Source organism: Lampetra planeri, chromosome 40, assembly GCF_965212315.1.
Source record: "Lampetra planeri chromosome 40, kcLamPlan1.2.h2, whole genome shotgun sequence".
Taxonomy (NCBI): domain Eukaryota; kingdom Metazoa; phylum Chordata; class Hyperoartia; order Petromyzontiformes; family Petromyzontidae; genus Lampetra; species Lampetra planeri.
Window position 1 is genome coordinate 3,666,118 of NC_136146.1, and position 122,582 is coordinate 3,788,699.

At 49.2% G+C, this 122,582-nt stretch overlaps 1 protein-coding gene across 3 annotated transcripts; it reads left to right on the plus strand.

Moving 5' to 3' along the window:
* Window positions 1-39,155: 39,155 nt before the first annotated feature.
* On the plus strand, window positions 39,156-120,571 carry LOC144731737 (uncharacterized). Of its 3 annotated transcripts, XM_078612944.1 has the most exons (15): window positions 39,156-40,321; window positions 63,948-64,028; window positions 72,458-72,520; window positions 85,291-85,768; window positions 90,191-91,830; window positions 99,813-99,974; window positions 101,604-101,726; window positions 103,903-104,069; window positions 105,397-105,536; window positions 108,181-108,306; window positions 109,289-109,388; window positions 111,771-111,932; window positions 116,577-116,774; window positions 118,343-118,383; window positions 120,213-120,571. In XM_078612944.1, exons 1-15 carry the CDS (start codon window positions 39,900-39,902, stop codon window positions 120,390-120,392), a joined length of 4,083 nt encoding a protein of 1,360 aa, XP_078469070.1. In that variant the 5' UTR covers window positions 39,156-39,899; the 3' UTR covers window positions 120,393-120,571. The 3 variants fall into 3 exon arrangements, with proteins under 3 accessions (XP_078469070.1, XP_078469071.1, XP_078469072.1); XM_078612945.1 differs by lacking the exons at window positions 39,156-40,321; window positions 63,948-64,028; window positions 72,458-72,520 and adding an exon at window positions 78,132-78,249 and having other exon boundaries at window positions 120,213-120,568; XM_078612946.1 differs by lacking the exons at window positions 39,156-40,321; window positions 63,948-64,028; window positions 72,458-72,520 and adding an exon at window positions 78,400-78,489 and having other exon boundaries at window positions 120,213-120,568.
* The last annotated feature ends 2,011 nt before the right edge of the window (window positions 120,572-122,582 follow it).

Genomic DNA, 122,582 nt, shown 5'->3' on the forward strand with positions numbered 1-122,582 from the left:
AAACACCTCTTTAGCTACACTGTGTGCAAGACAGCTCTCTCCCGCACGCCCTTGCACAAGGCACTCATTGAACGTCAATCAAATTGAAGCGTTTAATTCTCAGGGCTCAAATGTTACCAGTTTAAGACGAGATTTATTCCATCCAGTCGTCAACTCAGCACACGAGGTGAATATGGCTTCATCACATGAGGGTGAAACACAGACTCTTGCCCCAGGATCTCACCTACCTACGCTGGCTGGTTCAGTACTCTGACTTCTGAGCCATTTGGCCACCCCCCATCTCAAAAGTCCAAATAGTGAGGTGACGTTGATTGCTTACCGCACCGAAATTTCACCCCAAGTCAAATGGATTTTAGTGCTCATATCACGGTGCTCATCTCCTGATTTGCAGCCCTAAGCCAACAGTGGAAATTCCAAATTCCTATGATGAGGCGCATGGCATTACATACTGCATTCTTCACCAATGTGTGTAGATTCTCGCGATTGAGCCGCATAGCTCTCCGATGTGCTTCCGGCGTGGCACAGCGTGCCATTCGGGCACGGTCTCCGACGCTTCCCTGACGAAGCTCCCGGCGCGTGGGGCGAAACGTCGGACATCACGCCGAATGACGCGCGGTACGACCGCGGGGGGGGGGGGAAACCCCCGCATCGGAGAGCTGCTGTTGATGATCGATTGTTTTTTTTTTACGAGCCGCGAGCATTGACATTTTTTTTGACGACTTCAGATTCGAGAGATACAAGAGGTGGCAGGGGTGGCCCCGGGGGAGGCTTATATTCTGTCAGAGCGCTGAGGCAGCACCGCTGAGATCCTTGGCTCTAATCTTGGCAGACATCCATGATTAACCAGGTTTTCAAGTGCAGTGAGTTGGCGTTCTCGCCCCGGTTGTCAAATGACTCCGCGCGCATTTTTTTGTTTTGTTATATATATAAATGGGAGGTTTTCATGTCATGCAGCCTATTCCATCTCTGAGAACTAAACAAATAAAATTGGATTGCAATGCGAGAAGTATGTTGAGAGTAGAGCACATCATAAGGTGCACTGCATAGGCTGAATAAGAGGCTATTGAAGGGCCCTTATAAGTAGTTTTGCGAGGCCCCTTGCACCAAATAAACCTACATGTGTTCGATATCAGATATCGAATGCCGATGCAGAAATGAGCCAGGTTAGTGCTTGGACGGAGGACTGCCGTGGAAGACCAGCTGTTGTAGGTTCGTACTGTGAGCTGCCAGGGAGGTGAACACACAGCAATGGATTCTTTAATCCATCTGTGCAGATCTTCGATCATTATTCTCTCCTACGAGTGGACTTTCTCCTGGATGATGCCAAACACTCATTTTCCGGTCATCCTCGCAGCAGCGGCGGCATTTGGCTGGCCATCGAACCAAGATGATCACCGCAATCGTGCACTTTCAGATGCGCGCTTCTGCGGCCGTCTGGAACGCTCTTCCTTCCGATACTAGGAAGGCAATGGAGCTATGCACCTTTAAATCATCTAGATTGCAAGCACATTGCTTTAGAACTGCTTTTTGTGTTGAGTTTGTTGTCCTTCCCACGCACCTCCGATTAGCGCAGTCGGCTACGTCCGATGCGAAAGAATGTCAACACAGGAATTGAACAACAATCCCAATGCAATATCCTCATTAAAAACGTGTAGAGACTCAGTGAGGCTTTTTCAGGATTCGATCTCTCATTGCCACCATCATGAGCGACTGTCCTCGAACACGGACTGATATACAACACCTTTTTTTTTTCTTCTTAAAAAATTACTAAATGAAATGTCCTTTCACCTCGTGAGACACTCGGAAAGCTGCCACTGGGTGTTGCGACGGCCATCGCGTTGGACTCGCAATCCAGAGGTGCGCCAGTTCAATCTCACGGCGTGCCACTTGAAGCGACGGTGAAAGTTTGTCTTGAATTTCCCCCAGCGCTGCCCACCAGCGCCCGCCTCTGCCCACCGAGCGGCGTGTCGATCGTCAAACCTGCGCACGATGGCGTAAAAGTGTGGGTGTTTCGTCCCACCTCTTCCGTAAAAAATAATAATCTGCCCAGCGTGTAAAGAGTAGGCCAAAGCACCCTCCAGCGAGGCTCTCCAAAGCTCGCTCTAGTCGGAGGCCCTTCCGGCAGCAGGGGCGAGCAATTCGCAGGGGCTGCGCGCCATGAAGTGACACCGATTAGCAACGTTCGCAATTTAAATCGACCGGGGGTTGAGTACCTGGCGAGACACTGACATGTTCTTTGCGTTGATGGGAAGAGGGCAGCATTCTTAACATCGCCGGGACAGGACGAGGCCAGTTGCCGCTCACTTCAATCAGCATCCATCATCCTTCAGCAGCAGCAGCAGCAGAGCCACGCTAGCGGTGCCCATACAGGCCCGACGCATGAATTCGTAAATGAGAATGGGGAAAGGAGCGGGGGAGGGGGGGGGCGTCTGAGGTTATAAATATATAAATGAGACCCATGTAAAGCACAAGAGTAATTTGAAAGATTAATTACTGCTCCAGTGCTGTATTTTTTTTCGCATTCAGAGTATGCGATTATATCCACGGTGGACCATCAAAAGTGTTAATAGATACGCGTGTATGTTTGATAGTCCACCTGTTCACCGAGCATGGTAAGATCACTGCCACACATGCTTCAAAATGCCCCCCCCCCCAATATGTGTTCAGTGTTCAGTCATTGTTTAAATATTTTATACCGAAGAGACAAAATACTATACAAATCTTATGGCCCATGTTTAAAGCACAGAATGCTCCCGATCTCATCACATATCGAAAGCTATGCAGGTGTTATAACACGGTGCATATAACAGGTGTTTATAGGTTGCTAAGGCGCTAAGGACCGTTCAGCAAAATCCACTGTTGTACTGCACTATGCGCTCGCGTATTGCCCCGCGTAAACGAGCGTCCTTACTCGTCGCCTTCACCAATCCGAATTGACCAGCGTGGTGAAGTATGGTCGAATCACCCCCATGGCCAACAATGGGGTGGCTGACACAAGAGGCTACTCTATCCAACATTGACAATTAAGATTCGTTCATGAAGCCATCCATTTATATAGACACAGACACAATTTCAACCGAGAAGATGGGTACAAACTGAGCAATCCTTGGAAGGACGTTATCAACCAGTTTAAGTCATAATTGGCTGTGATGATCCCATCCTACCACCTTCCGATGTTAGTTGTGCTTTACGCCCATTTCAAACTTGCGCTTTCACATTCACTTCGCGCGCAGACTCTTTGGATGCGGCTTTTCGATCTTCCATTAACTTGCTAATCTCTCTTTAACACGCTAATTTTTACCTGGCAGACCTTTGATTGGTGGAAAACGAACCACCGCCGAGCTCGCTGACGAACACTTACATTATCATTGGCTGCTGACATTTGGGCTTCGCCCATTTCAAACCCCTTTATAAACAGTTTCCCTTGGAAGCTCACCCCCCCCTCTTCCTGAAGACGACCGCTTGCGTTGCGATCGAAACGTCGTAGTTTTCTGTTATTTTTTTTTTATTATTTTCTTTGAACCTATCTACGTGACTTTACCGAGAGACCCAAGAATATGAATTCCTGCAGTCACGAAAGCTTTACGTCAAGAATTACATATTTCTCGATACAATACCGATACAACGTTTAAGATTTTGCATTCATTTCTCAAAATTCCAGGGGCAATTTATTGTTTGGTTCATCAAAGTCCGGAATTTAATTTCACGCTTGCAGTTTATTTTATATAAAAAAAATATCTACAGTTCGTAAATGTTATAGAGCACGTACGAGTGATTATATATACATCGTTCAAAATAACCTATCCCACTCACACGCAGGATGAAAATACGCAAGATCTTCGTATGATGATGAATAAATTCATTCATCATGTAGGGAAATGCTTAGTCCGTAAAAGCCATTGTAAAAGTAGCTCGTAAATCACGTTGCACGATGCCAGTAGTGTCCGATCGAGAAACAATTTTGTTTCGGAAAACCTTAATACAAATAACTTTGACTTGAATAAGCTGGGCTATTTCTTATACTTGCCAATGCAAATTGTTGTGATGTCGTCTTCATTATGCACGCATTTCTACGCGGATGCAGGCCAAGCCTTCCATCACGATTTGAGGATGCCTCTGCCATCATGCATTGCTTTCTCCGAATAATGACGGACGTTTCCTTGTGCCCTGCGCTTTAAAGTTAAAAGTATCATCCCGGAGAGCACGTGGTCCCCAACAGTTTCACGCACAGTTGGCTGTCATCGCCGACGTGTTATCCAAGTAGACCATCCGTCAAAGGGCTCGGCAGATAAAACTGAGGGTGCCAGGTCTGGGCTGTATGAGTGAATGGGGGCAGCTGAATCCACGCAAACCGTGCAATAGACCCCGAGGTTCTCCGATTCGTGAGCGGTCTGTATGCATGCATGTTGAACTTCTATCGCGCCGTACGTAGCCAATGTTTGCGAATCGCAGGCATCGTCAGATGAAAAATGCGAGGGTGCCAGGCCTGTGCTGTACAGTGGATGGGACGGAACAATCCATAATGTAATTCAGTAATTTTAGAAGAAAAGAGCGTACACGAATGCAACGTGCATCTGTCAAGCACAGCATTGCCGTCTCGTCAAGGCGTTTTCAGAGTGTCGAGGTCTCGCTTGCAATGGATGCACTCGAGCTATTTTGTTGTTCCTTGAGTTTGTCCGACTCGGTGTAGCAACAAGATCACTTCCACCACAATCACAGCCATCACCACCATCACCATGATCAGTACCATCACAACCACCACGATCACTACCAGCACCATCACAACTACCACGATCACTACCACCACGATTTACAGGCATCACCACCACCAACACAACCACGACGATCACAACCACCACGATCACTACCACCACGTTCACGATATTATCACCATGATCACTACCACCACGATCACCACCACTACGATCACTACCATCGCCACCAAAATCACAACCACCGCGATTACTACCATCACGATCATATCACCACGATCACTACCACCATCATTACCACCAGGATCACCACCAACCATGATCACTACCACCACCTATTCTTAGGTTTTTTCGGTAAAGTCACGTAGGTAAAAAAAAACCTAAGAATATGATTCCTTGCAGTCACGAAAGCTTCAAATCTAGAACTACCACCACCATTACGATCACTTCCACCACCATGATCAGTATCACGATCATTGCCGGGACAACTACCACCACGGTCACTACCACCGACCATCACGATCACCACTACCATCACGATCACCACGATCACCACCACCATGATCACTACCGCCACGAGTAGCAGTCGATGGCAGATGTTGTTGATTTGGGTCACTAGCAGCGGGCGTGCCCAGAAAACATCGCGCCGTGCCTCGCTGCGCAAAGAACTTTGCATCAGATGCTCCTCCCAGTTGGATGCATGTTTTTTTTAACAATTGTTTATGTAACCTACTTTTCTGTCTTCTCTGGCTTATTGGAGCGCTAATTGTCCCGGTAAAACATATTTGTATTCAGTCTCTTCTATTCTCATCACGTGTCCAAAAAAATCCAACATGCCTTTCGCTAATTACGATTTTTAATTGTGATATTTGTACCTGCCGCTAATACATGCATGTCACTCGTCTTGTCCGCCCATGACATTTGAACATCCATTCCCTTTCTTACAAACTTGCGTGTACAGTCCAGCCAGGCTGCGCGATGGCTTTCCGCCTTCTCAGACTCCGTGTGTTTGCGTGTGGTCAGGCCACGGTGGGTTCCGGGGGGGACTTCTGCTGCCATCAGAATTTCTGGACGCGTTCGCCGCACGCGGAATCGCAATTTCATTAGAGTCTCAATTTTTTTTTTATCAGTGTAACATTTCAGGGGAAGGGATAAAAAGTGATTGTACACATATACAGTATAATGATGATAACGTTCTTTTACACAAGGCATCTTCACAAAACCCTCATTTCAAATTGTGGTCAGTCTTTAAAGCAAGATGATCAGTGATGATGTATCACAGAATGAGACAAGTGAAGGATGAGAGTGGTTATATACACAGGCAAAGACAAAGATCCCCCATGAAGCCTTAAAAGACTGTAGGGGCAAGTTATGTTAGCGAGCACCTATAAAGGCCGGAAAGGTACACGAGGGGATGGGTGGCCAGCACCTCGCCCGACCACCTTTGTCTCCCCAGTGGCGATGTTTACACACTGCACCAGGTACCCATTTGCGGCTGAGTCGACCTAGGCTAGGCCCAGGACCAGTTCAGATAATCGTCACTGGTGTTGGTGGCCGTGAACGGGAATCGAACCCGGATCGCCGGGTTCATAGCGCAGCGCGCTAACCGCTACACTACCGCTACACAGGCACACACACGGTAATGAGTGCATCTGCTTCAACATCACATCAACATTTCGTCTGACGCCTGTCCCCACAAACAAAATGTGAGGTTGGCACAGCGTGCCTCGCGATCTGGAGGTTGTGAGTTCGAATCCTGCTTGGGGGGGGTTAACTCAGCCCATCATCCCTTCGATTGTCGATAAGAACATCTGTATCACTTGATAGAGAAGTAAATAGTGTCTTCTTGTTTTTTTCGGTAAAGTCACGTAGAAGGGAAGTAATAAAATAATAAAAATAAAACATAATAAAACAATTCTCACGACGTTTCGGCCACAACGCAAGCAGCCAGGTAAGACGGCTGCTTGCGTTGTGGCCGAAACGTCGTGAGAATTGTTTTATTATGTTTTATTTTTATTATTTTATTACTTCCCTTCTACGTGACTTTACCGAAAAAACCAAGAAGATGAATTACTGCAGTCACGAAAGCTTTAAATCGAAAAGTAAGTAGTGGTTCGTTCAATGGATCATTTTGACCCCACCGTAGGAATGTTGATTTTGTTGTCACTGCCTCGGGAAATCCAACAGGGGATGCGCAGCTCTTCAGTACTCGTTGGGCCAAACATAATCACTTTGACTTTGTGGTAGAGAATACGGTGATACGTTTTTAGTAAATAAATCATACGTACAGTACAAGTGCATTGGTAAAACAAATATAATCCATTCATTAATATATATGATTCAATTATCATCACCTGCGATTTTCCGAGACTGCATGATTTTATTTTATTACCAAATCACCACTCGACGACAAAACGATCATCACAATTCATCAGCACCATCGTAAATGAATGATGTCCGTTTGCTGAAAGTTTTACAATGCGAGGATCGTGCTGGAGCTGCCCAAGGGACATGCCAACATGAGTTCAATTTTCGGCAATGGCTAAAATCTAAAATGATCATGGGCCCTCCCTTCGCTTCGCCAACGTGCACAGACTGGCGTGGTGAGGCATGGTCAAACTATAACCACAAGGCGCAGCGAAGCTTTCATCCAGTCGTAGTTTTGACAGTGGTCTATATATAATCTTTCTTCCGATGTTAGGAAGCCACTGGAGCGATAAACTCTGAAATCGAGATTGAAAACTCTTTTTATTAGAACTGCTTTTTGTGTTTAGTTTGTTGTCCTTCACCCCGCATCTACGATTCGCACGGTTGGCTACGTACGGTGCGAAAGAAATTTAACATACATAATATTGGGATTATAGATTGCAGCAGGCACACGTATTTGCATGCATACATTTATTAAAATAAATCACCCCGGCAATCATTAAACTCTGACGTTCAGGCTATGGCCATTCCTTAGGACTTCAGTACAAAGGCAGCAGAGGTGATACGTTACACATGTTCGTATGTTGAATTTATTCCTCACCGTACGTAGCAAACCGTGGTAGTCGGAGGTGCCGCGAACGACAAATTAAACATTTTAAGGACGTTGATTTTAATTTTGGTTTGTGCACGTGCACCACTGCATAAAGGCTCCCATGTATCATTTTTTGTTTATTCCAATGCAGACACACGTCAAAGAATAAAGATACTCTTTGGTTCTTTCGGTAAAGTCACGTAGGTATAAAAAATAAAATAATTTTAATCACGACGTTTCGGGCACAACACAAGCGTCCGTCATCAGGTGGGACAACCACAGCAAGAAACAAAATAAAGGTACTCATTTAATGCTGAGGCGACCCAGGGGAGGCCACGATCAGCTTCAGATACCAATTACCGCAGGTGTTTTGTCACCGCGACCGGGATTCAATCTCATCTCAGGTCACGGAGTTCGTGGCGTGGTGCGTGAACCGCTGTGTCACTGCTTCCCACACACGGTCACACACACACGGACACACACACGGACACACACGTGGATATATAGCCTTGAACGGACTGTTCGGGTAAGTGCTGTTTTTAACGAGCACCTTTGATGATCGGAATAATACACGAGGGGGTAGGTGGCCAGCACACTCTCGACCGCCTTTGTCTCCCCAGAGGAGATGATTTTACACACCGCACCAGGTACTCATGTGAGGCTGAGTCGACCTAGGGGAGGCCCAGGACGGATTTAGATAATCGTCACCGGGGTTGGCCGTGAGCAGGAATCTAAATCGGGTCGCCGAGTTCGTAGCGCAGCGCGTTCACCACCGCTCTCCACACACGTACCCAGCATGCGTGGACACACACGTGGACACACAGGGACACACGGACACACACACGTGGACACTCAAGGACACACGGACACACACACGTGGACACACGCAGTGGCATTTCTGTGACGCTTTGTAAATTGTGTCTCGAATGTGGCTTTCAGACCTCTAATAAAATTCGTATTATGAAGATAATTGCCAAGATAAGACCGTTAACAAGGGCGATATTATAAATGTGTATCTGCGATGGATGGAAATTGATAACAAATAATAAATAAATAATCTGGAAGGCCCGCTAAATGCATTTCCATGACTATGACGATAATTCCGCGGGCATTCAGTGAATTTGCTAAAGATGTGGGATACTGCTACACATTGTCCCGGCAATATTTGTGCGTGTGTGTGTGCAATTAATGTGTGTGCATGTACATTTGGAATGGTGGCGCAGTACTCTGCGCCGTGAGTCTAAGTTCTACACAGCTCTTTGGATCCAGTGTAAATGTACAGTTTCAATGTCCGTATTTGGGTTGTATGTAAGTCGATATATCTGAGGTTAGTCTTTGAGTGAGTTGTATGTAAGTCTATAGATCCGATGAAAGTCTGTCGGTTCTATGAAAGTCACGCGTATTTGTCCTATGCAAGTCAGGAGAGCCTATCTGTATTTACCCTATTTAAGACTACGGGTCTATGAAAGCATGCATATGCCTTGTTAATTTACGGTTCTACGTAAGCAGGTGTGTACGTGTGTGTACGGGACCTGTGAGGTTCTGTATAGGTACGTCTATGGGTCCACTGTAAATATTTGATTCAATGCGATAACGGAGTTCGTGTGAAAATCTACGTTCCCAGTGTCAACCTTTGGGCCCACCGTGAGTCACTGGACCCGGCCGAGTGGGGCCAGGGATGGGGGGGGGGGCGATGCTGTTGGGCGGTTTTGGGTACACATTTGCATTTAATGAGTCAGTGAGGTGCAATTGCATGCATCCTGGCTTGTGCCATGCGCCTTAATGCGTGGCAGCCTTCTGTTGGCGTGACAGCAATGAAATTGCCTGTGACACACACACACACACAATGCCTGAGACGTCACAGCCCTGTAGGTCTATGCATCTAATGCAAGTCTTATTGGTGAGAGTGTAAGTCGATTGTTGACAATGGAAGTCTTTGGCTCAAACGTAAGTCTTTGGATCCGGTGTAATACGTCTCCGTGTCGATTGTGAGTCTATGGGCCCCGATGTAAGCCCATGTATCCAATGTCACTCTCATAGATCCAGTGTAAGGATATAGGATAAAATGTGCGCGTGCAATTTAAGTCGATGGGTCCAGTGTGAGTGTATTTGTTGAATGGTAAATGTATGAGTCAGTTGTGAGTCTGCTGAATGTGGGTGTGAGGGAGGTGGGGAAGGAAGGCCTTGAATTATTTAATAGTTTCATGCGGAACTAGAATGACATCAGAAGGTTAAAGGATAGTGGCATTGGGTTGAATAACATCAGGCAAATAAAAATGATTGAGAACGTATTGAGTTAACCTCTCAACGGTCGCTACAAAGCCATTCGCAACATCCTTGTCAATTAATTATAGCTGGCTTTTACAGTCCCTGGGTGAACGCCTTGGCAGTGGTAAATAACTTCAAATAACTTCATTATTTATGATGAAATGATGACCAAAATACAGTCACCTTGTGTCTGTAATTTTTAATTCACAGTCATGTATCTTTTACATTGTATTGCAAATTACTTGTTCAGTTCATTTGCCGAGAGGTGATGGATACAGAGAAAAGGTCAATATGAATAGAACCTCATTTTCCCATCTATTCAAATGTTTTAAAACATGTTCGGCTGCATTGTATTCGTAGAACAAGCATTTTCAACCGTATTGAATTACACAAAAATCCAAGGAAATGAGATGTGTGCGCATTAAAATTTCTTTGGCTGACTGACATGGGTATGAACACAAAGACAACGATCCCCCGTACAGCCTTTAACAGACTCATGGGCCAAGTGCTGGTAGCGAGCGCTTGTGAAAGGCCTGTACGGCACAGAAGGGGGTTTGCTGGTTGGCCAGCACTACGCCCGACAGCCTTTGTCTCCCCAGTGGCGATGTTTACACACCGCTGAGACGACCTAGGGGAGGGCACAGGACCGGTTCAGATAATCGTCACTGGTGTTGGCCGTGAGTGGGAATCGAACACCGGATCGGCGGGTTCATAGCGCAGCGCGCCAGCCGCTAAACCACCGCTCCCCACATGAACACACACTGACAAGTGCACGATTGCACAGATGCTATACACATACAAGGCTAGTGATCAGCTTCCCGTCATACACTACATATGTATGAAAAGGAAATTCCACTTGTACAGCCATTGAAGGCGTTTCCATTTACATGGTCGAAATTAATGTTAAATAGTGTAGGAGTCGAGGACATCCCTATCTCACACCAAGGTGAACAGTGAATGGCTCTGATTTTTTTGGCCACGCAGCTTTATCTGGACCTGCCCACCATCGTGAAGGTCCTTAATGACTGTGAGCAGAGGGTCAGGGACCTCGAAAGCATGAAGAACAACCCAATGCCCTGGCACTTGATGGTATCATGGGCTTTAACAGGTCCATAAATTCAAAAGATACATATAAATAAGCACTCGATCATACACAGCGCACACGCAAGCGTGCACGCAGACACCATACACACAAAGATACCCAGTGCAGCAGCTATGAAGACCGGCACGGCCCACGACGGGGTGGGTGGACAACCCCACACCCGGCTGCCTTTGTCTCCCTAGGACTGATGTTTAAACACCGAAGCAGGTACTCATTTAATGCTGAGTTGATCCAGGCGAGGCTCGGGACCAGTTCAGATATTCGCCACTGTTGTTGGTCGTGTGCGGAAATCAACTCGGGTTGCATGGTTTGTTTCGCAGCGCGCTAACCACTGCACCACCGCTCCCCGCACATACGAAAAATAAAGATCACCCATACAGCCTGTTACAGACTGTTGGGGCAAGTGATGTTAGCGAGCCCCTATGAAGGGCGGCACAGCACACGAGATGGTGGGTGGCCGTCACCACGCCCGGCCGCCTTTGTCTCTCTAACGACGATGTTTGCACACGGTACCAGGATACTCATCTGAGGCTCAGTCGACCTAGGGGAGGCCCAGGACCGGTTCAAAAAATTGTCATTGGTGTTGGCCATGAGCGAGATTCGATCTCGGATCGCCGGGTTCGTAGCGCAGATCGTGAAACCGCTGCACCGCCGCTTCCCCACACAATACGAACACACACACACACGAACACGCCAGGCTTAATGCCCTATCAGATTGCGATAAGTTACACACATTTCACGCACACTACCACACATTTAGCCTTGGAACATTAACTCTTGCTTGATATTTTCCCCTACCCCCACCCTTTGCAATTTAAAGCGGATTCCTCTGCACGCCTATCATGCACACGTGGGTGCACTCGATGCAGTGGCAGTGGGAAGGAGAGTTGGGAGGGGGTGGTGGTGGTGGCTTATGATAAATGAGTCATATTTTTTGCGTAAGTGTGTCATTAATGCCCTACGTTTGTCGGGCAAATGGAAAAAGGAGTTCCTTAAATTGTCGATGGGAAAACGTTTTTACGCATTCGCTATATTACTTTACATCGGTGCATAGGCCGAGGTCCCGCGCGATTTATGGCTCTTCTGTACAAGGTGTTCGCTCTTATTTTGCTGTTTGGAAGGAATGGACTTAAAGAGGTCGTAAGGATAGACAATCTGTGCGCGGGTGCGTGGGTGTGTGTGTGTGGGAGCGTGCGTGGGTAGGTGCGTGGGTGCGTGGGTGGGTGCGTGTGTGGGTTGGTGCGTGGATGGTTGCGTGTGTGGGTGGGTGCATGGGTGTGTGGGAGCGTGCGTGGGTGGGTGCTTGGGTGCGTGTGTGGGGCATGTGTGGGTGCGTCTGTGGGTTGGTGCGTGTGGATGCGAGTGAGAGTGCGTGGGTGGGTGGGTGCGTGTGTGGATGCGTGTGTGGGTTGGTGCCTGGGTGGGTGCGTGTGTGGGTGGGTGGCTGCGTGGTGGGTGGGTGCGTGGTGGGTTCGTGGGTGCGTGTGTGCGTGTGTGGGTTGGTGCGTGTGGGTGGGTGCGTGTGTGGGTTGGTCCGTGGGTGGGTGCGTGGGTGGATGCGTGTGTGTGTGGGCGCGTGGGTGGGTGCATTCGAGGAAAGGCCGGCCATGGCATCATAGCGGTTGGTTTCGTCACGGCAGCCTGCGTACGGAACCAGTGAGTTTGACTCCCGAAGATGGCAAACGTCAGCTAAACGTGAGCTCAACGTCAGTGGGCGCGTGACAACGGAAGCCACTCGGTGCGACTCCCATCGTGGCCTCATTCGGGAAGCCCGGTGCAGCGTGAAAGAAGCCCCGGGCGTGGTGCTGACAACAGCATCCCGGCACCTCCGATTATCACGGTTGGCTACGTACGGTGCGAAAGAAGTTCAACGTACATGCACGAAGACCTCCACCCAGCCCGTATAGCCTGTAGCACACTGTTGGGGCAAGTACTGTTAGCAAGGGCCGGATAGGCACTAGAGGAGGTGGGTGGCGAACACCACGCCCGGTCGCCTTTGTCTCCCTCATGGCGATGTTTACACACCCTGCACCAGGTGCTTATTTGAGGGCTGAGTCGACCTATGGGAGGCCCAGAACCGGTTTAGATAATCGTCACTGGTGTCGCCTGTGAGCGGGAGTCGAACCCTGGTTGCCGGCTTTTGTAGCGCAGTGCGCTAACCGCCACGCCACCGCTCCCCGCTACATACATACAACGTCACCAACCTCACAACCAAGCCAGCACCATCGTATCGCCATGGTCGGCTACACGAGTACCACTTCGTAGAAAGTCACCACTTGGTTGTGCTATGCGCACACTTCGATCCTGCCATGGTAATGTGGAATTTCCAGCACCGGCTTAAGGCCACCAAAAGGCACTTTTTTGGTTTTCTTCGTGAGGGTTTTCAATTGCATAAAAAAAAAATTCTTTACACCAGACACCAGCAGGCAGACGCGAAATTGTGCAAACGGCATACAGTGAGGGAAAAAAAGTATTTGATCCCCTGCTGATTTTGTACGTTTGCCCACTGACAAAAAAATGATCAGTCTATAATTTGAACGGTAGGTTTATTTGAACAGTGAGAGACAGAATAACAACAACAAAAATCCAGAAAAACGCATGTCAAAAATGTTATAAATTGATTTGCATTTTAATGAGGGAAATAAGTATGTGACCCCGTCTCAATCAGAAATATTTATGGCTCCCAGGTGTCTTTTATACAGGTGTAATGCGGGCGTAAACGGCCTCGCGGATATGACGTCACGGGGGGAGGGGTTAGGTCACGTGAGAGAGAGGGGTGAGGTCTTAAGGGAGAGATACCGGAAGAGACGGGAGAGAGTTGGGAATAGAGACAGAGAGAGGCCACGCAGGGCGGAGGTTGGAGAGTGGCGAGATCGCCACACACAGTAAGACTCGGCACCGTCGGCCAGCGGTGACCGAGCACGGAGGAACGGGGAGCAGCGGTGGAGCTGCGGTGAGAGCAGCCGGAGGACTGCACAAGGGGAACCTGCAGCGGAGCTGCATCGGAGCGAGAAAGGCTACGGGAGCGAAGGCAGCTGTCGAGCTGCCAAGCGGGGAGGCTCTGAGCGAGGGCCGTGTGGGACAAGTGTAAAGAACCCAAATAAAGGACAACGGAGCTCAGAAGAAAGAATATTCCTGCGCCATCATCTGCTACATCATCCGACGACGACGACCTTCCTCAGGCGGTGGACCTGCCTGCGATGGAGGAGGAGATCCGTGCAGGAACGAGTACGGGTCCGGGAGTCCAAGATGTCGCCGCGTCGGTGGACCCGTCTGCGCCGGAGGACGCGGACTTACGATGGAGACAGATGGCGGCGCAGCTCGAGGACGGCGTTGGGGAGAGCCGATGGTGGTCTGCAGGCCGCCGCCTTGCCTGCGCTGTTGGCGCCATCTGCCACGCGGCACGAAGATGCCATCTTGGGCGTGGCAGGAGAAGAACAGCGGAAAGCCGCCATCTTCAGCTCTCCGCGGCGGGAGGCCGCCATCTTGAACACGTTGCGATGCGACGCCATTTTGAATATGCCGCGTGATGAGTCATCGGCTGAGGACGGTGCAACAAGAAGTCGCAGTCGTCATCTCACAACCGTTAAAGAATTCTCCATCGGTGGCGATTGGAGTGCTTTCGCCTGCAGATTTTTGGCGGCGGTACGCTCTGCAAGGTGGACTGACGCTGAGGCATTGGAGGTTCAACCGACTCTTCTCGACGACGAGTCGGTGAGATTCGTCCGGTCTATAAAGGCCGAGAAGAATAAAACATTGAGAGGAGTTTTCGACGAGATGGCAGATGCATACGAGCCACCGGATGATGCTCATCGCCGGTTTGTTCAACGTCAGCAAGCACCCGAGGAGTCGCCGGTGGCATACAGGGGTGCTGTATTGGAGTTGGCCATGGCCGCATACCCGGAGACGAAGCCTGACCTACTCGAACCTCTCATTTTGGGAAAGATGCTCGAGCTGTCCCGGGATTTGGGGATCCCTATGCCGGTGTGTGGCCACGAAAAGCTGACATCCCGGGCGGCCGCTAAATGTCTGGATGCCCAGTTCAACCTGCGCCGTTGGAAGCAAGTCACGGCGTGGAAGGGGGGGCCCATCGTCGAAGGAGGTGCCGTGGGTTGGGATCCCAAGAAGGCGGTGTACGTTCCTGATGGGGGGGGCTCGCAGGAGCTGACAGCCGCCTCTGCTCAGTGGTCGGCCCGCAGTAGGCCGGGGCCGCGATCTGCGCCGCCGACACGGGAGCGTCGGGACGGGGGGCCTGCGGCGCGGCGCAACGACATCGACTGCTTCTGCTGCGGTCATAAGGGCCATTACGCCAGAGACTGCTGGGCCCGTGTCCCAGGTCCGCCCCAGCAGGAGGCCTCGACAGCGGACGCGCCGCGGAAGGATCCTCCGGGACAGGCAAGTCGGTGCGCATCAGACACCCGGCAAGGCTTGACACCTCACTCATCACCGTTGTCGTGCGATTCGGGTGTTGTTAATAACGGGAGGACATCGACTGGACCATGTCGCTCGGTAATGCAGTGGCGTAAATTGGCACGGCGGGTCGTCGCGGCCGCTACTGGTTCGTCCACTGTACCTGGTTCTATACAAGGGGTGGACGTGCGTATTTTAGTGGATTCCGGAGCGTCCGCGACCATAATATCGGATGTAATTTTCCATCTGTTGGGCATCCCACCAGAGGCCGTGCGTCCGGTTTACGATTCCTGCGTCGCTGCGAACGGGGGTAGCATTGGCATTGTGGGCCAGGTGGACGCTAATATATCTATCGGGGGAGTGTCGGCCTCGGGAATTGTGTTAATTTCGAGGTCCCTTGCAGTTTCTTGTTTGTTGGGAACTGATTTTCTGGCCAAGATGCCCATTCTAATTAGAATTAATGAAAACTGCATTGAATTACCGGGTGGTCGTAAAATTACATTTCTGCCGTCGCCCTGGGGGAGACCTGCTCCGGTCGCCCAGGTGCAGGCGCTGTCCGAGGTATCTGTTGACATTCCACCTGGCTCACAGATGCTTATCCCCTTGCGATATCGGAAGCCTGTGCCTGGTCGTCAAGGTGCAATTGGGGTTTTGTTGTTGCCGTGCGCCACCATAACGGGGGGATCGGCGCTCGTCGGGGCGCAAACTATTGTCCAGCCGGACCAGCAGCCATTTCTGCAGGTGCTTAATGCAAGTACCAAAAATGTGTGTGTGCCGGCTGGTACGGTTGTGGCAAATGCCACTACGGCGTTTATGGCACAGGATTATCTGGGCAGCCAGGTCATGGTTGGTGGTGTTTCGGGGCCCTGGGGCCACAGATAATCGCTGGATTGCCGAATTGTGTGGGAAAATCCTTCCCTTTCCAGGGAACAACGTTGCGCGCTTGGTAAATTATTATTGAGTTATTCTGACGTGTTTAGCTCCGACGATTTGGACTTGGGACGCACCTCGTTGCTTTGCCATCATATTGACACAGGGGACGCTGCCCCTATTCGGTTAAACTCGCATCGGATGAGTCCGGCGGAGCGAGATCAGGTTCGAGGGGCAGTGGATGACATGTTGGCTGCGGACATAATATCTCCATCTAACAGCCCATGGGGCGCGCCTGTTCTTTTGGTTAAAAAAAATGACGGCAAATTGCGATTTTGTGTAGATTTTCGGAAATTAAATAAAGTATCTGTGGCAGATGCGTACCCCCTGCCGCGTATGGACGACTCCCTCGATGCCTTGTCGGGGGCGAAGTTTTTTTCAATGCTAGATCTCTCTGCGGGATTCTGGCAGCTTCCCCTTGACGAGCCCTCGCGGGAGAAGACTGCTTTCCGTACGCCGCAGGGGTTATTTCAATTTAATTGTCTTCCGATGGGGTTGAATGCTGCCCCTGCCACATTTCAAAGGTTGATGGAGCTGGTATTAATGGGGTTGTAGTGGGAGACATGTCTGATATATTTAGACGATATTATCGTCTTCAGCCGCACATTTGACGAGCATTTACTGAGGTTGGAGGCTGTGTTCGCCAGGATGCGTTCCGCTAATTTGAAATTTAATCCTAACAAATGTGACCTACTGCAACGGTCAGTGCGCTATTTGGGGCATATCGTTAGTGCGGACGGGGTGGCCACGGATCCGGACAAGACAGCGTGCATCCGTGACTGGCCAACCTCGGCCACGGTGGGGGATGTGCATCGGTTTTTGGGATTTGCCTCATATTATCGGAGATTTGTTCCGAATTTTGCGACGATCGCGAGGCCCTTGCACCTCCTTACGGGTAAAGGACAGAAAATTTGCTTGGGGACCGCCAGAAGAGGTGGTGTTTCAAGGCCTGCGCGATCGGTTGGCTACGGCGCCGACGTTGGATTATCCAGATTTTGATCACCCCTTCATTCTGGATACGGACGCGAGTGACACGGGCATTGGGGCCGTGTTGTCTCAGTCCAAAGGTGGTGTGGAGCGCGTGGTGGCGTACGGTAGCCGGGTTTTGTCTCCCGCAGAAACCCGCTACTGCGTCACTCGCAGGGAACTTTTGGCTATTGTTTTCTTTCTCCGCCAATTTCGACCGTATCTCTACGGTCGTTCGTTTATTGTACGCACGGATCATGCGGCCTTGCAGTATGCTCTCAAGATGGACCAACCATCCGGCCAGTTGGCGCGGTGGTTGGACACGCTGCAAGAATTTTCCTTTCAAATTCACCATCGGAAGGGGGTGCGTCACGCGAATGCGGACCCGCTTTCTAGGTTGCCGCAGCGATCCCCTTGCGCGTGCGCGTCTGGGACGCATAGATGTGCGCCGATCCAGCATCCCCCTCAGCCTGTTGCGTTGGCGGTCGAGGTGCCTGAAGCTCCAATGAAGCCGGGACCGGCTGATGGGATTTTGAATCTTCCAAGGGCTGTGTGGATTCGGGAACAAATGTTGGACGATTCATTGGTGACCTTACGGAATCGGCCTGCGAAGGAGAGTGGGGGACCGGGTACGGGGGGTATGCCGGAAACCGCTCTCCATGATGGTCTGCTGATGTGGAGGGAAGGGTTACAGGAACGCTGGCGTCTGGTTGTACCGGCATCCTTGCGGTACGAATTGATTAGGACTCTGCATTGCGACACGCTCTTACATCTGGGGGTGCAGAAGACCCTATTGACGTTGCAGCGTCATTACTTTTGGCACGGCATGACAACAGATGTCGTCGGTCACGTTCGCACGTGTCCTGATTGTGCCCAGCGAAAGCCGCCTAAACACCCATATCTGCCGCCGATACAGTCTATTCAGGTGTCTCGCGTTAATGAATTGGTGGCGTTAGATATTTTGGGACCCTTCCCGCCGTCCGCTAAAGGTAATAAATACTTGCTGGTTGGGGTGGAGTACCTCTCCCGCTGGCCGATGGCCTGGCCGTTGCCCGACCAGTCGGCGGCATCTATTACAGACGCCTTCCTATTTGGGTATGTTATGGACAAGGGGGCGCCGGAGAGGCTCCTCACAGACCAAGGCCGGAATTTTTCTTCTAAATTGTTGGGGGAAGTGTGTGCGGCTCTTGGAACTAAAAAGATACGGACATCTCCCTACCACCCACAAACGGATGGTATGGTCGAACGGCTAAATCGGACTTTGTCGCCATGTTGTGTCACACGGTGAGTGAAAAACAATCAGATTTGGATTTGCATATCCCTGGGGTACTTTCGGCATACCGGATGACGCCGCATGCGGCTACAGGATATTCGCCGTTTTTCCTTATGTACGGTCGCGAAAACGTGCCGCCGATGGATGTGCAGTTGGGAACTGGAGTGAGGGGACCTGCTAAGCCTCTTCCTGATTACATTCAGGACACCGTTCGCCGTGTTACTGAGGCGCGGGAAGGGGCCCGCATGGCTACAGCCAAAGCCCAGGCCCGGAACGAGCGGTGTGCTCGACGCTCTAAGGGGGAGTGCCCCTGGAAGGTGGGGGACATGGCCTGGCTCCATTGCCCACAGGTGCGGCCAGGTACCTCTCCTAAATTACATAAACCATGGCAAGGGCCGGTTCGCCTCATCGAGGTTCCCAACCCACAGTCTGCGCGTGTTCGGTTTGGATCTCGGCGTTGGTTTGCTCACACGTCTCGCTTGAAACCATATGTGGCCCCTCGAATTGATGCGTCATCTCCTGATGTTGCCTTGCCGGGGTCTGTTGCTGCCGACTCACCCTTGCCTGTGCCTGTAGACCTTGCAAGAGCGCCTGTCGTGCCTTTTACAGACAAGCCGGCCGTGACACTGCAGGAGACAGGGGACTCTGCTCGGGGTGTGCCTACCACGGCTGCGGGGACTCCGAGCCCCGCCGCCCTTCCGACCCCGCCGCAGACACGATTGCGGGACACCCCCGACGCTGGGCCTTCAGGGATATGGGACCGGGACGTTGGCGGGCCTCCAATAACGACAGGAGGACTTCATCCTGTCGCTCCTAAAACCCCGTCACGTTCCCGGTCTGCAGGAGGGCCGCCGCCCGTCCGGGACGGACCGGCGACCCGCACGCGGTCGAATTCCCTTACATTTCGTTGAATTTTACTTTTGTGTTCTTGTTGTTATTGTTATATTTATTGTATGCTTCGTTGTCCTTGCATGTGTGATGGTTGTGTTCGCTCGCATTACTTGTTGTTGTTATTGTTCAGCCGAGGTCGGCTGGAATTTTCTCTACGGGGGAGGGTGGTGTAATGCGGGCGTAAACGGCCTCGCGGATATGACGTCACGGGGGGAGGGGTTAGGTCACGTGAGAGAGAGGGGTGAGGTCTTAAGGGAGAGATACCGGAAGAGACGGGAGAGAGTTGGGAATAGAGACAGAGAGAGGCCACGCAGGGCGGAGGTTGGAGAGTGGCGAGATCGCCACACACAGTAAGACTCGGCACCGTCGGCCAGCGGTGACCGAGCACGGAGGAACGGGGAGCAGCGGTGGAGCTGCAGTGAGAGCAGCCGGAGGACTGCACAAGGGGAACCTGCAGCGGAGCTGCACCGGAGCGAGAAAGGCTACGGGAGCGAAGGCAGCTGTCGAGCTGCCAAGCGGGGAGGCTCTGAGCGAGGGCCGTGTGGGACAAGTGTAAAGAACCCAAATAAAGGACAACGGAGACAGACCCAGTGAACGAGTCCTTTATTACACAGGTAACGAGCTGAGATTAGGAGCACACTCTTAAAGGGAGTGCTCCTAATCTCAGCTTGTTACCTGCATAAAAGACACATGTTCACAAAAAGCATTTTTGGTAAAAAAAAAATCCATCCGTAACAGCAACAAAGAGTAATAATTCAAGGCAATAATGTGCTTCTCAGTTAGACACGTGGCTCTTACGAGCTGGGAAAGGAGATGGTTTTAATAATCGGCTCGTGCAGTATTAAAACCCTCCTTTAAAAGGGTATATAAAAAGTGCATTTCGTTGTTACCATGAGTGTCAGTGATGACCACTTCTGTCGGAACCCCAATTCTGAATCCGACGGTGTTAAATGTCCTCCCACGCCACAAACCGTTTTTTGCAAATCAAATCAAATTGTGCAAATCGTGCGCAGAGTTTTCCATCGGATTACCAATGTCAATGTCAACAGGTCATTTTGCCACCAATGCCGCTGATGCTGCCACGCGTTGCTACCGCTCCGTTCCTTCCGCTGAATGCTGCGGCAGGCTGCTCTGTTAGGTCAGCGGCTGACCCCCCAAGATCTGCTCTTCGAGTCGCGAAATTATAACCAGCCAGATTGAGGCCTATCCCCCCCGTGGTTGCGCAGTTGACGCCTCTCGCAAGCACCGTCGTCAAAACGGGCTCGTGATCACCACCTTCTGCCCTGGTTACGTGTCGCTCCTTCCAAATCCTGCACACGCGAGCCACCTGTCACACCCTCCTTCTCTTTCCGATCACCACTGTAATGACTCTTTGCCGCGTTGTACTGTTAAAATAAGAATGGGCTTTAACCTTTCCGACGATAAAACCGGTGTGAAGATGCTCAAACACCAAATAGATACCTATTACAAGCCATCAAATCATCATTAATCAGACATACTTGTGGCAAAACATGCCAACATTAGGATTGTCTTCGAAACGGTTTGACCTACACCATTGACAGCCTTTTTCGTGGTCATGTCTCTCCAGCAGTGTCAGACCAGGGAACGCCCAAAGGCGAACAGGACAAAGGGAATGCAAGTAGCAACGTATTAACAGCTCTGCTCGAGCAGTTATATATGTGTGTCCCTTTTGCCAGGTTCAAAACGTTGAAGAAGAATAGGCTTGACCATTTCTGGCAATAAACAGGTGTTAAGATACTCTGTGGTTCTTTCGGTAAAGTCACGTAGGTATAAAATAAATTAAATCACGACATTTCGGGCGCAACACAAGCGTCCGTCATCAGGTGGGACAACCACAGCAATAAACAATAATTGTTACCGAAAGAACCAAAGAGTATGGATCCCTGCAGTCACGAAAACTTCAAATCTAGATTCGGTGCTAAGATGTTAAGATTTTCCTTATAACCTACCAAATGTTGTCATCACATCTATGCCTCTACTTAAGGAACAAAACGGGAGGATTTCTCCACAAATCTGGCTGCCGCCTGATGAAGCTAGTTGTAATTAATGGTGAAACGTCGTACTCAGATTGTAAATGTTCTTGCTTGGCTCTCCAACACACCGGTGTGCTGCACTAGTGACGAATTGGCCACGTGTTCTGTTCACGTGACAATCCTTACTAGTTGGCTGCGTCAGGTGGTGGCGGTGTTTAACGTCACATTTATATATTTACGCGATCTAACCCCCCCAAAAAGAAACTCTATTATGAACCTACCAAGTTGCTTACCATATTCTACCATTAAAATCCGAAGCAAGGACACTGCAAATGATAACAATCGTGCACATCGTTTTGGAGCAGCACAGTGTCTCACCCGTGGGTTCGTTGTAAATGTATGTTTTGTATTGTACGTTGATCTTATTTTCGCACCGTTACGTAGGCCAACCGTGCTAATCGGAGGTGCGAATGTGTGTCGTTCTCCGTCTGTCTCTGGCCTCCGTTTAGAAAGAGATAATGTTGTGCGTGTGTGTGCGCATGTGTGCGCGTGTGTGTGTGTGCGTGTGTGCGCGTGTGTGCGCGTGCGTGTGTGTGCGTGTGTGCGCGCGTGTGTGTGCGCATGTGTGCGCGTGTGTGTGTGTGCGTGCGTGTGTGTGAGTGTGTGTGTGCGCGTGTGTGCGCGTGTTGTGCATCGTTGCAGCTCAGCAGCAGGATGAACTATTTGCATTGCGTGCATGCAAAGGAGAGAATGCATTTAAGAAAAAATAGGAACCATTAGAGCTCAATTTGGTTATTACAGTGCTCTGAATTCAGGTTTTTTTCGGGAAAGTCATGTATGTCGAAATAAAATACATCACGACGTTTCGAATGCAACACAAGCACTCATCATGAGGTGGAAATGGGGTAAAACACATAGCGAGGGAACACACAGAGGGACACCACGTACATAGCACATAGAGAACGGCAAACTGCATGGAGGCAAATACAACGTTCGAAACGTCGTGATTTATTTTATTTTTATTTTATTTATTTAAATTTTATTTTATTTCTACATAAAGTGACTTTACCGAAAAAACCAATGAGTATAATTTATGGAGTCACGAAAGCTTCAATTCTAGATTAATTCAGGTTGGCATATGTTTAGAAGACAAGCGTGTAACATTATCATATGTAAATAGACATTTTCTTAAAATTTGTCAAAGTTTATAGATTTCTCATGACTTGTACTGGATTGTTAATGTTGTTCGCATGTAATGTGCAAATAGCATATACTGTATGCGTCTAATGTACTGAAGTTGGTCGTTAGTGAGTTGAGCGGATCATGTGAAGTCTAATTATTTTTTGGAAGAGCTCAAAAGCTGACATTTGGCACTACTATAGATGACCCTGTACTTAAAACTAGACATGAAAACCAAAATGTGACTGCAGGATTTACTATTTGGTTCTTTCAGTAAAGTCACGTAGAAAGAAAATAAATTAAATAATAATAGAATACGACGTTTCGATTGCAACACAAGCAGTCGTCATCAGGTCGAACTAAATTTGAGAGAGAGACGAAACACAGACACGGAGACACACAGACAGACACACAAGCAGAGAGAGACAACACAGAGACACACAAAATGTTATACTTTTGGCTCTCCCAAAATTGTGGTGGGAGGAGGGGGGACAATAATATTGATCTCTTTTTAGTTCTTGAATCAAGGCTTTTACGAACTTTAGTATCTGCAGATAATGATGTGGATTCAAATATGATATCACATTTGAGATTCAACACCATTTTTTTCATTCTGGGTCCCTTCCTAAAACTGTGGTGGCCAAGGTGTCGATTTAATTTTTGTTTGTATTTTAACCCGGCGGGCGTGTAATGTACAGCCCTTGGCTGTACACCCCACCGGTAGTCTAGATCACCGGCTATTATCCCTCCTAGCTATGTGTCCTGCCGGCAGAGCCTGTCGCTCGGGTTAACAGCGAATCGGGCGACCGTCCCGGGCCCCGCGATTCGTGGGCACACTTCGACATCACGGTGTCAGATGTGACGCTTCCGATTTAGTGTGAAGGTGTCGCGGGGGGGGAGGGGGGGCACGTGGTGTGTGGTTTGCCCTGGGCCCCGCCTATCGGGGGGCCCACTCATGTTTCTCAAGAGACCGATATGATGTTGACAATTTTCATCTGTTCTCCGATTCCATGTGTTCTGCCATCTGTCTCTCGGTATAATTCCAAAGCACGCATCACTCCACGCTTCTTTGCACAATGTTCATCTTTGTGCATACATACGCATATATAAAAGGGAAATTTGTGAATATGTGTGTCTGTTCTAAATGTTTAGCATACTTCCCGACATGCAACAAAATTGAAATGTGGCATGTGGGTAGCTTCCAGACTGTACACAATGCAAAAAGTACAAAAATAGACTTTTGTATTTTTTTGGGGGGGGGGGGGGGGGCGCAATAATGGATTTATTTTTCACGGCAAGTGAGCGGTGACGTCCATCTGTGATGTCACCCGCATGCGGCAGCGTCACGCAGTGTAACTGCTGACGTCACGCACCCCACAAACCCTCCACGTAGGCCGTGTATTCATCCAAGACAACAATCCAAGTCCCGGGCGAAGCCGGGTAGTTAAGCTGGTACACATATATAACGTAGACAACGAGTTTAAAGGAGAGTGAACACGTAGGCAACCATGCATGCACTATTGGCATGCATTTTATGCAAACTTTCACCTTATTAAAACAGGACGTGCTTGGGATGGCACCGAGACAAAGCAGAACAGGTGGATTAATTACATAATGTAAACGAATTAGTGAATCTTGATTGGAAGCTTTCGTGACTGCAGGAATCCACGTGACTTTACCGAAATGACCAAAGAGTAACTAATTAGTGGTTAAGAATAATTACGGAGCGGTGGCCAAGGAATGGAACACGTCTGAAATGACGTCCCCCTTGGAGATGGAACGATGAAATCAGCTCGTGTGAAGGTTCTAGGCCTTCACCCAGCAGTGGATAGACCATGGCTGCTGAATGATGACGATGATGACGATGGTGGTGACTAAAACAGGATGAAACTTTAACAGCCCGCGGAATTAAAGTTTCATTGAAATCCTTGAACATTGATTTCATGTTCGTCGCCGTGAACGTAACAACGCGTTGATTTAAAAATAATTCCTAGCCTCTGAGTGCAGTGCAATGCCTTGTAGTAGGAATATTTGTAGTATTATTATTGTTGTTGTTATACGAGGCCACTAAATTTCCAGCCGTGAGGGTGCAAATTGCCTCCGCCGCTTTCTCCGGCATGTCTCCACCCCCCCCCCAAACTCGCACGCTCTGTCATTCATTCACGTGCCATTTATTCGTTCGCATCACGCAGGCCTTCCTAGGGGCCAGCCACTGAGTGCGTTCGCATGGAGGGGGGAGGGTGGGTAACCCAAACGCGTACGCTTGCGTATGGGGGGGGGGTCTACCGACAATGTAGGCATAGAAAACAGGAGGGGAGGGGAGGAGGGTTAAAGCCTCGATAATAGTTACACTGTGTAACAAAAACATTGTTCCTGGGTAGTGTTATTTTATAATTGCTTATGCCTCAAAAGTAAATAAAATGGCTGTTATTCCCCACAAACTTTGCTTGTGTGACCACGACAGTGATATTTATAAATTTACCTGTTTTCAATGAGAAAACGTGTGCATTTGTGTCTTTCGTTCACATAAAGTCCTGGCCACAAAAGTCAAGTTTGTGGGCAATAATATAAATGTTTTATACTTTTTAGGCACAAGCCATTAAAAAATAACACTTAGTACCCAGGAACAATAACTGTGTTACATAGTGTATAATTTGTCTACATTGGCCTTCAAATGAGTTAAATAGTCCGGCGGTGGACTATCTGTTTGCTTAAACACGTTAATATTATTAATCCTTGGTCGTTTCTGCGTGGATTAAATATCGACCGTTCTATAGGATTCGGGGGAGGGGGGGGGGCGTCAAGCGTACATACGCAAGGTGGGGGTGGGGGGGTGTAAAAAGTCCGCGTGCGTGACAGATTGTTGCGTGCCGACTCAATGGATGGCCCCTTACGCCGATGAGCTCCGCACACGGGCGTGCTCGACGCGTTCGCGCTGCACCCAGAACGCAGCACGTGACCTCGTGCTGCTGCTTGACCACGTGATTAGTCCCCACGTGGTGCTGCTGCTTGACCACGTGCTGCTTGCTTGACCACGTGGTGCTGAGTGACCTCGTGCTGCTGATGTCGTCGAGGAACAGAAAGCACCAAAGCGCGCTCCGGTCATCATTATCGCAGCAGCAGCAGCAGTGGCGGATTTTGGGCTCGACGTCGGAACAAAGACGGTTACCGGCAACGCCGCGCGGCGCTTTCAGATGCTGCTTCTGCGGCCGTCTGGAACGCTCGCTCTTCCTTCAAATAGTTTACGAAGCCACTGGAGCTGTGCACTTTTACATCCAGATCGAAAACGAATGCATTTAGAACTGCTTTTTCGTGCGAAAGGAGACAGAGAGCTTTGTCGCGGGAATCGTCGATGCCACGGCCCAACTTTCTCACGAGCACCTGCAAACAATATCTCACCACTCCCGTGCTCAAATTAAATCATGAGTACATTTCGCAATCGCGTCGATTTTTAAAACGCGAGGCTTAACCGCATTACGCCCGGCCGCTTCTGTCTCCCGAGTGGCAGTGTCCTGGACGCCACACCGGATACTCATTTTGAGGCTGAGTCGACCTAGGGCAGGCCCGGAAACGTTTCCGATCATTATCGCACCGTACATATCCGACCGTGCTAATCGGATGTGCGGGGAAGGACAACGCATCCTCGACTGAGCGAATGTCGAGGATTCTAGATTTGAAGTTTTGGTGACTGCAAGGATCCATACTCTTTTGTAAAGTCACGTAGGTGAAAAACAAAGTAAAAAAAAAAACAACTAAATTAAATCACGACGTTGCTTCTGAAACGTCGTGATTTAATTTAGTTGTTTTATTTTTATTTCATTTAGTTTTTCACCTACGTGACTTTACCGAAAAAAACAAAGAGTTGGAGTGTCGAGAATTTGCGTCTCTGCCAAGTTGGTAGCGTGGCCCCGCGCGCTAACCGCTGCTCCACCGCTCCCCCCAAACGACGTGGACGCACAGTGTCACGTCTCACAGGGACGCGCTTTTAAAGACGTACAAAAAAACACAGCATCGGCCACGTACCCTGTATAATTTATATCCTCATTCAATCTCCCAACAACAACAAAACCACGCATGTTATTTCAATGGTCTCTTACACGCTTGTAAGTACAGGTAATGGCGGTGATTGCGACGACGATGATGATGCCCATTACAGCGAGCATCACGCAACGCGTAATGAAGAGCTACACACATGCCCACACTAAACACCAACATCGGCAATTACACACCTCCCCCTTAATTGCCAAGCGTGCGTTTGAATGCTTGTAATTGCTCATTAAAGAACCAAGGAGCCCTATTTTGTGTTCTGTGAAGAGTAAGCGTTTTAAGGCATTTATTATCGAGAGTAGCGTAATTTTTCCTTGTTGTTTTGAATGTTTTGTTGTTGTTGTTGATGCTGCTGCCCGATCATATCCCATCTGTGGTTATGGGTCTCACGTCATGCCACAGAGATGGTGTCAGTGTGGAACTCTTGCATTGATTACACTAGCGGCACATTTTATTTTATTATTCAGAGAACAGCTCCAATAGATGGTTGTCACGTACCTGCAGTCGGAGTCCATTCACGCTTAAAGGTCTCTGATCCATATTGAGCTGCACGCCTTCATATCGTCCGACTGGTTTAATTGAACCAAACGAGGATCCATCATCAGCCCTCCTCTAGGCTAAAAAAAAACCGTAACGTTTACTAAGAACGCAATACTGAAGAGATGGCAAATGAACGGGTTCCTATGATGGAACGGATAAAGGTGCAGTCCTGCAATTGCTTATTCACACCACTGATGGCACAAAAGCTCTCGGCGGCCCCTCTAGAAAGTCTCTTGGTCTACTCTTCCACGCTGGTCGGACTTCTTGGAAGAGGTTGGGAGTACGAATACTTTACCCCTTGGCACGCGATCCGCAGATCTCATTAACTCCTGTCATAGGAGCGTGGAATTTCCACCACGGAGTCAGAGTCGCCAGTGGAGATGAAAATTGTCACGTGCGTATTTGAGCGGCGGAGCCACTTTGATGTTTGTTAAGTTTAATGTTGGTAAACATTTGCCCTGCGTGTGCCATGAAAGCGCACGTGCCGGCTGGAATTTAGAAGGGACGAGTGTTTTGGATTTGCGTACGGATGATGGACTTCATTTCCCCAGGTGAGAACCCTTTGAGGGGTAACAAGTGACTTTGTAAGTGTGCCCTGCAACAGAATCACAGACAGCCAAGAGGCCGGCAAGAGAGGTGGCGGTACCAGCCCATTGATGGCCCGAAGCAGAAGGAAAACAAAACGATGCTACAACTAAATTATTCTTGTATAAAGGTGTCAGTTTTTGTACCAGTTTAAAGGCTCAAACCCTACTACTATATTTTGCCACTAATAAAAAAAGTCTCATAGTGTAAATGCTTCCCCCGAGCTCTCAATACTCTGATAGTGCGCTGTTTTTGAGTTGTACGCCTTTTGACGTCATCTGATCCAACACCAATGGAGACTAGGCTCTAAGAAAAGCTGTCTCGGGTGTGGACCAATCAACTTCAAGGACAGTGCATATCATTATCATTATCAGAGTTGTTTCTTTTTAAATCCTTTATATTAAGTTCGCTTGCTTGCTTGCTTGCGTGCTTGCTTGCGTGCTTGCTTGCTTGCTTACGACCGTGCAAATCTTTCGGTCGTTTTTTAACCCACTTCCCGTGATCCAATCGAGCTGACATTTTCCACACAGACTCGTTGTGCGAGACAATTAATGTTGGTGAAAAAAAATTCCCAAAATGTTACACTTTTTAGGCTAATTTTTTTTATTTTAATTATATTCAAATAGAACTCATTCATGGCTTTGGCTGAACGTCACAGTGTAAGAGCCCAGAGCGTGACACGTCTACAGGCAGTGGCGGAGTAGCGCAGTTGGTAGCGCCCTCGCTTCCCATGCCAAAGGTCGCGGGATCGATCCCCGCGTCCTCCACAGGCGAATATATTTTTTAATCCTTTATATTAAGTTCGCTTGCTTAGGACCGTGCAAATCTTTCGCTCGTTTTTTAACCCACTTCCCGTGATCCAATCGAGCTGACATTTTCCACACAGACTCGTTGTGTGACAATTAATTTTCGTGAAAAAATATTCCAAAATTTTACACTGTTTAGGGAAAACAAATTAAATATTTAATTACCAATTGCTTAATGGTGGCAGACAATCATCTGACCCATAGGTGGCAGCCATCTCAAGCCAGAGTACGAGAGGACTCTAGCCGCCACGCATATAAAGGATTTATAGTGAAAAACATTGTTTTTACGGGTTTACTTGTTGTTTGCATTTTGACTGCTTGTGTTGTGGTTATTGCAAACATGATGCCTTGTATAAAGGTGTCAGTTTTTGTACCAGTTGAAAGGGTAAAAACCTAATACTATAACAAAAGCAATATTTATTTATTTATTCCCATGTAAGGCCCACTGCGCTATGTGAATATTTTTCAGAAGCGACCGGGCCACAAATGATAGCTCAACGAAGTGGCTTATCACGTGGACATTTCTAGCGGCAAACATACTCTAGATGCACGTTGCTTCTAAATGTGGAGAGAAAAACAGGAGGACCCGGAGAATAATCCACACGACCACGGGGAGAAGATGCAAACTCCAAATATACAGCAGGAGGCGTCAGGGTCGAGATCGAACCCACGACCTCCTGTATACCGGGCCAGGTAGTTAACATCTGGCAATCGCATCACGTCACCACAGATGTTATACGTTAGACAAGCTACACATTTTTGTAAAATAATTCAGATGTTTACTGTTTTAATTCACCCCTGTTTACCCAGGAAAGCCTCACTGAGTCTCAAGACTTTTTTCAGGAGGGTCCTGCCAAGTTTGTCGATGTTGCTGTCGCGTGTAACCCCCATTTAGTAAATCGTCGGTAAATGTCAATCATTGGGACGTTTTGCCCAATAACCTGTCACTTTGTGGTGGTATATTTGCTGTGGGAGGAAACCAATGAACCCAGAGGAAACCTGTGCAGAACAGGGGAGAGCTTGCAGACTCCACACAGAGAAGTGCCCGAGTTGGGAATCGAAACGAGCAGGGCCGGATTAAGACGTGGGGGCTTTAGGGGCTGCAACCCAGGGGCCTCCACCAGCTGGAGGGCCTCCAGAGATTAAGTGAAAAGGAATTTCAATTGTGAATGCTGAATTTTATATTCTATGGTTTTTTCAGTAAAGTCACGTAGGTAAAAAAAATTAAATTTAAATTAATAAAAGTAAAATAAAAATAAAATAAAAATCACGACGTTTCGGAGGATTTTTATTTTATTTTAATTTTACTTTTATTAATTTTAATTTTAAATTTTTACCTACGTGACTTCACTGAAAACATCTAAGAGTATGAATCCTTGCAGTCACGAAAGCTTCAAATCTAGAATTGCTGAATTTTATTTGTTGTTAGCCTTGTAAAAAAAAATTTTCTTTAACTTTGTTTTCCTTTTGACAATATCACCGGGGGCCTCACAGTGCCTGCATCCCAGGGGGCTACAAAATCTTAATCCGACCCTGTGGACGAGCTTGCTCTCTGGCGCAAGTGTTACCACTGCAGGCACCTGCGGAGTTTGACTTCTATATTGGGGGGAGGGAGGGGGGGGGGGATCCCTCACATTAGGAATCGCTGGTGCATATAATTATTTTTTATTTCGAAATATGTTTTTATTTTAATTGTATACTACTGAGAATACATTAATGAAGGTGTCCAGTTGGACTTCCAATATAGCGGCCAGGAAAACCACATTGAGTGCTTGGATGAATCACGAACCCCCCATCCCATACTCAATGGCTGTATTAATAAGGGCCCAATCTCAGCACTGGAGCATCTGAGCTATGAGCTCAAAGACAAGGAAGAAGAACACAGCACGTGCATGGGGTCCATTCCTAAACCTTAGAACAATCTTAAACACCCGAGCCCAGATCAGCGATAACTTGGCCAATCCCCCACCCAAAGAAAATCCCTTCCTCCCCCTGCTCTGATAAGAGTCCGCTGTGCCTGATACTGTCGATGCCCCTGGCAAATGCCGTCCAGAATGTCAGGACGTTGCAACGTATGAGGATGTGGAATGAAAAATATATATTTCAAAAAGGTGTTCTGTCTGGGAGGGGCATTGCCCTCCACCCCGTGCCCCCCTCATGCCACTGCACCATCCTGCAGCCCGAGTGAAGAGACCGCATTTCAATAATTGTAGCGAAACTAGATATTGTGAGCTGATATGGAGGTGATAGAGTGTATGGCGCACACCCCCTTATTCTTTATTTTGTTGTAGCTCATGAATCCTGATCTGCTTAGGAGGGGGGAGGGGTGGCTACGGGTTTTGTTTTGGCTTCGTTCGCTCGTGCCCAGCAGCGCGCGCTGCACCTCAACAATAAAGGCCGTCAATCAAACCCGAGCGAGACAATCACTGAAGTAGCGCTCTCGAATAGAGGGTGCAACAATTGTATCGAATGAGAGAGAGAGAGAGAGAGATTTGTGTATCAATGTACAGTAGATCGTCGATTATCCGGCGGCTTCGGGGACGCCGGTTTTCAAAAACGCCTGATAATCAATCACTACATTTATCCCCTTATTTAAGACCGAAACAGGAGGGTGTTTTCGCAACTCAGGCTGTCGCCTGATGATGCTGGTTGTAATTACTGGCGAAACGCCGTACATGAATTGTAAATGTTGTGAGTTTACTCTCCAACACACCGGTGTGTTGTACTAGTGACGAATTGGCACGTTCTGTTTACGTGACAGCCCTTACTAATTGGCTGTGTTGGGTGGTGGCGGGTTAAACGAGTGTTTTAAATGTGTTTACTATTGCAAATTGGCATCAATAATCATACAAATAGACACAACATAAATATCTTACTTTAAAAAGTTGCTTTATTTCCTGTACCCTACTTACCGCTCAAATCTCGAATACGCTGCGTGGGGAGATGCATATCCGTGCAGTATATATTTTTTAAAGTTGTATGTAGTGTACAATGCAGTGTATATATAAAATGTAACACTGAAATCAAGCGTAGCTACTTTTGTTTTGTCACGCACGTGGTGTCGATCGCCTTTGAAGCAGTTTTGCCGGTTTCACCGGATCGGGCCCGGGACGGCCGGAAAATGTTGGATCCGGACAACGAATGATCAACTGGGCATGTATTCCGATCAGAGTGTGGATCACACAGAAAACAATCTAAAATGTTTAGTTGTCAACCCTAAAATATGAAACAAATTAAGTGACAACCCCGAATTTAATACGATGTGGGCTTCATTGCAGAGTCAGAGGTGACTGTGCTGAGACCATCATGAAGCTCGCTACATTTGAGAACCCAGACCTGGGACCCAAGATCTCAGCTGTGCCGGCTCAAGTCTCCGACACAGAATAAACTCCCCTGAGCCTGCCAAGTTGCCTTTATTTAAGAGCCTTGCAAATACATAAATATATAAGAGCGCTAATGTGGGAATACGTGATTCATGTCTTATGGTTAGAGCATGCAGAGTCAAGAGTATTAAACTACAAAAAAAGATGAGATTTGTTGTTATTTAATAGGAAATTTATTACATATTTACTGTCGTGCGAATATAAAAAATATTTTAAAACTTGGAGTATATGCATTTGTTTTGCCTCGAATTTTTCAAAAGCGTTTTTTTACAAATGTAAACCATGATTAGTTAACGTTAAATATATGCTCTTGTTGAATGGACAGTTATTATTTGACAACAGGTACAGATTCGCTGATCAAGATGACCATGCATTACAGTAAGTAGGTTGGTGACCTGAATAATATTCTTGTCACCATCACATTAACCTTAGCAACAGCAGCAGCATCAATTGCGGCATCACTAGCAACAACATAATCATCCTCATTACGCATAGTAGCAATGGTATCATCAGCAGTACCAGTAGTAGCAGTGGCATCATCATCAGTAGCATGATCATAATCATCAGTAGCATGATCATAATCATCAGTAGCATGATCATAATCATCAACAGCATCAGTATCTTCATCAGTATCACCATAATATTGGGGTGAATATGTACTCTTAGTTCTTTCGGTAAAAATGAAATTAAAATTAATAAAAAAAATAATTTTAATTTCATTTTTTACCTACGTGACTTTACCGAAAGAACTAACAGTATGAATCATTGCAGTCACGAAAGCTTCAAATCTAGAATGGGGTGAATATAATAACAACAAAAAACACGTGGCAAGACAATACCACTTGGTGATTGTTTGTTGGACGGACTGCTCCCTGCCGCAGGAATGTAGAATTCCCACCACCGGCTCAACACTGGCACTGGACATAAGCATGGCGAATCTGCGAGCGTCACAACACTTTGAACGCAGCGCATCAAGGACTCTTCGAGATGGTTGATGAGAGGAGAAAACCGAGACCATAGTAGAACCGAGCATCACAGACGTTTCTGCTCAGAGCTCCGACGCTGTCTTCAGTCACCCACAGCCACCGAAGCGAACATCATCTTAATTACAAATGAAGTCTCGGAGGGGGGGGGGATGCCAACAGGCGTCGCTATGATTCGGCGTGCTGTTTTAACTGCGCGCGTGTAATTTTCACAAGCCAGAACAAAAGGCAAGGACACAACCAACCGGTTATATTGAAGTGGGGATATGCAGGTGCTGTATTCCTTTTTGTTCCTTTATTACAATGAGGCAGTGAACAGTTACTGGCACCGCCGCGTCTAATATTAGATTGGGCAACGCCTATAGTGATGTGATACCCGTATTACAACCAGCATCTGTGTGTGTGTGCGACCCCATGCGATATATGTATATGGAGAGAGAGACCGGATTTAATATTTCAGTTGTTTGAGCAACAGCGCTCTTGTGAGGTCTGAGTTCAAATCCTGGCCGGAGTTGACTCATCATCATCATCTCTTTGCAGGTAAGCTAACAAATGCCTGGTAAGGCTTGTGCCACGTGGTACAAGGAAGTCAAAAGTTGTTGACTCACGGAGTGACCGCTATTGGCCATAGGAAACCCTTCAGCAAATGTACCATTGCTCAAGAGAAAGGAGGCACTTTGGACTTTAGTGACGGTGAATTCATGCAGGTTATACAGGGTGGTCCAGATATCGTGTGGCCACCATTTAATTCTCTAAAACTTAATAATGTTTAAGTAAGGTTTATTTAAGACAGAAATTAATGTGAAAAGGAGGAAAACATGCTCGGGGTCAATTAATTTGGGGTCACGAGACATCTGTACCACCCTGCGCAGTGCGGCAGGGAATCCCAAACTCCAGTCCTCCAGACGCACCGATTCACACCCCGTTCAAATACAAATTAACTCGTTCCACGCTGCACGCGCCGGATGATTGTCAATCACGTCCCACGCGACGCACTAAGCAATCGACGCTGTCCGTGTCACGTGTACACAGAGACACTGAGATGTCAGTCTTAATTAAACTCGGCTCCGTATTAATGCAGACAGCTCGAATTGCTTAACACGTCACGTGGTACGTGTTTAATGGTAATCGGGTGGATCGAGTTAAGTTGAACATGAGGTAAATTGGTGAACGTGGAAAGTGGTGAGCCTGACGGGTCTTGAGGGCCGGAGTTTGGGAAACCCTATACTGTAGAATTCCATTGACATGCTGGGAATACACAGACAGTACTCGTGTAATGACGACTTGGACGCACTTGTCTTGAGATGGTTTATTTTATTAAGGAGCCACGTGCTCACACCGACCCCCACTGCAACAGCCCCGAGTCTCCCGCGCATCTCCCTTTTATACGGTCCTAGGCCACGCCCCAATTCCCGAACCTTCTCGCTGGTTCTAGACCGCTCGCTCTACCAGCAGACTCCACTGTCCTCTTCCGTCACCTGGCCACGCTTCTATTATCAATCATTCCCGTAGCCACTAGTCCGTTCGTACTGCAAGCTGACTCCCCTCTCATTACCTCCCGTAGCCAATAGTCCATTCTGACTGCAAGCTGACTCCCCTGTCATTACCTCCCGTAGCCACCAGTCCATTCGCACTGAAAGCCGACTCCCCTGTCATTAAATCCCGTGACCACTAGTCCATTCGCACTGCAGGCTGACTTGTCATTACACTAATATAGGAGAACGCATATAAATGAACATGTGGAAGATTAATATTTTGGATGCTGTTGTCTGTGGGATTATCGGTGGATGTACTCCACTTATCCACATTAAAGAAATACAGATATTAGGAAGACTAGGGCTGCGTATAGAGAAGAGTTTTCCCCTCCTGCAGATATTGGGAGTTTAGGGCTAGAGGATCTTATAGGCTCATGGATAGAGATTTGATAACTTGTAGCGAGCTATGCCCACGACTTCAGCTTCAAGCCTTTAAAAAAGGTGGAAATTAATGATACAATTGGAATGTTCTAGTTGTAAGCGTTCTATTCATTCCATAGTATCATGAGAATGTGCATCGGTCAGCTAACTCATGACAACATTAATAAGTACGTATTAGTTGCTTTGTATGCAAATGCATGGTGCTTAAAATTAATATACCAATTGATTGGAATTGTTTGGATGAAATCATGTGTGTCCTGCACACTGTTGGCATTCCATTAATGAGATTAGGGTTTATATATAGTTTACATGATTTACCTATCAGATAGTGCTGTATTCAAGAGCCCTTGTCTCATTGAAGTATTGTGCATGAATAATTTCCTGTTGTGGAGGGCTAACAAAGGGGTTAAATGGTGTTGCTCCTGAGTACGAAATCAGGTCGAGCTAAAAATCCGCATTGCACGCAGTGTCAACACACAATCACGTCTACACTCACGCACGCTGAAGTATGACTGAGATAATCCATATCGCCTGCATAGGCTCTCGGGGAAATGCTATTAGCTAGCACCTATTAAAGCCGGCACAACGCACACAGAGGGTGGTATGGCCGGCACGGCATCCCTCTGCTCTCGTCTGCCCACCGCAGATATATTCTTACACGCCATAGCAGGTGCTCGTTTAAGGCTGAGCCGACCTAGGCGAGGCTCAGGACCAGTTCTGCTAACGCTCGCCACTGATGTCAGCGCAATGTGTGAAACACAGTTTCCCACAAATGCACCGATGCACATAGATACGTGAATTCATTAACCGACACATATCGCCGGAAATAGACACGCATTTACACACAGGGATATAAAAAAACTGGGACAGACACATTCACATCGGGACATGCCCATTACACGGACACACGTAATTAGGTATTGACACACAAATAATCTCCATGCAGTATTTGTAACCGTATTGGCTGTTGGGGCAAATGCCGTGATAGTGGGCATCTATTTCGGCCGACACAGCCAATGAAGGGGTTTGCGTGGCGAGAATGCTTTGGCTCCTCGGTGCTGGTGTTCATGTATAATGTAGCTCTCAGAGACACCGTCTTGTCCAGTTATATGTATTTATATATTGTGAATAAAGTCTGCCGACTCACTGCTAATTAAATGAGTAACCGCGAGTTGACTATATACACAGCTGGGTAACTTCTGTGACTCTACGCGACGCTCCCCACGTCGTTGGCTGGCTACACAGGAGCGGATGCGTAGTAGTCACGGAGACAATATTAACTCTCGCCTTGCAAGACTACAAGGTGGCCGATCCAAGACGATGAAGACGACCCACTCCAAGATGACGACGACGGCGACGACAGTTTCCTGGTTCCTCCACAGCAGCCCAGAGCCCCGTTCCACGCCAGCTTTTATCCACTCCTCGACCCGGCAACTCCCATTTTCCCCGAACACTGTCTCACCTCATCTGGGTCTGTCTGTCCCTGTCTCAGTTGTTATTTACAACCACTTAGGTCCCGTGCTATACTTACGCGACCCTGTCAGTGCCCACGTTTGCATCCTTATTTACTTAATCTCTTGTATTTAATCTCCATTGGTTCGTCTCCGGCAAAATCTGGGTTAATTAATCTTTGCACCATTGCTGTTCATGCTTATTTCCGATCCAACTTCCCAAAAAAATAAAAAATTTGGGTCGATCCATTACACATTTTCTGACTCCTCGTCATATCTATCTTGTTACTTTCTCAGTGCAATCTTGGTGCAGCTGTTTCAACACTTGTAAAATGTGTTTTAATCATGCCTAAATGTTTAATTTAGGCTGAATGTAATTACTAATAGCCAAACCATGAATGAAATTAACATTCCTGTTAAAAAATGATGAATAACTGTAATAATGAGTCGAGTGAGCCGGGACACATCGCTCGAAGGCATGACGACTCAATGACCATGAAGCGCCTCCGGTTAGCACGGTTGGCTACGTAGGGTGCGAAAGAAGTTCACCTTACGTGCGTGCGTACGTACATAGCGGAGTGGCATCCAAGGAATTGAATGCTTTTTTGAGAGGACACCTCCCCAGTCTCGGATGAAGCTAGAGCGGGGCCTGTACCATGATTTTATAAAGGGGTCCTAAATAAAATAAAAACACACAAATATTAAAACACTACATTTTTTACTTGCACAGTAAAGTAAATGTATGTTTTCCATTTTCTATACAGTCAGATATTACGACAAATCGCTAACCTTAAACACCCAGTCGTTCATAAAAGTTGAAGGCAGTATAGTACTATGGTAATAGAGCAAGTGCAGAATCACTGAACCGGAATTGACAGCTTGAAAGCATTCCGGCACTGCACTTCCCTGATGAGGTGGAGCGATTAACATCGTGTTGTGTGCAGGTGCTACGTAGATTATTACATCACAGAATCGTAAGAGATTGGCAGTGGCATGCAGAAGCCTTCATTTGGCAATGGAATGCCCATGCCATTGATGATGATGATTATTATTAGTATGATGGAAATGAATCCACGTTTTTCTCCCTTTTATTCACATTATCCGCAGTATCAATGTGAGCACTGAATGCGTTTTGCGAGTGTCATTGCAGCATTATTGATGGGCACTTGCGGTGTGTTGAATCTAAGGAGTATGTGTTCATTCATTTTCCGTCACTATTTTTTTTATATCGTCGATGGGGATAATCCATAGCGGTGGAGTGCATATTGCTCGCCAGGCACATTAGCAAACGAACCCCAGACATTATTCACACGTACTGTACGCATTGCATACACACACAAACACACTCAAATACTGACGCGCATGCACACACGCATTCATAAAGCTCACGTACAAAGACAACGATCCCCCGTATCGCCATAACGGACTGTTGGGGCAAGTGCTGTTAGCGAGCACCTATTAAGGCCAACACGGCAAACGAACGGATGGGTGCAACCAACACCACGCCCGACCGCCTTTGTCTCTCTGAGCTCGGATGTTTACACACTGCACCGGGTATACTCATTTAAGGCTGAGTCGACCTAGGTGCGGCCAAGGTATTCGTTCGTGAGCGATGTTGGTTGCGAGCAGGAATCGAACTCGGGTTGTCGTGGTTCGTAGCGCAGTGCGCCAACCACTTCACTACACCTCCCAAGAGGCACACACATAGCCAAAGATGCCCCGTATAGCCTTAACATCGTGCTGGGGCAAGTGCTGTTGGAGCGCACCTAAACCAGACAACACAAACACACAGGCGGCTGCTGCCTGCTGTGATAATTCGTGTGTCTCGCACACACACACACAGACACATACACACACAGCCACATACACACACAGACACATACACACACACAGACACATACACACACACAGACACATACACACACACACACATACACACACACAGACACATACACACATACACACAGACACATACACACACAGACATACACACACACAGACACACACAGACACACACACAGACACACACACACGCAGCCACACACACAGACACATACACACATACACACACAGACACATACACACACAGACACACACACACATACACACACAGACACATACACACATACACACACAGACACATACACACACAGACACAAACACACACACACACACAGACACACACACACATACACACACACAGACACGCAGCCACAGGCAGCCACACACGGAGAGCCACTGCGCAGGGCAGAGCAAGAAAGAAGCACCTGAAGGAAGGAATCCCCCCCACCCCTACCAACCTCATCATCATCCATGCATCTCTCCTCCTCCTCCTCTCGGGGCACAAGCGGACAACACGATCAGCTGAGCGACCATTCTGTCTAAAGCCAAGCGACGTCGCGTAGCAATTATTCGAGATACTTTACGATTGCATTGCGTGCGATATAGCAAAACCCCCCCTCCTCCCGCCCCATCAGCAATCCCCTGCTACCGCCTGGTATTTGTGGAGCGATGCGATACAAATCGTCTTCTGCAGCAGCGTGTGCCGTACGACGATGATGATTATGAGAGCATCCGTCCGCGAGACGGGGAGAAGAGAGACGTGATTCCTGTTGTTAATCGCCGCGGTCGTTAGCCATCGTTTCGGGGGGTGGGGGGGGGGTGCGCGCGCTGCTGAGGCTCTTACCGGTCGTGTTCGGTGCCTGTGTCTCGTGTAAGCGATGCTGTGATTAATATTACTGCTACTACTGCCGCTACTGTTGGGATCGCAGCGTTCCGGCGCGTTGGTCATACGCTGACGTCGGGTGGCCTTAATAGGCGTTCGCTAACATCGCTTGCCACCGCCTCGATACGGTGTGGAACGGCTGGCGTGGCCGGTCTAGGATCATGTCTTTATAGCTGGATCTAGGCGTGCGCTGATGCATGTGCGTTCGTGTGGTCACGGAGGAGTGAGGTTTAATAGGCGCTCGCTGATATTGACTCACCGCCGGCATAGCGAGGGGCTTTTTACGCGGGGCATCGCCGTGGGTGTTTCCTTTTTGCTTCGCTGTCGCTCGGACTGGATGGGTCGCCAGGGCCGTCTGACATAGGCGCTCGCGAACACCGCCTTGCGCATGGACAGCCCCCCGTAGGCGCGCGCGAGAGAGAGAGGGAGAGAGGCCACCGTGCGCTTTTGTGTGACGGTGCAGGGGTGGACGTGGTGTGCGGTTTGTTGGGTGGGCGAGAGTTTTTTTTTCTTGTTGTTGATAAGAGGTGCTCGCCAACAGCACTTTTGCCAACAGTCAACACTGTGTTAGGCTGTACGGGTGGGGTGGGGGGACAATCGTCTTTGTATATAGCTGTACATATATGTTACACGTGTGTGTGTGCGCGCGCGCGCGTGTGTTCTGCACGCCGTTGTAGATAGACAGATATAAGACATCTATAGAGAGAGAGACATCTGTAATGCAGGCACCGCGTGGATCGTTGGAAGAGATCAGCAGGATGGTGGAAGCCCAGGCGAACGTTATTGAGCAACAGCAGCATCGCCTGCAACATCTGGAACGAATCGTTTCTGAATTTCGCATCGCTTGTTCGGCTGGAGACAACAACAGCAGCCCTGCTGATGACGATGATAATGATGGTGACGGTGGTGATGATTGTGCCGCCGCCGCTGCTGCTGCTGATCATGATGAGACTCATGGTGGTGGTGGTGCTGCTGCTACTGATGGAGGAGGTGGTGGTGGTGATAATAACAATGATGATGGCAATGATGATGATGGCGGTGAAGATTCAAGCTGTGCCTTGGTTCACGACGGAGTCGCCCGGAACAGTGCAACCACAGAAAACGCCGCGTTGCCCTCCTTCCAGCGACTTAAACCCGAAAGGTAGGCATGCACAAGTTGGATTACAGCACCGGGTTCATCGTTGCCATTTATTGTGTCGTTATTGTCGGTGCGAAAAGTGCAAATTGAAGGGATCCCATTGTTACCACTCGCTGCATCAGTCTTGAGTGGTCGATACAATCAAGTGCCGCTGTGGGAAGTCGGTCGTAGAAGTATGGATGGTCTGACTCCGGCCACTGTAATGTGTAATGTCCACCACTGCCATGGTATACGGGGGGCGTTTGAAACGGCGAGGATGTTGCGATATCACTTTAATATCAACACATCGGCAGCGGCTTTGTGAGCGTCTAACCATGGACAATTCAGTCCCCAGGAGCAGCGGAAAAGTACAATCGTAGGAATCTTAAACGTTCCTTATAGTGGTGACCTTCTCAAGCAAAGCGGTGTTGTATGACACCTGTTTGCGGTGCTGTGTAAACACGACATCTTGTGTTTATATAGAGCACAGTCGTGAGCATTTCTCCAGGATAAATAAGGATTCTGATTCTGCTTTGTATGTGTGCGTGTCTTTGTGCCTGTGTGTGTGCATAAGCGGGGAGCGGTAGTGTAGCGGTTAGCGCGCTGTAGCGGTTCGCGCAGCCGTCACAGGGGATCTTTGTATCTATCTATCTATATTTGCTTTGTATTAGCAATTGATGTCTATAAAGCGAGTCCCACTTGAGTAATCGAGCAGTAGGCTCCACACCTGCCCATAGGAATGTGGAATTTCCACCGCTGGCTCAGATCTGTAAATGGACACGTTCTCGTTTCGGGAGGGCGGTTTTTCTGAGTGCTGCAGTTTCCTCTCAAACGTTGGCGAATGGAATTGGCTAAACTTGCAAATTACAGAAACCCTCCTTGGAGAGTATCTTGAACACCGTCAGAGGGCTTCGCTGGATAGATAATTAATATGAATAATATAAGTAAAAGTAACTGCAGTTATTATAAAATTATAGAAAACTTTTTTTTTTAATACCATAAGATAATTTCTCTGTAAATAAAAATGCAGCAATGAAACTGAAAACTGATTAAATTAAACTTTTAAAGCAATGATGGCCTTAATTCTCGTAAAGTGACTTTAGTCAGGGCTCAAATTCAGCTGTAGCTGCTCAGCCATTAGCTCTGCAAAATATTATAATTTGAAAATAAGCTGAGCGTTTATTTTAGCGTGCATGGCTATTAGGCCTCACTTTTTCACACCCCAAACTCTTACAAAAGAACAGAGATGATGCTCATTCAGCAATAATGCTTTTTTTTGTTCTTTATCCAAGACGGCCTCACCGGGAAGTTGTTTCATGAAGGTCTTGGCATTGTAATGTCTGACCAATTTATCCTTGAGCATTTACTCTGCATGCGGAAGAAAATTGGGAGTTCGCGGGAAATTACCTGAACAATTTGGGTCATACCAAGGAACCTGTGATGCACTTTTGCTATCCGCGGCTTTGTCTGCAGTTGTCCTTCGATTACTGCAGTTTACGGATTGTGAATGGCATCGCAATCCCCACACTTTCTCTCTCTGTTCGCCTTGTCCACAAGTGTGTTTTTGTGCACTCGCAAGGAATTTTCTAAAACGGCTTGCTTTGTGACTCGCAGATGGCAGTGAGGTGGTGTTTGTTGTTAGGTATCTCCTTTAAGCGCCCTCCCCCACTCTCCAGGCCAGATCACATTACAAAAAAACATTAAAATATGTACGTAGGAATTGTTTTCCATAATAGAGGTGTTTTGGTTTAGGTCACGTGAATATAAATGTGTCGTTAAACCCGCCACCACCCGACATAGCCAACTAATAAGGTTTGGCACGTCAACAAAGCATACCAATTCGTTACACGTTTAGAACACTCCGGCGCGTTGGTGAGTAAACCTATAACATTTATTATTCGATTACGACGTTTAGCCCGCAATTGCAACCAAGCCTCGACACATTTATGGGATCTAACACAAAAACCCTCTTATGGATAATATTGGTCACGAAAGCCTCGGATTTGTTTGCTGATTTTTTTGGTACGTTGAACTACTTTTGGTTTTATAATTATTCGTTGAATGATCGACAAACGTTTTCAAATGAATCAATATCCTGAGAAGTGCCACGCTCCACAATTTCTACACAATTCACCAACCGCGCTCCTGCGTTATGCGGGTGGGAAGGTGAACATTAACAAAGGAAAGTTTGTGCAGCAGAGCCGATATAGGTTTTTTAAGATGGACAAATCAGTTTAGTATTTAATCTTTGCTATACATTACATTCCAATGTTGCCATCGTTTGTCGTGGTAGGGGACAAAGAAAGCATTCTGAGTCTCGGTTTCGGCGTTGTTTCCACCTCGTGTCAGAGCGGCCCCCGACAGAGGATTACGAACCAACACTTGGTTTAATACAGCACCAATCTTATTAGACCTCGCAGCGCTTTGCATACATGTACCCAACCCTTAACAAATAACATTGAATAACACCTTTAACAACAACAAAAATCCCTAAACAAACAGTACTGGACGGAATAAAAACAATTTAAAAGACATAAGATGTGCACGGAGCAGTATGCAAAGTGAAGACAGATGCGATTTAGAGAAGAGACGTCAAAGACTCAGTCGTCACTTCCGCTGGTTGGGATCGCACTCTTTTACATTGCCTGCACACAGTGTTTCTTTGCATGTCAAATCAATCACAGCGAGCATTTCACTTCCCAGAAATGGCATACGCAGAAATTTTTCAACCCAAATTGAATCTAATAGTGCATCTTCTCATTCTTGCGATATTCTTTGGCACGTGTGGTGACGGGTACTGCAAGATCGGACAACGTCCGTCCGGTGTTCGCCGATCTGCATTGGCTTCCGTTTCGCCGAACGGACACATTGATGAGGTTGCACTCGTCAGCACACGACGATCTTGCCACAAAAGAACCAAAATACATCGCTGATCTCGGCAAAGAGCATAAACCATCACGCGAACTCCCACCATCCTTGCAGCGGCTTTTGGCTGGCTATCGAATAAAGACAGCCACTGCTTCACTCGCTTTCGGATGCGCTTCTGCGGCCGTCTGGAATGTTCTCTCGCGATATTAGGAATCCACTGGAGCTATGCACTTTTAAACCAAGATTGAAAAGTAATTTAGTCATAGTTTTTTTTATTTAGTTTGTTGTCCTTTCGCCACACCTGCGATTTAGCACGGTTGGCTACGTACGGTGCGAAAGAAGTTAAGCATACATACGCACTTGATTGTGGAGTGCTCATGAAAACAGCTCCAGCTGAGAACATCAACTCACTGCAGTTAAGAACCCGGTTAAATCATGGGGGAGGATGGTCGGATTTGAAAGCAGGATCTCGGAGGTGCGCTTTCGGTGCTCCGCCACGCACGATATCACCCATCTCCCACTTCACTATTCGGAGTGCACGTGAATGGGGAGCGCAACTGAAGGGTCGTTCAGATGAATTACGTAGAACAAATACATCGCAAAAAAAAAAACACAAACTCGAGCTCAAGAACTCCAAGTAGCCACTCATCCCTTTCGGGAAGGCCGCACGCGTAACGAGGAATTATCACTGCGATTATCGCGAGGACGAACCCATATTACTCTTATATGCCGGTAGGAGAATGAGCGATTACTTTACTTAAACGGTTCACAATGGGCTGTACATTAGTGGCATTTGTTCAATCCATTCTCACCCACTGCAGTAAATGGATGCACGGTCCCGTCTCGTTTGGAACACGCATTAATAAAAAAAACTAACAACTTAAAAAAATTCTCACAATCGAAAGCACAGGTAAAACATCGTACAAATGCCATAGCAAGCGTCGAATGATGAAAATGAAAGGCATTTCTGTTCGTTAATTAAGGCTATGGAGTGCCTTGCAGATGGCAGCACAGCAGGTTGCCTGCTTCCCACTGAGTATGGACGTTGATTGTGTTAGCCTCGCCACACGTCGTGGGTGTTCACCAGGCACCCTGGTTTCCTCCCACGTGCTATGGCACTCGGACACGGCGTCACGGTTTGCGCACCAGACTTGCAATCCAGGGGTCGCCGGTTTGGTTCGATCTCCCGGCGCAGCAGTTTGAAAGGGCGGTGCAGGTCTCTTAAAATTCCCACGCATCTGCCCCACCCAGCAGCGATATAAAAAAACGGGTTCGACGCAGTTTGTCGATCAGCAGCTTGTGTGTGGTGGGGTAAAGTGTGGGTACTCGTAACTCTTCCGAGACATTTGACCAACGTGGAAGAGTAGACCAAATGCCGTCTAGAGGGGCTCTCTAAGATCTCCCGCTGGTGGAGGTCCTTCTGCCAGTCGTGCCACAAGTAAGCAATTGCAGGGCTGCACCTTTGCCTCTTACCTTTACACTCAATGATGGAAATGGACAAATAAATCCTGTAGAGTATTTCAGAGTAGAGTATGTTAGGCTTTTCGAGGTAAGTAAAGAGCTGTTTCATTTGGATCTTGCATTCTCCTGCTAGGGTATGCTGAATGGACAGAAACTCGTAAATGTCTGGCTGGATTAGTTAGCAATTGTTGAAAGATGTGGCCAAGATTTTTTGCGTTTGCAAGTATTTTTTAATCGCTAGACTGTTTCCTATTATCGTATTGTATTTGTTCAAATATTTTTGCATGATGCATTACAACAAAACTGTTTAAACACGCGAGTTTTGAAAAGGAATGTAAAAAAATCCTGTACATATAATTTGGACCACAGGTTACATGAATGGGATCTAGGAGGTGCAGCTCTTTGATATCCACTTCCGTGGGTCATAAAACGATTGCGTCTCCTGACCCGATGCCGTGACAAAATCAGGATGATATTTGGGTGAGATTAACAGAAAAAAAATGTGGCGCGTTAATTTTGCCTCTTCAATTTTCAATATGCTCTCGGTGCCCGTATTCCTTCGGTGCAATTATTTAGTGTTGATTTTCTTAAATACCAACATGACGTCTTTACATTCTGCAAGGTTATATCTATCTATTTATTTACTCTCCAATCACACTTGAACGTAGCTTCTTATGAGCTTCAAAGGGCAACAATAACACCAATCGCTGGTCATTACCGAGCAAAGCTTTGCCCCCTTTTCAGGTTGGCAGTTAAAATGCGAGAGTCGCACCTGGCAGAGAACACACACATGAAGGGTGTAACACTGAAATCGCAGTACAGATGAATTCAAGAACCCATGTGCTGTGCTACGATCTCCTGCGCACCTCAGTCCCACAGCACCTGGTAATTCCAAAGCAGTCACCCATCCTGAGTACTCGCCACGCTCAACTCTGCTTCACTGACAGAATGAGGACTGGGGTGGCAGCAAGCACACACACTGCCCACACACCGAAGGGACATTTACAGCTGACGAAGAAACACTGCCCAAGATGTCACATTGGCTCTGTTTGCGTTTCCATGTTGTGCTGATGTAGATTTTGTTGTTGTTGTTGTATCGAGTTTGCATTTTACGTCCTTGAAGCCACTATAGTTGTATTTCTTTAACCAAAGGGGCCAGATTAAAGTGGTGCTTTCAAAATATGACAATGCAAGATAATATTTGACGGCATGATAGCAATTTATCAATTACTGTCTTGCTGATTCGTGCGTTCGTTTCTCAGTCCGCTTGTGCTGGCGAGAGTCGCGGCGGTAGCAGCAGCAGCTTGCTGAGTAGGTTGGTCCCTGGTGACAGACTCCAGCACTACTACACTATACACTACACTATACACTACTATACACTACTACACTACTATACACTACTACACTATACACTACTACACTATACACTACTACACTATACACTACACTATACACTACTACACTATACACTACTACACTATACACTACTACACTATACACTACTACACTATAGCAGCGTGTTGAGTAGTGGCGGTCCGGACCTCCCTTTCCCTGGCGACAGACTCCAGCACTACTACACTATGCACTACTATATACTACACTACTATACACTACTATACACTATACACTACTATACACAGACTCGAGCTCTCCCTGGGGTAATTCCCAGGCGTTCCGAGGCCAGCCAAGCGACACCGTCCCGCCAGCAGCAGCGTGGTCCTGGGCTGGCCCCGGGGTCTTGGCCCAGTGGGACGTGCTGCTGCTGCTGCTGCCGGTAGAGTTCCAGGGGGAGGCTACCAGGGGGCATCCTTACCCAGGTGCCCGAACCACCTCAACTGACTCCTCTTAATCCGGAGGAGCAGCGGCTCGACTCTGAGGTTCTCCCAGATTATGGAGCTCATCACCCGATCACGGAGAGTGAGCCCGGCAAACCTGCGGATGAACCTCGTTTCGGCCCCATGCACCCGCGGTCTCATCCTGTCGGTCATCTTGCTGATTTGCCACATTCTTTTTCTGCCGAATAATCACCTCCGTAAAGCCAGCACGAGGCGGAACCCTGCGTCGTCCATTAGGTGGCTCTGAGTCGGCCATCAAAATTCCACATTCCTATGGCGGGTGGGATTGCTTCAATATGGCCAGACCGTGTTGCCCGTTGATATGGCGGTACTCGATTATAATAATATCCACGCTTCATCCGGGCTCAATGGCACTCAAGACAATGTTTTTTTTTCTGGTTTCGGTGGGGGGGGGGATCCTGCTGTACTGGGGATGTTTGACCAATTCCATTGTGGGTGAGAGTTTATTGTGTGGCAGGAAACCGGTGAAACTTGAGAACCCACCACACATACGAGCGGGTGGTGATACTCCAAATTTCCAACTCCTGGCATCACCTTAGAGCCCCACGCCTCCAAGATCCGACCATGTCCGTCCAGTGCTCGTCGAGCCGCACTCATTGTCCAATACAACATCGCAGTCGTTACGCACAAATTGCTTGCCGCAAATGAACCACGGACAATACCTTTCTGATCTCGTCCAGGTGACGACGTTAACCATCACGCGAGTCTCGTGGCCAGATCGGATTTGGCCACTTAGATTAGGATGATGTTGATGTTGAGCTCTTGCAGACTTTAGCTCTCAGTCACTGCATTTGCAGCTCCTGCACGATGGAAACTCTCCTCCGGATGCAAATGCCAGCCTAATGTTCCGCAGGCGGTTTGAAGCAGTGGAGGTGTTTGCATAGCAGGATAACCACGTATTGATTCGTCAGGTGTAATTGGTTCTTGGCCAGTCCAAACTTGTTGTTGGTATAGGGAGGTGTGTGCCATGCCTTCTGAAAGATGTCAACACAACCAAGACATATGTCCTCCTACCCCGTACACCCCCCCCCCCCGAGCACTATTATAAGGAATGCAATTTCACGGGAAATAGCCACTTGTTATTGACTTTTTCCTGTTGGCTGCATGACATTATCACAGCACAGGCATTATTGCCTTGAGATCATATTTTCCATATTGACTCGTGTGCTTTTACAAGACAATGCTGTCGCGTGCATTGTATCTATAGGCGCACGCGAATGAATATATATTTAAAAAATGTGCCCATTTTCCCTTTAAATACCGAAATATCAAAGGATAACAATGCTTTTGTTTGTAAGTCAATTTGCAATTGCGCGGAAGTAAATTTTAAAAAAATCGCTATCTTTCAATACAAACCGTCGTCGTTTGGCACTCCACAGGAGCAGTCAGTGGAAATTCCACATTTCTATGACGGGTGGGGGCAGTATCTATAATTTTATCATCTCCGAGTTCCGACCCGGGTTTGAACTCGTGGCCTTTCTGATTGTGAGTCGAGCCCCATCTGGGCGAGGCAGTGAGGCGAGGTGCTATACTCTTAGGTTTTTTCGGTAAAGTCACGTAGGTAAAAAAATTGTAATTAATAAAAGTTAAATATAAAAAGTGTGCCGTTCCTGGCCCTTCCCCCCTCAACCATTATATATACGGGGTAGTATTTCTTGTGATCTCTCATTTACTTGATACAGCTGTCGTGGCTGTGACGGTTCCACCTGAAGACGGAGGCTTGTGTTGCTTCTGAAACGTCGTGAATTTTTTAATTTGTTTTATTTTTAATTTGTTTAATTTTACTTTTATTAATTTATTTTTTTTTTACCTACGTGACTTTACCGAAAAAAAAACCTAAGAGTATGAATCCTTGCAGTCACGAAAGCTTCAAATCTAGGCGAGGTGCTGTTGACGTACGCAGCTCATGGAGAAAGGCTCTTAATATTGCGAGAATCTGTCTTAGTTCTTTGCTGGGTACACTCCGACTTGGTATTCATTGCACACTTAATCACAAACAATCCCTCTTAAAGCCCTCTTGTGGAACCAGAGCCGAAGAACATTGAACAACGTCACACAGCAGTGATCTCGAGTTCTATGCAGACTCGTCCTTAAATGATTGCAACACGACTCCTCCTTTGTCGCCAGTTTTGTCATATTATAAATTTGGGATGTGTGCTATGATGCCACCACACACAGAGGTCTAACCTGTCCCCTATTTTGATGTTTTGTACGATCTTGGACATCCGTTGTACAGTGCGGGAAATGTCGGTAATTCTGTGGAGAAATTAGCGGGCAGCTGTGGCAATTGATTCCCGAAATTAATATAAAAAAAACTGGATCATTAGCGCGCCCTCTTTACATTTTCACATGTCTTAGGCTATGCGGAGAACTTGAGAGAAGTTGCTTAATATAACACAAACGGGTTTTGAACCCAATCAGGAGCTCAATATAGTAGCGAACTTTGGCAAACTCACATCTTACATGGGTAGATTCCGCCTATGTCATCTGGCATCACGACAGCCAATTCTTTTAACAGACCACGCACTCTGCTGACGGAGACCCAGAAGGTGGAAACCGGTCCAAGGGTTGCTTGCTTCATAAGCATGCGTGTGTGAAAGGGTCGTTTCACAAGGGACTCACTCGATTGCAAGTAGCATGGCAGACCCCAGCTTATTTAATTATAAAGACACAGTGCGGTAATGACATTTATGCACAGAATGCTCACCGAGTCTTAAGACTGCCTGGGATTTTTGACCAATTCCACATTGTAAAATCTTTTCTCGAGTCGTTTAATGCCATGAGCGTATTGGTAAACAAAAACGAATTAGGTCCCTTTTTTAAAGCACGGTAATCATGATATGAATTCATATACAGTACATTATATCTATATATATAAAAAAAATCATAAATAAATCTAACACCAATCCAAAAATCCGGTGCATGATCATTTGCAAACAACTTTCAGCAATTCACGTGGCAATTCTCATCATCGGCCAGGATCGGATCCACTGCTGAAGGCCTCAGCCAAGCGCGGGCGTGAGCTCTCTCCATCCTGCGATGCAACAAATCCATCGCAGGGCACCTGCACACGAACCCATCTCATCGCTCCATCTCATCGCTCGCCGTACACCCCTTCCGCCGCGTTCCTAATTGACACTCGGAGCAACAACAACAACAACAATGACGGCATTGACAACGGCTGATTTTTTTTCTTTTTCCCGGTAGCGTGCTGTGTGCATGTGTCCGTATAACCCCTTCGACGCCCTGTCTGGAGCTATATACAGCACCGGCGGCGTTGCAGTCAATGAAAGGTTGAGGTGAGCCTGTGGTTAGTATGCATGGCCTGTGTTCGGAGATGCTGTTTGCAAGCTGTCTAGAAAATGTTTGAGGTTTCGGTGGCTGCGACACTATGACTTGAGGCTTTAATTTGGCATTCTCAGCTAAGTGCCCGGATACACTTTACTATTTAAGGGATTTCGCTGCCATTTTTTTCACCCAATTATGCGATTAGTCTCGGGCCACAAGAGCGAATGAAGGGACTCGCTCATTTGCCGAGTGGCCCAGTGACCGTAATGACCGAGCCGGATCGACCGAGCCACCGCCAACGGGGGGTGACTCTGCTGCTTGGTTGAAATCTCCGGCTCCAGCCGCCCGTGACCTAAAAACCGGCTTCTCTTAAGCACGGTCGGGTTTGAAGGTCCTCAGCTCCGGTGTCCAATAACCCCCATAAAAAAATGTTCTATATCATTTAAAATTCGTGGGGTTGTTTTTAACCCGATTTAGTCTGGCCCAGCTCTTGATCGATCAATTTGGTAGAATGCACCGAAACTTAATTCACGTTGCTGTGAGAGATGTGGGCGGGGGTGGGGTGGGGTGGGGGCACTGCCAGCATTTCCCACGATCAATGATTTTGATTCATGCCACCACTTTTGAGTGGCGCGGCGACTCTCGTCTGCAAACAAAAATATAATACCGGTGAATAAAATGTATCCGAAAATGTTTAATCTGTCGGAGTTGTTTGACCATACTTCACCACATTTGGTAGTGGTGATGTTAGCCGTGGCCAGGAATAAAACTTGGGTGACCGGCTTCGTAGTGCAGCTAGCTAAGGACGGTGATTATCGGGGCTTATTCTGCGCAGGATTCACACTCCCCAGGATCTCGGCGGTGATGGGTTCGTAGTGATGGCTCCTGATGGCCATGTACGGGCACAGTGCTGGAGGCTATTGGGGGGGGGGGGGGGGTCCTAAGATCCTGTCACTTTTGTTAAATGTTGAACCAAGGTCCTATCTGCACTGCAGACATTAATGATCCTGTGACGGTCTTTGATAAAAGCTGCAAGGGCTTATATGCTTTATTCATCTGGCAAAAAAAATATTCCTTATTCTGGCTCCATAATGAGATCTTTGTCCAGGGCAAATTCCTAGACATTTAATTATTTCTGCAGTCATGGGTAGACATATCAATTTGTTTGCATTGCTACCGTTCTGTTTCGTGTGATTGTTCGCTAAGTTGCTGTCCTACCTTCTTATCCACGTCGTGTTAGTCCTGAAAGTTTGTTTTCTTACCATACTTCAATGCGATGTGGAAACAGAGCCAAAGAACATTGAAAAACGTCACGGTGCAGTGAATCCCAGTTCTTTGCAAACTCGTCGTTAGATTTTTTTGTAAGACCCGTCATGTTTTGCCACCTTTGCCACGGGACCATATTACAGATTTGGGATATTGTGCTATGATGCCACCCACGTTCGATATTTCGTACCGTCTTGGACATCCGTCATACGACGCGGGAAGTATGTCGGCAATTCTGCGTGGAAAATTACGGGCCGTTTGTTTGTGGCAATAGGATCCAAAATTAATATTTAAAAAAATGACTCATTAGTGTGCGCTTTTAACATTGTCACGTGTAAAATTTCCATGTAAAGCTTTCGTGACTGCAGGGATTCATATTCTTGGTCCTTTCGGTAAAGTCACGTAGATGGGAAATAATAAAATAATGCTACTGCTTTACTTATTTTATTATTTCCCTTCTACGTGACTTTACCGAAGGAACCAAGAACATTTTCACGTGTGTTACGCTGTGTGGATGGATGACTTGTGAGCAATTGCTTAATATCATGTAAATGTTTCGTGGCTTGGTGAAGGGAGGTTGGGGTGGGGGTGGTGAGGAGGTGGCGAAGGGGGTGGCGCAATAGATGGTGAGGAGGTGGTGAGGGGCATGCTCAGTAATGGCTCAGACATCGCTCACACTAACTTCGTCTTTGTCCAAATGAGGTTCATATCAATGCATGCCGGTGCCGCGGGCAGTCAACGGCGTGTGCTCGCTGGATGGACTCGTCCCCGTCATGTAAATGTGGAAATTGCACCACTGGCTCAACACTTCCAACAGACGTGAACAGCAGTCCCCCCGTGTTCCTTTTGAGCAGTGAGATGCTTTGATTTCATTTTTGGCACATGCTCAATACGGTAGAATGACCCCAAATGTAATGTCTCGTTTTAGATACGTGAGAAATAAGAGCACCGTTAGCTTTGTTCGCTGTCAATGTGTCCTCCTCGCTCCAACAACCATGGGAAAGAGCTCATCTTCTTCTCTACAGCCCCGAGCCAGCGGTGGGAATTCCACATTTCTCTGGCGGGGTGCAGTCTTTTCCTTAAATAAAAAAATCACTGTTGATTTCCCGAAAAGTGGTGTGTGCGCGCACGGGCTTGTGTGTGTGTGTACTGTATGCGACGTAAACGAATGTAGAACGCAGGCAGTGTGGGCATTAAATTAAACGTGAAGTTTTGCTTGGAGCCAGAAACATCTGCATTACACGAGGAGAAACACGGGATTTGTGGGAGCAAATCCGACGCGATTGAGATTTAATGTCGAATTGGAAATGCTTAGAAGACGTCGGCTGATGAGCCGTTTGCGTGGCCTAACTCCGTCCACATCTGTCGAAATAAATGCCCCTAGATCTGCCCGGCATGAAATAAGTAACCCCCCCCCCCCCCACCACCAATCTACCATACCGCCATCGTCCGCACGTTCGCACTTTCGCTTGCCGATGCCAAACTTGGTAGCCGTCCTCGCGTCTCTGTTCGTCTTTGCCTACCCGGCAGCCGAAATCTCGCCACAACACTGCGGTGTGTCGTGTGTAGTTTTGCTCATGTGTGGAAGTTTGGTTCATCTCTCTCGTTGGGAAGTTTGATTCATCTCCCATTGGGAAGTTGGTTCATCTCTCTCGTTGGGAAGTTTGATTCATCTCCCATTGGGAAGTTGATTCATCTCTCGTTGGGAAATTTTATTAATCTCTTGTTTGGAAATTTGATTTATCTCTCGTTTGGAAGTTGGTTCATCTGTTCATGCACGTGTGTTCTCAAGCCGTGTTCACAGCAGGTCGGTCGGTTGCATGACGCAAATCTCATTCAATATCGCGCAACTGAATCATTGCCTGCAACTGCTTTGTCCACTTCTGAGCAAGTGGTTGCACGACGACGAGGACATTCAATTCATCATCGCAAATGTGCGCCACGTGATAGGGAAAAAAATGGTCGCTGTGAATCTCTGAGCGGATCGACTGGAAGTACAATAATCCTCTGCTGTGAGAACATGGTTGTGCAACTGATTACAATTGGTTGCTCCAGAGATATGTAAGCACATAAATATGATTTGGTTGCATGCAACCAAGTTGTGCGACTATTTATTCACAGGTGTGGACCTGGCTTAGGGACTACATCCTGGTCGAGGAATATTCAACTCGTCCACTCCCACTAAGATGGCCATTGCACTATGGGCATTGCGAGCATTCGTGCGACATCAGAGCTGGCATAAGAGTGATACTATTATATTAGCGAGCAGTCGTTGGCTTTGTCTGATTTCATATTGGCTTTATCATCGTACTCGACAGGAGGGGATTTACTTGCTGCACTGATGGTGATGAACATATATTTGCAATTGTTTAGCCCGGGACTTAATCAACGTAGAACTTCAGGCTCTTTCCCCGGTGACTAAAATCAATCAACTTCTGGCTTGTACGTTTTTTTGCGTGCCAAGATAAAAAATAAATAAAAAAAAAGATAGGTTTTCTTCAGGTTTTGAGATGCTGTTTCTGGTTATGAGAAACTGAAGTTTAGCCAGATCTACCCAGGTTGGCGAGCAGTGAACTAATTCCACACCCGGCACAGCCCACATTCAGTCTACCTTGTGGGGTTGTCGTTGCCCCGACTGCTCCAGTCTACCAGCGACCTGGACGATAGTCAGTGAGAACATCAAGTTTAAGTTAATTTATTAGGTATATCCCTGTGAGCCATTCCGCACTTGAATCGGGTGCAACCGCAACAAACAAAAAACAAAAACATGAACAAAAAACATCTTAAAGCGACTATGTGACTGAGTGCAAACAGAAAATACAAGAAAAGACAGCAAAATATTGCAGAAAAAGCACCGTACACAAAAATGTGCAAAATCCCAGTGGGATACAAGTCAAACAACAACAACCACAAGACAACTTAGATTAAGGCCATCAGTCTAACTCTGTACTACAACAAACAAACATGGCCAAACCAAAAAACGTGTCGAAAATCACCAAAATAAATCCATTAGAGCAATGAAACAGTGATCATAGGAACTGTGACCGAATGTTCACAATGAACGACATAAACAACATGTACCACCAAACTCTGCAGCCATAGCTGGCTGCATGAGTCACACCACAACAGCAGGAGCATCAGTCGGAGTATCAATATTTTTCAATGCACCTTTAAGATCAGCGCACTAAATCAAAACACAGATCATCATACTTTGCAGCGATCATCCGGAGCGAAACATTTGTATTTTAGGCCACTAAATTGCGGTGGCGGCTAGGGGTGTACAACTCCTCTAGAGAAGTTCTGAGTGAAGATCTCATAGGTAGCGATTCAAGAACATGACGCCCTAGTAAAAAGTACGTTGCATTACACTGTATATTCGATTTCTAGATTGACTGTATTGAAAGATAATCTTTGATACTTTTCTATAACCTTCGTTGCAAGATATTAGTGTTCAACTAAGGCAATAGATTAGCATAGCGAAATACCAAATATTAAATACCGCCATGGTCATCGCATCATAAAGTGTTGCCCAATAAAGGCATCGGTTCAACACACATTCCGTACATTATTAATACCCACGTAACATATTGCTCTATCGTACAATATAGGCATGCTGCCTATTTGTCTAATATCACAGCACGCGGTATTTTTCAACATAGCCAAAAGCCTGATGTTGCTTCTATGACAAATCAGTGCTTAATATAACCCATGCATTACAGTTGTCTGGCTGATAAATCTGTTGCTCGATATAGCAACATCTTGCCACGGTCTGCATCTGAGTGCATTGCTCAATATAACCAATGCATTACCGTCGCCTGCTTCACAATACATTCGGCAAAACATCCGTATTCGTTTATTGTCGCATTGCATTTAATTAAGATGCGTCACCGATGCCCTGCCATTTGTTTATTATATCCCACTGTTCATTTCACTTGTTCGGTTCAGTCCGTCGAGAAACGACGCCGTCTCTGTTGCACGAAGGGATGCCCAGCATCGGGCAGTATCTGAGCGGTGCTGATAGGTGTCCGTATGGTGTCACCGTTATCGTGGCAAGTATCACGAGAACAGATCAGGAATGCCTCCGATCTGCCAGGGATTTGTTCAATGTGGCTCGGACACGGTTATGTGGTTCTTAATAGAATAATGCGTCTGGTTTCGTGCAATATATACACACCATGAGTTGTGTTTTATTGTTATTATTATGATGACGATGATTGTTACAGATGAGTGTGGGATGCTGTTTACGATTAAAAGAGTAATAATTATATCGTTCTCATTTTGCTTTTCATTCCCATGCCCTCTGCTCGCAACTGACACATCTGTTACTGCTGATGGATCATCCCTTTATACGTCCTTTGGATTTAATTGCGTGCACAGATGCATGATAAAGCAGGATATATGTGGCATGGGATGGAGAGCAGAATACATGGGCAATGGGAGAGAGAGGTGGCTTGTAGATTAACCATTGCATCCATCCTGAGGTGTGAGTTTGCGTTTCTGTGCATGGGTGGGGAGCGGTGGCGTAGTGGGTAGCGCGCTGCGAACCCGGCCACCCGAGTTCGATTCCCGCTCACGACCAACGCTGGTGACGATTATCTGAACCGGTCCTGGGCTTCCCCTAGGTCTACTCAGCCTTAAATGAGTACCTGGAGCAGTGTGTAAACAACGGCACAAAGGCGGCTGGGCGTGGTGTTGGCTACCCACCCCCTCGTGTGCCATACCGGCCTTCATCGGTGCTACTCGCTAACAGCACTTTCCCCAACAGTCTCTTTAAAGCTGTACCGGAGATCTTCATGTTTTTTGTGTCTGTGTGTCAGTGTATCTGTACCAGCGGTGTCAAGATCGGCGTCTGTGGGGAAGGCTCGTGTAGGACGCTATTTGGCAGTTGGATGCAGTCACCCTCCAAAAACAATGGAGGGCGGAAGAGCAACGCTCACAACAACGAGTCGAGCGGCAGGCGGCTAAGATGCGGCAACTTGGCGCAGTAGGGGGTTTAGCTGGTGCATCGACAGGTCATCTCAGTCGGCCAACCCATGGCACCCGGGTCTGTCCCGAGACCTCCTGTCAGCGAGCCTTTGACCCTTCATGTGGCCTCAGTGCACCTGGCCTGGCACAGGTGACGTCACCGCCACTTAGTGGCGAAAGGTGGATATTGTTATTGTATTGTGTATCTTTGTATATGCATGTGGTTGTGTTATCTTCCTGGATGTTTGTGTAAATCTGTGTTTGTGTAAATCTGTGTTTGTGTGTCCATGTTTTGTTGGCATATTTGCATCAACCCTCATGTGGTGTCAGCGATTGGGGCATTGCATCACAATCACTGCAGCTAGGTTCAATTCTTGACCGTGGCTGAAGAAGTAATTGATCTAGCTTGAGTCCGGCCTTAAATTACTACCTTGATGCAGTATGTGACAACCCCCAACACTGGGGAGATGAAGGCAGTCAGGCATGAGGTTGGCCTTGCCATCCTATCACGTGCCACATCGGCCTTAACAAGTGCTCGCTGGCAGCACCTTCCATAGCAATTTCTCTGTGGCTTCTCGCACGATAAAGCTTTGAAGGGAACCTTGGTCATATAAATTAATTCTGTAATATGCCAGTGCATCCGTGTGTACGTGTGGTATGTATCTTTTTGTGCGTGTGGGGAGCTCGCTGACAGCACTTGCCTCGACATTCTTTCAAGGCTATATGTAGGGGGGATCTTTTTCTTTGTTTGTCTGGGGGGGGGGGGGGGGGCTGCGATGTAATGGTGAAGTGTTATGAAGCGAGCAACCCGAGTTCGATTCCAAGCCAAGGAAAATACCAAATGTTGTGCAATATCTGACCTTCTCCTGGGCCTCTCCTTATTCGACTCGGATTGAAATGAGTACCTGGCGCAGCCTGAAAATATTCATACCTGGTAGACAAAGCCGGCTAGGGTGTGGTGCTGGCCAAATCGCGTCCCTCCTTAATAAGAGCCCAAGCCTACTCGGTGCATCCTTTGTCTGTACGTTGAATTTCTTTCGCACCGTACGTAGGCAACCTTGCTAATCCGAGGTGCGGGAAAGGACCACGAACTAAGGAACTCTAGGCGATATTAATGGCATTTACGTGAGAAAGTTTTAGCTTCATGTAATTAGCAAACTCATTACGTTTAGGGCTGTGACATGGGGAACGGGGTTTCTCACCCTCGCAGGCAACGCCTCGCGGGGCGTTTAACATTCGCGCGACGAAGTAAGTCTCGGTGGTGTTAAGCTGGGGGTCGGTAGCATGAAATGCCCCACAATCTCCCGCCTCCACAGCTACCATGGTCATGACCCCCCCCCCCACCCCCGACCATTCCAGCCGCGTTCATCACCGCAGCGAACACTCGCGGTGAGCGTTTTTCTCTTCCCCGCGACGTGGCGATTGCCGCTGCCCGTACATCTCGCGCGGGTCCAGATTTTACTTTGAAACGACAAACGAATCGCGGGAACGGGCCGGATCGCCGCCGATCGTTTGCGCGCCGACGCGCGTATAGCATAGTAGCAATAATAATAATAATGCCTTCGGGGGGAAAACAAGTGCACTCGCTCATGTTGCGTTGTCTTGGCAGGAGTAGATGGGGGGCGGGAGGATGGGGAAGGGGGGGGGGGGGCGGTGGGCGAGGGGGGGGGGTGTGGGGGCCTTGATCGTCTGCGGTGCTGTGTGACCACCGTCATTGGAAGCTGCCGGAGAAAACCGCAGAGAAGCGACTCCGATCTCACCACGCGACACGCCAGTCCCGGGCGTGCGGGCGTGCGTGGTGCCGTTACGCTTGCGCAGCGGTCATCGATAAGTGCCAGGGCTCGCTCGTTGATGCAGTGAAGCCGCGTCCTCATCGCGAACTGATGACGCTGGCGTTGTGGTCCTCTCTGGTGGCCACCTTCGTCGATTCCTGATTGTCCCCACACCCCCCCCACACCCCCCCCCACATCCTCAGGGCCCGTTAGGCATTGAGCACAAGTCAACAAGTCAGCCGCGGGTTTTTGTGTTCTATGGTGAAACTGCTTCCCGTCATAGGAATGCGGAGTTGGCATTCATGGCTCGGGTGCGACCAACAGAGAAGAGGGTTTCAGCTGTGTTTGTTTGGTCAGGGATCTACTTTGTTGTTGTTTACATCCGTCCGTCTGTAGCATAACTCTTGTAGCGATAATGAAGTGTTTACTGAAATCTCGGACAGAGTTTCACTGCGCTTAGGGACTTACCGAAGAGAAAACTGGCCACATTGATCGGTAGTTTGGCCAAAAAATTTAAACCATGAAAAAAGCACGGCCTCATTTAAATTCAAATCTTGCCATTTGGTGTGTCATCTTGCAAGAGAGTGCATCACCCCGTGTGTTGGTGGAAAAGCAAAGCGACATCGCAGAACCACCGAAGTCCCTTCAAGTGACCTCATCCCCACGTGCCCTGCTTGAAAGATTTCCGCCGCATGTCTGTCGGCACCGAACGTTTGAAATTCTTCGAGCTGCAATGTAGCGTCTTTTGGGTGAAAAGTCACATTTTTTTTCACGATCGAGTGTTTACTTATTTTTTGTTGTTGCTGCTCTGTCATCGGCGTGACGGCACCCCCGGAACCTTTGGCACGCTTCACTCGAGAACCCAGTTTCGTTCACGGGCGGCTGAACCCCGACTCGAACACAGGTTCCCAGCGATGCTGGCCCAGTGCTTGGACCCCTCCCCCCACTCCCAACCCCCCCACCACCATACCCCCTCCACCCCCCCCGCCAAGCCTCCTCTGAAATTCTAATTCCTCCTTCCCTCCGTGTCTCTGAATCCCGACGAAAGTAATTTGCGAAAGGTCCGTGGCAAATGCGCCAAAAGCCACAGATGGGAAGCGTGTTGGGGGGGGGGGGCTGTAATCTTTCCGCAAAGCCCTCCTTGGAGAAGAGCCAGTATTTGGGGGGGGGGGGGGGGCATAACCCTTAGGCATCTGGGGGAAGAGCAAGCAGTGGTCCGGACAGCCGTGCGTTTGTTTTGGCAGAAGGAGTTGACGTTTTCTCCACATGACGCTGACCTTCGCGTGCGGGCTGCGTAATAAGAGTGACTTCGGTGTGCGCGTGTGAAGGATCGAGGTGGTGCCTGCCGATTAGGTGTGTGCATGGGTAGGTGCGTGGGTACGTCCGCGTGTGTGTGTGCGCGCGTGTGGTTGTGTGTGTGTGTGTGAAAGTCGTGGGGAGCGGGTGTGTGGCGGTTAGCGCTACGCTGCGCTATGAACCAGGCCACCCCGAATTCGATTCCTGCTCATGGCCAACGCCAGTGACGGTTACCTGAACCGGTGCTGGGGCTCCCCTAGGTCGACTCGGCCTCAAATGAGTACCTGGCGTGGTGTGTATACATCGCCAGTAGGGAGACAAAGGCGGCCGGTCATAGTGCAGGCCACCCTCCCCCTCGTGTGCCGTGCCGGCCTTTATAGGTTCTCGCTGACGGCACTTGCTCCAACAGTCTGTTAAGGCTACACGGGGGGATCTTTGTCTTTGCTTCGTGGGTGAAAGCAACAGGAAAGATTTGGTTTGGTGCATATTCTACAGTGCTTTTAGACAGCACCGCGAGTATTCTGCTATACAAACAAATACTCTGGCCACGTGACGCAGTGGCTCGGGTAAAGGGCTGCCCGGTTAGTATTTGTTAGTGGTGTATTAATATTAATACGGCACTCAAGTCATTGCGTTTTGTGTGTAGTTCTCCCCTTGTCTGACATTGTGAGATGGTCCTCTTCCCATGATAGGTCTTGTTTGTTATTTTTTTATAGCTCAGAGATGGCGACGCTATGAGAGTGCTCGGCTCGCGAGCGGAAGGTCCGCGAGTCCAAATCCATGTCCTGCGAGGGACCGACTCTCGCCCCATTATCTCCACCCCCTGGTGAGGTCGATATAAAGGGGGTTCCGGACCATTCGTGTGGGGCAGTCCAACAGTGGTCTGTCTGAAAAGAAACGAAAGACTCAACATTTGTGTCTGTTTTACCAGGTAAGGCTCACCGAGTTTTATATACAGCTGTTTTTTTTTCAGAAGTCACCGAGCCACAAATGACATTTGAACAAGTGGCTTATCATCACGTGGGAAGTTACAGCAGCCAAACGCACTTAATGTGGATGGGAAAACCCGGAGGAGCTGGAGTAAAATCCACGCGACCGCTTTGAGAGCGAGAAAGAGAAATGCAAGCTCCAAATATACAGCAGCAGGCATCAGAGTTGGGATCGAACCCACGGCCTCCTGTATACCATGCGAGGCAGTTAACATCTCACCACCATGGAAATGTGGAATTTTTACCACTGTTTCCGAGATACTGATGGAGAAAATAATCACCGCTCCAATATTTGTTTGAACAGGAAGACGCTTTTACACTTTGAATAGTTGTATTTTATTTATTTATTTTTTTATGCGTGACCGTTTGCAACAATCGAGCGAGGTTCGAAACCCTCCCCACCTTCCATCGCCTCTGTCCGCCCAGCAGCTCGCATGCATGCAGGTCCGGTGTGGTGGTGGGGTAAAGTGTGGGTATTCCCCCCTTCTTCCAAGTCATCTGGCCAGGATGAGAGAGCAGGCCAGACAGATAACCCCTTTATAGTGGGAGGCCTTTCTGCCAGCAGTGAAATGAGAAAGAAATTGCAGGGCTGCACCTTTTACCCCCTTCGGTGCATTGGCGCTGTTCACAATAGCGATATAATGATTAAGAATTGAAGACATTTTTATCTCGTATTTTACCTAAGCGTTTGCACAGTTTTGCTATTTCAGTACCCCAAGTGTAACATGAGCATATAATTTGCACTCGTTATAAGTAAATCGATTCGCATACACAATCTCTACGCACGTATTGTGAGTGGTAAGGGTCCATTGAAAAAATCTGCATAGTTAGCACGTCCTGCTAAATGATATGGTATTCCAAGCATAGTACGGTAAGTTCAAAAACGTGAAAAGTGTTAAGCACGTAAGTCCGATAGGAGTTGTGGAGAAAAACTAAATAAAATTAAAAGTTAACACATTCAATGGCATGATCAGTGTGCTGAAAACGTAAAAAAAAATACTCCCTTGCATGGACATGGGAATGAGGTATTAGCATGCTAATAAGAAGAAATCCCCCAGTTGTAGATATTCAAAACATAACTCACGAACACCTTCAATCATATCCCATTTAGAGGCTCTAAGAACCAGTGCTTCTGAATGTATGTTAACTGTAAATCAGAAAATATTTGTTAAGCAATTTAATTCTTTGCAGGACCCATGGTATGTAAAGTGCTCTCTCCAACTCATTTCCACTCTCTCTGGCCTCTCTGTGTGCGCTGAAGAAGGGTCATTGCCCGAAACGTTGCCTATTTACTGTATATATATTTGAATTCCTTTACATGCCACACACGGTGCTATTGACGAGTGTGTTGAGTTGTTATTTTGTTCGCCATGCTTTGTGCACCACTGCCAACACACCATCACCACCAAATATTTTTGCTTCTGTTTGGTAAGGTGCCCCCCCCCCTCCCAATTCGTGATGGGACCTCCCTCCGCCCCCGCCCACCCTCCACCATCCTGGTGTCGTTTAAAACCATCGCTTTGTTGGCGGCACCAAAGCGATCCACCGGCTTAGAAACACCGGTGCCGTCACGGGACTGGCTGGAAGAACGACCCAGGCGTCAGTTTTCAAAACATTTGTTGCCGTTCCGAAAACCCAGTTGGAGTCTCTGTGGCGGCACGGCTGTCGAGAGGAGGAGCCGGTCAATGGCGAACAAGCCTTGGGGACAATTGTGTTTTGCGTCCGTGTTGTTCGTGACGACGACGGTGAGCGAGTTTCCCGGTTCGGGGGTCGACTCGCCCCATTATCTTCACCCCTTTGGTGGGGTCGATAAAAGGGGGGGACTGGTACCATTGGGTGTGGGGCAGTCAACAACAGTGGGTCAGCCTGTGGAGAAACTGAAGGCCTGCCATGGGAAAACAGTGCCATTGCATTGCGGAAGAACCCAGGCATCTGGGCGTGACATTTATTCCCTTTCTCAAAAGCAGTTGAAGTCTTTACAGCACGGCTGTGAGAGGAGGTGGTGTACAATTTTTAAAAATCTAGATTGAACACTAATTTCTTGAGAACTGCTTTACGTGTTTCGTTTGTTGTCCTCCCCCCGCACCTCCGATTAAGCACGGTTGGCTATGTACGGTACTTGCATAGTGCAAGGAGAAAAACCATCTTTTGATCCGTGTATTGGTGACGACGACGTCGTGAGTCGACCCGTGAGTGGGGCTTAAAGCCCTGCGTCCACCCGACCGCGAGTCGCCCGCTCGAAGCGCCGCGCGCTGTACGTACGTACGTACGTACGTTGAGCTTCTATCGCACCATGTGGAGCCAACCGTGCTGATCGGAGGTGCGAGGGAAGGCCAACAAACTTAACTCAAAAATCAGTTCGAAAGAAATTAGTATTCATCTAGATTTTGAAAGTGCATGGTTCAAGTGGCTTCCTAATATCGGAAGGACGAGCGTTGCAGACGGCCGCAGAAGTGCATTTCAAAGCGTGCGATGACCGTCTCTGTTCGATGGTTAGCCAAAAGCCTCTGCGAGGATGACTGGAGTCTGCATGATTGTTCACGCTCCTTGACGTGATCAGCAAGGTATTGAGGTTTACTTGTGGCGGGCACTTTGTGTGTAATGAGTGCAACCTTATAACGTATTCGTTCGGCAACTGGAAGCCAATGTAGCTCGGCGAGCACTGGACGGACATAGTCTGATCCTGCAGTACCCATCGCGATGCGTGCCAGGGAATGTTGTACATGCTGTGGCTTGGAAATGTTTTTGCCAGGAGTCCCGTAGGGTAGCGAGTTGCAATAACCAAGCCCTGTCGATACTGTGCTGTAAGCACAACCGTCTTGGCTATGCCATGACTCGATAGTGGTGAAATGTGTCGCAGAGCCCTGATATGAAAATTGCAGGACCTGACTATAAACTCAACAAAAATTTGTTTTTATTTTACCAGGTAAGGCCCACTGAGCTTTATAACTCTTTTTTTTTCAGAAGTGGACCTTGCCACAAATTATATCACACCGAAGTAGCTTATCAGGTGTACATTCACAGCGGCCAAATACTCTTAAACGCGTGACGTTGATTTTGAATGTGGAGGGCAAAATCGGAGGACTCCAGAGAAAAATCCACACGACCACGGGGAGAATAGGCAAACCCCAAATATACAGGTGTCTGGGTCGGCGAGGGCTTTAGCCGAAATGTGTGCGCGGAGAAGGGCGTCAGCTGTGGGCCAAGCCGTTGTCCGTTTTGTGTGCGGTGCGACATCGTGCGTCGCTCCGTGCCCTGCCAAATGGTCAGCTGGCAAAAAAAAAAAAATTGCGTGTACAGTGCGTGGCAATCTGGTGTGCAGAATGCGTGGCTTAGAGAGGCTTTGCATTAATAAGGGGCACACGCGCATGATGTGGACACTGTGTGCTGTGCTGCGGCAACGTGTACTCGCGTTAACGCGAAATATAAAATCCGAATAATTGCATTTGCTTCTCTGAATATACTCGCGGAGTCACAGACGGGGGCTGATATGTCCGTACGATTTTTTTCTGCGCAACTGTGCGTATGTGTGTGTTCATGACAGCGGTAGTGTAGTGGTTGGCATACCACGCTACAAACCCGGTGATCCAAGTTCGATTCCCGCTCACGACCAATAACGGTGGCGAATATTTGATCGGGTCCTGTGCCTCTTCTAGGTCGACTCGGCCTCAAATGAGCACCTGGTGCGGTGTGTAAAACATCAGCATTTATCCGGGTGCTCCGATTTTGTTGGAACCAGATCATGGCTGGTCACCACTGACTCGTTCTTTCTCTCTACGAGAGCGAGTGAATGCTGTGCCATGGTTGAGATTACGTTATTATTACTGCTACTACTACTGCCGCTAACGGGGACACATTGATCTTGGTGTGTGTGTGTGCGCATCCACAGATCTCTGGGCACCTTGCACCAGTTTTGCTGCCCGGTGCCACCCAAAGCTGCCGTCCTCACAAACTCTCCCATGCGTTGCAGGTAAAGCAAACACGCGCGCACGCGCGCACGCACGCACGCACACACCTGCATGCATGCACATATGTACGTACGCATATCATGCGCACAGAAACAACGACGCGCGCGCATAAAATTCACACAAGCACACAAACGCACCGTAGATGCACGGAGACAACCACGACAACAATAGCTGCCATTCGCCGATAAGTTGCGGTGATATCACGACCGCGATCGTGCCAGGCTAGCTGCACCTTGAGGCCACTGGACGTGTGGAAGGCACGACAGCACCACGTCCCGGGACAGACCCCGGCCGTCGTGGGTCACTCGCCCCCGAGAGGACGCAACGAGTTTGTCGCGGTGCGGAGCACAGGGTCGACAGCCGGTGCCGGTCGTGGCAATTCCACATTGCTGTCGTGGGGGGGGGGGGGGGGGGATGTCAGTCCATCTGTGTGAATCGTTGTTGATTTTCGACAAAGTCGGTGCTAATTTTATCCGCCCTTGAGTGATTACGCTGATGGGCTGAGTCGAGCCCGACATCTAAACTCACAACTTCTTGATTGTGAGCTGAGCACTCGCACAGCAGGCAGCAATGCCTTAGTCTTTGCATACCTCTTTATATTACACGCAAGCCCGGAGCAGTGGCGCAAGTTGTGGTTAATGTCATGGTGCTGTGACACCACCTAACCAGCAAGTGGAGTTCAATTTCTCTGTCACAGCTAACATCGGTGACGCGTGATGAACCCGAACCTGTTACCATCCAGCGTTGTGAAGCACACAACAACCTCCACTCCGACTCCCAACTTCCACATCCATCTCCATCCACGCCCCACCACCTCCCCCCACCACCACCTCCCCCCACCACCACCTCCCCCCACCACCACCTCCCCCCACCACCACCTCCCCCCACCACCACCTCCCCCCACCACCACCTCCCCCCACCACCACCTCCCCCCACCACCACCTCCCCCCACCACCACCTCCCCCCACCACCACCTCTTCGACGTCCCCAAACATCAACGCCCCCGTGACTAACGCGCACCGCCAAGGTCTCCTGCAGTGCGTGGGTTGATTGACAGATGGGTTTCAAAAGTTGCCGTGATGATGGCGGCGCGTCGGCGTACTCGGCCGCCGAGATCGCTCGCGTCGCATTGGAGGGGACGAAATAGATTTTGTCAACTGTGTGGATTTGGGCGCCGTGATACCTGGGGTTTCTTTCACGGATGGCGCCTGCGATTTAAGACCTTGTCGCATGGATGGCTGGCCAGAGGGCTTGCGGAATAAAAGGGCTTCTTGCGTATAAAGATTTTATTTTTTTATTTCCCCCAACGCCTCGAAACTTTCCCCCCGTATTTTTTGCAAACCCCAAAGGGCAAACGTGTGTTGGCGCGCACCGATTCCATGTTGGTCGTGTCACGAGGGTGGGACATTGTGTTATCGGAGCGGTAGTGGTGAGCGCGCCGCGCTAGGAACCCCGTGAACCGAGCACGATTCCCGCTCGCCGCCAACACCAGTGACGATTATCTGAACCAGTTCTGAGCCTCCCCTAGGTCGACTCAGCCTCACATGAGTACCTGGTGCGGTGTGTAAAAACATCGCCACTGGGGAGACAAAGGCGGCCGGGCGTGGAACTGGCCACCCCCACCCCCTTGTTTGCCGTTCGGGCCTTCATAGGCGCTTGCTCGCTAATAGCTCTTGCCCAAACAGCCTGTTCAGGCTATGCGGGAGATTCTTGTTTTTTGTGCAATGAAAGGTTGATTGTGAGGCCCAGCAATATTTCTCCACGCGTTGTGAATTCTGCTCGTTACTGAGAATCCGTGACCTTCCTCGTGATGCCACCACACTGTCCGTGGCGCGGCTGGCTTTCCCGTCTACGCTCCGCTCACTCTTGCGGTCTCGTCACCGCCGTTTCTGGCTTCAGGTCTTTCCCTTCTCCTTGGTCGTCACTGAACTCTGGGTGCCACTCCAGTGCCTGTCTCCGTAACCTTCCCTCACTCCTCCTCCTCACTCATCACTCCTCCCTCTCCAGCCTGCGCACACGTGTCCAACCCGCAGCGAACTACTCTGCCCGATTTGCATCGACAGCGCTTTCCTGCCACGTGGTGGCAATGCTCCCCTGGAGTCCAGCATATTGTGGAGCACAAATGATGAACCCACGACACCTCGTATGAGCCATCATCGCGCAAACGTCGCTCCTTGCAGCAGTAGCAGCAGCAGTAGCAGCAGCAGTAGCAGCAGCAGTAGCAGCAGTAGCAGCAGCAGTAGCAGCAGTAGCAGCAGCAGCAGCAGTGACTCTTGGGGCTCACCATCGAACAAAGACAGGCTCACTGGTTGTACTTCTGCAGCTGTCTGGAACGTTCTTCCTTCCAATGTTAGGAAGCCACTGGAGCTATGCGCTTTCAAAATCTCGGTTGACAACTAATTTTTTTGGAACTGCTTTTTGCGTTCAGTTCGTCCTTCCCTTGTACCTCACGGTTGGCTATGTATGGTACAAAAGAAGTTCAAAATGCATGCATACTTTTTAACCCGTAGGCTTTCGCGACCATTATTATTCATATTAGAGGTTTTTGGGTTAGATCGCGTAAGTACGAATGTGTCCAAACACTCCACCACCCGACACGGCCAATCGGTAAGGGATTTGTCACGTGAACTAAACACCAATTAGTTTACTACTTCAGCCCACCGGTGTGTTGGAGAGTAAATCCACAACATTTACAATCTGAGTAGTAGTACGACGTTTCGCTGGTAATTACATCAACCAGCATCATCGGGCGATTTGCCAGAATAATGAAGCAATCCACCTGCTTCTGGTCTTAAATCGTGGTGGGGTCGGTGGATCGTGCTTGGTTGGTAAACTGAGTTAGGCAGTACAGCAACTAGGTTAGGATTCTTTGAGCGTTATCCCTCTTGATTGCGACGGGCGTTTTCCCCTCCGGGCGCCCCCACACGCAAAAAAGAAAAAACCTACCGAACGAGAACTTGGCCAAACAACCTCAAGCCCGTCGTTTGTAGCACTGATACGAACGACTTTTCTATATGTGTATATCTTTTTCGCCAGGTGGGTCCTGCAATTGCCAATGAGCAATCTCACGAAACGCACATCGAACAGCACGTTTTAGGAATCGATACACTCCGATTCATGAGGGCGTCGCTCGACCCCTGACCCCGTGATCACTGGCGGCTGCTACGATTGCCACATTGTGAAGAAGGAAATGCTTCTTTGAACAGAAATCGCGGCCATCGGTGGTCAAAATTCGTCGATCCACTGGGAGAGAGCGGTCGTGAATTATCACAGTTTTTTTTGCCATCTCGTGTGCATCGTTTATTTTCATTTGACAACGCTTTGTTCCGTTGGCATTCGCGTAGCATTAACACGGATGTACATTGAACTTCTTTCGCACCGTACGTGGTGAACAGTGCTAATGGAAGGTACTAATTTGCGTGCAATTTGCATATGTCGTTGTAAACGGTTCTTACAACTCGCGATCCGATTCGTGTAATGGGAGGCATAAAAAAAATACATTTTAATGGACAAATTGACTTTCAGCGCATGACTGTTGACTTGCCTGTGGAATGGCACTAATTTTTCACTCGCCCTCCCCGGGATGATGGCCTAAAATGTGCCTGTGACCTTACATCTTTTTTTCTCTCTCTCTCCCAAATGCATGGGGAGTAAATTCATGGATTTATAGAGGTGGAATGTAACTGTGGAACAATGCTAATGACACCGTGAAACGTTATTTATAGCTCCGTTGCTCATGCGAAATTTCCCGTAAAACCATGCGGGGAGGTGGTAGGGGGTGGGGGTGGAGGTGGAGGCACATCTCCTCTCCCTCTAAGAGATGCAGACACCCACGCAGTCAAGCAAAGAGCGGCATCCTTGTAACCAAACGTATGAGACATTAATAGAATGTGCCCACCAATAAAGGTATTCGACGCGGCGTTAACCGTGCATCTGCCGAAGGCGGTCGCGCGTTTTTGAGTAGTGGAGCATTTTATGCACGGTGATGCCAGATAAAAAGATAGATTGCCTCATAATTGCAGCCGACGTGAGTGTTCCGAGCGAGATTTTGTTAAGTCTTGCGCCTGCCAGGTGGTGGTGGCCAAAGTGGCTGAGAGGTCAGAGACGTTGAGCTTTGGCAATTGGTGAGAGGCTGGGTTCAAATCCAGGTTTCAGCCGGTTGTGATTGAAACGGGTTCTCGGAAGTGGAGGGAGTTGATCGTCCTCGGCTCGGTCATCAATGACGCACTGCGTTTTGGTCCCACACTAAATTTTGACTAAATTTCAGCACTGACAATTCATGCATTTGTTGTACTGTCGTACTACAAGCAAATAGTATTTTTGTGTGCGTACAATATGGGAAAGTGCTGCCCTCTACTGTGTCAACCGGAGGTCACTTGAAGGGATATCTGGTGGCAGCTCTGTGATATCAACTTCCGTGGGCCGATCTCGAACAGAAAGCGTTGCAACTGTTCTTCGAGCAATCAGAATGGTTACTCCGTCTCCGAACACGATGCCGACAGTGGAAGGGGGGTAAAATTGTTGCGGAATTACAGGATGAAAGTGAAACCGGTTGATTTAATTGTTGAGCCAGGCTGGGCAAGGACATAATCCACGTTACACCCGGGCAACCAGAGAACACAGACCAGATATTTCTTGACTTATCACTATAACAACAGCATCACGAATTCAAACAAAGAGCAAATATGCGATTGAAATTATTCCAGGTGGCTTGGTGTGCAGGGTTTCACAGGCTCCCATCCTTGCAGCCCATCGTGGTCCACTTTTCCATCGTTCACCAAATCTTCTCAATCATACTGCTATTAAAAAATAATTCACACATGCCTCGAGCTTCCTGGCTAGCTGCCCCAACAGTGATTCTGTAGTTAGTGGTTGCGGGCAAGTTCCCACCAAAACTAGCTGGGTAACTGGCTAAATGTGTAGCAAATAAACGTTCATTGAACTTGAAACGGCGGGAGAAATATGGAAGACTTGATACGAATAGACAGCGAAGAGGTGGGAATGACGAATGCAGAAGACTTCACGGTGCATTTATAATTGCTTTAGCTTTTTAATGTGTGCTCCTAGTCATGTAATTATTTCGCTGGACTATTCCTTAATTCCTAAAGAATATAAAAAAACCTCACAGTAAAGATTTTCTTGCCGTTTCATTATTACATAAATAAAGATACATTTTAGGGCTCGAAGTACAGGAGGCGGATTGTGTGAAGAGCATGAACATGATGACAGCTGTCCCTTATTTCCGTTGCAGACCGACGGCTTCTCTACTCGTGATGTGTATATATATATAATCACGTGGTTACGAACTGCATGCGCCTGGTGATTGTGAAATACGTGACAAGCCCACCAGTGGCTGTCATTTGGAGAGATGTCAAATTTCCTCTCCCGACTCTCATGTGAACAGTTAACCCACGACCGCACGCTCATTAAACAAAAGAAATAGTATAAACTATTTTCATTTAACCAGGTGAGGCCCTCCTGAGCTATAGAGCTCTATTTCAGAAGCGACCTAGCCAATGATAGCTCAACAAAGTGGCTTGTCATGTGGAAGTTTATAGCAGCCAAATACTCTAAACGTGTGTTGATTCTAAATGTGGAGGGAAAAACTGGAGAATCCGGAGAAAAGTCCACGTGACCACAGGGAGAGAGACATGCAAACTCCAAAATAACACTACAGGCGTCGGGGTCGGGATTGAACTCACGACCTTCTACGTACCAGGCGAGGTAGTTGATATCTCGCCACTGTGACACGGGCTAACCCACGTGACATTTGTTCCTCATCGATGGCAAGAATGGAAATGTTTTTTGTGGTCTGTTGCTGTGCGTCACACTCGTACTATATTAGAAAAAAAAGTTTTCTGGCTGGATGACCTGGGTGGATTCCTGTCTGGCTGCGTGCCGTGCCCCCAGGTGCCCGTGCATGTGGGTGGCATCGCCCGCGTCCCACAGTGTTGAACCGCGTCTCCCGTGGCATAGTTAGAGAAGGCCCTTCATCCAGCAGTGAATTGACACTGTTCTCTCAATTATTGTCGTTTTTTTTTCGAAAAACTTTGGCTGGCTGGCTGCAGGGATTGATGGACCTCATGTCCAAAGGGCGTGCGGTCCGCGAGCACTAAAATTAGTTGTCTACGCTCTCAGAGAATCGGGCGTCCAATCACGGGTGGAGAGCAATGTCTGGTCCAAGCGCGTGTTGCACGGACCAATGGGACAAGCCGTGGACACGCAGCAAGCCGAACGGAGCACTCCGATTGGCCGAGAAGATTCCCGTCCGCTCTTCTGCACCGCTCCCCACAGGTCCTCGGGGAGGCCTGTGGTTGATGGTTATGCAACAGACTACAGATTGCCTCGCGCTCTGATAACGATGGGAAAATGTAATAAGCAAACAATGAAGGTGATCGTCTCGGGAATTTCCCTGTCTCGGCGCACATTCTGAATTCAGTCCCTCTGTTTTCTTCATCATCATCATCATCATCCTGTTCAATTCAGCTCCGCCAGCGCCGTCATTTGAAAAAAAGAAAAAGTCTCCGAACCATTTGTAAATATATATCTGTGTGTGTGTGTATTTGCATTCGCGTATTCCAGCCGGCGTGGATCTCAGTGCTTCTAGAGATTGACTTGCACTCGGCTGGGGGTCGACTCAGCCTGCCATTGTCTCTCACAGGTGTTGGTGAAATCGGTACCTCTTCTTCGTAGGAAGCCGATGAAAACGCATTACTTTTTTTAGGACTGCTTTTGTGTTTAGTTCGTTGTTGTCCCCCACCCACCCACCCCCCACACTTACAATTAGCACAGTTGGCTACGTGCGGTGCGAAAGAAGTCCAACATGCATGCATGTGAAACAGTCCTCCGGATTGCAACCGACATCGGAAGCTCAGCAGGTTATGAGCCTGGTCAGGGAACCGCCACGCACGGATATGTTGTCAGGCGGCTGTTGAGCTATGTGCTGTTGAACTTCGTGCAAATAAATGCATCAAGTGCTGTACTCTACTCCTACGCTGCACACAGATATGCTCCTCCCGCTCCTTCGCCAACCTGCGCCGACCAGCGGGGTGAAGTATGGTCTAAACAACTCCCCCGTCAGTCGCACGGTGTGTGGGGAAGCGACGCCCCCTCGCTCAGTGCTGGATTAACAAAAGGGCTGGACGTGCACATGTGGGAATATCAAAAGTGTAAATTTCTGGGATTAACTGGCGGCCCAGCCTTAGGAATGTGCAATTGCCACCACTCTGCACATGGAGATGAGTTTCACCTGAATGCTATTTTAAACCTTGGAATTGTTTTTCAAATAAGAACGGACGATAGTAACTATAAACATAAAAAAATAACATTTCCCCCAGAGCAGGACAAAGCTGTGTTGGTTCCACCTGCTAGAACGAAGCATCACAGTTCTTACTTTAGCCAGGCAAGGATTAAGATCCGTTGAGACAGCGTCTCTTTATTAGAGGCAAAGGATTGGTTTTCCATGTGTTGCATGATTTAATGTCGTGTTCAAAATGATGATCAGTTTTACTTCCTGAGATGTTCAGTACACATGAAAATGATTCTGTTTGCATGAGACACGGATGTCTCTTGAACAGATACTAAATTAGAAAAAAAAACATGTATTAATAATCTTGGAAGAAACACTATTTATATAAAACAATTACATATGAAGGTTGCCTATGTAGCCATATAGACCAGTGGAGCAAGTGCCTTAGCAGGCACCTCATCAAGACAAGTCCACATTGGAGTGGTGTGGCCAGCACCACGCCTGGCCACTTTCATCTCCTGGCTGCTGATGTTAGCACATTGCACCAGGTACCCATTTAAGGCCGAGTCAACCTCGGGGCTGCCTCAGACTGGTTCAGATATCACTCACAACTGATATTGGCCTCGGCCAGCAATCAAACTCTGGTGACCATGCTTTGTAGCACTGTGCGCTATCCACCGTACCACCATTCCCCAAATACTTGCCGTGTAGCCATTAACAAAGTGCAGGGGTGAGTGCCGTTAGCGAGCACCTATCAAGGCCGGCATGGCGCGAGAGGCTGTGGTGTGGCTAACACCGTGCCCTGCTGGCTTTGTCCCACTGGTGCTGATGTCAACCTCGATGAGGCCCGGCCAGGAGCCGTCCCGACATCACTTGCCACCTACATTGGCCATGGCTGGGAATCGAACCCTGTGTCGCCAGGTTCATTCATGCATTCATTTGCTCTGTGATCACACACACACACGCGCACAAAATGTTGGAAATCTCTGCTGCATTGGAGCCTTAATCTGGCACTGCAAATCAGGGGTAAATAAATGAAGCTACATGCCGGAGGAGATGGGCAGGAAGGATAAGGAGCAAGCGGTTTACAACGTGCGCCTAATGAGAGGCTGGATTGAATTGTACAGTGCTCTTGTAAACACTAATTACGCCTTCTCTTGCCGCCCACCCAAACACCCACAGAGACTCCGACTCCATGCATCAGTTCTGCTGCGCAAAGCCAAGCGCTTCGGACGCCTTAAACAGGTGAACACCCCCCCCCCCCACTTTGCCCCCCGCATTCTCCGCCATCTGCCTCCCCTGCTCCTGTGACCTGTACGAACACCACCTATCCGCCGCCAAGTGGCAGGGATGCCACCACGGCGCCCGTGCCAGGCCAGGTGCACTTTGAGGCCACGTCTAGTGCCGAAGGCTCCGCTGACCGGGGAGGGTCATCGTGGGAGAGACCGATCCCGGCAGGTGTCACGGGTTGACCGACCGTGATGGCTGGCAGATGCACCACCCGTGCCCCCCCCCCCACCCACTACCGTGCCAAAACTCGCTGCGTTGTAGCCGCCAAGCGCCTGTGACACCGCCGTCGTCACCGCCGGCAAACACGGAGAGCCACCGGCCGCCAATCTCTCCCTTAATTTCCGGCGACGTTTCGGCCGCACGTTCATCGGGGTGGAGGGGGGGGGTGCCCCCGGGAGTGGGGGAGCAGCCGGGCCAGCTCTGCCTGCCTCTGCGTTGCCGCAGCGCTGCCGGAGCGCTGCTGGTAACGTTCCGTGTGCCGGAGCCTGACCTGTGCGCAGTTGCACGCGCACGCCTTTGATCTGGCGTTTTGGGGGGTGGGTGGAATAAAAAAGCGTTTCGTGCTCCTCTGACGAGAGACACCTCCATTCGCCGCTCCTTTCCAAAAGCTCGCCTCATTATCCTCCACAGAATTGTCCAGGGCCTCGTTTGTGCAGTGCCCCCCTCCCCCCTTTCATTTGTGATCACACGGAATACATCCAATTCATGTCAAGGAAACGGCCTATTCACACACCATCTTGAGAGGGATTAACTATTTCCACTCTACCCCTACACTCATCATCATCATCATACCACCTACAAGGTCTACAAAGTTACCGGCTAGCCATCGCCCACGCACAGAGACGGAGTGCCGCTCGACTTTGGGTGGGTGTGTGGAGGGGAGGGGAGGCGGGAGGGGGACGACGACACGGTTTTTGGATTATGTCATTTCAACGAAAAATTTAATTTCCGCCTCCTGCAATTCGCACCGTTCGTGAGCGTTATCACGAACGGAACGGCATAGAAAACCACACGAGCAGGTGGCCGGGCCCAGTATCGGCACAAATACCAATGGGCCCCCCCCCCCCGCTGCCCGCTTACCCCCCCCCCCTACCCTGCACTTACTTCCTCTCGGGGTAAAACCATCAACGCCATCGCACATTCACTTCCCTGTTCCTACGCGGCGGAAACTGCACCCCTCGGTGTTGCCGCTGCCACCGCGTCCACCCCCCCCCCCCCCCCCCCCTCGTGGTAAACTCACTCGGCGACGCCGCTGCTGCTGCCACGTGGGCAAGCGGGGAGGGGGGGGGGCCCTTTGTGAGCCGATGGGACTTTCAGGGAACTCAATTTGCCGCTGGATCCTTGTTCGCTCTGCACTTCTCGGTTGTACTTCCCCACCCACCACCCCCGCAACTCCGATTTAGCGCGGTTGGCCATGTACGGTGCGAAAGATGATCAACGTACTGTACATAGTGCATTGTGTCCCTCCTTGTCTGCACGAATCCCCGAAATGGCTCTCGGGACTCGCCTGTTTTTTCAGCTCGAAGCGTGCGGTTGGAGCGTCTCGCCTCAATAAGTGGAAGGTTGCAGTTTAAAACATTGGCTGGGGTCGCGGGGGTGGACTCTGCCCATCATCATCATTGGTGATGATCATCACTCCGTCCATCATCAATCATCATCCGTCTGAGGTTGATAATTAAGTGCCACGTAGTGGGGAAATCGGCATTGAGATTGTCTGTGGCGTCTTCCCAGCGTGGAGTCGGTGAAGCAATTCCTGAATAGATTTTTTTATTTTTTCCTAAACTCCCTGTACGTGCAATCTATACTCTTTGGTTCTTTCGGTAAAGTCACTGTAGGTATAACATAATTTGAATTAACGTGCAATATAATTGTGCGTATAAGAATTGAGCAATAGTGGCTATGACCGCCCCGGTTGGTGGATTGCAGAAATGTCGTGAAACTCGTCCCATGGGTGTAGACGTTCCGATCATACCGTGGATTGCTAGGGTATGGGAGTTCAATAAGTGGATTAATCTCCATCTGTTTCCATTCGCACGGGGGATTGAATGTTGCCCCCTCACGCGTGCGCGCGTAAGTTTTCTCCAGGTTTCTCCCACATGCATAAAAACTCGTGGATTGATTGAAAAAAAAATTATTGTTAAAATATTAAATGTGCAATTAGCACCAAGCACATATCATTTGTGCATTGATTTAATAAATTAAGTCAATGCTTCTTTATTATCCAGCAAGTGTTGGACATTCCTCATCTCTGTTATGGGCCCCGAGTCTGTAGTGGCAGCAATTCAACATTCCTATGATGGGGAACAGAATTTCCAGAATATTGGCTTCAATTTCCAAATCAACTTTACGATTGATTATAATTATAGTGCTGCAGTGTTGCGTTTTAATAATTTATAATGTAGTGTGTACTGTACAGCAGTCCCTCTGTTAACTTCTTTAATCTGTTCCACGAAAACAACTGTGAAACGAAATAACTGTCAATCGAATATCGGAATTACATGCATCACGTAAACATTACCGTTAATCAACATTGTAACGTCAGTCGAAGCCATGGGGTCCTATGGGAGGCGAAACGCTCACTGAAAACCCGTTAATCGATCTCACTGTTAACCGAGAAACTGCTGTAGATATGTTTTTGCAGGGAGGGGTGAAGATTTAGTGTCCATAGCCGATAGGAAAACATGCAATTAGCACCAAGCACCTATGATTTGTGCAAATTAATTCTGAGCTTTCTCCTGCGGGGCATATTAATCGTAAGTGCGCACCTTCTGCGTCAGAGTGTACGTTAAAGAGATCCTGTTGCGTTATTCAAAAAAGGAAGGAGTGGGCCAATGTCTGCTGCCATCGCTGGGCAAATTTGCCAAATTAGGAACATTCAATTATTTTTGGGTAAAAATCACAAAGCAAACTATTAAACTTAATAGGACCCTCCCTGGAAAATCCTTGGGGTTCAGTGAGGCCTTCCTGGGAAAGTAAATGTTATTTTGATGACAGTCGTATTAAATAAATAACGCCACACATTAGTCCTCTATTGCACCGCACTGCCGTTACAAATCCCACGAATTTTAATTCTCGTTGTTGCTTTAGACGGTGGCATGCGGTGTCTACCAACCTGCATCGTACAGAGAAACGCTCGCATGGATCTAAACTATCGGCCTGAAATAATTAAAATAGACCCCACTTTCCACCCCTCATCCTCTCTTGGCCCCCCCCTCCACCCCCCTCCCCCCGCCCGACCTCCCGTTATCCACTGCACCATGCCTGTCCTCAGATCTTGGGCTGGAGATTTCCTCCCGGCCGCCGACAAACCACACGGTGCGGTGCGGGCCTGGTCTGTGCCACGCTTTATCCAGCGGGGCCCCCACGTTGCGATTGTGCGCAGCCACGACTCCGGAGGTCGTGCTCTCACCTGAGGCACGCGCTTGTGTCCGACCCCCTCCTCAAACACGCGGCCGTCAAAAATTGTGCTGCTTTATCACCATGCCGTGTGTGTGTGTGCGTGCGCGTTGAGCCTCTTTCGCACCGTACGTAGCCAAGCGTTGCTAACCGGAGGTGCGGGGGAAGGACAACAAACTAAACTCTGAAAAATAAGTCCGAGATAAATGGGGTTTCACTCTAGAGTTCAAAGTGCATATCTCCAGCACCACTCGCATCAGCCCCAGGACGAGCGGCTAGAAATTCTACTTTCCCGTGACAGGGGTCCAGTTAATCCGTGGCACGAACATTTTATTTTTGTTCGCAAAGCGGTTCTGATTTTATAGACCTCTGATGGTAGCGGATGCTGATGGGCTGAGTTGCCAACCCACTGGGATTTTCAACTCGGACCAGATTGTGTATTGAGCGATCTAAGCACAGCGCCACACAGCCACTTACGTACAAGCGAATCGTGGATGGCGCATCGACACGGGTCTGCCAGATCTGAGTTTTTGACTAATTAGGTGGCGATGACTAGATTGCGTCATACAGGCACTCCTTGACGTACGCGATTGATGCGTTCGTGGAAAAGCACTCGTATCTCAACATTGCGGTACGTCAAAAGCAATTTTTCCATAAGAAATAATGGTAAAGGGGAGGGGGTTAGGGGATTTCGCTGCACTCGCAGACATAATCGCCTATATTATCCTCGCCTAAATCAACACGATACATGTACACACAATATAATACTTTAAATTTAAAAGAAAATCACGTGAACACGAATATACTTTCTTTGAAATAAAAACGAAACTCAAGAAATACAATATTACTAGTAAGTAGATATACAAGGAAACTTGACAGCGTACGATCACAACGAGAGACGCGAGTCAACGGGAAGAGAGCCGCTGCACGCTAAAGCGCGCGCTAGTTATCGTACCGCACTGGCTGCCGGAAACGCCGTTGGGTCGCGGTGCCAGGCTATGGTGGCGTGCGTCGCGTCGCGGGTCACCTTATTCCGAAAATTGCCTCGCGCGTGTCAATAAAAGGGGTCTAAAATACAAAGCGCGCAGCGTTATTCCAAAATGGCGCACCGCAAAGGCGCGTAAACCGAGGATTGCCTGTACTCGTAAACTGCGCCCCTCAAGAGTGCAAGCGCCCATTGGCAATTTACAACGGCGCCTGATTGCAATTGCGTCTGAAGACGCTGCACAGAAACGCTGTGCGCGTGGTTGTTTTTTTTTCTTTGGAAGAGAGAGAGAAAGCCAGACGGTTTTTCGCCAGTGGGGGCAGAGTTAATGAAGAAGCCTTGAGCCGGGGCTTGAGCAGAGCCAGATAATGAGAATGGCACGGATGGCCGGGGGCGTGTGATTTTTACACAACTGTGGGTGGAAGCATAAGTAGGCACATCGAGCTTCTAAAAAAAGAAAATGGCTGTTTACTTTGTTTTTAATGATGGATAATTGGGCTGCATCTTTGCTGCATGAAAAGCCACGGAATATACAGTGGATGCACTCTCTAGCATTGCATTTTGGTAGTAAATGGCTTACAGAGGTGCTCGTTGTAGTTCATACAGACACACAATAGCCGTTCCACGTTATCCGTAGCCATCATTCTTAAAATACTTGTGCCGAAGCGTCGCATTTCGTTTTTCGTGGATGTTTTACGCGCGGCTAAAATCGTTTTTCTTTTTCATTTTGCACTTGAGCTTTTTTTTTGCTGTTAATTATTGTCGGCCGTGATTTCTTAATGTGCCCTTGTATGGAAATCAACACCACTCGTCAACTTGAATATATTGCCGGGAGCAAACGGATGATTATATTTAATATTTTCTGTAAAAGCACAGGGCAATGCCACATTTTCTCACCGTAATATTCCCTTAAGGACCACGTACTTATTCTCTGCAACATCCGATGCCTTTTGTGTTGGCTTTGTTGCTGCTTTTCTGCTCACGAACCGCGGATCTCCCATGCAAAAAATAGCCGGGCCAATGCCTAAACAGGAATCATGCGTGTGCCGAAAAAAAAAAAACTCGATTTAAACGTCTCTCTCGCTCTGTGGGCACGAGGGAGGAAATGACTGGTGGCTTATTTTATACTGAGAGTGTAGCAACTGGCAGTTAAAAATTGGGGGGGGGGGGGGGGGAGCTTGTAGTTTCCTGTGGTAGGCGCAGCATGCGTGCGTGCGTTCGTGGGGTTTCAGTCCAGAGAGAGGTGGCCCCTCCAGCACCACATCTTCTAAACCGTGCCCTCGCCCTCTGCGATGAATCCAAGGTCTGTATGAATTTTTATGGTTGGATCTTAACGAATACGCGCTGTGCTGTGCCCCGTTCGCAGCACCGTGTGTGTCTTTGTGTGTGGGGGGGAGGCAGCCGTGGGCGGGTGCGGTGGTGTGCGTGCTGGGCTATTAACCCAGTCGGCTCGGTTCAATTCCTGGATGGAGCCTGCGTCGGTGGCGAGTCAAATCTGAACCGCTCTTAGCCCTCTCGTCGCTTGACTAAGCCTTAAAATGAGGTAAGTACATGCCGTACGCGTGTAAACACGACCCCTGGAGAGACAATGGTGGCCGGGCGTGTTCCTGGTCCACTCCATGCAGTCGTCCGGTTCGATTCCGGACCACGACTAAGTTGAGCGACGAGTGATATTTGAACCAAATCAACCTTAAGATGAGCACACGTTGTGGTGTGCAAACATCAGCCCTCGGGAGGCAATGGAGTGCTGGTATCCTGCTGGCAATGTCATAGGCGTCTTGCTCGCAGAACTCTGTCTGTGGTTATAGTTTATGCGATGTGGGGGGGGGGGTCTGCTTCTTTGGTACATAGGCGGTGCGTACCAGTCAAGAGTCTTTGCTGTGCCAGTATTGGTCACGCAATAGGTGGTGAATGAGGAGTGTGGCTCGTGGATTTTTTGGTATGAACCTCTCATTTAATCGCAATATATATATAATATATTTCTATTCGCTCAAAGGCGCTCGACATAGTTTGAAAATACGGTGACGGAATGGAATGATTTGGATGGCAGGGGCGTGCAAGGGTTGAGGAATGAGTGACAGCGATAAAGGAGTACTTGGGGGGATCGTGAAAGGTTGGGGGAGGGATGGGAATGAGTGGAGGGGCGAGGGGAGGGAAGAGTAGAGGCAGTGGAGAAGAGAGCTGAGGCTTCAAGAGAGGAACGGCACGAGGTTAAGGTGGGGGACTGATCTTTTTTCTGATATAGTATCAGTGGCAGGCTTCGGCCTGGGCGTAGCGGTCCTCATGAGACGTCGCCAGGCAACCACGTCAATAGTATAGTGGCAAAATACTCTAAACGCATGTTTCTAAATGTGGAGGCGAAAAACTGGAGGACCCGGAGAAAAATCCACACGACCGCGGGAAGAACACGCACACTCCAAATATACAGTAGGCGTCGGGGTCGAGAATCGAACCTTTAACTTCCTGTATACCAGGCGAGGAAGTTAACATCTCACCGCTGCGGCACCCCAAGAGCGGGAGTCTACTGGCTCTTGTCTACTTGAGACACAGGCTGACGTGATGCGCTTGCTGTTCAACAGCAGAGTTCGCCATATGTGAGAACGCTCGCTGAGGTTCAAGTTCAAGTTCATTTATTAGGTAGAGCCCCGTGAGCCATTCGGCTCTTGAATCGGGTGCAATCGCACGTCTCTGTTGCAAGCACTGCTGGTCAAAGGCGTCCAGTTTTTGTACTATGGTAGAAAGAAGTTTTGCTGGCTGGGTGGAGGGAGCGAGGGACGGACTGTCACGCCCAAAAGACGTACGGACTGCTAGTTCGAATGAAGTTTTTTTTTTCATGACGTATTATTGCAGCTCTAAAAGTAATTAAAAATTGCGATTATAAAAGCATCTCGTTTGGTGCATGTGTAGTTTGCAACCTTCCAATTTATTATATATATAAAAAGCCAGATGGCATGTGTGATTCGTAAAATTGCTAAATTACAAACCACAACACTTTTTGACTTATAGCTTTCGTGATTACAGGAATTCATTTTCTTTGGGTCTTTCGGTAAAGTCACGTAGATAGAACAATAAAATAATAGAAAAAAAAGTGAATGAAAAATAATTAAAATATCACGACGTTTCGATCGCAACACAAGCAATCGTCATCGGGTGAAAAGCAATGACGATTGCTTGTGTTGCGACCGAAACGTCGTGATATTTTTATATTTTATTTTATTGTTTATTATTTTATTGTTGTACCTACATGACTGTACCGAAAAACCCAATGAACATAACACATTATCGTGGCTGGCTTTTTATAATGAACTGGTGCATTGTAAACCGCACATCCACCAAACCGCAGAGTTCCCTTCTGCCAGCGGTGGTGTGAGCAAGGGAATTGCAGGGCTGTATGTGTGCTTGTGGGAAGCTGTAGTGTAACGGTTAGTGCATTGTGCTACGAACCTGGCCACCCGAGTTCGATTCCCGCTCAGGGCCAAAATCAGTGACGATTATCTGAACCGGTCCTGGGCCTCCCCTAGGTCGACTCCGTCTCAAATGAGTATCTGGTGCGATGTGTAAACATCGCCACTGGCGAGACAAAGACGGCCGGGCGTGGTGCTGGCCACCCACCTCCTCGTGTGCCGTTCTGGCGTTCATAGGTGCTCGCTAACAGCACTTGCCCCAACAGTCTGTTAGCGGCTATATGGTCGATCATGGTAGTAATCGCCATCGTCATCACAGCTCCTCCGCCACGGCTATACCATGCAACACGCGCTGTGCCACCACTCTATGGTGACGTGAGTCGGCTGACACCTGCCACGTTAATGTGGAATTTCCGTTGGTGGCTCAGAGCCCCCCCCCCCCCCCCGCAAACAGTTATAATGAGCACAGTGGAATTGCCGCGCGAGCTTTGGGACTTAAACCCTTTAAAATAACGTGCACCCTGAAGCCATGAATTTTGCATTGTGTTCGCTAATTGCGTGTGAAATTTCCGCGACCGTGAAGCATAATTAGCAAGGGTGGTGGGATAAGTTTGGATTTAGAAGTCGTTTTTTTTTAAATTCATGAATATAAACGTTTCGGCAATACAAATGAAGTCGGTGGACTCGGTGGCATGAACATTGGCGGAGTTAAGTTTGATTGGAGGGGCCAGGGGCTCGTAGTTTTGGGGGGGCCCTCTGTACATTCACCTCCTTCCCTTGACTATTTCACTGCCATCCGTACTCAATGCCAAACTCTTCATTGCTATCCCCTGTTATTTTTTTAATTTAAATTTGTCATGCGAGTCACGAAGATAAATCTAAGTTAACACGGACAAATAAGCACCATTAATCCCGGCGCATAACGGAAGCTCTTGCTTTAATGATCAGATTACCTATTGGATTTATCATAGTGCTTTCTAAATTGTGTTTTAAACTGATATAAAGCAGTCGATATATTTTTTGGGGGTGGAGGGGGGCGGCTGGTGGGTGGAGGGCTCTCAATCCCAGGCCCTGTGCTGCTGCAGCACCTAAAAGCCCCCTGCGTTAAGCCGCGCGGTGGTGGCGGCGGCGGTGGTTACGCTCCACGTGAGCTGCCTGTAATCCAGCGCTGTGGAGGCAGCAGCGAAGGGTGTGGATGTGCCGTGTACCCAGACTTGCCAGGAGAAGGTGGTACAGAAAAGTCGTGGATTAATGCAATATGTCCCCTTCTTTATGGGACAGAGTGGTGTTCGCGCGCCCTTGCACGCGTGGGTTTTCTCCGGCTGTGGATAAACATCTGAATATGTAGAGGACTACGGAGCTTGGGAAATTGTTGGTGCCAGCTCACCACTGCATGACTGTTGTCCTCCAGCTTATCTGGTTCCTCTGCGATAGTGAAATGCAATCTGCATGAACAACGGCGCTATATAAAACAAAAACATTATTACGATGACTCCCGGGTGAAAGGAATCCAATGCCCCCTCCCCTCTCTTCTTTGTGGCCCAGCAACTGGGTCCCTCCAGGCCCTGAGCCCCCAGACCAGTTGCACCACCTGCGCACCCGTTGGCTACGGCCGCCGAGTTGCCTGAGGATCTTTGCTCCCTGGCTTTGCTAATTGCAAGGCTGCATTTTCAGGAAATTGGTATCCTACACAAATCCGAACGCAGACACAGCGTTCGTTAATTAGGTGACTTAATGCAGCCTTGGTGCAACACACCCGCACAGATGATCCAAAGAATCCACCCCCGCACCAACCCCCCCCCTTCCCCCCCATAAAGCCTTAACAGACTTTAAGGGCAAGTGCTGTTAGCGAGCACCTATGAAAGCCGGCATTGCACACGAGGGGGTGGATGGTCAGCACCACGCCTGACAGGCCTGTCTCCCAAGTGGCGATGTTTACACTCCGCAGCAGATACTCATTTGAGGCTGAGTCAGCCTCGGCAAGGCCCAGGATCGGTTCAGATGATCGCCACCGGTTTTGGTGGCCGTGAGCGGGGAATCGTACTCGGGTCGCCGGGTCCGTAGCGCGGCGCGCTAACCTCTGCGCCGCCGCTTCATGCACACACGACACACAAACCATTACCGCACGGTTGTAATGAAGGGATTCGGGGAGGAAAAAATATATAATTGCATCTCCGTTTAGTTGATGGAGTTGTAATGTCGCCGTGTGATGATGTTTTGCTGTGGTCCCCGCCATGCGTAATAAACTCGGGGATGAATAATTTCCGTGGCGCAGGTATACCGACTGCCTCCTTTCATGGCAGGGGAAATAATTGAATGGAAAAATGACGAACTTAATGCCCACATTCTGGTGACAGATACACACACCTCTGTGTAATAATAAAATCCCACACGCGGCGCGTGTATAAATCGTGCACGCGCGTGCGTACACCTGTGCAGAAGAGTACTTGCGGTCGGGGATAATGAGATTCCTACCAGCTGGACGTCTCTGGGGGGAGAATACCAAAAGAGGGGATCACAACATGCACCTGTGACTACATTTTCTTGAGTGGTGTATGATTATTATCATTATGCAACTGACAAAAAACCTGGACTTTTAATGTTTCCGGATGATTTGCAGATTTGCCAGTACAGCAGCTATCTCAAAGAGCGGGGACGATCCTTCGGAAAATTCTGGAGAGTTGACAGCGCTATACGTGGCCTTGATGAGCCAATGCTTCCAATTTTGTATTCACTAGAGGATGACCAATTTTGACTTTCTTATGGGGTGGTTACTCACTCAATTTGTCTCGGAGGAATAAAGGTACTGATTGCATCGCCGACTGGGATTTTAAATTGCAAGATTTGTAATGAAGTTCTAACCACGGTGACATCCGAGTGGGTTCTACTGCACCGTATATACAAATTTATTCTAGCTATTCTGAATACACCAATGGAGGAAGGCCAAAATGGTCATGGGTTCGAAGCGCAGCGTCCTAACCAAGGTGCCAACACTGCGACCCGTTACCATGTACGTAGCATGTGATTAAATCATGAAGTTTAATGTTAATTTATGATTGTGTATATTGCACCTTTTTAACACATAGGCTTTCGCAACCAATATCATCCATAAATACAAGTTTTTTTGGGTTAGATCGCGTAAATATATAAATGTGTCGTTAAACCCCCCACCACCCAACATAGCCAATTAGTAAGGTTTGTCATGCAAAGCCACAATATTTGCATGTTGCGGCTTCGCTTTCCAACCAGAGGTCACAATCGGGTACCCGATACCCGATACCCGGCTACCCGTACCCGGCCGGGTACGGGTACCCGTTTGCGACCCTGGTGCGGCCGGGTACAGGTACGGGTAGGCCGTGAGTCACTGGTGAGTAACTGTTTGTCACTCATTTCCCAACGTCTTGTCTCTTCTCACAATTCAAGTTCCTAGAATCAACCCACCCGCGCCTGCAACATGGCTTCATCCCAGAGGTCGCAATCGGGTATCCGATACCCGTACCCTACCTGATACCCGGCTACCTGTACCCGGCCGGGTATCGGGTAGGGTACGGGTACCCGTTTGCGACCCTGGTGCGGCCAGGTACGGGTACGGGTAATGAATCAAAACCCGTTTGCGACCTCTGTTTCCAACACACCGGTGTGCTGTACTAGTAATGAATTGGCATGATCTGTTTACCTGACAAACCTTACTAATTTGCTGTGTCGGGTGGTGGCGGGTTTAACGACACATATCTACGTGATCAAACCCAAAAAACCTGTATTACGGAATATATTGCACCTATTCGTACGTTTCATACACTCTACCGTATACTCTATGTGCAGTGCATTCAATGTATTAATTGGTGCAAATGGACACTGAAAACTATTGCTATGTTTTGCAAAAAAAACAATGAGGAAAGTTTCCGAAACCAACTTCCTCTTTTCACTGAAAAGGGAACCTCTGTTGCATGCACTGCACCTTGCTTCAGCTCTGAAGCCTACAACAGGCCCTAGGTTAGGCCTCACCCCATTTCCTAATCCACCGTCACTTCCCGGTTCTTAAAGAAATAGCCTCGGCGGCAGTTATAAAATTAAAACCAATCTTAGATTGTTGTGATCGGGCAAACATCGCTGCCGTGAGTAGCAACCGTGCTGTGGTTAATATCCTGGTGTGGCTGGGGTTTAGATGGCTTTAGCTTGAGTGTCGTGTGGATGTTTGGGCAAGGTTGCCAGCACATGATCGCTCTGTGCCTATGAAATCTACACAAAACAGATCTTAGTGCCTGGTACAGTCTGGACTTTTTATTTTTATGCGATGGCAATGTTGACCATAACGAAACGAAATACGGAGATATTCCTTGTAAATAATTATTGCATGTACATACACGATTGATAATTCATACGTTTAATGTGTCGTCAGTCAGTTCATTTGATAGCATTAAACTTAAATTATTTTAGCAGCTTGTCAAAGTCAAAAGCGATTTCCTCGCTCAGGCGAGCATTGAGCGATGCTCGTTTTACGTTTACAGCCCTGAGCCAGTGATACAATTTCACATTCTTATAGCGGTGGTTCAGTCTCTCCATAAGACAACGACTGTTGACTACCCTGCAGTGGTCCTCATCAACTTTGGATTTGAAATTAATAAGCCAAAGTGTAAAAATTCAAGGGGTCTATCCTGCATAAATGAGGTGTAAGGGAAAGTTTTCATTGCTGTTGTTGGTGTTTGGAGCCAGTGGTGATCATTCCACATTTCTATGGCAGTGTCCACACAATGAGGCGGTAACTGTTTGATATCCACAAAGCAGGGTGTAGTGAATGTTATCGACCCGAAGCAGTTGACGACTGGGTGGATTTTCAAATGAGATTTTCATCGCGACCTTCCGATTTGTGAGTCGTCTGATCGGTGTTAAATAGTAAATCTTCACAATTCATCATTTGCCTTCCTTTTTGGAATCCGCAGCATTAGCCCGGACTCGGAATTCGCCAGTGGAAATGCCACGGACGCCTGTCCCGAGGATCCGATCGAGTCCCCCAGCGAGGCCCCGTCGAGCCTCCACCCATTGTCGACCGATCTGCAGTCTGCCGCCCCTAAGACGACGGCGTCCGACCGCTGCCCCCGGACGGTCACATCACACCTCGCCTGCCCCTTCACCCTGACCCCCAAATCAACCTCGTCGAACACTTCTTCGTCATCGTCGTCATCGTCGTCGTCCTCATCCACGCCCTCCTCAACGTTTTTTGCGCTGTCGCCCGCGACGTCGTACCGCCTGGTGGAACCGGAGCACCGCCCCGCGGGAACGCAGCGGCGCCTCAGCCTGCAGCAGCCAAGGAGGCCGCTGTGGTTCGACGAGCCGGGGGTCAGCGGGGTTACCGTGCGACGCAAACACTCGCTCGCGGGCATCCCCTACGAGCTGTCGATGGACCTCCAGGCCAAGCAGGTAAGCCGGCTCTGCCTTCACTCGATGGCTCTGCCACCAAGCAGTCAGTCAGCCGATCAAACGATCAGTGAAGTGGTTATTAACCCATGGTTGTGAAAAGTCATGACGCATCATTGTTGTTGTTTTTGTGGATTATTGTGTGTTTTTGTACCTCAATTAGTCCAGAACATGTGTCCACAAGGCCATCAGGCTGGTAAACAAACATATATCTTTTCATGAATACTGACGAAGTGAAGGCTGAAAAAAATATAAGAATAGGTTTTACCCTTTCTGGCAATAAAACAGGTGGTAAGATGTTCAAAGACCAAATATAAACCTTTGACAAGGAATCTAGTCTGCATTAACCACATGCACTTGTGCTGAACATACAAAGGAACATGTTCTGGTAATATATGCTTTGTCTTTAAAACTGATTGGCCTACACCAGAGATGGCCTTCTTTAGGGCCTACTCACCAATGTCAGACCAGAGAACGCCAAAGACGAACAGTGCAAAGACTAGAGGTGTGGACTCGAGTCATGTGACTTGGACTCGAGTCAGACTCGAGTCATGAATTTGATGACTTGCGACTCGACTTGGACTTGCATAACAATGACTTTGTCCCACCTATGAGATGTGGACTCGAGTCATGTGACTTGGACTCGAGTCAGACTCGAGTCATGAATTTGATGACTTGCGACTCGACTTGGACTTGCATAACAATGACTTTGTCCCACCTATGAGATGTGGACTCGAGTCATGTGACTTGGACTCGAGTCAGACTCGAGTCATGAATTTGATGACTTGCGACTCGACTTGGACTTGCATAACAATGACTTTGTCCCACCTATGAGATGTGGACTCGAGTCATGTGACTTGGACTCGAGTCAGACTCGAGTCATGAATTTGATGACTTGCGACTCGACTTGGACTTGCATAACAATGACTTTGTCCCACCTCTGAGATGTGGACTCGAGTCATGTGACTTGGACTCGAGTCAGACTCGAGTCATGAATTTGATGACTTGCGACTCGACTTGGACTTGCATAACAATGACTTTGTCCCACCTATGAGATGTGGACTCGAGTCATGTGACTTGGACTCGAGTCAGACTCGAGTCATGAATTTGATGACTTGCGACTCGACTTGGACTTGCATAACAATGACTTTGTCCCACCTATGAGATGTGGACTCGAGTCATGTGACTTGGACTCGAGTCAGACTCGAGTCATGAATTTGATGACTTGCGACTCGACTTGGACTTGCATAACAATGACTTTGTCCCACCTATGAGATGTGGACTCGAGTCATGTGACTTGGACTCGAGTCAGACTCGAGTCATGAATTTGATGACTTGCGACTCGACTTGGACTTGCATAACAATGACTTTGTCCCACCTATGAGATGTGGACTCGAGTCATGTGACTTGGACTCGAGTCAGACTCGAGTCATGAATTTGATGACTTGCGACTCGACTTGGACTTGCATAACAATGACTTTGTCCCACCTATGAGATGTGGACTCGAGTCATGTGACTTGGACTCGAGTCAGACTCGAGTCATGAATTTGATGACTTGCGACTCGACTTGGACTTGCATAACAATGACTTTGTCCCACCTATGAGATGTGGACTCGAGTCATGTGACTTGGACTCGAGTCATGAATTTGATGACTTGCGACTCGACTTGGACTTGCATAACAATGACTTTGTCCCACCTATGAGATGTGGACTCGAGTCATGTGACTTGGACTCGAGTCAGACTCGAGTCATGAATTTGATGACTTGCGACTCGACTTGGACTTGCATAACAATGACTTTGTCCCACCTATGAGATGTGGACTCGAGTCATGTGACTTGGACTCGAGTCAGACTCGAGTCATGAATTTGATGACTTGTGACTCGACTTGGACTTGCATAACAATGACTTTGTCCCACCTATGAGATGTGGACTCGAGTCATGTGACTTGGACTCGAGTCAGACTCGAGTCATGAATTTGATGACTTGCGACTCGACTTGGACTTGCATAACAATGACTTTGTCCCACCTATGAGATGTGGACTCGAGTCATGTGACTTGGACTCGAGTCAGACTCGAGTCATGAATTTGATGACTTGCGACTCGACTTGGACTTGCATAACAATGACTTTGTCCCACCTATGAGATGTGGACTCGAGTCATGTGACTTGGACTCGAGTCAGACTCGAGTCATGAATTTGATGACTTGTGACTCGACTTGGACTTGCATAACAATGACTTTGTCCCACCTATGAGATGTGGACTCGAGTCATGTGACTTGGACTCGAGTCAGACTCGAGTCATGAATTTGATGACTTGTGACTCGACTTGGACTTGCATAACAATGACTTTGTCCCACCTATGAGATGTGGACTCGAGTCATGTGACTTGGACTCGAGTCAGACTCGAGTCATGAATTTGATGACTTGCGACTCGACTTGGACTTGCATAACAATGACTTCGTCCCACCTCTGAGATGTGGACTCGAGTCATGTGACTTGGACTCGAGTCAGACTCGAGTCATGAATTTGATGACTTGCGACTCGACTTGGACTTGCATAACAATGACTTTGTCCCACCTATGAGATGTGGACTCGAGTCATGTGACTTGGACTCGAGTCAGACTCGAGTCATGAATTGGATGACTTGCGACTCGACTTGGACTTGCATAACAATGACTTTGTCCCACCTATGAGATGTGGACTCGAGTCATGTGACTTGGACTCGAGTCAGACTCGAGTCATGAATTGGATGACTTGCGACTCGACTTGGACTTGCATAACAATGACTTTGTCCCACCTATGAGATGTGGACTCGAGTCATGTGACTTGGACTCGAGTCAGACTCGAGTCATGAATTTGATGACTTGCGACTCGACTTGGACTTGCATAACAATGACTTTGTCCCACCTCTGAGATGTGGACTCGAGTCATGTGACTTGGACTCGAGTCAGACTCGAGTCATGAATTTGATGACTTGCGACTCGACTTGGACTTGCATAACAATGACTTTGTCCCACCTCTGAGATGTGGACTCGAGTCATGTGACTTGGACTCGAGTCAGACTCGAGTCATGAATTTGATGACTTGCGACTCGACTTGGACTTGCATAACAATGACTTTGTCCCACCTATGAGATGTGGACTCGAGTCATGTGACTTGGACTCGAGTCAGACTCGAGTCATGAATTTGATGACTTGCGACTCGACTTGGACTTGCATAACAATGACTTTGTCCCACCTATGAGATGTGGACTCGAGTCATGTGACTTGGACTCGAGTCAGACTCGAGTCATGAATTTGATGACTTGCGACTCGACTTGGACTTGCATAACAATGACTTTGTCCCACCTCTGGCAAAGACAAAGCACTGTCAGAGCATTCATTGCTCGGTGTGAGTAGCTACAAACTCATATTTTTTTCTTACTTTGATACTGGCAAAAATGTAAAAAAAAAAAATTTAAGTTAAGGCAATTAATTTCTTCTAGCAAATTTCGCAGCATGGAAGTGTATTTCAAATACCCTCTCGAACTATCTCAAGTAGAGGCTGTTACTCCAAGAGTGGTGTGAGTGAGATTGCAAGGCTGCAACCATCTCATTGGCAAAGAGAGGAGTTCGTTTTTTTGACGGAAGCCAAAACCCCACTCCCCCCCCTCCCCCCCCCCCCCCTCAAAAAGAGCACGTGAAGTCAAAGTGCTGTCTCCACTGATTTTGGCCAGTGCTCGTGCCTCCCGTTCGCAGGGATGTCGTACAAAGTCCACATTCTCATGGCAGGGATGAGTATATAGCCAGCAGAGAGAACTCCTGTTCATTTCCCACAAAGTGATACTCATTTTTAGTGAGCTGGGATTGATGAAGGCTTGAGCTGACCCCCAACTGTTGAAATAATTTTTACGTTTGTCACAGATGTATCTTTGTGAACACCTTAGTTTGTTGGCCTTCCCCTGCACGTCCGATTAGAACGGTTGGCTACATACGGTGTGAAAGATGTTAACTCCCCTGCCTGATATGCAGGAGGTCGTGGCTTCGATCCTGACCCTGATATCCTGTATATTTGTAGTTTGCGTGTTCTCCCCGTGGTCACGTGCGTTTTTCTGCAGGTCCTCCGGGTTTGTAACTTCACATTTAGAATCGACGTGCATTTCGAGTATTTGACTGCTTGAAATGTCGACGTAATAAGCCACTTCGTTGAGCTAACATCTGCGGCCAGGTCGCTTCTGAAGGAGCTGTAAAACTCAGTGGGCCTTCCCTGGTAAAATAAAATATATATCTTCTTTAATGGTTTAGTTTACATAATTAACGACCTTTCACCTTCATTGTCACAGCACCAGGCAGACATTCTGATGCACTCTCTCTCCATCTCTCTCCATTTCTCTCCATCTCTGCGCTGCCTCCGTTCCGGTGCCTTCGTCTGGCTCCAACGCCACAGACCGAGGTGCTGGAGAGACGCTACGGGGGCTACGCGGAGAGCCGGCGTGCTGCTCGCACCATCCAGGCCGCCTTCCGGCAGCACCAGATGCGCAAGCAGTTCGAGCGAATCCGCATGTCGTCGAAGGGGGGCGGCAGCTCGAGTACCCCCTCCCCATCCCCCACGGCTCGCACAGCCAATCAGCGCGGTGCCCGCGACACTCCCGGCGGTGGTGGTGGTGGCGGTGGTGGTGGCGGTGGTAGTGGCGGCGGTGCAACGGAAGGTGGTGGCGGAGACGTGGCTGATATTGGAGGTGGCGGCGGCGGTGGTGGCGGTGGTGGTGGCGGTGGTATTGATTTTGGCGCTGACAGTGGCAGAGGTGGCGGTAGTGGCGATGTAGGTGGTGCTGATGGTAGTGGCAATGATTGCAACAGTGGAGATGGTGGTGACATTGACAGAGGTGGTGGTGTAGATGGTGATGGTGACCATCACGCTACGACTGTTCCAGCTGAAACAAGGACATCGCCGGCAGCTGTGGAAGATCTCTGCTTAGGTCAAAATTCCCTGCATTCCAATGAACATGCGAGCGGCAAAGATTTGGAAAACCTCGATGGAACAGTCAACAGGCCAGGCGATGTCTGCCACGCCAGCGTCGTCAGTAACTTGAAAGCAGATGAACAGAGCGGCAATCACGTGGAAGGCAATGATCATGACGACGACGACGACGATGACACGGAAGGTGACAGAGGAGAGAGCAATGGAGTGGCAGACTCCTTCATCAAGGTGACCCTGTTTATCGATGAGGACACGCTGGTCCCACCGGGCCGCGACGAGGTTTGTGTGACCCGTCCCGACGATGGACCGGAGAGCGGCGATGGGTTGCAAGCGAGCGAGGAGGAGTGCGTCATCGGAGGAAGCTGCGCGATTCCCAGTGACAAGCCGGAGCCCTCCATGAACGTTGTGGATCAGAGGAACCGCGAGCGCCGCACTCCGAAAACGAGCAGCAGGGATTTCGGCGTTGTCACGGACAAAGTGCCAATGCACTGCTTGCTAAGCCGCGAAGGAGAGGAGTTGTTGGCGGCGGTGAAGGAAGTTGACGAGACCGCCGCAGGCGATGCCGACAAAGGTACAGAAGCTGAAGAACCAGCAGGTCGAGCGGGTGAAAGGGATGACAACGCGGGCAGCGGGACGACGCAGGAATGTAACGCCCGGCAATGTGTCGCCGTGAACCAGAGCCTTTACAATGGCAAGTCGCCGAGTGGGAACATCCAAGACTTTACCGGCGTCAACGGGAGCGACGGAGGCAATGACGATGAGCGAGATGACGGAGACGATGGCGACGGTGAGGATGATGACGGTGACCTGTGCGCAGAGGGCAACACGGGCTCGTCGGCCGTGCGACGAGATGACGAAGACGAGGGGAGCACATGTCGAACCGAGGAGGGCTCCTCGCTGTGTTCGTCGGTGGCTGCGGCACCGGCGACAACGACGACGGGAGGAGGAGGAGGGATGGCGGTCGTGGACCAGGGAGTGGAGTCGCTGGATTTCCTGGACGAGGTGGAGACGATACCGCGGGACGGGGGCCTCCAGGGGTGGGACACGAGCAGCGTCGCGGCGCAGCGCAAGCGTCAATACCGCGTGGGCCTCAACCTCTTCAACAAGTGGGTGCCGCAGTGACGAGATGTTAACTACCTCGCCTGGTATACAGGACGCGACCTGGGTTCGATCCCGACATTGACGATCCCTGATATATTTGGGATTTGCATGTTCTGCCCGTGGTCGCTTGGATTTTTCTCTTGGTCCTCCGGTTTCCCCCTCCACATGTAGAAACACGCGTTCAAGAGTATTTGGCTGCTCTAAATTCCCACGTGAATCAGCCACTTCGTTGAGCTTTAAATTGTGGCCAGGTTACTTTGATAAATAAGTATATAGCTCAGTGGGCCTTACACCTGATAAAATAAGAAAAGGTCACACCGTTCCCAGAATGTAGAGCGTGCTAAAAATTGAATAAAATATGAAGTTCTTGAATCGAATTGTTGCCCAGGTTCGTGACAATTCATTTGTCACCAAGTGCCGATCGATGGGCTTGTAATAGGATATACCAAATGCGGCAATAATAAGATGAGTGCTTGCCTTCATGCGAGATCAAATCGGAGTTGTCTGGGAAAAAAACGCGTGTACGCGAAGAGGCTGAACACTCAAAAGCTCCACACAGATTGGTTCAGTCGTCATCTCCTGGGCATTCTGCAACTCACTTGGCATTTCCAGGGAGTGTCTCGTCCAAGTAGCTAACCCGGCGAAATCCTTCGCGTCTTCAGAGTTGATTCGATCGTGGAAGGTATTTTGCATACACAGCTAAACAAACTTGAACCGCTTTGTAGGCCTCGCTCGATACTGGACGCCACCAAAGGAATGTGGAACTTCCACCATGTTGCATATTGCAATGGTTGTGTTTATAGCTGCGGCGGGAAGATGGATCATGTTTAATATCTAGATCGTGAATCACGTCACGAGATGCAATGTTGTGTGTCTGTGTGTTTTGTGTAAGGCATGTGTGTTTCGTGTTGTGTATCTGTGTGTTTTGTGTAAGATGTGTGTTTCGTGCTGTGTATCTGTGTGTTTTGTGTAAGATGTGTGTTTCGTGCTGTGTATCCGCGTGTGAGTCAGGAATTCGTTCCTTGGTGCATCTTGGTGTTTTGTCACCCAAAACATGGTGCTGGCACTCCCCGCACATATTCAAAGTTTCTCCTGTTCAACATGCATGCTGCAGTCTGCCCCCCCCCCATCCACACCACCCCCAAAAATCTTTCATACCCCTCTTGGGGCGTTGCGCGACCCATGGCTCACGCTAGAGTTTGTTTTCACGCTTTTTCATAATTTAGGCGTTGGCCGGAAATTCCTCTTCGTTTGTGGGTGCGGAGGGGGGGGGAAATGGTTCACCATCGTTAGCTGGTTCCGTAGCACCACCCTATAACCCCACCCTGACTCCACTCAATCATCAACCCCGGACCCATTTCACAATCGCAGAACGAGAAGTGGAGGAACGGGGGCGATGTGCGATCTTGCACGGAAGCATGCCGCGACGAGGTTTTTGCCACATGCGTAACTGGTCTGATGTTGTTCTCGAAAAGAAATGCTGTCATTCTGCCAAAAATTTCGACTGCGAATCGGAATATATATTCACGCCGGAGGAATCCGATGAGCTTCATCGCAGCTCTTCGTCAGACAGATGTCCGGTAGTTTCTCCTAATGTCCAGTCGTCGAGTGATGGACGATGTAACTCCAAAGCAAGTTGACGGTGAGGAGCATCCTCCCCTTTGCAATTTGGCACGGACTGGCAGTGGCATTGAGGAGCTGTCGTGGCGTTTAAACGTATTGGCGGCACACCGGTGGTGCGGGATAAAAAATGAAAGCAGAAAATCTTGCGGGGTGCATCAAAATCAGTTCCCGTCATGTCAGAGCGGTCGGAAGACGAATGTTCACATCTGAACACGGAAACTTCAGTCTGTTGCCGTATAGCAGCACCCAGCCTGGTGGCAATTGGCTGGCTCCATGTTCCAAAGGGGCAGATTTGGCTCATGCCCTACACTGGGTCGGACAGTTCCTCGATTCAAAGGGACCAAAATCTACGATCAATGTTGCCATTTTTTTTAGCAAGTCTCGGTAGACTGAATAAAACCTTCGAATAATATCAAACTTGGGGACAGCCAATTTTAGACTGATGAACAGATTTGCTTATTCACCTTTTCATATCATGGAAACCTTTTTTGCCAGTATCAAAGTATGAGAAACATAAGAATAGGTATTTACACTATGAGACCTCCTTTACCAGCGGCAAAATATAGTGATAGGTTTTTACCCTTTCAACTGGTACAAAAACTGACACCTTTATTCAAGGCATCATGTTTGCAATAACCACAACACAAGCAGTCAACAGACAGCTTTCCTTAAAGCCTAGTCTCACTAGGCTCTGTCTCGGGTGTGGACCAATCAACTTCAAGGACAGTGCATATATTATCAGAGTTATGTTTTTTGTTTGCATTATGGCTGCAGGTATTGTGGTCTATGCAAACATGACTCCTTGTAAAAAAGGTGTCAGTTTTGTTGCCAGATAGAAGGGTAAAAAACCAATCTACAGAGACAGCCTTCTTCATGGGCTCGTCTCACCAGTGTCAGACCAGAGAACGCCAAAAGGCGAACAGCACAAGGACAATACTACTACCGGGGCATTTTTAGCTCGGGGGGGGGGGGGGGGAGCAGCCACATGTCTGGTGAAGGCCAATCGGTTGCGATAAACTGCTTCAGCTTCAGCAGTGCTTTATTGCCGTGGTTGTCTCACCTGATGACGATTGCTTGTGTTTGCGAACGAAACGTCGTGATCTATTATTTTTCTACCTACGTGACTTTACCGAAAGAACCAAAGAGTATGGATTCCTGCAGTCACGAAAGCTTCAAATCAAAATCCACGTATTATTATCAGAGCACGTGTGTTTGCATGTCCACCACAAGCACTGCGTGTGATTAATGCGGCGACTTGATTTCTTCGCAACAGCTATCAATTTGGTGTTTGAACATCTTAACAACCCCCTGTTTTATTGCCAGAAAGGGTACAACCTCTTCTTATTTTTCATACGTTCCTCTTGTGTGTCAAAAAGGTACCTTAGCCAGGCATTAACAATAACAGCACACTTCCTCAATAGTCAACATTATTCAAATGTCCCCCATTGTCCGACGAAGGTAAATCTGTGTGTAAATCGCTCACCTGAGTGGTGAGAATTCCACATTCCTATGGCAGGGACCGGTGTAATCCATAGGACATCCACTATTGGCTTCGCAGTAGTGTACACATCATTAAATGACAGCCCCTATTGTTATTTCTCACGTTTTAGACTGTTTTATGAGGATCGGTGTGTTCCGCTGCACCGGCGTAACGCCAACGATGCGTCCTTTTGCCATTCATTGCCGAGGTTCGTGGCTCGGGGGGGGGGGGGGCTAAACCAAAAAATGATATCCACCCACATGCCACCACATGGGACATTAAAGATCGCTTGACGGAGACTGAAATGAGAGTCGGCGGCCACACGTGTCTCGGCTTCAATGTCCAAAATGGAAATGAATTGCACGTTCAGTTCTTTAATTGGAAAAAAAAAACTCTGTAGCAATATCGCCCACTGCCAGCAGGCTAATGTCCACGTGCGGGTCGGTGCCACGTACACCGAATGCCACTGCCGCATCGGGAGAGCTGCCACTGTGGGGGGGGGAGGGGTCCCTTGGCTAGAATTCAGCAAGGCATTGGGATGGTTGAAATTATGAGATGTGATGCTACTCGCTACAGTAATTTTGCTGTGGCTGTTCCACCTGATGACGGAAGCTTGTGTTGCCTCCGAATTTAATTTAGTTATTTTCATTTTATTATTATTATTATTTTTCTTTTCATCTACGTGCCTTTACCGAAAGAACCAAAGAGTATGGATCCTTGCAGTCACGAAAACGTCAAATCTAGAAGATGTGATGTTCTTTGACTTGCCGAGGAATTGATATGCCCTGTGCACGCAAATCTTTCAGTCCACGTCCCCACTTGCAACGCCGAGCTAGTGGCAGGAAGTTAAACATTTCCTTGGTGGTGGGAGCCAGTTTCTCTTTGGGACTGTGTCATTGATATCCCAAAAATGTAATCGGCCTCAGAGGGATGATGATTATGACGGTGACGACTATGATGATGACGACTATGATGATGATGATGGGCTGAGTCACCCTCTGACTGGGATTTAAACTGGCGACTTTCCGATTGTGAGTCAAGCACTCTAACCACAACATCACCCGGTCAGATGAAGAAGCGTGTGGTCAAATTCTGTGCCAAAATGTGCTTTTGGCTAACCATCGAACACAGATGGTCACTGCATCGCGCGCTTTCAAACGCGCTTCTGTGGCCGTCTGGAACGCTCTTCCTTCCGATATTAGGAAGCCACTGAAGACATGTACTTTACAATCTAGATCTGAAAAGTAATTTGTCGATAACTTTTTTTACGTGGTTTTATTTGTTATCCTTCTTTCGCACCTCCAATTATGCCGGTTGGCTACGTACATCCACAGCATTCTACATAAGTGACACTGACACGTTTGCGTTGCCTCTCACACTGCGTGTTTCTCGCGCTGGGCTCGAGTTCCAAATCCTGTTTGGGGAAAGAACTCATGCCTTCAGAATCAATGTACCTTCTCTATCCAGGGACAATAACACGAGTACCACTTTGCGGGCAAGTGTGAAGCACTTGCCAAATGGCAAGACGAGTCAATTGCCATTCTTAAAATGATTATTGAATCCATCTGTGCGGAGCCTGGAGTTGTGTGTACCCCTTTGTATGCCGTGGCTTTTTTTTTGTCCTTCAAGCCCCCACACACCTGACAATGGAATTGGCCTAACATCCCAAAGCAAGAACCTCCTGACAAACATTATTGTGACTCGGTGAGGCCTTTCCTAGGTGAAGCGCATCATTTACAACCATACGGTTTGCCATATTGTTGTGCAGGGAAATTGAGTTTTCAGGTCCATACGGCGTACAGCCGTTTCAATACGGGCAACAACATTTTTGTTGTCTATTTGTTTGTGTTTCTCCCTTGTGATGGGGCTTTGTAGGATGAACGTTGAGACTTATAAGAGGCACGGGGTGACCAATAAGGTCTGAATTGGTCTGTAATAAGGTGGGCACTGATAAGGGGTTGACAGGTATGTTATTATTATTACTATGATAAGTAATTACAATTAAGCGACTTAAAGGCATTTAATACGGTTTTATAAATGAATATTGTATTACTATATTTTTTTGTAATTGACTGTGAAAGGATTAGGGTTAAACAACTCGTTAAATATTTCATTTGGCTTTCTTATTCAAATGCAAATATTAAAATGGAGATATTGAATTCTTGCTTTTTGAGAGTTAAATATTTTTTTAATCGTTTCTATTAACAGGCTGCGATGGTTAATTAAAAACGTAATTGAGAGGCAATGAATGCTTAATAACTTGTAACTAATTTTTTAATGTCCTTAAACACATGAAATCATCCCCAACACATCTTAATGAACCGTGGGTTTACATTATTGACATGGTATTGTTGTTTTCATTCAGAAGTGGACTTAATTTTTTAGCAGGTTCAATAAATACACACATTTTTTTTACATTGCAATTTGCTCCACTATACTTTTCGGGACCTTTTCATTTGTGTATTATCAGCAAGTGCTGTACAGAAAAGCTCAAAACATGGGAAGAACAACTTCAAATTGACTGGCACAAACAAACAGAACAGGTAGTAGTCATCCTCCTGCCATGAGCTCAGAGACAATATTACTCGACAATACACCACCTTCTCACGCCCGTAGCTCCGGATAAATTCAGTGACTGAACCGAATCGTTATTGGCGACCGAACTACGGCCAACGAACGCGATGCGCAGTTACTTGAGAACTCGGTTTAGCAATGCCCTAGGCCTCGGCCCGTTTCCAAGCTTCTCAATGTCGCCTCGTTGCCTAGCCACAGTTGATTACGATCCTGTGGAGCCACCCACCCACACATTCACCTACCCACCCACCCACCCACCTCTTAAAAGTTGCATCTCTGTGAGCAAAAACAAAAACCGCATTGCTTCGTTTTCGAAGTGCCACTCACGAATGAAGGGGAAACGTGCGGCCTGCACTACGGCAACAACAACAACAACAACTGCGCTCATCAGGGAGTGCAAAACAGCCAAGAATAAGCGTGATCGTCCCCGCGGCAAATTGGTTGGTTCAAGGAAACGGAAAAGATAGCATCGTTAAACGACCCTGGGCCCATTAAATGTTCCTTTCTGGGTATACATGTAAATATATTCTCTTGGCCCCCTCCTCCCCGGAGGAATGATGCTAATTCGTGGCACAGCGTTGTGTGTTTACTTAAGGGCAGAAAAAGACACAACTTTGGTTTATTTTTGCAGTTCATTGCCACCAATTAATGAGCTGATGTGAAAAACAAAGCATCGGCTGTTGGGCAGAATAGGAGTGCACGCCTTGCTTTCCGTTTATTATTCTTGTTATTAGTCTTCTGTTGCGATGCTTGGTATCCGCCAGAAAGCCTCGCCGAGTCTCAAGCCTCGTTTTTCACGAGGGTCCTGCCAAGTTTTCGACAGTATGGGGGTGGCAGCGTTTGCTGCTGCTGCTGCTGCTGCTGTGTAATTCCAATTAGAAAAATATGAAGGTAATCGCTCACCCGCGGGATGTTTGGTTTGTATAATTTGCATTGCACGTTTCATTTTCCCGCGGCAGAAGACCGGGGCAGAACATGCAAACTCGACGCGGAAAGGTCGGGACCCCCACCCCCTCGCAGACCCTTGTTAGCACGAGGCACAGAAGAGTTACCACTGCTCACCGCATTGCTGCCTGGTTAAGGCACAGCGTTGTAGGATGCTATCTCAGTCGGTGATGGGGTGGGGGCTAGAGCGAATGGGCCCCTCACTCAATCCATTGCAGGGGGGGCGGGTGGGGGCTTTTTTGCAAAACCTTACGCGACGGGCCCCCCCCCCCCCCCTACGGAAACCACATGGGGGGCGGGCGGGGGGGGGGGGTTGGTGTGAAAAACACGCCGCTCGCCCGGGCCGGCGATCGTTGTCGCGAGCGAGGTGGAGGGTGGTGGGGGTGGCAAAAACATTTCTCGAGCCCTTCCCTCGGGCCAGGCTGGGAAACAAACGATAATACGGTGCACAAGCACAAGGGGTCATCCCAGCGTGGCTTCTGTGTTCACCGACGATATCGCCTTTCTTGTGCGCATTCACCGTTCAAGAATCTGCTGTCTCGTAACAAGGATGAGGCCGCTGTGCAGTTGCCTTTGTTGGCCTTCTGCTGACTAAATTAATGCCACAATCTCGCCTCTTTTGAGCTCGTGGCTGTGAAATGGCTGTGTACAGAAAATGCACCAGAATTGTGATGTCCTCTTGACATGCAAAGCATTCTTTAGATTCCTGTTATGTTTTTGTTGTTTGAATTGTGTTTTTGCATGCATATTGTGTCGTTTATGCACCCAGGAGGCTCGGCGAAGTTTTCACGAGTTCACATCCTGTCCGGGGCTTGACTCGCCCATCATTTCGCCGGGATCGCTCAAACGCTCTTCCGATATTTAGAAGCCACTGGAGCTATGCACTTTCAAACGCAGATTAAATATTCGTTTCTTTAGAACCTCATTTTGTGTTTAGCTTGTTGTCCTTCACCCGCACTTCCGATTAGCACAGTGACGCACAGATATTTTGCTGTGACAGTTTCACCTGAATACAGAAGCTTGTGTTGCCTCCGAAACGTCGTGATTTTATTGTTTTTATTTTTTTATTTTTTTTATTAATTTTTATTTCATTTTTTACCTACGTGACTTTACCGAAAGAACTAAGAGTATGAATCCTTGCAGTCACGAGAGCTTCAAATCTAGAATTAGCACAGTTGGCTACTTACGGTGCGAAAGACGCTCAACGTACATTGTAGCATGCGCGAATAACGGCACGCCGTGGACAAATACAAAAGTGGTCATGTCGGGCCTTCATAACTTGCTCGCTTCACCGCACTTGCCCCGGACAGTCTGCGTAGGCTACATGGGTGACGCTTTCCATTTGTGCGCTTGTGTGTGCACCAGGAAGCCTGAGAAGGGCCTCGCATTCCTCGTGTCGCGGGGCTTCGTGGGCGCCACTGCGTCGGCGGCCGCTCACTTCCTGCTTCAGCGCAAGGGCCTCAGTCGCCAGATGATCGGCGAGTTCCTGGGCAACCGGCAGCGGCCGTTCAACCGCGACGTCCTCGAGTGAGTGCCGCCGCACGCGGAAAACCAGGCCGGCCGTAACCGCGGGTTGGTTACAACCCCCCCCACACCCCCTTTCCACCTCGTAGCCGGAGGTGCTCGGAGGCAAATCTGCAAAGCAGCTGGAGTCAAAAGTTCTGAAGTGTCTTCCTGTTTGAAAGGGCGCGGGGTTGGCGATCGTTTTTCCATCGAAGGCTCGGAGCCGACGATGCAAGTCAAATTTCGAGGGTACGATAAAGATAAGGGTTGGAGCCTACTGCACTGTTGAAACCTGGCTTACCTGAGGTTGGCTAGTGTGCTGCGCTCTATGAACCCCCCACGACTCAAGTTCGATTCCCGCTAATGGCTAACACCGGTGACAATTATCTGAACTAATCCTGGGCATCCCCTTGGTCGTACCTGGTGCGGTGTGTAAACATCGTCACTTGGGAGAAAAAGGTCGTCTGGCGTGGTGTTGGCCGCCCACCCCCTCGTGCACCGTGACGGCCTCAATAGATGCCACTCGCCAACAGCTCTTTCCCCAAAAGTTTTTGAAGCTGTAAGGGGGATCTTCATCTGTGCGTGTTTGTATATGTTATTGCTAAATATGCGTGTATTTCTACATATGTCTGCCTTGACAAAATCACCCAGAATGCTACTCACCTCATAATATCTTAAAAGCTAAAGCAGCATTGAGCCTGGATGGTACCTGGTATGGGTGACCACGCTGCGTGTATAACCAGGCGCTAGAGGCCGCTTTGGAAGGGATACTTTGTCCGGAGAGGGCAGTGCAGCAGAATGCATCGTTGTACTGTACCATGCGCCCAACGCCGATGCCCCCTGCACTGACTGGCGTGGTGAGGTGTGCTGAACAACCATCGTGGCACGCACCTATAGCACCCGGTATGCACCGGTGCTCAGCCAGCCCTGCGCGCTCACACGACTGGGCCTCGGAGATCCAAGCCACTGTGGTGGACGGCACCTTGTGTGGATGCCTTGGGTGGGGACGCGTCTGCCTGTGTTTTGTACCCCACGGCATCTTGGATCGAGATGGCATCTGGAGCTGCGTTTATAAATAGCGGACGTGCGTCTTGTGTGCACAATATATTCATCACTGTCATCATAGACGCGCATTATATATTTATTATATTTTTTTAAAATACGTCACCTTGGAAAAAAATCCACAAGAGACGGAACATCTCGCTTTTGTAAGGCTTGTCCACGGGGTGGAAGTGGCAGTGGGAAGTGGCAGTGGGAAGTGGTGGCGCAATGGTCAAGCACCCCGCGCTATGAAGCCGGCGACCTCATCCGTCCTGGACCTCAAAAGGATCGTCCACTCGACCTGAGATTGTTACAATCGATCAGCGATGATCCGGCGGCTTGGGGGGAAGGGGGGAAGGGGATAATGTTGGAAGCAGCTGGATAAATCGCTCGCCGGATAATCGATGAGCAACCTGTAGCTTGTGCGGTGTGGAAACACATCAGCACTGGGGCGACAAAGGTGGGCCAGGCGAGGTGCTGGTCACCCACCACCACCCCCTCATGTGCAGTGCCGGCCTTCGTAGGTGCTACTCGCCAACAGCACTTGCCCCAAACAGGCTGTTAAGGCTATACGGGGTGGGGGTGTCTTTGTCTTTGGTTCTGTGCGAGCAGGTGCTTTGTGGACGAGATGGACTTCTCAGGCCTGGAGCTGGACGAGGCTCTGCGACTGTTCCAGACACATGTGCGACTGCAGGGAGAGGCCCAGAAGGTGGAGCGGCTTGTGGAGGTCTTCAGGTGAATTGCGCACTTCGGGCCGAGTCGACCTAGGGGGGGCCCGTGCGGGTGTCAAAATGCTGAATGTCTACGGCGTTGTGCTCGTAATGTTGCCTAGCCATCCAAGCGTGATTCTTCGGGACTGTGGTGCGTTTACGTGCACGCGTGAACGTGCACGCGCACGAAACCGCACGCGTGAAAGAGACAAAAAAATATCTTCCGTTACAGCCTAAAATGAGTCCCTCTATTTGAGATGTAAACGCCAGTCGTCCATTGGAGGGACTGGCCACTGTCATGGGAATGTGGAACTTCCACCGGAAGCTAGGGGCTGCCAGTGCTTGCTTGTTGAGGGACACATTGCGTAGACATTTGTGACTGGGCTGTGACCGGTCAGCACTCGCACGTGGTAGCCTCGTTGAATCAATGGTGGCCTGAACCTGGATTGGAACTCCGAATGGTCAGGATTTCTGGTCCAGTGTCTCTGACTCAGCCATTGAGTCCGCCGAGGCAATGAGCCCCATCGAGCTGACTTAATTTGAAGCCGAAGTTTTGCACACGTTCCACAACGCTGCTGATAAATTGCTCGTATTTTTTTGTGCAAAGTTTACTTTTTAAGTAAGGTGTACGGTACAAGGTGTAATGAGTCTTTAAAATCCTATTGAGACCCTATTTTTAATCTACTGTTCATTAAATGCGTGACCTATAAGTGGGTTCCTTTTAATTATCATAAATTGGCATGCAAGAATTAGCCACGCATCAATCACTCATCAATTACCTTGCAACGATTATGGAATTAATCTTGGGGACTTGCGCATAGTTTATCTATCCATCATTTGTCCTTATATTATACAGCAATTAGCTCGCAATTATAAAATGTGCATCGATCAATCCTTGTTCTGAAATCTTAAATAACGGCATAAGCGCCCGCCTTGGGGTAAACAAATTTCAGTGCTGACCAAGGCCACAGTTTCCGTATGTTTGTGTTTAGGAAATGCTGCGTGATGTAGGAATCTGTAAAAAAAAAATCCATCTACTGCATTACAATTTGGAATTTGTAAAGCACGTTAATGGGACCGTGCCTCGATATTCTGTACAATGCATAAATGCTCAAGTAATTGGCTGCAAACATCTTAACATATAGAGGACCACAGAGCTTTGAATATTGTTAGCACCAGCGCGTACCGCCGGGCTTGCCTTCCAACTCGCCCATGGTTCCTCGGCGATTGCGAGATACAAATGGCGTGAACGACGCCCCGACTGGACATCTATGAAAAAGAGCTTTAAAGCTCATCGGATTCCTCCAGTACAGAAATATTCTGATTCCGACCTAAAACGTGACCCTCACTATAATGAAAGTTTCCATTTGAACAGAGGTCACCTGAGGATTGTTTCTGCAGAGCGGGAAATGTTAGGTTGCGAAACGCTCGAGGCCGCTAAAGGTGAAATCGAGACAACGTTGCGGTGGAAGTGGCAATGGAAGATGCCTGTGAGGCACAGAGATGGGTCGGTCTCGTGGAGACCGCTGGGCTGCAGCCACGGGCTCGTGACTGATGGTGACTGTTTCCTGGAGAGCCGTCACTAGGGGTAACCGGCGAATGGGGGGCGACCGCCCCGGGCACCGCGCTTTGAGGGTGCCCACGCGCTTCCGATGTCACGGGGTCAGACGGAACGCTTTCGGTTTAGTTTGAAGGCGTCGGGGTGAGGGGGCCCACGTGGTGCGTAGTTTGCCACTGACCCCGCAACCCCCCGTGGATGACCCTGGCTGTACCTACTCTCTTGCGTGATCTACGCTCCCCTGCCATCACCAGCCCACATTGACCAGTTTGGTCGGGTTTGGTCAAATAACAACCACTTATGTATATGTGGCGGTCAGTGCGGGCTGGTAAAGACAGGGGAGCTCAGAACCACGTGGGAGAGTATAAGTATGTATGTTGAACTTTTTGAGCACCGTACGTGACCAACCGTGATAATCGGAGGTGCGGGGGAAGGACATCAAGCACTTGGTGCTGATCACCCCACCCCTTCCTCGTGCGCCGTGCGTGCTGGCCTTCACAGGTGCTGCTCGCCACTCAACAGCACCAGCCACAACAGTCTGTGCAGACCACCGCTCGGCGGGGGGGGGGGGCGTATGGGCGTTGTGAGTGAACCTTTGCGTTGCTTTTGTCTCCCCTGCGTGCGTCGCGCGTCGCGCCCCAAGCCGGCGCTACTGCGCGTGCAACCCGGCGGTGGTGTCGTCGCTGTGCAGCGAGGACACGGTGTTCGTGCTCGCCTTCGCCATCGTGCTGCTCAACACCGACATGTACAGCCCCAGCGTGCGGCACGACCGCAAGATGCGCCTCGACGACTTCATCAAGAACCTGCGCGGTCAGCGGCGGTGGTAGCGGTGATGGCACCAAGTAGCAAGTCGCAGCAGCAGCAGCGAGTATATGTGACTTTAGTGACAGCAGTAGCAATAACAGCAGCAGCAGCAGCGGCGAGTATATGTGACTTGAGTGACAGCAGTAGCAATAACAGCAGCAGCAGCAGCAGCGAGTATATGTGACTTGAGTGACAGCAGTAGCAATAACAGCAGCAGCAGCAGCAGCAGCGAGTATATGTGACTTGAGTGACAGCAGTAGCAATAACAGCAGCAGCAGCAGCAGCGAGTATATGTGACTTGAGTGACAGCAGTAGCAATAACAGCAGCAGCAGCGGCGAGTATATGTGACTTGAGTGACAGCAATAGCGGTGCTGACAGCAGTCGCAATAACAGCAGCAGCAACAGTAACAGCTGCAATAGCCATAGCGGCAGCAGCATCAGCAGCGATTGTAGCATGAACGGCAGCAGCGGGAACATCATCACTAGGAACAGCAGCAATAGCAGCGACTCTATCGGCAATAGCACCAGCAACAGTATCAATAGCACTCGCGTTGACGACAGCTGCGAGAGGAGCGGCAGCAGCACTATCAGTTGTGACAGCAATATCAGTGGCAATAATAGCAGCAGCAGCAGCAGGGGCAGTGATAGCAGTGGCAGGAGCAGGAGTGACAGCAGCATTGTCGCCGCCACTACGATCGGTGCAATCATTGTCATCGCCACCACCAAAACGGTTGCAACACAGCAGGTTACTCTTGGGCTCAAAGACTACATTTACATGTTATTGGCATACCTCCTATAATTTGGGAATGTGGAGTTTCCACTGCTAGCTCCGGAGCCGTCACTAAAGCCAATCGCTGGCCCAGGGGAGATGTGGTGGGTGAACCGTACCACTGAGTTACCCGATCGTCATCGGCCATGATCAATCCAATACTTGGATGAAGTCCTCCCCAAGCCGTCGCCATATCTCACGGCCCTGCAGTGTAACGATGCCCCCAGTTTGTTGTGCTTCCCCGCACTTCCGATTCGCACAATTGGCTACGTACTGTGCGGAAGAAGTTCAACACGCACGTACGCAGCTCGAGCACCCTGCTCGCGAGCCGATGTCACCTCTCCATCTCCGCTGCAGCAGCCCCCCACAGTCATGCCGCGTCCGCAGTGGAGCAATGTCTAGCCGCTGCTGTGCACACGCGCGCATTACAGACGAATTGGCACAACACCTGCAAGTCCAGCGCTGCGGAGGCGCGGCGGGGGTTGGCGGGTCGCGCGCGGACGCCCCGAAGGTCACAGCGTGCTCGCCCGCGTCTCTCCCCCCGCGGCCCCGTCCGTGCGCAGGCGTGGACGACGGGGAGGACATCCCGCGAGACTTCCTCGTCGGGATCTACGAACGGATCCGCAAGCAGGAGCTGGCCACCGACCCGGATCACGTGACCCAGGTGGTGGCGGTGGAGGCCACCATCGTGGGGCGCCGGCCGGTACGATCCGGCGAGCATATAGGGCCCCCCCCCCCCGCCCCCCCCCCCACCCGGGTACGGTTCGCCCCCTTTGTCCATCGGCGCTCCGGTGAAGTTTGCGTTGGCTCAGCCGGGTTCGCGTTAGTTTGAATCCCATGTCAGCCGTCGAAAAAAAATAAAAGTATGGATTTGGGTTGCTTAGTTTACACTGTTGGGCTAGCTTTCCGTTTTCTTCACATTGAGTCAGTCTGGTCCGGTTTACATGTACAGTTAGTCGTCTACTTTGCATTAGGTGAGTATTCTAGACCACCTCGGGTCAGCCTTGTTTACATGGGATTACATGTTTAAGCTGGACACGTGTTTAGTCTTACGGTGAGTTTTTATACCTGATCAGTTTACTTTACATTCTGCCGGGTCTGGTTTACATTGGATCAAGTCTGCTTGGCTCCGTTCGGCTTGCAAAGTGGTTCTCGTGGCTCACTTTGCTTCAGTCTCTGTGGCAATGTGGTCCACCTTGTCGCTCCATGGAGTCGGTCTGGTTGACGTGGGACTGGCCACGTCGGCGTTGAGGTTACTGTGGCCACGTTGATGTGGATAAGGGAGGCTCGATGTGGATAAGGGAGGCTCACCGTGGGCCCACGCTCATGAGTCTGCGCGCCGCGGTGTTTGAAGGTCCGCGGACGCTCTCGGGCGCTACGTCCACGCACAACAACAAACAAAGTTCCCCCCTCCCACATAGCCTTAACAGACTGTAGGGGCAAGTGCTGTTAGCGAGCACGCACCTATGAAGGCCGGCACGGCACACGAAGGGGTGGGTAGCCGGCACCACGCCTGGCCGCCTTTGTCTCCCCAGTCCACACAGGTGCAGCTCCAGACACCTCACGTCCAGTCACATTATCTGCCTTGACCGCCCCCCTACTCCCTCCTGCCCCCCCCCCCCAATCCGAATGCTGAATATTAATGGAATCGGCACCCTACCACGACGTGTGGCTTTCCCGCCCCCCCCCCCACACACAATTTAGTAGGAGGCTAAAAAAAAAAATTACCGGGGTCTCTGAAACGGGCCTATTATGTGCATTTGTAACCCATTATCCGAGGCCTCTCCCGGCCAATTACTCGCGACACGCGCGGAGCGTTTGCCGCTGTCAGGCGGCGCTGCCAGACGGCGCTGCCAGACGGCTAAAGTGGCGCCCTTCCGAGGCTCGGGCGAACGGGCAGAGGCTGCAAAGAAAGCACGGCGTATTCCCAGAGCGCGGAAAGTAAGCCGGAATAAAGACAAGATCACTCCCGGCGGCGGGAGCTCTCCCTTCCCGCAGCACCGACTCTGCGTGAACATTAAATCTGAACCTTTATTTTTTATTTTTACCAGGTAAGGCCCACCAACTTGGCTAAATGGCGCTTTTTCAGAAGGGCCCTGGCCACAAATGATCGCCCAACGAGAAGTGGCTTGTCATCACGTGGAAATTTCTCTGCAAACTCCAAATATACAGGTGCCAGGGCCTCCTTCCGTCCGCCACGAACCCCCACGACCACTGCCTGCCCAGTCTCAAAATCGCCACTTTTGATGTAAGCGCACTTGGAGCTGTTATTGACGATGCGTCGTCCGTCCCTGGCTTAGCGCCAGAGGTCACAACCGGGTACCCGATACCCGTACCCTACCCGATACCCGGCTACCCGTACCCGGCCAGGTACGGGTACGGGTACCCGTTTGCGACCCTGGTGCGGCCGGGTACGAGTAGGCTGTGAGTCACCGGTGAGTAATCGTTTGTCACTCATTTCGGGTAGGGTACGGGTACGGGTAGCGTACGGGTACCCGTACCCGGCCGGGTACGGGTACCCGTTTGCGACCCTGGTGCGGCCGGGTACGGGTAAGGAATCAAAACCCGTTTGAGACCTCTGCTTACCGCCCAGCCAGCGTCCACTTGAGTCAACGTTGTGTGCATGTCGATGTTGCAATTCACAGCAGCGGTGGTGGGGGCGGAGGCTGCTGTGCTCATGCCGTTTATTTGTGAAACCGTTTTTCTAATTATTATTCTTGATAGTGTGATCGCGTGGCGCAACTTGGTCGCGCGTGATAACGGTGGAGTTGATAGGCAACAAGGCTATGGGGGAATGCGCAGGGAGAGGATGTCTGCGGCGCAGAGAGTGTTCCTAGGATGGTGACAGCACGATGCGCAGGAAGGGGGATCGGGACTCAAATGTGCAACGAAGTGACATTGTTGCTGTTTCGCTTCATGGGTAGGTGGTTGTTGTTGTTGTTGTTGAAAATGTAAACGGGCGCCGCAGTGACGAGATGTTATCTCCCTCGCCTGGTTTACAGGAGGTTGTGGATTCGATCCCGACCCTGAACGCCGCCTGTATAATTGGAGTTTGCGTGTTCTCTCTCCCCGTGTACGCATTAATTTTCTTCCGGTTTTCTCTCTCCACATTTAGAATCGACATGCGCTCAGAGTATTTGACTGCTATAAATTTCCACGTGATGATAAGCCACTTGGTCGAGCTATCATTTGTGGCCAGGTGGCTTCTGAAAAACAGCTTTACTAGCTCAGTGGGCCTTGCTTGGTACCGATAAAAAAAATTGTTTGGTGTATCATTCAACGACTTGAATTATAGTAATTTTCCTCTCCCTGTCCTTCCTTGACGTTGACGTCCGTCCACCCGCCAGGTGCTGTCGCTGCCCCACCGGCGCCTGGTGTGCCTGTGCCGGCTGTTCGAGGTGCCCGACGTGACGCGAGCACAGAGGGCCGGGCTGCATCAGCGTGAGGTCTTCCTCTTCAACGACCTCCTCGTGGTAACTGCGGGGGAGCCCCCCCCCCACTCAGCCCCCTACACCCCGCCCCACCCTCCCCCCACTCCACCTGGCCACACAGCTGCTGCGGGCACGACGGGCCCGATGGTCGCGTGCCACGAGTTGGAATAAAAAAAAAATGTCTTCATAATAATGATGACGGAATGTTTTAGCCTTTTCTGTGCATACGGCTCGTCGTGGTTCGCGCGAATTGCATCTCTCGATCGCGGAGGAACCGCAGACGCAAGCTGGGAGGCGGCAGTTTGTTTGACCTGACAACCAAAGAGTGTCCGGCGATAAGCAACGCACCACAAAGCTGTGAAATTAAAGTAACTTTTACCCTTAATCGTTTTGCCGGTTTGACGTTCAAATGCGATTTTTATAACAGCGTGAGGTCTCGAAGCCAGGACTTGGCAGCAGAACGTTCAGCGGATCCCGATCGGTGACCCCGAGATCTCGGACCTGTCACTCTCCAACATGCTGTCCTCTTTCCTGGATGTTCATTGTCAAGAAAATGTATTTAAAATACAATTCTATTTCATTCATAAAGAGATAGATGCCAGTCCTCGGCTCCCCTGAATGTTTTATTTTTCATCATTTATGATACTGGATGATGCACAAATGGAATATTTGAGCATCATCAAGTAAAATAAAAAAACGTTGTCGGTACTGAGGCTCCCACAAGGCCATGCGGGAGGGTGTGTGGCACAATTTTGGTGCCAGTAATCATCGAGTAGTGCGGTCGTGTCGCTACGGTTCTCTGCGGTGAGTGCAATGTCTTTAAAAACAATGGCGCTACTACGCCTCTCTACATCAAATTAAACCGCTCGTCCGTTCCGAGATTCTGTGGCGAACGGGACACCACCCACCCTGCTACTTGCAGACGTCTCGGAACGGGAAATGGTTAATAAGATTTCGCCGAACTCCGTTACAGATTCGTGTTTTGTTTAATTCTCTCCGGGGGCCGCCCTCCTCTTCCAATCAGGTGACCAAGATTTTGCAGCGGCGAAAGCAGGGCAGCACGTACAGTTTCCGGCAGGCGTTCAGCCTCTATGGGATGCAAGTGCTGCACTTTGAAAATCAATGTGAGTGAGCGGCAATGCTGAACGGGCGCAGCGCAGACAGAGAGCCATGTTTGAGTGCTTTTGCTTATCTCAGTTGCGATGCAACACAAAAGGATTTGGATTTATATATATATATAATGTCGAAATGTCACTGCATCTCAAGATGCCGAACTCAAATCACGATGTGCAGGAACAAAAACGAATGTGTGTGTGTACGTATACACGTGTGGGGAGCGGTGGTGTAGTGGTTAGCGCGCTGCGCTACAAACCTGGGGACCCGAGTTCGATTCCCGCTCACGGCCAACACCAGTGACGATTATCCGAACCGGTTCTAGTGCTCCCCTAGATCAACTCGGCCTCAAATGTGTACCTGGTGCGGTGTGTAAACGTCGCAACTAGGGAGACAAAGGCGGCCGGGCGTGGTACTGGCCACCCACTTCCTCGTGTGCCCTGCCAGCCTTCATAGGTGCTCACTAACAGCACTTGCTCCTACAGTCTGTTAAGGCTATATGGGTGATCCTTGTCTTTGTATTTGTATATTTATATTTACCGTACATATTTTAAAGGTGCATTTGAATGCAATTGAATGCAATTCATACATACGAATAGAGTACATCCTAAAATGTGTCCCGCACCTTGGATAAGCATGGTTGACAACGAAGGAAATTAAAAATGTGCCAGAAGTGCCTCGCCTCGGCCATAGTAATGTGGAATTTGTATCGCCTTCTGAATCAGATGTACTTAATTAATCACTCACCCACCCACCCTCCGATACATTCGGGCACTGCAAGCACCTATTTACCACCCACTCACCCACTCACCCACTCACCCAACTCACCCAACTCACCCAACTCACCCGCTCACCCACTCACCCACTCACCCAACTCACCTACTCACCCATTTGCCCACTCCACTGTCCCTGTCACTCACCCACTCATCCACTCATCCACTCACCCACTCACCCACTCACCCACTCACCTACTCACCCATTTGCCCACTCCACCGTCCCTGTCACTCACCCACTCACCCAACTCACCCACTCACCCACTCACCCACTCACCCAACTCACCTACTCACACATTTGCCCACTCCACCGTCCCTGTCACTCACCCACTCACCCAACTCACCCACTCACCCACTCACCCACTCACCCAACTCACCCACTCACCCAAATCACCTACTCATCCATTTGCCCACTCCACTGTCCCTGTCACTCACCCACTCATCCACTCACCCACTCACCCACTCACCCACTCACCCAACTCACCTACTCACCCATTTGCCCACTCCACCGTCCCTGTCACTCACCCACTCATCCACTCACCCACTCATCCACTCACCCACTCACCCGCTCACCCACTCACCCACTCACCCAACTCACCCGCTCACCCACTCACCCACTCACCCACTCACCCAACTCACCCGCTCACCCACTCACCCACTCACCCACTCGCCCAACTCACCCGCTCACCCACTCACCCACTCACCCACTCACCCAACTCACCCATTTGCCCACTCCACTGTCCCTGTCACTCACCCACTCACCCAACTCACCCAACTCACCCACTCACCCACTCACCCAACTCACCTACTCACCCATTTGCCCACTCCACTGTCCCTGTCACTCATCCACTCATCCACTCACCCACTCACCCAACTCACCCAACTCACCCACTCACCCACTCACCCAACTCACCTACTCACCCATTTGCCCACTCCACTGTCCCTGTCACTCACCCACTCACCCAACTCACCCAACTCACCCACTCACCCACTCACCCAACTCACCTACTCACCCATTTGCCCACTCCACTGTCCCTGTCACTCACCCACTCACCCACTCACCCAACTCACCCAACTCACCCACTCACCCACTCACCCAACTCACCTACTCACCCATTTGCCCACTCCACCGTCCCTGTCACTCACCCACTCATCCACTCACCCACTCACCCAACTCACCCACTCACCCACTCACCCACTCACCCAACTCACCTACTCATCCATTTGCCCACTCCACTGTCCCTGTCACTCATCCACTCACCCACTCATCCACTCACCCACTCACCCACTCACTAATGCAGCAGAGGCCCCCATTGTGGGCTTGGCCTGTTAAAATAAAAAAAAAGGTTTGTTTTGAGTCAAACATTTTTTCATTATCATAATTTTTTTAGTGATTTGCTTAGATTGCCTACACTTTGCACTCCCATCGTGTTTTACGTATTGTTTGTTGTTGTAACTTTCTGACCCGCGTGCCTCCTGGGCACGTGTGCAAAAGAACTTGTCGCATTCCCCCCGGATATCAATCAATATTCTGATTACACTATTACCCGACAGCGCTACGTAATGTTCAGTTCATTTATCTGCTTGCGCTTGAACACCTTCCGCCCTCTCCCGCGCCAGACTACTCGTACGGCCTGTCGCTGGTGTCGGCCGCCCCCGGGCTCGACGTGAGTACGCTGGGCAACTTCGCCGTGCCGAGCCTGGAGGACCGCTGGCGCTTCTCGCGCGAGCTCCAGGAGTGCATCTCCGAGGTGCACGAGATGGACCGCGTGCGCATCGAAGGTAACCCCCCGCTGCGGCGTGTCGGAAGAGGGGGGGCCGAGCAGGGGGGGGGGGGGTTCGCTTTCGCCGGCAGTGACCGCGAGCAAGCAATTGCGAGGTGGGGGGGGGGGGGGGGTGCGTCTTTGCCCGCAAGTCGACGCTCCATTTTTCCAGGGTAATCTAATTGTCCGTGTGTTTGGTATTTGCGCCATTCTCGTAGCGCGGGGTCATCGCGAAGGTGCGACCCTTCCCAGACATGGCAGCGCCCCCAATTAGCACGGTTGGCTACGTACGGTGCGAAATAAGTTCGACATGCAATAAGTAAAAAAACACTTTTTTTTTGTAATGTTTGCCTTTTTTCATATATATACAACAAGTGGAAGGTTGGGACCCGGCCGTCATTGTTGACCATTAAGGAGAGTAAGTGGGCTGGGGGACTGGACGCGTCGCTGGAAGGGACGATACCCACTGGTCGAGACAAGCGATGGAGCTGCAGCCAAATGATGGGTGGCACTCGAGTGGACGTCCACGTGACCCTGCGCGCCAAGGGGATCACGGTGGCTAATGAGATGTTAGCTACCTCGCCTGGAATGCACGAGGTCGTGGGTTCGATCCCGATCCTGACGTCTGCTTTATATTTGGTGGTTGCGTGTTCTCCCCGTGGCAAATTATATGCTCGTGTTACATTTCAAGCTGGTGAAGCGACTTGAGCTCGACTTGCGTGAATGGAGGATTCTGGGAGAGAGAAAAAAAACGAACAATAATGACACAAAAACGAGAGAAAAAAAATACATGTTTGATTCAGAAAAAGATTGCCGGGTGGGTGAATCGTTCTAACCCTATCACACAGCTGAACGCGATAGATCATGACATCAACAACATCCCTCCATCAGCTTTCACGTCCTCTTAACTGCCATTTGTGTCCATCAAAATGACGTTTGTCGTGAATCGGCTTTAAAATGTTTGCAAAGCGGCCGCCCGGGTTTATTGCAGAACCCACGGCGCAGGGGCACCGGGTGAGATTCCCACCCAAGGTGTGTTGGGTTAATCAGAGTATCATCACGTCCATCATGTCAAGTGATGCGAATGAATTGCAGGAAACGATCAGAGTGAAGATCATCAGAGTGAAGGCCGCACTTGAGATACGCGAGGGCAAAAACAAATACAATCAAACGCAGGAAAGTTTCTAAGCGAATTAAAATCGTCGTCGGGAGTGGCACGACTGGAAAACAACACGTAACATTTGTACCGAGAGAAGTTATTGAAGGTGGATCGGAATCACAACGATGGAATTAAGGGACGGACAAAGGCAGGCCGGAGCGCTTCTGGAAAATGTAATTTAGTAACGTGGCATCACAATGCGCGTAGAGAAGAAACTTCTTGATCACCGTTCCAGCTCAAACCAAATACTAAACAAGGTCAACTCGCCTCCGCTTCCAAGATGAGGTGATTTCAGGGTTTGGATATGTTTGTTGAACTTCTTTCGCACCGCACGTAGCCAACCACTCTAACTTCATTTTCAGAGCTGGAATACACTGAATGCAGTGACAAGCTACATTCACCGCAAATAATAAGCAAATGTGTTTTATCATCATAATAGTAATCATAGCGTGCGCCATTCGAATACTGCAACAGCTCCCGCGAAGATGCCGTGGTTTGCGCTTCGCGAGCTTCACAGAATACCTCCTACGCTTCTCTGACGATCTTGCCGATGGTGGCATTGTTCATATCACCGGGAGCGGTGTGGGGGGGGGTAGAGAGTTGGCAGTCACCGTGGTCATTGGGTGACCGGGCCGAGACCACCAACTGGCCATACACAAGGAAACCCGTGAACATTTCGGGGCGGCTGTACCGTGGATGTGAAACCCCTCGGGGGATGGGATCTGTCACCGGGTGGCGTGCTCGTGACCTGACGAGGTTTTTCGCCACCGTGCTAACTCCGCTAAAACCGCGACCTTTAAAATGAAGGTTATCTCTTGCCGCTGCCCAGTCCTTCCAGCGGCGCCTGCTGTGTAGGTGGCATCGCGAGCTTACGACGCGGAGTCTGGCATTTCTTTGGACACGTATTGTGTTCTAAAATAACCACTTTACCTGAGGCTTGAAAGGGTTTTTGTTGTTGTTGTGTTTTGTTGCGAGGTTGTAATCCGACGTGAAAAGGCGTCCCACGCGCTCTACCACACTCAAAGCCCAAATCTGTCAAAGTAGCGTTTCGCTCTCGCGCTGTCGCGTGCGATTTTTTTTACTTGAACACTGACGCGCGTGTGTGTTAGTGAGAGCCTGTTAAAGCCAATTCCACTGGATGTACACCACGTAAGCCACGTTGCCTTTGTTTCCACGACGACTGATGTTCAATGATCACACTCTGATCCTGCTGCGGCTTTAGGCCGAGTGAACCTAAGGGAGGTGAGGTTCAGGTTCATGTTGCAGCAAGCGCTGTGCATCGCAGTCACAAATTAAACTTTGGTAACTGTGCTGTTCGTGTTTTATACGGATTGCTGTGGGGCCAATAAAAGACAGATCTCCCGTATAGCCTGTAACAGACCATTAGGGCAAGTGCTGTTAGCGAGCATCAATGAAGGCCAGCACTACATACGAGAGGCGGTAGGTGGACAGTACAACGTCCAGCCGCCTTTGTCTCCCCAGTGGTGATGTTTACACACTATACCAGGTAGTAATTTGAGGCTGAGTCGACCTAGAGGAGGCCCAGGATCGGCTCAGATAATCGTCACCGGGTGTCGGCCGTGAGCGGGAAGTGAACGCAGCACACCGACCACGATGGGAGCCGCTGCCACGCTCGCTCACACACACGCTGTGTTCCGTGGGAGTGTGCGTGCGTGTGCACACTCGTACACACGCACACGAGCACAAATGCCTGCGTCCCCCACGTTGTTACGCAAGTGGATTACAGAGGCCGCCCAGTGCCGCCGCAGCCGCCGTCGCATTCGCAAAAACCGAATTTGTTCTCTGGTTGGATTCAGGGGGCACGTGGGGGGCGCGGGGAGGGGGCTGTGTGTCAGGGGCTTGTATAATGTAGTACTTTTTTTTGCAAGCAATCAATTCGGCAATAAGCACACGGTCCTGTGGTGAACGCACAAACAAACTCTGATAATGTAGTGCCTTGTCTTCGAAACTGATTGGCCTTTCGGCGTTCTCTGGTCTGACACTGGTGAGACTGGGCCATGAAGAAGGCCGTCTCGGGTGTAGGCCACTACGTTTCTAAGACAATGCACACACACAGAGATTGTTTGCATATTCAGCACAGGTACGTGCGGTTAATGCACTACTTGATTCATTGTCAAAGGTTTCTATTTGGTGTTTGAACATCTTAACACCTGTTTTATTGCCAGAACGAGTAAACACATATTCTTACTCCTCATACTTTGATCGCGGCAAAGAGGGTCCCATGATTAGAATGTAGAACTGGATAGCGATTTCCCTCCTGCCTAACTCCCACCACCAATCCCCCCCTTTTTCTCGGGAAAATACAAGTTTTGAGGGATGAAGGCAATGGGATTTTCGCACTTTCAAAGAACCCCAATCAATTCAGCCCCCGAACTGCTGCAGAGAGATTGGAATCTGACAGGCGACTGGGTGGTCACTCCAGAGGAGGCACGGAATGGCCGCGTCGCGCAATGCGGTGCGCAGTTCCATGAGCCCAGTCGCTCCCACCTCCTCCTCCCCCCCTCCCCTCTCCCCCTCCTCGCCCCCCTCTCCCCCCCACACCTCTCCCTCCTCTCCCCCCCCCCTCCTCTCCTCCCTCCTCCTCCCCCCCTCCTCTGCCCCGTCTCCCCCCCCACTCTCCCCCTCCTCTCCCCTCCCTCCCCCTCCTCTCCCCCCCTCCTCTCCCTCCCCCTCCTCTCCCCCCCCACTCTCCTCCTCCTCTCCCCTCCCTCTCCCTCCCCTTCCTCTCCATACCCCTCTCCCCCCTCTCCACCTCCTCTCCCCCCCCTCTCCACCTCCTCTCCCCCCTCTCCACCTCCTCTCCCCCCCTCTCCACCTCCTCTCCCCCCCCCCCTCCTCTCCGTGAAGTACACGGTGGACACGCTCTCTCAAGCACGCTCTGTCCTCCGGCTGTCGTTCTGTCGTTGCGATCGCCCCGCCAGCGATCGTTCCCTCCGGCGACGTTGCCCCGACGATCCCACTGAACGTTTCTTAACCCTCGCGAGGTGGCCGTGGTGCTGCTGGTGCTGGTGGGGGTCTCACATGAACGCAATCTCAATCGTCACGTTTTGTTCACGCGGCTGCTCGACTTGTTCGGCCGTGTCGGGTGTAGGAGGGGCGTGCCGATTGTCCAATCGTGAACGTAGGTAACGTGTTGCTTGAATGGAGCAGGGCTCGTAAGAACCTGGACAAAGAGGTACATATGTATATATGTTGAACTTCTTTCGCACCGTATGTAGCCAACTGCGCAAATCGGAGGTGCGGGAGAAGGACAACAACCTAAAGACAAAAAGAAGTTCAAAATAAATGAGTTTGCAATCTAGATGGTGATTTAAAAGTGCTTAGCTCCAGTGGCTTCCTAATATCGGAAAGAAGAGCGTTCCGGACGGCCGCAGGAGCGCGTGTGAAAGTGCCACGCGACGCGGTGAGAGCCGCGCGCGACGTGAAGCAGCAGGAGTCGCCGCGCCTGTGTCCCATCGGCGCGTGCCCCTCTCACCCCGCCAGCCGAGCTGGAGAAGCAGAACATGGTGGTCCGGCCGCCTCCTTCCCCGGGCCGCGATGGCAAAGGGGGGCAGCACCAGGGCAGCCTGGGCAGCGTCCCGCGGGGCAGCCTCGACGATAGCTGCATCCCGGCGGCGGAGGAGCGGCCGTCCATGAGGAGGGGCAACCTCAGCGGCTCCCTGCGGGACCTCGCCGATGGAGGTGAGGGTGTCATCCCGTGACGAGTGGGCCTCGTCGTGAATGAGCGAGTCTGTTAGTGAATCGGCAGGTTCGTGAGGTGAATGAATGGTTGGTTGGGTGGGTGAGTGAGTGAGTGAGATCATGGGTGGGTGGGTGAGTGAGTGAGTGAATGGGCAGGTTAGTGAGGTGAATGGTTGGTTGGGTGGGTGGGTGAGTGAGTGAGATCATGGGTGGGTGGGTGGGTTTGTGAGTGAATGCGCAGGTTAGTGAGGTGAATGGTTGGGTGGGTGGGTGGGTGAGTGAGTGAGATCATGGGTGGGTGGGTGGGTTTGTGAGTGAATGGGCAGGTTAGTGAGGTGAATGGTTGGGTGGGTGGGTGGGTGAGTGAGTGAGATCATGGGTGGGTGGGTGGGTGAGTGAGTGAATGGGCAGGTTAGTGAGGTGAATGGTTGGTTGGGTGGGTGGGTGAGTGAGTGAGATCATGGGTGGGTGGGTGGGTTTGTGAGTGAATGGGCAGGTTAGTGAGGTGAATGAATGGTTGGTTGGGTGGGTGGGTGGGTGAGTGAGCGAGTGAGATATTGGGTGGGTGGGTTTGTGAGTGAATGGGTGTGTGGGTTTGTGAGTGAATGAGTGAGTTAGTGAATGGACACATGAGTGAGTGGGTGGGGTTGTAAGTGGGTGGATCTTGTGGATTGTGTGAATAGGTGGGTAAGTTAGTCGCATTATGGATGAGGTGAGTGTCGGTGTGTGGATTGGTAGTTGAGTGAGTGAGTGGGTAGGTGAGTGAGGGGGCAGGTAGGTGAGTCGGTGGGTGAGTGAATGAGTTAAGTGGGTTGATCTGCAGGCTGTGTGAGTAGATGGGTGAGTTTTCGGTTTAGTGGATGAGGTCACTTGGTGGGTGGACAGGGTGAATAATGGGTGGACGAGTGGTTGTGAGTGAGCGATCAAGCAAGTAGGATCTGTGGGTTGGTATGTAAGGAGGTGGGCAACTCATTGGTGGAGCAGGTGAGTCAGATGGATCAATGGTTGATTGAGTGAGCGAGTAGACAATAGGGGTACTGGTGACGAGGTGACTACCTCACCTGTTATGCAGGACATTGTGGCTTCGATCACAACCCTGGCGTCTGTATATTTGGAGTTTGCGTGTCTCTCTCCCCGTGGTCTCATGGGTATGTGTCTGGTATACATTTCCACGCGATAAGCCACTTCGTTGAGTGATCACTTGTGGCCAGGTCGCTTCTGAAAAAAAATCTACATAGTTCAGTGAGCCTTGGTAAAATAAAAATAGGCAAAATAAAAATAGGAAATAGGGAGGAGGGATTTAGTAATTTAGTAACATACGAAATAATTTCTAGCCCAAAAGGAAAAAAAAACCGCTGTAATATTTGCCGTCTTGTCCCATCGGGACGATGTTTCTGGAGTTAACGAACGACGCCAAGCGCTTGGTGAGAGGCGTCTAACCAGGTCGGTGGACGTGTCGGTGTGCTGACGGTGTTTTACCTCCCGCCCTCAATCTCAGTGCTGCGTGCGTTTTTCTTTTTGTCGAGCGATGCAACGACAAAAAACCCGCTCTGTGCTTTGTGCTACAGACTCGTGCGAAAGCATCATCACCATGGACTGCACCGAGAAGGTGAGCCGCGTGCATGCACATGCCTGGCGTATTATTGCCGATTATTCCGCAAGGATATCCAAGATAATTAAATCCAAAAAAATACTGAACAAAAAATACAAGTATACGTTACAAGTATGTGATGATGCGCCCCCATGGTGTGATGGTAACCAAAGCTAGGCTTGCAAGCCAGAGGTCGCAGGTTAAAACTAAAATAATGGGCCCACTTCATAAAGTTCTCCCCCCCCCCCGTCGCCTCTCTCCACGCGGCGTCGGTCGGCAGGCCACGTGTGGTTGGGTCGGTTGCGTTGTCGCTCGCACCCCTTTCTTGACGCGTCACGCCAGCCTAAAAGAGTAGGCCAAAGTGTACGCTAGCGGAGGGCCCTTCCAGTAAGTGTGCCGGTGTGTGTGTCCCGTGTGCACGTTGCACTTCTTTCGCACCGTACGTAGCTAACCGTGCTAAATCGGAGCTGTGCGAGTGGGTGGGCGAGTGGGCGAGCGTGAGTCGGATCCAGCCAGTGGCACTTGCTACGTATTTTCAATTTATTTTTCATTTCGGCCAATGTATTTTTCATTTTGGCAGTGGCACAATGAAAACATTGCAGGGCTGCACAATCAGAGCCGTTAGAGCTGTTTAAGGCCTGTCTTGAAAACTCGCCTCTGTAAACGGGTCTCTACCCCCTAGTTCTGGCGGTTTACCCTGTGCAGGTTCTGTTTGTTTACTGGCTTTCCATACACGGTGGTTGCGTTAGGAATCTAAGGATGAAATGCACCACTTTACAAATGTGAGTTATTATTAATATTAAAATCCGGGTGAAGTGGCTCAAGGGAGCCCAAGTGAGCCTGACTGCTAGGCAGGTCACAACCTCCAAAGCCTGGCAGCGTCAACTCAGGAGCCAATCATCAACACCACCATCAACATCTTCCCGATTCGGTGTACAAAATTCGTACCGCTGAGTCAACAAGGCAAAAGTGAGTGTCCTTTGAACGGGCCAGCTTCTGCCATAGCAATGTGGAATTTCCACCTCGGCTTCTTTGACCATTCGTGGACACGATCGCTGCCATGGCATTCTCATCTTGTGCACTGAACAAAGACGGTCACCGCATCGCGCACTTTCGGATGCGCTTCTGCGGCCGTCTGGAACGTTCTACCGATAATAGGAAGTGACTTGGAGCTACGCACCTTTAAATATCGGTTGAAACTCATGTTTTTTAAAAAGTACTTTTTGCGTTTAGTTTGTTGCCCTTACTCGGCACCTCCTATTAGCACGTACGAGCCAAAGAAGTTCAACATACATACAGTACATACATTATCACGCCCAGTTCAACCTTGTTAAATACTTGTTTTTGTGTTCCTACCAGAGGTGTGGACTCGAGTCATGTGACTTGGACTCGAGTCAGACTCGAGTCATGAATTTGATGACTTGCGACTCGACTTGGACTTGCATAACAATGACTTTGTCCCACCTATGAGATGTGGACTCGAGTCATGTGACTTGGACTCGAGTCAGACTCGAGTCATGAATTTGATGACTTGCGACTCGACTTGGACTTGCATAACAATGACTTTGTCCCACCTCTGGTTCCTACGACAGGAAAACAAGTCTTCACATATACACGATCACTCGTGTGACAGAGATCACGGTTGCCAGTTAGGTTCCCTTGAGCTGTGCGTTGGGATATTATTTTGTTGGCTCCGCACGGTTCAACATACACGCATGCCCCAAGTCTCGTGTGCGAGCAACGAGAGACCTCCCGCCCGGCGTCTGCGCGGTAGAACCGACGCGCGTGACGACTTCTCCTTGCGCTCTGTGTCTGTCCCTCCCTCCCCGGATCGCGGCCGCTCGCAGGACTCGCAGTTTTCTCAAAGCAAGAAACTCCCTCGGAGCGCCGGGACGACCTCGCGGTCTCGCCTCACCCACTCCTCCTCCTTCCGCCTCGGCAACATCTTCGGCTCGCTCCGAGGGAAGCCCACGCTGAGACAGGCCCGGCAGCCGCTGCCCCAGGCATTCCATGCGGCCGACGCGTGATCGCTTCCCCCCCCTTCCCCCTCCTCTCGTGCGCTGCCACTCAGTGGGTGTGTTGGTTGGTGGGTTTTGGTGGCTTGTTGAGGTGTATTGGTGGGTGGGTTGGTGGGTGTGTTGGTGGATGGGTTGGTGGGTGTGTTGGTGGATGGGTTGGTGGGTGGGTTTGTGGATGGGTTGTTGGGTGGCTTGTTGGGTGGGTTGGTGAGTGGGTTGGTGGGTGGGCTGGTGGGCTTGTGGGCTTGTGGGCTGGTGGGCTGGTGGGCTGGTGGGCTGGTGGGCTGGTGGGTGGGTAGGCTGGTGAGTGGGCTGGTGGGTGTGTGGCTGCCGCAATGGGGAGGGGACGTCTAATAGCTATGTCAGGTACACCTAGCTGGCACCAATACCTGGGTTCAAATCCGTGTTTCAGCCTCGTCCTGCCTGCGAACTGGGAGTTTCACGTTGCACGTCGACTGTCAATGCTCTCAGCCCAGTCTCCCAATGGCTGCACGAAGAAAAAAACACTTTTGTTGTTGCGTTTTGTTCCCAACACTGAAATGTTTGTGTGTGTGTGTGTGTGAGCGTGGCACTTCATTTCACGTGGCAAGGATATATTTATAGAGCCCTTTGTTTAGGCAGGCTGTGATGGGCCACCGTTACGATTGAATTGATTGTCATAATTCCGCACACAAATTCCATACGAGAATCAATTATTAGATATATATTTTTTGTGAATGGAGCGCACCTGTAGTGACTGCAGGATTCATCATCAGCAGCAGCCATGATCTGTCCATTGTTGGATGACGGCACCCACCAATCTGTCACTTTCACATGGGACACGACGCATGTGCACAGAAAATAAGAGATTCTCGCTCGCGATGTTTTAAGACGACAATGCGTTATCAGCGAGTCGATCCACCGTTGCGTGCATAGTTTGAGTTTATTCATCTTATTGCGATCTTATCGTCACAGATCCTGGATTCGTTCTTAAAATTCTGCGTTATTTAAGCATCAATTCCCCCCCTCCCTCTTCCAAAAAAACACCAGACCTTTTCTGAATGTCTGTCACATCCCAAACCGCGATTCTTTTGCGATTTGGACATATGCAAACACGAACGACAGTAATTCAGTCGTGACCGCTGTAAGAGCCTGCGCACACTCGAGAGGCGGGCTTGAGACGCCGATTGAAGGCACCGCTGGCGAATAGGCCCCCCCCCCCCCCGCGTCATTGTGTTTCGCGGAAGATTCCCCGCGCACACATCTAGCTATGCTGTCTGAAGGATGTTTAATAGAACGACCATGGTAGGCAGAATGGGTGAGGTTCGTAAAAAAATTAAGACCAAAAAAATGTTGCATTTTTGTGCCGTTGGTACAGCACTCGGTATCCAGCTTGGTGGCGCAGAGGTGAGAGTGCAATTCGAAGGTCGCGAGGTCAAATCCAAGTCGGCCAGTTGAGCTCCCTCCTATCATCCCCCGGGTCCATAAAATGAGTAACCACTTTGTCTGAAGTCAACAGTGGGGTTTTTTTTTCTACGACTTAAACACAGGTCCACTGTCGTGGCAATGTAGAATTTCCAAGATTTTCAAAGTAAGTGGGCCTCCAACGGGGGAAAGCAAGGTTTTTCTGTGGGTTTTTTTTTAGTTCAGTACTCAGAAGCAGAGGTTCCGGATTCACACTCAAACAGGCCCTTGCAGGGAAGGCATTTGCAGTGCAACTTGACACACTCGTTGCTCTTCAACTTTTCGGGCAACTGTTGCTTACTTGAGCCGTTCAGTGCTGCAGCGATCGTGGTTTCAGTTTTGCAAGGATCGCAGAGACTTGCCATAGCAATGTGGAATTTCCACCACGGCCTCCGGGGTGTCAGTAAATGAGCGCCCACTCCATGTTCACTTGAGCAGGGAGGCTTCTTTGACTTTCTGAGTCAGTCTGGTATTTTCACTTTGACCGAATTGCCATTTATATATATATAAAAATGTATTGTAGGACGTTCTGTCGAGTTAGAGACATGGCAGCTCGCTTTGTGAACATTTTTCACTTTTCTTCTAGACGTTATATTGACGTAAGGCTAATAGCATCACAGCACACACATCCATCACTTTGTTATGAAATAACCATCAATATTTTTAAATCTCACCATATTACGGTCATTTTGCACTGAAATGGAATGTTTGGCTGTTCTCTTTCTTACGCAAGTGGTAGCAAACTACAATGCCCCA

Bases quoted from the DNA above. Each gene is read 5' to 3' on its own strand.
- LOC144731737 (XM_078612944.1), top strand. From the start codon at position 39,900: ATGCAGGCACCGCGTGGATCGTTGGAAGAGATCAGCAGGATGGTGGAA. The intron at 105,537-108,180 runs GTACGATCCGGC...TCCACCCGCCAG, and splicing joins CCATCGTGGGGCGCCGGCCG to GTGCTGTCGCTGCCCCACCG. The intron at 118,384-120,212 runs GTGAGCCGCGTG...GGCCGCTCGCAG, and splicing joins CCATGGACTGCACCGAGAAG to GACTCGCAGTTTTCTCAAAG.